At 38.5% G+C, this 113111-nt stretch overlaps 1 protein-coding gene across 2 annotated transcripts; it reads right to left on the minus strand.

Moving 5' to 3' along the window:
* Positions 1-13653: 13653 nt before the first annotated feature.
* On the minus strand, positions 13654-103583 carry NUBPL (nucleotide binding protein like). Of its 2 annotated transcripts, XM_035327739.1 has the most exons (11): positions 103426-103582; positions 102392-102539; positions 96751-96785; positions 85955-86045; positions 72266-72305; positions 72088-72178; positions 51056-51149; positions 37397-37482; positions 31357-31477; positions 26654-26736; positions 13654-15340 (listed from the first exon to the last, which is right to left on the minus strand). In XM_035327739.1, the coding sequence occupies exons 1-11, from the start codon at positions 103507-103509 to the stop codon at positions 15278-15280; spliced, it is 936 nt and encodes a 311-aa protein (XP_035183630.1). In that variant the 5' UTR covers positions 103510-103582; the 3' UTR covers positions 13654-15277. The 2 variants fall into 2 exon arrangements, with proteins under 2 accessions (XP_035183630.1, XP_035183631.1); XM_035327740.1 differs by lacking the exon at positions 26654-26736 and having other exon boundaries at positions 103426-103583.
* Positions 103584-113111: the final 9528 nt, after the last annotated feature.

Genomic DNA, 113111 nt, shown 5'->3' on the forward strand with positions numbered 1-113111 from the left:
AAAGTGAATTCGTAAGAATCAGTCACCCCTTCACCCTTCAGGTTTCTTATGCACATTTGAGATATTGCCTGAATTCGAGGACATTAGGAGCATTATCAAGATGAACGATTGTAAGAGAAGGGGAAAAGCTCAGCAGAATTTCTTAATACGTAATTAAATGAGAATCTTTTGATTTAAAGTATTTACAAGCCCAGCAGAGGCACGGCCCAAGGCTGGGGAAACAAAAGCAGAGAGCTTGGGTTTGTAAATACTTTGAGTTGTTTTTTTTTGTTTGTTTTGTTTTGTTTGTTTTTTGTTTTGTTTTTTAAAGTAATTACATAGCTAAAAAAAGAAAAGGTAGATATTGAGGTTGTGTGTAACCCATACAAAGTAACTCCTGCATCTCTGAACACCTGATGCCAGCCAGGAAGGAAGCAAAGCTGGGACTGGGAGATGCTGTAGGCATAGGAAGACTGCTGTACTGGTAACTGGAGGAACAAAGGCAGTAGGAAGGCGGGGAGGACAGGAGGCAGAAAGAAAGAAGAGAAATTTAAATTAGTATGTAAATTAGCTGGGTTTTATTTGGTCAATATTTATTTATTTACTTCCTATATTTATATGAAACGCTATTTTTACAGAAGGTTCTCAGGCAGCTTACTCCAGTCTCAGTGTTGTTGGTAGTGGTCCGGTAGGTACACAGGAGCAGGAATTACAGCAGTTCACATACTGCATGCATGCCTCAGTGGCCATTTCACCAAGGCTCTGGGAGGAAGTCAGATACCATGCACTGAAGCACCCAGCCAGCATCCTGCCGCTGCCTGCTACTGCTGCAGCACCTACACTCATTAGGGCAGATTTGGGCCTCCCCCAAAAGTAAATATGAAGTTTATGGCAAAGGATGGCATTCCAGGAGGGTAATTTTCTGTGTCTGTCTGATGTCAATGGGGATGAGCATGTATGCATCCAGCAGAGTCCCTCATTTTTTCACTTTGGTCTAGCTAACTGAGAAGATGTGAACCCCTTCGAAGAGTCGCTTTCTTTGAGATCTTATTTCACTCGATATTTATAGTTTGTTGCATTGCAGCCACAGTCTGTTTGCTGCCACAAGATTTCCTCTTTCATTGATTAGCCTTTCATTGATTACAGCCTTATTCAGCCAATGGCCACAGCAACTGCATTAAAATAGGGCTGCAGAAAACGAATCCTTTTTGTCAGTATCTAAGCAATAATTTAATAGCAATGGGTTTTCGCCCTGCATTTCCACAACATGCAATTTTGCCAACTTTACAATTTAATTAAAATACTCCTATTTTTTTTCTCATGTATACTGCAACTCTGGGAGTTTAGTATTCATTAAAACAAAATCACAAGGTTCTGGTCTCCACAGTTGCAGAGAGAATTCTGTGAATACAATCTCAATAAAAAGGTAGGCAAATAAAACCTTTTTAATTTATTTATTACCCTCCCTAAGCAGATCATGAGTTTTGTGCAGCCTGATGGTTTGCAAATTCAGGTTTGGCAGTACTGAACTTGGGATCACTGAGTCAATATTAGCTCTTGGCTGTCTGTTCTCACCTTCACTTCTGTTTGCCTGTAAGTGGAGATAACATCAAGAAATACGTAACAGGTGTTCTAAAATACTAACCTTTTTGAAAATGTACGCTGACTTTATTTTAGCCACTCCGACCTCTTTTTCCCCTGGAAATAAAGCCAGAAAAGGCCAGCAATGACACAATTCTCTCTTTATAGCATCAGGTGGTGCCAGCTGAAGTCTGTGAGAGCTATTTGAAAGCTGTCACAGGAGAGGAACCTTTTCGTTTCTTAGATCATCTGGTTTCAATTTGGATAAAAAGCCATTTTGCACTTCCCTGTCATTTCTTGCTCAGCTTTAATTGTTCCAGCTTTGCAAAGGCACCAAGCACTCACACAGTTGACTCCTTTGTCAATCACTCAGATCCCTGTTTTGATAATGCTCTCTCTACAGCATTGTTTAAAGCGGTAGGTCAGTAAGAGACTTCCGGATTTAAAATTCCCCATTAATTCACATAGTGCAGGAAAATCAATACTCAACAAATGTCCAGACACCCTGACAGGCCATATACAGGCTCAACCAGCTGTACCAGCTTGATACTTACTGTATCCAGACCATGTACCAGCTTGATAATTATTATAATTTCTCTAGGAGGTATGCTGTGCTTATAAGGAGATATATATAAAAGCATCTTGGAAACAGAGATTGTAACTAGCTCATCAAAGCTCCAAGCCCCCAGGAAGCAACCCTGAAACACAAATCCAAATGGTAAAAGAGTTACCTCCAATTAACCAGATCTAAATTAAAATCAGTAACAGCTAGAAGAAAAATCTTGATGGCTGGACTGTTGCAGACTAAGGCTACCATTCCAGTGCAAAATCATGAGGAAAAACTAAGCACAGATTTTGCTTCTTTAAATTATTCACAATCAGTGTGACCTTCCAGGGCTGGGCTCCCTGTTCTGCATTTCTGTGTCTCATTGTCGTGGAAGGATGTTCTCCTTGACCTTTGCAAACCTTCCTCTTCTACCTGGTATACTGACAGAAAATATAGATATCTACAGCTGATACAAAGAGAAAAAAACACCCAACTACTAACACCCAACTACTTGTCTAAAAAGAAAAAATAAAAATAAAAATAAAAACAATTTCCCAAACATAAATTCTTAATGCTTTTTTTTTTTACAAAAAATAATCATTTATTAAACAGCATGTGCTTATTAATAAATTACAAGGCAACCAGATGTAGAAGTCACTTTCAATGTGTTGTTGAAGGTGTTTATGCTAATGAGCAGAAGCATTTTTAAATGTTTGTTTGCATGGGGAAAATAGCCTGTGCCAAGTGACTTGGAAATAGATGTGATGGATAGTTAACTATTGTTCTTAAAGAATAGCAGGCAGTATTTGTTTTTACATGCTGAAGAGGACCTTTCCTCTTTAGAAGTGATTTCCACTCACTATTTTCCAAATCAGATGATTGTGAGCTTCCATTAAAAAAGCATTTCCATTCTTACATGAGTCATATCTAGCCAGCTTAATCCAATATAAATAATACTATTTTAATCAGAAAAGTATTTTAATTGTTCTGTAAAAGCAATAATAAATCACAAACTTTTTCCTTCTTATATTATCTCTGGTAGAGCAGAAAAAGTAACTGAGCAATCACTCAGGAAGATACCATCAGGATGGTGATGAGGAGAAAAGAATAGTGCTCTGAAGTAAAGGAACAGGAAAAATCAAATTCTTCAGAAGTGTTGAGGTAGGGCCTTCGTTTGGTTATTTTAGCACAACAGCTGAAGAAGATATCGCTTATCTTACAGCTCTTTAGGAAGTACATTTTGTTCCACAGAACAAACTCAGGGTTACTGAGAGGGAAGCGCAGCAGCAACTTCCACTGCACACGGGTGTGGGCAGTGCCAGCAGCAATGCTTCCAATGCCAGTTACCTTGGGTATTTACAGCCAGGTGAATATGTAAAGCAACTGTAAAAGCATACAGGATTTAGGGGGAGTATTATTAGGCACAATACATACACAAACGTACCAAGTGTTGTGTCCTTATATAAAAGTAGCTACACAAATGCCTTATTGGTGAATGTATGCTGAAATTATAGACACAGAGGAATCTGAAGTGTAAAAGCTTCTGAATAATTTTGATGTTATGGTTTACATCTCTTTGTAGGCATCCGGTTAGTTCAGACCTGTTTGTTCCCTGGAGCAGGCATTCTTTTCTACACCAAATTGGAGTATGTGGGTATTTTCTGCAGAAATATTATACCTTCCAGGTATGCAGGCATCAAGCATTTTAGATGCAAATGAAAATGGTATCTTTCTACTAAGTGCAGTTTAAGCTAGTTCTGTTAGAGACTGAAGTCATTCTACTCCTCCTGTATGTTTTCGTAACATTACAAAATTGGGCTAAAGTCCAAGTTTCCTCCTCCTGGCGATAGCTGCCTAATCCAAGCTGTGATCTATGCCATCTCCTTGTGTTTTATTTTAGCAATATAACATAAAGTGGATTTTTCAGATGACATCTACCAAGGCATAGCAAGAATTTTCTTTGCCACTACTGATAACAGTTGTGACAAATCTATCTGGTTTGTAGATTTCAGGGGAAGACTCCAGGGGCATCAGATCAAGCCACCTCAAACAAGATACAAAGAGCAGAGGTTGCACGGCTGATTTCTTACCTATGTGTTACTTTACCCAGCCACCTCTATTGTGCTTTAAAAAGGGAGAGGAGGATTTCTCCACCCACCCCCCACCCCCCACCCCCCCCCGGCTTTTTTTTAAATCTCAGTTATTAGCATAAACTAGATCAAAATAACATTGTTATAAATGTAAATTACAGCATATCCTGAAATATAAATAGTGTGCTTTTAGAAGAGAACATTACAAAAGCAGTCACAATCAATTACAGTTTAATTTAGAAGCAATTATATCTGGTATATATCCTATCATTAAATATTTAGCAAGAGATCTAAATCAACTGCACACCTACTTATTTTTGTCATAGCATTTCAAATTCACGCACATAATAGCAAGCACAGAAATAACTTCAACAATGACCAATGACAACATACAAAAATTGGGAATAACAATCCTTATGAAATAAATAGTTACAATTCATTCAGTTTTGAAAATCAAAGCCTAAATGTTACCAGTTCTATTTTGAAGAAATTAATGTGTTTTTCAAGAAATTAATGTCTTGAAAAAAAGCTTCTTTTAAAATATTGCATGGAGCAGCACTGAATGTGAAACAAATAAGGAACTTAAGTTCCTTGCTATTTTCTTGAAGAGATAGCCAAGGAAAAAAGGGCATTTTCTGGTAAAGAGATAAATAACTGCATCTACCTCAAATGAATGTACTGCTGGGGTTAGCACATTCTGAAGTCTTCCCCCAAACGTTGCTGCCGGCTCCAAAGCCGCTTGCTATTTAGAGCTTGTAAGACCTGGCTCAATGTTCCCCGTTGAATAATCAGGTTGTCTAAAGAAAGCAGAAAACGGTAAGAAGCAGGGAAGTTCTACTTTCTAAATGATGAAAGACAAAAGAAAAGTCAAGGGAAAGAAAGTCACTTACTTATGGAGGGGAAAATTTTTATGAAAGAAAGGGAGATAAGTGCTTATTTTTCTCATATCTGCCTCTCTGCAGATACAGTTTACATTTGTGATAAATTGCAAAGAAACAGTTCAGCAAATTTCTGACAAATATAATCTGAATTTTTAATCCTCTTAATTTGTATCAAAGATAATTAGATAATCATGAGACAAACAGCTATGTGTTCATTCTTGTACAGCCACTTAAAGAAACAAACAACTTTGTTGATGAAGCACAAGGACTGGGAAACGGTAGTCCTAACGCCACAAAAATGTTTGTGAAGAGCTGCTGAAAAGTTTAGAGCCGTGACATTACTTGGATGCTGAACTGTCAAAAAAAAAAAAATAATAATACTTAAGAACTGTCACCATCTTCCACCCCCATATCTTACACATCTGATGAACACATTTCTAACCAGTCCCAAGGAACAGGCAGGCAGTGCTGGCCACGATCTAGAAGTGATCTGCAAAGCCTGACCTTGATTTTGAATCTAGAGGGAGTTAAGGGCAGATTCCAGTTGCGAAGCAGCAGGGATGGGCCGTGCCCTCCCTGCAGGCTCCAGGAGATGGGGATCCCCTTGCTCAGCCCATCGCTGAGCCCCAGAGATGCTAGACTGCAGATGACTCCTAATAGCCAGGAATACACACTTAACTGCATGTAGCCCTCTAAAAGCTGTGCGATTTACTGCTGTCAGATCACTTGACTGTGCTTACATCAAAACAAGAGCTGAAAAAACATAATGACAAACGCTGGTAATGAGCAGCTAATACACGCTCCAGGATGAATTAGACTTGACAGTATTTCTGCTCTTGCAGAATCCCTACTGCACAAGAATATCTTCCACTGTAGCTTGTTAAAAGAGCGCCAGTGCTCAAAACTCCCTTATGAGAAGCTGAGCTTGAAGTGAGCCTGGACGAGGTCTCCTACACAAGATGGTGAATCACTGCAACCTTATAATCTATGCCTCCCCATGCATAAGCAAAAGTGTGCCCCTCATATTGGAGGTCAGTCAATTATTTTGGACCACCTGTCAAATTAGAGACTCAGATAGACGTCTTATGGGACAAAATTCCTGCAGGTCATCATTCAGGAATGGGTTTCAAAGCGATTTCAGCAGTCAAATAAAATTGTTTGTATACAGCAATGCCAATCAATAGATCTTAAATTGCAATAATCCTCTCAAAGAGGAAGACGTTAATTGCTAGAAAACTTCACTGCCACATGACTTGTCAAGCAGTAACTGGCCACCTACAGAGCGCATGATCTGGTTCTCCACAACACATCACAGGAGTGAAATGAATTCTTGTTTACAATCAGAGATTAGAAGTCATAACATTTCTAGTCTGCAGTGAGATCACCACTCTTATTGCTTGGCTTTGAAATGCAGGCAACTTCTTACCATCTCTCTGCTGTAACGCAAACAACAAATTACCCTCTTTGCATTTATGTTGACAACTTCCTCGCCTCCGTGAATGCCATTTTGTATTTCAGTGCTATTTTGTATTTGAGTGGTACTCAGCTAGAGAGCACAGGTTACAGAAAATATGCATTTCATGTGCCCCATCAAAAACTATAAAACTGTACTGCCAGCAGTTCTGAGTTTTGGTTTTCAGTTGAACATGTTAACACTATCACTTCTTTAAAACAGGAGTTCTTTTTAGAGATTATGAATAATACACTCTTTCTAAAGAACGTGGACAATAAAACAGAGCAAAATGGGAAGACATTTCTCACAAGTATTGCTTGATTAACAGACATTAGAGTTAAGAAAAGGGTTTTCTGAAAATATACAATTAGCTAATAAATAAATCACATTTACTTTTATTTTTTAACTTGTAGTAGAGCCCCAGTGAAAAGCAGAAGAGGTACTGCAACATAATTACCCCCTTTGCAAAATGGTGCAGTAAGCAGTATCGCTAAAATTATCGGTGGTCAGTGTGTTAGCAGGCAACCAGGGTATGATGACACAAGAATATCAGGGCATATTCAACCTAATTGAAAAATAACACACAGACAGAGGTATGGATGAAACGTGCACAGAAAACCCACTTATCTTTTTATAAAGACACGGTTTACCAAAGCCACGCAACTTAAAACCCATAGTTTACGCCACCTCAAAGGAGGGCTCTTCCTCATGAAAAGGCCAGGAAACAGCACTGAGGTTCCAGGCCCTCCTTTCCCATTTCACGTTTGAACACAACATGAAAGGCTACTTCCTCATACCCTGTTATTGGCCCTCACCTCTCTGGGAGCCCAGGGCCCTAAGGAGCCCTTCGAGACCACGCCGGGCAGACCCTTTCCACCCCTCTCCCCGTGCCTGAGCAGGCTCTTCCCAGAGCGCCGGAGTTGCGAGGCGAAGGAGTCAGCACTAAGGGGTCAGCACTGAGAGGTGGTTCTTGGTGCAGCCTTTGAGACACAGTTCTTGTGAACAGTTGTAACACTTCTGACACGCAGGGTCCCTCAAAATACTGCCTACAAATAATGAAGCACAGTACTTTGATGGGAAGCAAATCAAAGCCGCAGTCACAGGCCGCGACACCTGTCAGGTGCAAGGGGAGAGCAGGGCTCCCAAGTGTCACACATAACCCGGGCTCCCACAGACAGAATACCCACAAACTACTAATGAACAGTGGCCAGCGCCAGCCCTGGCACACGGATGTGGCAGAGTCTGATAAGAGGCACTGATACATCAGAAAGTAAATAGATTCCTAGTTTTCGGGGAATAGATCACAACACGAAGAATAAATACTTGAGTGAGTCATTTCCTGTGTAAGGGAAATAGGAACATAAAGTCTAAAGGTTTAATGCTGCCACGGTAGGGCGTAACTTTCTGCAGACGAAATCAAAGAACGAGCCCGGGAGCCATCTAAGGAGGTGAAACCTCAGTGGCACCACTTCTGTGCTGCTGGCTCCCACAGTATCGGTGCCCGCACACACTGCATTAGCAGCTGGGCTCTGCAGATAGGTTTTCTATCCTTGGCTGTGACAATTAACTCGTGCCTCTCACGTGCCCTTTGCATTTTCTCTGCCAGTTTGATATTGTTCCCATGCCAAGGAAGATAAGGTTAATGAAGACATTAATGAAGAAAAAAAAGGAGCTTTGTAAGGGTTGTGTGTTTGTACTGTCAAGATACGACCAACTCCTGGTTACAGGAGTTCCACCCAACTACCCAAAATGACAGTCAGCGGGGATCTTTTCTTATTGCGGGTCCCCAACACAAAACAGAAAATAGAGAACAAGCCTAATGTTCATCATTTTATTTGGAAGAATGTTACACAATGTCACCTGAAAGCATGCAATCTGCTCTAGGAGACCCTGTACACAATTAATTTATTTTTATCTTTCCAACCAACAGCAGTAAACTGCTGAAAAAGGAAACACAAAACATTTTGTATAGTGCTGACAAAAAACAGGTTAGGATAGAGGAAATTTCAGGTTAATTTATTTTGGTCTAATTTCCCAAGTAACATTTTATGGTAAACGTTGTTTTAACTGTTGCCTTGTAATAAATACACATTTCTGTAGCTTCATTACCATGAAGAAGTAGTGTCACAGATGAGGATTCCCCATGACCTGCCGTGATCCAATGATTGTGTCCTGCCACACTTCTGAAGCACCAGGATCAATAGGTCCCTGGGGTGCCAGGCATTCCAGGTCACATATTCCCTATCTGCACATTTCTGTCAGAAGTAGAACAGTTACTTTCCTTTTTTTTTTTTTTTTTTCCTGACGGTATAAACATTTTATTTCCTTTCATAAGCCAGTCACATTTACAAGCTAATAAGGCATCCCGTACTTTGCCCTGACTCATCTGCCTTCACTAAAAACCTAATTCTGCGTGTATTTTTGCTGTGCAAAACCAACTCCTATTACTTCCTGGCACGAGGTCATTCCAGGCGAACGCTGGCACTTCATCGCTTTTCCCCTTTATCATCCACTATTGCAAGCTCATGCGCGGCATCCTGTACGCAGACACTGACGTTGTGTGAGTTGTTCTTTGTGAACACGGTAGAACTGCTCAGGACTGGAAAGCAACCCATGGCATCAGCAGAGTTTATCCAAATGTCTTCATTACTACACTTGTCTGTCTTAAAAGCTGAACTTTAAAAGGTGTAAAATAGGAATACTTTAAATACTCTGATGTGTATTGTTTTCAGCATTCATGAACTACCACTTCTTAATAATTAAAAAGCACTTCATCAGCAGTTTCATTCTCTATTAGTGAGGTTGTATTTCCCATCGGGGTAACAAAACCAACAGCATACACAGACGGTGATTACAATTTCCTATATTAACACGAGGGAAGATGGCATTCAGCATCTTCCGCATTCGGTGCCATCACTTCTTTCTGTAGAGTAAGAGCTGTCTCAGTGTGTTACCAACAGCCACGGAAATCTGCTTCAGGAAAGTTTTATTTACACCGTAGAGAAATTAAGCCAGAAGCAAAGCAGCAGTATCTGTTAAATAAGAAATGCATCTGTAAAACATGCATTGATTAAAAAATAGCGCAAACAAGCCACCAGTCCACAGGTTTTCTAAAAGCTTAGGACAACAAGGCATTACAAAAGAGGTGGCAGCAGTGCTGACACTCACAAATAAGCACAGGTTTATTAGACTGAGTTTTCAAAGCCTAGATGCTTACAAGGCACATTTTCCCAGCCTTTTAATGCTCATTTTAAAAATAGCCATTGGGTCTCAGTATCCGGCAAGAGGAAGTGGTGAGTGCGAACCCAAACCCTCCCTGGCTCAATCTAGAACGTAATTAATTAGAGGACTCAAGGTAGCAGAGACAAAGGCTGTTTGTATGGAAATCCCTCCTCAGAAGGAGGCGCGCAGACACTTCCTGATCCAGCAGATAAAACACAGCTCAGCCCGGCCTGTCTGAACACCCTACAGAACAGGTCTCACACCCCCGTTAAAATGCTCATTGCACAGCAGCAAAGCTTTCAGGCTCTTCAACTTGGGTTCATTTTAACAGTTTCACTTAATGTAAAAACACTTGTAACATTTACACTCTGGAGGAACACTCCGTTCCTGCAGTATGTTGGCTCGGCTTAGCAAGTTTCTCTTGCTTTATTTCAACCAAACAGACAAACTGGGCCTTACAATTATGTTATTTCTTCAATATTAATTTGAAAAGGAAAATCCTTTAAAGGAAAAAGGGGAAAGTAGTCTAATGCCATAAAAAGATAATTATAAATATACTAACACTATCAAAAATAATCCAAAGGTTGTATTTTAACATAGACCTTTACTTAGTAGCAGGAAGCGTACGTGGGGAAGGCAAGTGTGAGAAGCCTTCTGTCTGTCTCTTGGAAAAGACGAAACAACTCCTGGACCACAGGAAATCACACAAGTTTTAGAAAATCCCAGTGGTACGAGCGAAAGCACTTCAATAAATCTGTGAGTCCTCCAAACAATATTAAAGGACAACAGATGTTCTCCCCATCAGCTTGTTTGAAGGCTCACGTAGTCCCTAGGAGAAGTCATTTATTTGCATTGATTAAAGTGGGTATTCAGATCCAGACTCATATAAACAGAGAAACAGTAATAGGTGCATGAGCAATGACAAGCCATGCCTGTCCTCTTCACGCTGAAGAGAAAGCCTTACTGCATATGCAAAGATAATGGAAAAATACAGACCTCTGTATATACTTTCTTTCAGCCTTAATATCTTTATAATGTAAAACAGAACCCACCAAAAAAAAAAAAAAAAAGTCTTAAACTTCAGCTGAAAGTTACTTTTTGAACCATCTTTTTTCTTTTGCTTTGTTTCCCTGATGTGTCTGACATACCGGCGACTTGGCTGATACGCTGCCAAAATAAAAAATAATCCTCATTATAAGAAATAACTCTTCTTGTTATAAGCCAGTTCTGAAATTAAATCAGCAGTTCTGATTCATCTTATTGTCATGCGTCCTTAAGCAGGAGCCGCTCTGCCTACCCATCTCAAGCAGGAAGCACTCCTGCTGGATATGAGCAATGGCAGCAACACGGGCCCAGACGTGGCTGTGAGAAGCTCAGCTGAGGCACAGGTACCAAAACCAAAAGCAGAACCTCACCGCCTTTCCTCCAGCCTGTGAGCAGCTGCAGTGCCGGACGTCACCCTAACGACTGGCTGGGTGTGTTGTGCACAGACTCGTTCAGTAAAATTCATCAGCAGCGCTGGGAGCAAGGATCAGAGTCCAGCCCAAGTCACTGAGGTAAGCGTCAGCTGTGATTAGGACTCAGTTCCTTATTTCCTCCACATGCAGTACGGTTTTATCGGAAGTGATGCATGCTCCTTGCTTGTCCCTAGCGAAGACTAAGCCGGATGCCTGAGGAGCTCTCCTAAGTTTAGGGGCAACGGACTCGAATCTGCTCAGCCAAAGCCAGGCACAAGACACATTTTTGCGCCCTCAGTGCAAAGCCTGTGGAAATGTAAGCATAGAGACCCCACCCACACCAAGGACACCTGGAGGGATGGGAGCAGTGCCTGGCTCCCTTGGTTAAAGGAGAACCCAAATCATCAAGTCAGGAGCTCACATGCCAATCCTAGGGCTGTGGTTTCTATTACAGAAGCCCCGCACAGCTGGAGCACCTAAATACCCTTTATCTAGTTGCACAGCATCATAGGTGCCCTTGCAAATCGATCGACAACCTTCCTCCTTCCCTTTTATCTCCCCCTTGGTTGCAGCCTGCAGTGTACAGTACGGGGCCCAGTAACAGCCAGAACGAGGCTGACCATCAGACCAAAGCCTGCTCCAACCAGCACCAACAGCAGCACCAGCAGGAAAACCCAACAGGGAGTCGGAGTAGGTCCAGATGGAGACCATACTCAGGGAAGAATATTATGGGGGAAATCACCTGCTGTACTGGATCCAAGTGAGTCTAATTTGAAGCCAGTTCAAAGTTACTTTTTGTTTTGTTACTGCACTGAAGACAAGCTGCTTCTCTTCCTCATTTCATCCCCATAATTATCAATCACAGCAACTAAAACGCATTGTAGCTTGAACTCAAATTGAATGAGAAAAAAATGATTTGTAAACTACCTTCCTCTCATAACTTCAAAGAACAATTAAAAAGTGTTGTTGCTATTGTGAGGAGAAATGTAACCCTTGAAGGAATGCACAAACCCCAGGCTTGGTGGCTAAACAGCTCACAGCAATAACGTAGCAGTAGAAATTTCATAGCAAAACACTTTGCCAAACAGTTTTATATCTTCTGCTTTGAGCTTCAACTTCAGCAAAAGTGTAATTTCTGAAAGCCAGGAAATGCACTGTGTTAAGAGACAGCCTGTAGGCTCCCCACCCAAGAAACAACAGGAATTACCTGCAAACTACAGCGTTCGCTACCCAAAGGGCTGCGCACTGAACAGGAAAGAACCAACTGCAGCCCCCTCACGCAGCTAGGGCGGTGCTGCAAGGCGGCCTGGGGAACGTTGCACATAGAGGAGGCAGCAGGGACCGACAGTCCCCTCTGTCCCCATACCTCTCCAGGAGGTCTGCAGTGTGTAATTGCAACTTACAGCACTGAAGACTTGCGTAATTCCGTGCTGGTAACTCATGATCACAGTAATTTTGCAAAATAGTCTCCGCTGCTCCTGAGCAAAGAGCACCGAACCATGCAGTTTAGGAAAGATAGGTCCTATTGTCAGGATTAGCATTTTCACACACAAAAAAATGTAGCAGTACTCTAGGAAATATCACAGAGATGAAAGTAAAATATTGGAGCCAAAAAGAGCAAACACCACTGTGTGTCAAGGCTATGACCTGTATTTATAAACGTATGGTTAAATGCCAGGGTCTCCTGCTCAGCCTCTGACTGATGTACTCTCCCATCCAATAATGGGAATCTGTGATTTTATGATCTAGCAAAAATGAGAAGTCATTAATATTTAACAGTGTGCTCCATAATTACAAAATATGTGTTTCTGTAACATTAAGTAGCAATAACATCCTGTCAATGGCCTTCAATTCCTTTGCAGGAGCAGGACTGGAAAACATCCTTTTTCACGCACGAGAATGGGGAAAGTAAAGCAAATACATTCTTGTTTAAAATTGGTTCGAGCACTATTACCCTTAAATGCAAAAATGTCCTATTAACTCTGATGGTCCTTTGTACAATTAAATATATTTTAAGTGACCGACAATTTTTAATCAATAAATCACCTTTCACCTGCTACATTGTGCAATCCTTCCACAAAAATGTTAATTATGAACTTTCAGATTGGGCTTGAAGCAAATTATGATCATACTTAATCATAACCCCTTTCACTGATAAAAATGCATTAAAATAATTCTACAGGTGAAAGATTCAACACAGCAAAGACAATACTCCATTACAGGAGGAGAAAAAGTAAAAATGAGTTAAAAGGGACGTTTAAAGCAAATTTCAACCATCAACTACCCAAGAAATAATGAGATAAAGGAAAAACAACCAACCTTGTATCTGTATAGGCATTGTTCACCCATGCTCAACATGAACTGGGTGTCAGAGACACAAACTTTTTTTGAGTGTGGTTCAGAAGATGATCTTTTTCCCATTTTTTCCTCACTAAAAAATTTGATACTACTACTCCAAAGCCACCACAGGATTACTTGCAGACATAAATATCAACTATTACAATAGCTAAAGCAGAAATAAATATGTACAGAAAAAAAAATAAAAAATAAAAAACAATGTTAAAAATAAAATAAAGAACAGATCATTGCGCCACCTTTAATTTTTGTAAAATCTATTCAACAGCCAAAAGGATCTGAATATTTGTGTCAACTCTTGAGGCCTGGGCTAACATGCTACTGAAAAAACAAAACACCAATATGTGATCTCATGGGAGAGTGCACAGGAGGGAAGACTTATGTACGTGTACAGAAACAGACTTGAAGAAAAAATAAAATAAGGCTTAGGAGAACACAACTTACGTATTTGCAAAATCAACTAAGCTTGAAATTCAACCTGTAATTTAGACCTACCTTTCCCATGTAAATTCTGGGTAATACAATTTTAATGTTCCTAATGTAAATGGATACCAACTTTTTATCTTGTATTGCTTCAGTAAGGAAAAACAACTAATTCAAAATGTATGAATAATTATTTGCACTTCAGGGAAAAATCTTAGTCCCACAGAGATCAATAGCAGAACTCCTTAGTATGGTTAAGATGTATGTTTAGGATGCTTATACTTTACTGTGTAGATGAAAAAGCCTAAATGTCAGCTCAAACATCTGACTGTGAATGGGAACTCATTCCCTGAAGGCATATTCTTTTACTTCAACACACCAACACAAAAATAAAGATCACAGAATATAAGGCAATAAAGAAAGGAAACCAGAAGGCTGTGCAGTTTGATGACCAAAGTTTTCTTGGATTCAAAACTGTATCTTTACACTTAAATTCCAAGTTGCAGCATTGTAAGAGGAATATGCAATCATGAATTTAATGTATCTTGAATGTTTGCATCCTCTGGCAAACTGAGCTCTGGCGTTTTCAGCGAAGACCTCAGTTACCCTGTCTTCTGTCTGGGTCCATTATAATGCAAAGCAGTCAAGAAATTAAGCCTAAGGGTCATGTCATCCATTACCTGGTAAACTGAATTACCTCATGATCGAACATTATCCAATAACGAATGAGTTTTTTTTCATGATCCATCATAAGAATTCTTCAGAGTATATGCAGATCTATCTTTTATTTATTTACAGATGAATGCAAACGTACTGCAATTACATAACTGCATTTTCTACTTAAAATTTTGCACAGGTTTAAGGTCAGGTTGTTGGTTAAGCAAGTAAAAAGCTCAACAAAAATTTACAGAAATTATAGCATTGCAAATGTCACTTTTTAAGTAGATCTTGACATTCTTTTCATTATTCTGCTTGGCTGGAGAGGCTGTTTTTCATTCCTGACCTTAAAACAGGGCACATCAGAAAGATATACTTTGTCCCTTCTTGCTCGATGACGTTACAATCCAGCAGTTACGTATCGTCTATCATCTTTTGCTTACTTGAATCCATTTGGACATGGCCAAATAATGATTTGCAAACCAGTAAATATCACAATCACAATTTAAACTCTGATAAATTCCCAGAAAAGCTCTTTCATAAAGACTGTGGTGTCCACAGAACTAAGTAGCAGGACTCTTGTGTAAGTCACACCAAAAGACCGCTTTGGTGGTTAGTTTGTGATAAACACTTCAAGCTGGCGGTACTGGCAGTCTTCTTACTATTTCCATAGCTATCTTTAGATATGCTTTAGCCTGTAAAAACAGAAACACATATTTAGAACCTTTCACTTTCTATATGAAGCAATACATCTTGTTAAGTATAAGTTTTTTTCACACACATTCAAAGAAAAAGAAAAATGTTATAATAAATCTGTTCTATACAGCTAGTTGTGTGTTCAGGAAAGTTATACTCTAATACGTAAAATAAGTACAGGCATTATTTAAAATACTGGGGGTACAACACTTTGGTATTATTCTTAGAGCTTGACTGAACAATCTGTCTTAAACAGTAAACAATCAATATTCTTCCAGAGGAGAGGTGCTGAGACAGAAGGAAACTCCAGTCCCACAGGTCCTATTAGTTATAAACTCCCCTCACCTCAAAGACTGAGATGAACTGTACGCAGGATTGAGACAGAGGATCAGGAAAAAATAAATAAATAAAAATAAAAAAAAAAAGAGAATTAAGTCATTAAGGATTTTTTTTTTTAAAAGGACATCATTCCAGGAGGCTAAAGGGGGCATTGGAAAGAACTAATTCTGCAATACTAGAATCCCTACAAAAGCTCACTCTCACACCAACCTGTGGCACGTGGTAGGATGCTCTAAGTTGGAGGGCAGAAGACAACACCCTAAGACTATCAGGAATGACACAATTCAAGCTCACTTCTATCATCTCTGAAAAACGATGTGGCTGGGACTGTGATTGGGCTAACACTGAATATTAATAAATGCAATGTCAAAAGACACACAAAATGACTGCCTTTAACACAGTACGAACTACAAAATGAAAACTCAGTAATTTCTTTATCAAGTTCAACAACTCACAGTCAAAACAGAATGTAAGTTTTAGAAAGGTCTTTGACCTTGATATAAAGATTTTCAAGTAAAACGGTATCTTGTGTGTTAAATGTGTATGTATATCATCTACACTGTTCAGAGATTGCTTCCATTGTTACAAATTTATACCTTATCTGTAAATTGAACTTGTCATGCCTCAATTTCTTTCCAGCTGGTGCATCATGTTTTGTGGTTGTAGAGTAAAACAGATTCTTCTACTGTTCAGCCTGCTTCTGCTCCATTACGTTGTAACCAAGGCACCACTTCACCTTCTCAAATAAGCCTGCATTTGGAGCCCATGTTGACAGCCTTCCCTAAATGGGGAAGTAAGTTCTTCCTTCTTAAATAACTAGAAGAAATCACCAGAATATTCCCTACTGCACCGCTCTCCCCTGCCTCCCTCTTGCAGAACTCGTAGATGACTTTAACCTCAAGTCAGACCTTGCAGTCCTGATGAGCCTTTCATAAAGCAAATAAACTGACAAATATGTGAGGGCAGAGCTTGAGGGGCAGGACGAGAAGGCCTGTGTCCCACTCAGGCCACCCGCAGCAGCTGTCTTGAGCATGCTGGCAGGAGCCTTTTGCAGGCACTCCAGCACACCTCCTCTCTTCTAAGCTTTGCTCCTTGACTGCCAGTTTTCTTTTCTAAGCACTCCCAGTCTGAGTGCTCAGATACTCCTAAAACTAAATGAAGTAATTTTCTGTGATTATAAGGGATGCAGAAACCATCTACATGCAGATAACAGATTAAATGCACAGGAGACTACGTGAAGGCCTTAATCCTAAAATGCTCTGGACACACAAGTTATTCATGCAAGCAGTTGCATCAAAGTGTGTAATCCGTATCTGTTACTCATAAGATTTAAGCTGTGATCGGCGTTGTATCCTCTAGCTGTACCATGACAAAGCTAAGACTTACTTTAAGTAAGAATTATAATGCATTCTGACATACGTCCAAAAAGCAGTATTTCCCGTTCTAAAGTTCAGTGTGTTTTAGATAGTTTTATTCTCCTGTAACCTCTCTTGATACTTATCGTTATGGAGCTTAAAAATGCAGTTCTATTGGTACAATGATTATGGTTAGAACGTACTCAGAAAACTACAGGAGACTAGTACCATTCATGTGTATTTCCTCCACGGGCTTACTCCATAATGCTCTATTTAGGACTCTCACAAACTACATGTAAGAGGCTTCTTTAAAACCATTAAGCCATGTGTCAGCTTGCACGCTTATAAGGCAGTGCTAAATCCAGGCCACACATCTGTAACTGGAGATTCTTTATAAGGGATTCTGAGGAATTGGATTCTGCTCAGCCTTTTGCATCACAGATAAGATGGCTCTTGTTCCAGAGTAGCTTTTACATTTCTTAGTACAGAAGTTGACAAAACATCTACAAGGGAATTATTCTGTCCTAGTTAGTCCTTTATTCATTGTTAAATAGCACCAATTAAAAAAATTAGATACCACTATTTCTTCATTTACTTTGTGAACATCACATATGCTTAAAAACCTACAACCTATACCCCCCTCATGGCTATTTAGATCACACTAATTCATTCCAGAGAATAAAAGGAAGCATAATTATTCCCAAGTGATGTGTGCTGTTCTGATCTGCAAGACCTCATAAAGATCGTGTATGTAATAGAACAGATGACCCAAGAAGCAAGGAATAGACACTGCAATACAAAGAGAACACCACAGCTACGAGTAAGGTGGGCTGTAAATATTTGCTCATTGTAATATCCCTTGCTGTTTAGTTCTGCTACATTCTGTACACTTATCTTTCCTTCAGTTTCTGTGATAAGTCATTCTGGTCCACCAGGCCACTTACAAAGGAACAGCTGTGGCACCACAGGGTCACTCACCGAAAGAAGCATAATAGAAAATCTCACTCACTCATATATATATATATATATAGAGAGAGAGAGAGGTGTTAGCTTTAAAAGGACTGCATCTAAAATCTTGCAATGTTTTTTATTCTGAACTACATTATGATGGACCAAATGCCCAGGGACCAATGACCACAATAACACATAGCTGAAAAAAAATTAAGTGAGAAATGAGAGTAAACACTAGGTTTTATTTTATGAAGAACAGAACAAAAAGATTTAATTCCACAGTACAGGAAAATCCAAACTAGTCCTATAGGTATAATTGCAGTGCAGTTGGGTAGCACAGTTGTGCCCACGTGCAACACCCAGTACACTTAGTTATTAATCCCCTGGGGAGTCTACCAACTCCCCAGCTAGCCATCTGCATAGGTAAAAGATCAATCTGGGACAACAGATCAACTTCAAAAAAGGTGACTGACTGAAATCAAACTGCCTTTGCACTTAAGTATTTACACTAATCAGTGTAGGAGTTCTCCAGGTGGGAATTTTGGACTACATTGAAGAGTCCTGCAGGCAGCTCCCCCTTTGCACAGACCAATTCATAAGTTTTAATGAGTCAATTAACAACCTGAATGGAAAACCCGGCCCCTTTCAGAGACTACCCAGGCAGTTTCTGCTCCAGAATGGACCAAATGGCACAAAGATAATTGTAAATACAGAGCAGATATTGTTTCTGCAGCTGCTTGGACAGTGGTTTAGTTAACATAGACATAGTTAAGAGGGGAGATGTTCTGTGCACAGATAATCAACAGCTATGGATCATGCATATGCTGGAGTACTCATGTAGGATCATGGACTAGCTCCACTGTTAAAATTGAGCTTAACAGAGGTTCAGGGAGTCTCACTTGACGCAGCTTAGACACTATCGACTGACACGAGCCCTTGGAAGAGAAACATCTGTAACCATCCAGACAGCAACCAGATATCCCACTTGGGAGATTTGATTCCCTAAGTGTTCCCTAACTGTCAAGATAAAAATATATGGCATTTCCATGTGCCCCCTGCCCCAACAATGTTCACGAGTGTCTGGGCAACGATTTCACATTTATGTATGCTAACTTTCATCTGCCAAGTATCTGAGCTGTCGTGTAGTAACAGGAGGCTAGTTTCAACTCATGGCTGCCAGCATGCTAGTGTTACCTAGTCCTAGTATTACCAGCACTTTCTTAACCTGCTATGCACCCTAAGCAGCTTTTTTTTAAAAAAAAAAATATATATATATATTTTTCCCTAGATAACTGCTTTGTTCTTTGAATAGAACAGTCTCTCATCTCCTTACAAAGTCTCCACCAGTACCCAGTCTTTGAGAAGATCGACTGTTTCAAGCCTTTCAACAAGTCACTCACCTATAAGTGAGGGCCAGTCTCTCAGCAGCAACATACATCAGCAGACGCAAAAGGTCTAGAGGGAATCTCAGTAACTCAATATGCCTTTCATTAAATAAACACAACTCTATATGTATTGAGCCTTTTCTCCTCCTCTCAATCTATTTAACGTGGCATCCATACACAGGTACTAGAGCCCATTCAGTTCAGTTATTTACTCCGTCATTACTAAAAGAAGAGGGATTGCAACTGAAAATGGAGAATGATTTTTATTCCTTTTCAGTTGGAAAGACAGAAGAGAATGTAAAGGATGAGTTCTTACTCATGACTGAAAACCATTTTCATTTTTATAAAATCAAAGTGAGCTTTACAGATCAGTTTTTCCCTTCATGATTTGGAAACTCTAAAGGAGTGGTTTACAAGGCTTTCTGAAAGCTTCTGAAAGCTTTTTTTTTTTTCCTCTCTCAGATGGACAGCTTATATTTACTAATAACGTACCAGTTAGCTGCAAACCAAACGTTCTCCCTGTTTTGAGAGGATAAAGTGCACAGGAAGACAGAATGCTCTAAAAACAAACCACATTTTTTGTTACAAGTGCTGCCCAGGTGAGGTCTGAGAGCAACAGCAGTGAGGGCAGACAGATGGAAGGTGATGTTCAGTGTCAACAAAGCTAGATAATGGCCATGTGAGACTGTTCACCTCTCAAAAAACTAGTACAAACACTGTCAGAAAAGACCCAGCATTCCTTAAATGACAAATCTTCTTAGGACCGAGAGGGCACCACTGATGAAGCACAGATCTTGAGGTAGGAATTGGAGAACTTGTAATAAACTTTGTCAGGAAAAGGACCAATCAGTCCCACTTAGCTGACATAATCAGAACATCTTGATTCATTGCTCTGGTACGGAATAATAGACATGAACTGGCTTTAAACTGCAAGTGATCTTTTTATTACCCCATCTAATTAAGCCCTATAGTAATCTTAGAAAAATGTGAGCCTTTCAGTTACAGTATTTAATTCTCCTTCAAACTCTTACCCATGAGGTATGTGTGCATCACTCCCAAGACAACTGCAAAATGAGCTTACAGCTTATAGCTGACTCTGCCCTGTTCCTGTGGATTGGCTTGGCCCGACCTGCTAATTTGCCTTGCGGTTCACTTTCACTGAAGTACAGATCTCAGGTCACAAACAGCTCGCTGCAGAGGCTGCCAGTGTCTAATAGGAGGGACACACAACTACAGAATACCATTTACCCACCAGGAAAACCAAAACAGATACGAGCTGGTATCACATTTGCCTTCCCCCAAACCACCGCATACCAGCAACTCAGAAAAAGCATACTTGCTTGTGGGCCAAGGACACCAAAGAGCATAAATCCATTTAGTGACATGCTTTTTAACGTCTATTAAAGAACTCCAAGACTATTAAAATGGCTATTAATCAATCTGGTTTAGCAATCCAAAGGAAAATCACAGATTATCCCAAGTTGGAAGGGACCCACAAGGATCCAACACCTGATTCCCCAAAGGACCATTCAAAACAACAACAAAAAAATAGTCATAGACTATCCCAAGTTGGAAAGGATATTCTATGCAAGTCCTGACTGTCTGGAATATTGAATGCTACTAAACCTACAAAGAAGGATATCGTATTTAAGTCTGCACAACTGAAGTCTTAGGAACTTGCACTTTATTCCTTGCTAAAGAAAACTAGCAACCATGAGCAACAAGCAACTAGACAGATAGTGGCCATCACAAGGACAAACACTAGACTTGGCTACCACCTACATGAAAGCAACATTAGGTGATAGCTTAAAAAAAAAAAAAAAAAAAAAAAACACTCTCTATTAGATCAGATTTTTAGCTTTAGTTTTCATGGAAATTGCTTGTGACTTTGACACAACTCCAACCTTCAGTGCATGTATGGAGCTGCCCACTGATGTCTGTATTTCACCATGGTATGCTTTTAGTGCCTTCTGAGCTATGACGATAAACACAGTTTTAAATGAGCTTCCAACTTCAGGTAACTTTATGTCACCCAGACAAATTCTTGATTGCTGCAAGAGTCACAGAATCTTTCCAACTCTGTATTCCTCTGGGTAGTTCTGTAACAGTCTTCTTGGTATGAATTGGCAACGTCTGCCTTGCTGCAGGGATGCCTCAGCCCAGAAAGGAAACTTAATGAAATGATAAAAGGTGATCCATAAATTACAATAATTACAATGTAGGAGATGGTTAAGTAAAGTGGATGCTTCCTGATAGTACCTAAAAGAAGCCTTAGTACTCACGGGACATGGAAATTTCCTGTAATCCTATATATAAGTAGCTGCACAAGCCAAGCCTTCCTCTGGTAGGGCCTCAGCCAGGAAACACTGCTAGCCTCAAGGTGCCATTGTATGTGTACATCACTCGGGTGCTTTTATGTACATCTAAAAAGACATCCTGCCCAGAAAACATGGTTAAGTAGAATAGTGCAATTCAAATGCAATACAGTAGCATCCTTCAAACAGGCTATCCTAACACTCAGCATTTTCTGCAGCAGAATGAAGTGTAAATGAGGGTCTGATGATGCATTGTGCTATCTACAGCCTGAACGAAGGATTCAGACCTACACATACTAAGTGTTACTGTGATCATTCAGAGGAAGCCTTGATGGTAAGGCATGTCATAAATCATATCATGCAGTCTCTACTTCAGGGTTTGCTTTTCTTTCCAAAGATACCACACCCTGGAGAGACCACTTTTTAAATGGAATTATTGATGACAGCTAAACAACAGCAAACATTATTCCCTGCCACTATTTCATTTTTTTTCCCAACTATTTCTTGCAAAGCTTTAAAAGCTTGTACATTTTTACCCTACTCACACTTCACCCTTACAAAGAATCCTACAAAAAAAAGTGTTTCTGAATATGAACTCCATCTCTCCCTTCAGACCACACTAAGACCTGTAACATTTCTAATTTAATTGAAAAGGGATTTTTAACCAGACTTACTTTCCTCTGTCAGACTGTTTATGCCTAGTGCTCCTTCTTTCCACCTGACTGGGCTTTCTGTCTCCCCTTACAGAGCTCTGTGTATTTTACAGACAGCACGTTCCTTCGCCAAGATATCACAGAACTGTAGAACGCTTTAGGTTGGAAAAGACCTCTAAGATGAGTCCAACCTTTAAATAGTCACAATAAGTGAAATTTTCAAGAGCACTGAACACATTTCATGTAGTTAAATGTGAACTAGACAATAATAGAACATCCCCCCAGTGTGTGGTTTTTTGGGGTTCTGACACCCTAAGCTATTACTGATTCTCTCCGTTTGTTCCCTTTCATCTTCCCGTATTTTTCCAATATTCTTTACTTGACTTTTACAGAACAAGAGCTTGAACTCAAAGTTTGCCCTGTTTGTGGCAAGAAAACACGAAGGTACTGGCTGACCATTACATGTTTCCTGGTTTTATTTCTTTTTTTCAAAAGCAGCTATCCTCCTTATATTTCTGCCATGAGGACTCACCATTTCTTTAATAATGGAATAAGGAAGGTGAAATCTAAACTTCATTGTCATTACTCCCCTGCTGTCTTGAATATATTATCTTCCTGAATCTTAGAGGTATATCATCTCTCCACTTTTTTTTTTTTTTTTTTTTTAAGATCACCTGATTCCCAAGCTAAGATGAGAAACGTGCCTCATACTTGTCTCAGCCTCCAACGTCTCCTCCCTGAAATGCCTATTCCAGCAAGACTCCCTAGCTTTTAGAAGGTGAATGGTTACACTGGTACAGCAAATGTACTTTGAATTTGCTTGAGCTGTTTCTTTGTCATTGGGATAGATGGGATTTTCATGTTCAATGGTGTTCTTCACAGTTAACCTGTCTCTTCTAGCAAGGTATTAGTAGCAAACCAACGGGCCATCAAGGCTGCGTTATACCCAAGAGTTTCAACCAGGAAGAGCTCACAAGACAACCACCAACTGTCCCCACACATCTCTGAGTTTTCTGTTCACAGATGGAAAACCTCTACTTACACATCTTACACCTCTACTTACATTTTCCTCAGTACTGATGGAGCATTGTAGCAATTAATGTAGTGGACAAATAACTCCATGGGAATTAATCGTGTTCTCCATCTCTCACTGTACTTCTGCCCTCTTACCTGCAAGTTTCAGAATGCATCTTTCAAACCCCTCTTTTGCTGCTGATTCCTTTTGGTGATTGGAAGTTCCCCTACATCTGAGCACTAACAATTCCCACATGTTTTCAGTGACTCTTCTTTTGTTTTCCCTGTTCTACCTTTCCCATTCTAGCAGTGTTCATCTTCTTTTACTAGCCTCTGCTGCCTAGAGACTCTCACATATGTTTGGGTGAGCAAACAACAAAGCCAGCCAACCCACCTCCACAGCTTGAGGGAGGAGGGAAATGCTCCCAAGACTCTCAATTATCTCCAGAAGGGTCTGGTAAGTCCTTGCTGTTGATTAAACTAAGAAATGATTAGCTTCTTGTAGAGGATCTTAGATCACTACCAATTGCTGCTGTCTGCCTGCTATCCTTCTGTTGGACTAGCCCCTGTTATTTAGGCTAATATGTGAGTACAGCGATACTCGATTTTCACAGCACACTTCTGCAGCAGATAAAAAAATGTTTTATCAATGAAGACTGTTAAAAAATCCATAATTTAAACAACTAAGCTGACAGAAACACTAACACAGACAATGTTATACAAAGAAAAAAATAATTTTACCAGCATTGTTTATTTCTCCTTGGGGACATTATCCCTTGGAGACTTAAGCTTTACCAAAACAGAACTTCGGCCACTAAACCCTGACACCCTTTAGCTATACAAGCAACCCTTTCCACAACAAGATGAATCTCAGGTATTTTGCGCCTTTTGATGGAAAACTTTGGAAGTGCATACATCCACACTTCTACACAATTTTATTTTTAATGGAAGGTTTATTTCGGTTGAAGCAATTTTCCTCCTAGTTTCCCTTTTCTACCAGCTGCATCTAAGCAAATTAGGCTTTAAAGTAAAGTATCTAAACATGTTTGCTTAAACATTTTAAAATCCTAGTGTAGAGCGACAGCTATGCTTTACGTATCAGCAAAAGAAGGTGAACCCTGTGGTATGCATGTAAGCAAAAAAAAAAAAAAAAAAGTATTAGATAACTTTTTAGAAAAACCCTTCATTCCACTCTTGATAAAGCTTAGAAGGTGTGACTGCATGCTGGGTTTCTGAGAAGTCAATCATCACCCTTATTCCCCGCTCTCTGAATCAGCCAGGTATTATTTCAGTTCTATGAGACTGCATTTCATTTTTAAGTGTTATAACAAAGACAGCACAGAATTTTGTATACAAAAATCTGTAAATTTAAGGGACAAGAGCAGAGATAATTTCAGCAGCTCAGTGCACATTGTTCTCTATCTGAAAAACTATGATTGTTCATGCATGAATAGCCACAATTTTATTTTATTTGAGAAACATGGTGATGGGTGTCATGTATTAAAGATTAGAATCTGACCTTACACGACCTCTCCCACCACCAGTTATGTGCTAAGAATTTCATTTTTCTTTTTAAATATAAGAGGACAACGATCACTTTCTGTATGTATAATGAGAAACAAACCAGGAATCACGGGAAATTCTTTTTCATTCTGTAGAGATTAGTGAAGTTTAAAAAAAAAAAACTCATTCTCTAAGGAGAATGATTATCTCACAGACACAATGGCAGAGAATAATATTAAAAGTTTTCCCCAGAGTCACACATATTTGTCAATCTTTATTCCTCTTCATATTTAACTTAATTGCCACAAATGGTGCTTATAACCCCTCCTTTCATTACCAAGAACATAGTCCAAGAAGGAACAGATGGCAACCCTACAGACTCTCTTGTCTTTCTTAATTTTCAGAATGCTGTCCTACACGTTTGAGCGTACGTAGGCTCAGACTCCTGCAGGCTTTTGGTTAATATAGATTTCAGATACTGTGAGCTGTGAGCCTTCCATCTTGGTTTGCTCAGCTGTTTTGCTTCAACTTTGACCTAAGCTATATATCTATTCAAACCTTAGCAGTTTCAATCAAAAATCCCAGATAGAAGCTACAGTATTGATTGGAATGATTCCTTTCACAAGGATCTAGACTCAAGATCACTACGTTATTCCACAGAGGATCAGCACAGGTCTTGTTGAAGACTACAAGAATATCAATTAGAAACGAACAGCTGCTGCTTCTCTAACAAAAAAAAAAAAAAAAAGAAAATAAAGGAAAAAATAGGGTGCTACAATGTAAGTCACTGTTTCTCCAGAATCCTGATCAGTATGTTAATGATACTGGATTATACGCCCTTGGCAAACACCCACTTTTTTTATTTTTTTTGGAAGGAAAAGTTATTTCAGCATGCATCTAGCAATCATGGTATTAGAAAGGTTATATGCACTTTTTAGCTCATCTCTAACAGATTCTACTACCTATTATCATTATTAATCTTTTTTTTTTTTTAATTGCTAACATCTAAGCAGCAGTCAATAGTGATGCTGCATTACGGTATGTACTGTGCTAACACAATGTGGCAGACAACACCCTGCCCTACAGAGCAAGGTGAACAAAATCGAGCGAAGAAGCAAGAAAAAATACTAATGAGAAAAATCTTACTGTATAAGCATTAATGAAATTTCATACGTGCAACTGCTTTTCCTCAGAGACTTGCGTATTTGACTCCCACCACCTCAACAACCCCCGTTTTCCTTTGGCAATAAAACGTTATGGTAAATTAACAGAAAAATCCATTTCATCTTGTGTGCAAATTCCTTCACTTTCAGCTGAAAACAATCCAGGTACTGACAATACACAGGTTTTGTTCCAAACATCTTTTGATAGGATCATTTGACAGTTTCCAGGCTACCAAAGGCTCAACTGACAGTTTCAGAGGACCTACATTAGCTGCAAGGTCTCGTGTGGCTTGACACTGACCTTCTTCCTTGTAGCAGGCCAGAATCTGGATCAAATCTTTGCTATATTGAATTATTTGGACTAATTAAGCAAAAACACATACACATAAGCAGAACCCATGACCAGCATTCCAAAACAAAGAGCCAAAGTTGCTTGATGACAAAAATCTCTTATAGCATTTTGTTTTTCTAAGTTACATTCAGACATGTTTGTTTTCAAGTAGCAATAATGAGAAGTGCTCCCTGTCCACTTTTTTTTTTTGGGGGGGGGGGGGGGGGGGTGGGGTTTGGGGGGAAATAGGGAGGGTGGGAAGGAGGTTGCTTTGTTATTTTAAGTGCAGTGTACCAAACTTACAGCATCACTCTGAGGCTGTGAGATCACAACAGGCTGCCCGGAATCACAAGTCTCCCGTATATTAACATGCAGTGGAATGTCTCCTGTATTAAAGACAGCAAGATACATTTAAGGGAAGACCTAATACATCTCAAACGTTTCATTAAAATAGCCCTAAAGTGACTTGAAATAAAATTCCAATTCAGGATATTCTTTGAATTACTTAATACCAAGAAATTAGCATTTAAAATGAAAAGTGGCTGCAAAGACGTTTCTATATATCCATGATTAAGACCAAACCTATTTTGGATTTTTCATTCTCTGAATAGGAAGGACTAGGCTTTGAAATAAATGATGAAAGGCAGTTGTTTTTTTGGCTTCCTGAATACACAGAAAAAGACAAACGGAGATACACAAACTATTTTGAGTACATACAAAAGTTTGCTTGTGCCTAGGCAAATAGTCATGCAACTTACTGTTGAGCTTATCTTCTTACTGTATATTCTTTTCAATGCATTTTAAAGATTTCAATCACTGTTCAAAGACTTATTTGAATACTTAATTGAATGTTCCAAATAACAACATTTGTTATTGCCCTTATTAGGCCCTGGATCCAATTAAAAGGTAGGCAGCTATTCAGTTCCTTCTTCTTTCCAACAGAAATCATCTTTATATTCTTTCTAATGAGCAGGGAGCTGCCAGAGGGGAAAGGAATGTTCTAAAGGAGAATCAATTAATAACCCTGGTCCGTTCTGGAACATATTTTCTGAAATACAGTTTTTAGCACTAAAGAAAACATGAAATTCCCATGTTTAGTTCATTATCATAATAGATAATTATGAGGTGAATTGAAGACCAACTTTCTTTTAAAAGTAAGATATGGCTGTATTTTACATCACAGATGGATGTACACAGAACAGCCTATGCTTAGTTCAATCTTGAGTGCATCTCAGAAGATGCATCAATTTAATTCATACATTTAGCAAACTTTATTTAATCTACACCAAGCCAGTATAGATTACTTAAGTTCAATAAAGTCAGAATAAACAACATAGTCAGAAAAACAGAAAAAAAACGGACTTTGAAGTAACAACTCTAGTTAAGAAAAAAAAAGAATTTAAAGCAAGCACCAAATAAATGAAAACCAAATAACAGCAGACAACAACCATGGCTGCGTGATTACTGAGCTGAATGCTTGAAGAAATTCAGTTTCTTATGATTGTTATCGTCCATTTCCTTCAATTTTAATTGTTTCTTTTTTTTCCCAGTCCTGAATGAATTTCTTTACGCCTAAAGTCTGTTCACTCATTAAAATAAAAAAATAAAATAAAACAAAACAAAAACTAGGGAGTCCTTTAAAGTTTCCTTTAACCCTAAATGTTTTTGTTAACAGAATAAGAGCAACTTTGTAAATCTCCGAGAACTTACGCCTTACCATTATTTTGTGTAGGGACTGACCTTCACTTTTTTCCCCAAGGATGTTTTATTAGTGGAAAAAGTACTTCTTCGCTGCCTGTTTAATAACAATCTCAGACAATTACCAAAAAACTTATCCTATTACAAAACAGCAACTTATCTTCCCAAAGCTTGCAAAGATGTGCTTGCACAACATGAGCATAATAGGACTTGTATGGGCAAAAGTGCAATTCAGAAGACAAAGCAAAAGGCAAACCCAATTAAAAAAAAAATGAAACATTATACATGAAGCACAAGCAAAAAGACAGAAAAAATGTCCCACACAATATCCTTGTCTCTAAATCAGAGTGACATGAATTTGATTGCTCGATCACTAAGTGGATAAAGAATTGAGAGCTGAATCAAAGACTCACAGTCAAAAGCTCAATGTCCAAGCGCTGGACACAAACGAGCTGAGTTTCTCATGGGTCAGTACTGGTTCTGGCACAGTTTAACATCTTTGTTGGTGATATGGACAGTGGGATCGAGCACACCCTCAGCAAGTTTGCCAATGACACCAAGATGTGTAGAGCGGTTGACATGCTGGAGGGAAGGGATGCCATCCAGAGGGACGTGGTCAGGCTTGAGAGGTGGGCCTGTGTGGACCTCATGAGGTTCAGCAAGGCCAAGTTCATGATCCCGCATCTGGGCCAGGATGATCTAATCCCAAGCACAAAAACAGGTTGAGCAGAGAACGGATTGAGAGCAGCCCTGAGGAGAATGACCAGGGGGTGTTGCTGGATGAGCTCAATGTGAGCTGGCACTGGGTGCTTGCAGCCCAGAAAGCCAACTGTATCCTGGGCCACATCAAAAGAAGCATGGCCAGCAGGGTGAGGGAGGTGATCTTCCCCCTCTACTCTGCTCTCATGAGAACCCACCTGGAGTACCCCATTCAGCTCTGAGACCTGCAGCACAAGAAGGACATGGATGTATTAAAATGAGTCCAGAGGAGGGCCTCAAAGATGATCAAAGGGCTGAGGCACCTCTTCTATGACGATAGGCTGAGGGAGCTGGTGGTGTTCAGCCTGGAGAAGAGAAGGCTCTGGGGAAATCTTAGTCACTAGAAAGCTGCTAAAGGGGGCCTACAGGAAAGCTGAGGAGGGAGTCTTTGTCAAGGGGTGTAGTGATAGGACAAGGGGGATTGGCTTTAAACTAGAAGATAGTAGATTTAGATCAGATACAAGAAAGAAATTTTTTACTCAGAGGGTGGTGAGGCACTGGAACAGGCTGCCCAGAGAAGCTGTGGATGTCCTAGCCCTAGAAGTGTTCAAGGCCAGGCTGGATGGGGCTTTGAGCAACATGGTCTGGGGGGTGGTGTCCTGCCCATGGCAGGGGGCTTGGAACTGGATGGTCTTTGAGGTCCCTTCTAATCTAAACCAGTCTGTGATTCAACAGTGTGTATAGTAGTCAGTGTCTTAGCAGTATGTAAATTTGCTTAACTTTCTGGGCATAGTTCTGGTAACTCAACTTGAAAAAAAAAAAAAAAAAGAAAATGGGATTTTCAGAGACAGGGAGAGAAATTAGCAATGCAAAGTCTTTCTCTAAGTCTCACTCTTTACTATAGGGAAGAATAAAAAAGAAAAGGCAAAAATAATTGAAATACTGAACTACACTCAGAAGGTAACTGGTGACTCCCAATTGTCTTCTGTCATAAACAAAAATAAAATAAGTTTTCAGTCAAAGGCAGCAGAGTCTCAGCAAATAGAAAAATACTTTTCTATCCTGCACTCTGTTAGCTTGCAGACTTCGTTGGGTATTAATGAAACTAAAAACTTAGATGTTCTAAGATGACTAAGATGACTAGGTCCTGAACTGAACAAAGAGAATAGCAAAACATAAGCAAAATAAATTTATAGATAGATAGATAAAATCTCTCAAAGCTTTTACATGCAATTCAATAGCAGTAGGATAAAATTACCGTTTGGGATAGATTAACATATAATCTGTAAACATAAATTTTTATAATACCATATGGTATTGCTGTGCAATGGTCACCCTTGGAAGTATGTGCATACTAATCAGATCAAGTACTGTGATTCTAAATTTAACCCTTGGGGCATTTTTCTTAATCTTCAAACTGTCACTGAAAGGCTAGACAAAGGTAATTTTCACTCTATTTTTATTCATACATATTGTCCATCCCCTGATAAACCTGCAAATCTCTCACACCTCTTCTTATTAAACACTATTACAATAGGTTCTGCTCTGTTAGGGAATGAAAGAAAAAACATTTACGAGACCAACAACACAGCACATCATCTGTGCCTGTGTATCTAAATGCATGTTTGACTCAACTTCTTGCAGAACATTTGCATCCATCCACATAACCCAAGGCTGTAGAAGTCCCCTTGGGCTCTGATTGCAACTCATTATATATTCATAAGACTAAAAGATAGCCCAAATGCATGTCTTTTAATTATGTGTTGCTTTGTTATCTTAAGTTTTTGTCACACCTTGATGTTTTTGTGTTGATCTAAGTGAGCTTCCTGGTTCTTTTAATGAATTAGTTATGGAAAATCATTGAGATAATTACAGTAATACATGGAAACACATCATTAACACATGCAATTATCCCATTTACCAACTTAATTACGCTGTGTTTTTTTTTTATTATTTTTTTTAACTGAAAGCACATGCAGCAACGTACATTTTGATCGATGTATATTTTAGCTTATATGCATACCAGCTGATTTAATCATGGTCCATTTCTGTTTAAAAGATAAATTTTCTTTTGAAACAACATTTTGCAATTCAGCACATTCTTTTAATCTCAACACTTAAATATAATCATTAGTCTGTTTGCTTCCATGCAAGGTATCTTCATATGAACATAGAAAGAACTGTTCCAATAAACTGAATTTCAATTAATTTATTTATTTCACACATACAATTCATTTAAATTAAATAAAGAAGGAAACTTCTATTGGCATTATCGGACAGAGTTCTAAGGTCTAAATTTTACAGGATGACGTAGTATATTACAACATAATGAATTTCAGGTAATATAGCACATCATTGCCAAAATAGTCCATGTTCTGTATTGTTTGTAATTCAGAAGATATTTAAGATACAATCCAAGAATTTGCATACCTAGTCCACATCCCATTAACAAGAATGATCCCAATAAGAATCAGAGCATGAAACAACAGGGACATTCATCTACTTAAACTTTAAATTCTATTCCACACCATCCAAATATAAAGTCATTTAGAATTGCGCGGTTCTGTACTTCAGTTCATGCCATTAAAAAGCCGTTTCTACATCCTTACCTAGAACATCCAATCCAAGGGTTTTTGCTAGATCTCTTACACCATCAGCTCCAAAAATGTGTGTCTCATGTTTACATTTGGGACACTGGAAAACACTCATATTTTGTACTAGTCCTAAAACCTGTTGAATTAAAAACAAGTAATGTTGAAACCTGGGATTCAAGCATCAGTTGTTACTCATCATTGACAACAGATAAGAGATGATCAACACAGAATCAACAAATCATTATCAGCTCTTACTGTCTCAGTTTCGCTATCATTTGTACATTATTTAAATTTTTCTGTAATTATACCTCTCAAATATTAACTAGCTTCTTTGTCAAAAGAAGTACCCCTTGAACAGATCTAACAGATCCCCCTCCCAAACAAGGAGATGTAGTATATTTCCTGAACTCTGAATAATGGAAGAGTTTTCATGTACTATTTTATAGCTTTGTAATTTGCAATTTCAAGAACCAAAATAAAAACATACCATTACAAGAAATGACAATCAGACATGCTTTTAAGATTCTTTTTGTAAATTATCCTTTAGGGAAGTGTTTACAAAAATAACCAGTTTTGCTATTTTTCTGTAGAGGAGGAAACATTTTAAAGGTCAAACAACAGAAAAAAAATATGTGAAAGAAAGTTGCGAAACTACAGGATAAAAATCTAATACACACATATTAAATCTAATACACACAGATTAGGTATCTTTCTGCTGGTGCTAGATGTTCAACAGTTCCCTTGTAAAATATGTCCTGAAAATTTGCCAAATCAGACCCCAAAATATCTTCTTTCACAACGTACAATAATACTAATGATAAAATTTATCTTATTTTATTCACCCAGTAAACAAGACTATTCACTGAGGTAGAGCAGAATTTCTCGGAAGTGATGACAACAGCACAAAAACACTTGAAAAACTTCTACCCGTTTGCTAATCAACAGAAGATTTGCTTTAAGAGGTTCCACATTACAAAATTTCATCTCTTTCATCTTTATGCTACTTAAGTATGTCACTTACATTATAGCTGAATTGTAGAAATATGACTATACATTTTAAAGTAGAGAAAAGCTGCTGTATACCTCTGTGCTTTTTAAAGTTGCCCTGAGCATTCTAGTACTGTGCCTGAAGAAGCTGGCAAAGTTAGGTGATAATGAAGCTTATCTGAAAGGATGTTGGTTCAATGTAAGCAACAAGTCTTATGTTAATCAATTATTAACAGTGACCTTACAACTTTTGCCACCAGAAGTAAAAATAAAGACTTAACTAAAAGAATATGGAGGTAGCACTGCAAGTAAAGGCATGTTATTTACAATACCTTAAAAGTTTCCATATATCAATGTTAAAACTGATCAAAAGGCAATAGCTTTTTTTTTTTTTTTAATCTCTATAGCACTGTTACGTGTTTCATACCACTTTCTATGTTTTCCTTTATTTATGTAAAGCTTTCAAAGGGTTTAAAGCAAGAAACATTTTAAGGAACAGTGTGTATATATATATATATACACACACATACATACACACTTAAAAAAAGGAGAGATTATCTACTTTTAATTTAATTTAACAATACAGTTTCCTCATTTCCCACTGTCTCCCAGAGACTGATAGAGAAGCAAGAGGAACAAATTTCTATTTGCTGGTACATCGCCACAGATATATATTTTTTTTTTCATCCAGTTCTTAAACTAATAGACTTAGGGAGTACTAAGTGTGAGTACATGGCACAGAAGTGTAACAAGGGCGTACAGCCACGATCTTCTTACTGATGACCTCTAAGCAGGCATTCATCCTGCTCTCCTTAAATTAAGGTCACGGAATTTTCACTGTGTTGACAAACTGGAGAACACTGGAGGGAAAATTACTTGATGAAAGAGAAACAGTATTTTAACTATGATACAGGGAAGCCATTATCTGCAGAACAACAGAAAAAACGATCTTAACATTTATGCTCTAAATGAATTCATCCACATCCAGATGTCTTGGGTTTTGAACATTTTGTTCTCCTCAATGTAGTTGTACAACATTTACGATACAGCGAATTCATAATCAAAGCTATGTAGTCTACTATTGTTTTGCAAATAGCTTAGAAATATTACAGCTGTTTTGTTAGTTCTTTGAGATAACCTAATAACTAAAGAAGTCTTTCTTCCACAGTTAATGCAAATACTGAGATACAGCTGTATTCCCAATACTAAATCAGTTTTAGAGGTCTTATTCCGTGTCCTTTTTTGTTTCCATTTCAACAAATCTCTCTAAAAGCAAATGACATTTCAGCATTACATAGTCACTTTTACTTTCTCAGCTTTATTCCTATCTGTCATCCAACCAGTGAGCAGTGCATGTACAGTGATTACTGATGTATAAATTGTTCTTCTGGCATAGGAAGAGATTTTTGGAATATTAGTTGCCAATTATAAATACCCAGTTGGGTATACAATCTGTCCAAACACACACACCTTCAGTGCTGAAGTCTATTTTTAACCAGTATATTTCTGCAGGCCTTTAGAGAAAGAAGAGATTTCACTATTGTTTTCAGAGCTTTTAAATCTACAGACAAAGTAATTGGTCTTACTAATAAGGTGAATAATAACTCATTTCCCTGCTCAAATAATAGATCTGGAAAAGCTTCAAAGCAGCTCTGACTGTTTGCACAAACTATCCCATAGGTACGTACGAGTCTGATTCTACTCCACAGAGAGCTCCTCTTCCTGAAAATTTCCCTGTAAACTTGGCTCAGTAACAACATGAAAACTATGACTAGATGCTCCGCAGTACAGGAGCTAGCCTATGGTGCCAGAGTACAAGACAGTTATAATAACACTGAGCTGAACTTAGTTTGGTCAAATTGTTTTTTTGAATGGTGAAAAGCCATCCATCAAGAAATAAGAGGCAACTTACTTTTCATTATCAATTACCTGCACACGCACTGTTTCTGAATGCTTACGTATTCCTTATGCTCAACTAACCTTTTGGTTACACTACGAATCGTGCCCAAATCCGCATACGCTGCCCTCTCTACACAAGGAAAGAATTCCTGAGAAACCCATCTAAGCCATTCCCTGTACTTTTAAGAACGGCTGGCGGTGAGGTCTGACTCCAGTCTGACTTGAGCTAAAAGTGGAGAGGATTTCAATTTCAGTTTTCCATAGACTTCCTATGTAACTATGTCACTTGATATTTTACTGCTTCCAGTAAACATGCACATTCATATTTCTGTCTTCCTAGCTTTTCTCTTCTGATAAGCAATTTTTGGTTCTAACTGCAGCTCCCTGTATGAAGTTATAATCTTGGCTAGGTCCCTGAAGCTACAAAAATACCAACAAGTACATATCTAATTAAACAATTTTAATACATCTTAGAAGGAAATACATAGCTGTGTTTATACAGTTTCTCTGAAACCTGGGAAACCCACAATGTATCCTTCCAACTCAAGGAAGCTACCAGAAAGTTGCAGATTTAATTAAAGCCTTCTCATTTGCTTTCAGGGATATACTTTTATCATAAACCCTATCCAAATTAATGCAATTTCAGTATGTGAAAACAGGAGATTTTTTCCTAAATGCTCCAAGTTATTCATGTGGGTTTTTCTTTTTTTCTGTCAACAGCCCAGAGAAAGCCTCTAGGATCCATGAAAATGACAGCCAAACTCAAATAATGGAAGAGAGTCTTGAGAGCTCATGGTGACAGAAGCCAGTATCACTTTGCTATGTCCTGTCTTGCTTGGTGCACCGTGCAAGAGATGGGATTCTTCTTCTAATGACTATGTCCTAAGACTTAAAGTAAGACCTGCATTGTAATCCTGGCTCCCACACTGACTCTCAATGACAGATTTAAATTAAAACCTTCTGTCATTTAATTTTAATTCAGTAAGGGACAAACAACACTAACAATTGTGACTTTATTGTGGTAATACAATCTGGATGTCATGTGAGGCTCTGGTAACTAATGACTGTGGCAGTGACGGGAAGGTGGTGTACAGATGCCTATGTGCACAAGGGAGACTCCCGTTTATGGAATATAAGCAAGCACACTCAATGACTCAGAGCTTAGCAGCCTATAGACTCTCAGCTTCTTTGGAAAGTAGACTCTCTGCAATTGTTTTTTTTTTAAAAAAAAAAAAACATTTTAAAGATCAGATTTTTTCAATTACATAATTAGGATACACAATTTTAATATGGTCCCACATATTTCACCTCTTTGATGTAAACCCTGGGTTTGAAATTATTATTTTAGACTTAAAACTAAATGGAATACATAAGCAGGATCTGCTTTAATACCGAAGTAGATGAGACATCTATACTGATGCACATACAAGGTGAGAAAAAAAGTGAAGCACCACATAACAACAGATGATTGGCTCCAGAGCATTCAAATTCAGCATCTGGCACAACTGCTTTGCTGTGGCTTATCATTTGAGTAAGACAGATCTGAAAACTCCATCGAATCTAAACAGATACTTAAAATCCCATCTACCACCAGTCAAATTAACAGCAGCCAAGTCCATCATAGAACGCATGATTTTGTGGAAGCCATTCTCTTCAAAGAACACTGAAGAAAACTGACTTAGAAAGAAATCTGGATAATTTCTTACAAAAAGGAAAATTCACTGAAGTACTAAATTGAATACAATTTTATACAAATAAAATAATTTTGCATGATTTTAGGAAATCCAAACAAAATCAAAACAAAGCATTCATATGCTTTTCTTCTGTCATATATATGCATATATGTATGTATGTATTTCTTTTAGTAGCAAACAATAAATGCTGCTTGGTGCAAAGAAACTTAATGAATAGTTAATAATAAGGAATTTATCAATTTATTTCTCTTGATAATATATCCTGTAAATTAAAACAAAAATGGGAAAGCAGTCTCTTCAGGATTTCTGTTGCATTTTTAAAAAATTAAAAATGTGATAGCCACTCAAGAAATTTCCCTTTCTTAAGAGAGAGTAGGAGTGTCCTTCACACAGATAAGCAAAAAAATATACATTTTTTTTAAATTAAGTACACTAAATGGCTTTTTTTCTTTGCTATTTAAAATAAGGAAGCATTTCAGTTTGTATTTTCTCATTAAATGCACATTTCAAATGAAAAATAAGTCTCTTCATGAAGATACTCTAGAGTATAACATTCAGTTACTTAGCAACTTGCAACACTGTCAAGACCTTACAGCAATTTAATCAAATTTTTACCTAAAAAATCCATTTAATTAGTAGCCTATTTTTTAAAATCAATGTAAGAATAATAAACAAAAATATATGCTTCTTACATTATTTTACATCATCTTATGCAGTTCTTTAATTTAAATCTAAAATATTAATTCTGACCAGTTCAGTGAAAAAACACTACTGTCAATAAAAACTTCCAGAATATTAAAACAACCAAAAATGAAGTCAAACTTGTTACCTTTTCAATATTTCCTCATTTTCCCTCCATTTCAATCCACATGAATACTGGGGATAGTTTTAAACATTGCATTTCCCAAACAAGCAAGCTACCACATGAACTCTAAGCCTAATGAGAAACAAAGCAACAAAGATGGACTTGCTGGTGTAACAGTCACAGAGCCTTTCAAAAGGCAAAGTGACAATTAGGTATGCATCTATCTCCCCAAAATCTTAAATTTTCTTCTTAAAATTAATGTGTGTTTTTTTCACATCTCATGAAATTTCAAATTTGAGCTCTAACACAGAGCAGAAGAGAACATATATTGAGGATATAGTACGACAATATATTTGGAAAACACAGATTGCTTTATACATCATCTCTTTATCTGGTTAGCTGTCTGATCTATTCCAGGCAATTAAAAAAAACTATTTTAAAAGAAATTAAATGCTATTACCACCTCATTCTGAGAAAATTATTCTTTCCATTCTGTTAAAGCAAACTTCTGATACAGATATAAGGTAGATTCTAATTTATTTAGTTTTTTTTCCCCAAACAAGAATTTATGAGATTCAAATGATTTGTAAATAGATTGTTCACCTATTACAGTATATGGAATTTTTCCACATTTTGGAAAAAAATCTGTATTTTTCATTTAGATGCTTACAGGTACGCGGACTTTTCTAAACATTTCAGCTCCCTTGCGTGCATCCAATAAAGCCACATCTTGTGGAGTGGAGATGATCACAGCTCCTGAGAAAAGAAAACATGAAATATCATTAAAGTTTGTATTATGATTCATAACCACTAAATATTTTGGCTAATACTTTCTAAGAAAGAAAATTACACAGTTTCTTTATTATGCAGTAAAGTGACAAAAACAACTGAAATATAATGCAATGATAAAAAGTAACTTAGAAAAACATAAAATGAAAATATCTACGTAGAAAACATTTATATTTTCTAAATGAAAAAATGGCTCTAGTTGCCATATGACCACAAAGAGACAATAACATGGTCCACATGCTCACAGTTTGCAATGGTGATGTTCTGGAAATACATACACAGTAACTGTTCCATGCCACCTGAAAGCTTTTGATTTAACCTTAAGCCTTGCACTAAAAACAAGAGGCAGCTATCTGCCGTCAGATTGTTTCTTTCTGAGCCTCCTAAGATTTTGGATACCACGACTAGCAGGCACAAACTTGAAACCTGTTATACTAGGCACAGCACCAGTGAGTCTAACAGGACCGTGGCTGTATGAATGATTCTACAATAGACCCACACATGCACACTTGCCCTATGTTTGGGGAAAAATAGCGCACTAATGCTCACCAATCAGGCATGACCTCAAGTTTCCTGATCATCAGGGCTCCTAAGAGTTATTAACCACTCAGAACAGCTATAGCCCTTTGTTAGAGGTAAAAGCCTGAGGAAGCCTACACATTACTGTCCCATCGTTTCATGAGTAACACAGCCTGCAAAACCAATACAGTCATTAAAATATTCCCTATCACTTCACAAAGAGCTGTGTCTGCATCTTTTTGCATATGCTCAGGGGTTTCAAATACTGTTTTCTTAACACTTGCATCAAGAATCTGCTCATGCCCATCCCTATTTTTAAAAAATGGGATATAAAACATCGCATTAGTGAGCAATTGATTAGTTCTGGTTTTAGAGCGATCAGCCAGTCTCCTAAGTATGTTATAAAAATACCTCTGCAAAGTCATATCATGCTAACCTCACAGGAGAAATTTGTGCCCTGCTTCACACTGAAAGCAATTACAACATAATTTCAGATGCATGGGCCTGCAGTTGCCAGCCTTTGGTGCACCCGTCAAAGGAAGACATGTAGATTCTCCTAGTCACCACCTGGGACTGCATACTGGGAGCCTTGGTGTCCCTATGAGGTCTTCCAGTTCGGAGCACTTGGACAGGCAGCCCTGCCCCTCACCACAGCCCCGTGCGAGCCATGTGCTGCATGGTGGCATCTCATCTGTGTGACAGTCAGCCGTTTCCAAACATTGCCTGACAGCACATGTGAATGTTTTCCACCAGTGTGCTTAACCTCTAATTTGCAAAAGAAAAATACAATCTGGCACCTCACTCCTGAAAAGCTGCCAATCTCTGCCTTACATAATATTAGACACAAGCCCAAAAACTGAACAGCATATGTAATGTACTAGAGCAAATGCTATTTCCCTATTGTTCTCCAAAACTCTGGCATCCAAATAATTTGCCAATTTTCCCAAGTTGACCTGCTTCCAATGACACAGCAAAGAATAACATGGAACCCTTTCAGTTACATCCACAACACCTTAGCCAGTCATTTCAACAAAGCGTGGGGTTATGCTTCACAGACAACGCTGAAATATAGGGTTAATTCTGCAAAATGCATGCACCCTACCCTAACAGCAGTCTACAAATTTAGGCTCAATAAACATCTTTCAATACTTAGAAAAAGTGCTTATTATAGCTGTCTCTTCAAACAAAACTAGCAAACTAGAATTTGTGTCTTATGTGTACACACATACACAGCAGTTGTTTCACGTGACAGGTTTTTATGTTTTGTTTTGGTTTTTTTTTTCAAAAAAAAGAGATTGGCTCAGTTAACATTTTGTAAATCTTCATGCAGAAGTTAACGTGCAGTCAGCAAAACTTATCTGACCATTTTCTGGTCCATCATAAGCTTTTTTAAATGAATCAAACTAGGCACAATGAGAACATCCAATATAACCACAAACAGCTTATTTGGGAAAGGTTTTTTGTTGGTTGTTTTTTTTTTACACTAATAACCTGTTGCTAGAGAACCTTACCCAAAGGGAAAATCTCAAAAGATGAAAAAGATTCAATGGTATTTTGCACAGTTTAGGCTGCCTTGAATGCAAACTCCCTGTACAAAAATTCCAACTTCTGTCATACATGAGTTAAAACTAAGCTTGTGGATAACTTGGATGGCTTTTCCCACAGAATGAAAGGCAACATAACCAAGAACCTGGTGCTGAGGGTGTAATAGGTCTCTCTCTATTTTAATTTTTGCTCTGAACTGGATTATAGAACAACAAAACAACTACGTTATTTCCCTCTAGTAAATTTTTTGAGGTTACTTTTGTTGCTCCTGTTTGTGAGAATACTGGAATTTGAAATCATCTCCTTCTACTGACACTGAGGACAGTGCTGCTTTGAAAAAGAAGCGAGCTCACAGGTGCTGCCTCTGATAACCACAGAGGTAACTGTAACAGCAGCAATAAAAAAACTTCGACTGTATGCACAGTGGCTAAGAAAGCAGAGCACAGTATGTACTAATCAGACTAGTCATGTTAGTTAAGCATCTGACACTTTCATAAGCAGTTTAAAGAAGGCTATTTAAAATTACCGTAATTTCATTAGGATTTGTTTTCTGGTTCTAAAGCACTTCCCTGAGGCCCAAACTGCTTAACAATATCTTCACTAAGTGATTTACTTCACATCAACATAGCAGATACAGGACATCTCCTCATTTACATTTCTTGAAGTAAAATGTAAATTAAAGGTGGTCTCAAGGAAGTATTACCCACCAACTTACATCAGAATGAAGCTAAGTTTCATATTCAATTATTGATTTAATTTACTTTTTAATTAGAAGTAAATCTGATTCAATTCTCAACATGCTAATTTGGAAAAGAAAAGCAGTACACTTCAGTTCTTCAGGAGCTCCCACCTTAAATTCCATTCATATATAGTTCAGTGAAAATTAAATCCTTGAAATAAGCTAGAAACATTAAAATAAGTTCAAAAAGTAAATATTACAAACAGCTACCAGGGATTTACTGACTTGCAGAATCTGATGAGCCTTTTGACCTATTTATGAAATACCTGTTTGGTGAGTGATTATTTCCTTGCAAACAAACTGAAACTCTGGCACAAAACCACAGTACTGGAAGGGACTTCAAAGGTCATTGGCTCCGGTCCACTCCTAATGCCGATATCTACCTTCCATAGGAAACCTGTCCAAAGCTCATGAAGAGTAATTGCAGATTGCAAAGTTTATTATGGAGAAGATCCAGAATCTTTACAGTCAGAAACCTATTTTTGATTTTCAGACTGAATTTATTCAGTCAGCTTGTACTGACTTATAACAACATCCTTTAAATTAAGTGCATTTTCTGTCTCTTTGGTACAACTGCTAGCCCAGCAAACCCAACCTGAAGTTCAAGAATTCAAATTGTTAGCAGCATTATTTCCTCCACTAGCAACAGAATATGGCAAATGAGACTTGCCTCGGTGTTCCCCTTCGCTGAATAAGTTTGCATACTTAATTCAGAAAGTGATTCAAATGATGAGCAAGAAAGAACACAGCACACACCTTCTTTGCTGTTCTGGCTTTACTTGGTTAATAGGAATATCAAACAGTAAAGAGTTATTTTGATCAATAAAGTAATGAAATACGACTGCACGCAGCATGCCTCTTGAAGCAATACGTGCAATGTTTATATAAGCCTGTCTAAATGATGCAAACTAAGGCTGACAAATTGAACAGAGAAGTTGCAGAAACTAAAATGTTATCATATCGCACATTAAAATGTAGTACAAATTCTATCTTTGCAGTTGTGTGCAGAAGAATAATTTCTATGCCTTGAACATATGCATCTAACAAGCACATTTAGGTTTAACTGGCATATTTTCTTTTTCATGCATTTCATTTATTTTTGTAACTTCGCTGTATTTCAGTCAAAGAGCTGAGGCACTTTGCATTAATAGAAACTATGCTAACTATATTTTTAATACTTAACATGCAAAATAGAGACAGAACTAACAGTGGCCTGATGTTTGCCCTTCTTCTTAAAACTGCAAGTGCTTAATCCCCAGTGAAAGAAAGGTGTGCTTGCATGGCGCACTGTTACTCACCCTACTGGTGGACTGGTGCTTAGGAAATGAGAAATGCTGCAAAAGCCTTTAATTTCTGCGTACAGAAAACATCACCTGTATTCACTGTATCGCTGAGGTCTGCATTAGACACGTAGGGTTACAAGGCACAAGGTGCAATCTCCCCAAGCCTTAGATACAGTTAATTTGTACCTAAGCAAATCACTTAGGCTCTCTTTCAAGCCAGTGAAGAAAAACAGGCAAATCTAAAAAACAGCTGATAAACTAAGTTTACAAGATCTACCTTAGGATGAAAAGATTCACTCTTTAATATAATCCTTTTTTCCCCTCTGATATCTACAAAGGCAGACTTCATAACCGAGCTACGTGCATCTCATCCAGAGAGATGACTAAGAATGCAACCTGCCCCTGCCAATATTAGATTAATGACTGGATTATATGACCCTGATTCTTACTAACCTAGTAAATAATGCCACCCAAAAACCTGTGGAGTGAAAAGTAACAGACCAGAAAGACTGACAAATAGAGTTCAGGAGGAAAAAGACATAAAGACATACTGCATTTTTCTAGTAATTGTGCTTGCTGATAGACAGGCATTGAACACTTGCAGGGAACCACATTTAGACCTCAACACAGTCACCAATGCCCTGATCTGACGACATCACCACTTTTTTTTGTAGTTTTTGCTACCTCTTCCACTGCATCAATTTCAAACTTCCGGGCAAGACTTTCAAGTTATAAATAGCCTAATGAACCGGAATCATCTCTGCTGTGGATCTTCAGAGACCCGCTCAGGTTCTGTGAAATTTCTTGTTATTTCATAGATAAAATACACTTGCAATTACAGGATAGTTTGCACTTGAAGATGCAGAATGAGCTATTGTTCATCTTTGCTAGAATTACAGAATTTCAGTTGGTGATGCTTAAAGTTGAATTAACATTAAAAACTTGCCATTAACGTTAAAAACTTGCCAAACTAGCTCAGAATTGTCCTAACGTCTGGATCCTGTCTGTGTCCCACCTCCAGCCTGCTTCTTACCTTCCTGGAGGAGTCTGTACAGCTGCTCAGATGGTCTGTGTTCCCAACAGCCACACATCCTCTTCTGCCCATAAACTAGCCAGTAATTGGACACTGAGGTACTACCACCCTGCCCACGCAAAAGAGGACATGAATTTTACATCAAGCATGAGGAGAATCCCATGCTCTTATTGACAGAAACTTCATCAGTGAAAACTGAGCAAAGGAACATCGGTAGCTGGACAAAGCTGTCATCCTGCAGTTCAACTGCCCTCACCTAACTGTCCAGTAAGTATTGTTACATCCTTTTTGCACTAGATCACATGGAGAAAGCCATCAAGAAGATGCTTCTCACTGTTAAAATGCTTGATTTTGGTCGTGGTAAGCAACACATAGGTCATTCAATACGTAACATTTACTTAGTAAAGTGTTAGATCACTGAAAATATTTGTAGCAGCATCTGCAAACTAGCATTACTTACAAAGTACATCCTTAAAACACGAAATTACTCCCTCACAGACACATTGCCACATTGCGCTTTTCTTTGGCTGTCTGAATTAGCATTTTTCTGCTTTACTCCATTGCACCTCCTGCCTTCAAGGCCCTTTGCCAATTATATCCAAATTACAGTGTGCATTATAGTAGGCAAGAGCAATGTCCAAATATTCTCTTCTGACAAATTAATATGATTTTTAAAAAAAGTTTCTCAATTTCTGAGAAGTTCCAATCAAAAGAAATCTAGGGTGAAGAGTGCTCCTATTCCAAAAAACAAAACAACAAAACCACACAACACAAAATACTTCAATCATGTCCACAAACTTGTTTTTAACTTTTTTCCCCAGAGGTGAGGATGAATGCGGTACCATCATTCACACGGACTTTTCTTATCCTTTGTAATCGTCAGCTGAACTCTACACTTGTTTATTCTTCCTATTCAGAATGGTCTGGAAATAAAGAAGCAATTGCAGCAAATGTGCTGCTTAACATACACTCAGCCATTATTGCCAGACCTCTGAGAACCTCAGTTTTCAAAGCCTGTGTACATCACAGCTTTTTTCTTCAATACCTAGAAACTATTTTTATAAGAATTATAAAATTTAAAGACCTTGCACTGAACATGCTCTCACTTCAGCTTGGACAGGAAATCTGTGTTAAATCCCCATGAGCCCAGAGTTAAATTTAAATTAATATTGAAACAGTTTGAGCCATTAACATGTAACTTGTACTGAATTTTGGTCTCCAGTCTACTGGGTTAGGCACTTCATAATTAACTACTAAGACCATCCAAAGCTAAGATAACCCTGATGATGATTTGCATTTGTCAACTACAGCTTATCTAACAAAGGAAAAAACACTATTTAAACATACAAATTATAGCTGGACAAATGCAAATGACAATTTAAAAAATTCCTACTGTTATGACTAAGTGTTTGTTGTTGTTAATCTGCCCTAAACCTATTTGCTTTTCCTTTCATGCAGTTATTTAAAATACCAGAATATAGCATGAAAGAAAGAATAAATCTCCACGGGTATCTGAAAAAAGCATAAAAATCTGATGTTAAAAATATTTGCATTTCAAAAATAGATCAAGTAAAATTTATCTTTAAAAAAAAAAAAAAAAAAACTCAGATGACTTCCATAAAATATTTTCAAAAATTTACTGTAGATACTAGCAATGAACAACCTCCATAAAAAAAAAGCTAGCTCAGAAACAGAGAAAAATATTGTAAATCATTGTTAAACTAAAAGGAAATATCAGATGCCTCGCAACTGTGATTTGCATCCAAGTAAGAGATATTCAACCAGGGGCAAACAGACACTTAGACAAAGCGCAATGACAGAATACAGATATATTTACAATCAAAGCATATGCTACATGCAACTCATATGGTTGCATTGGTTACGTTTTTTTTTTTTTTTTTTTTTTTTTTAATCATTACTCTTCAGAAAAGACAAAAGAAGGGTGCCATACCTACTCACTTTGCGATTTCAGTTAACTTAAGAAAACACCTTTATTTCATAAATCACAGTCCTTTTCCGTACCAACACCATGAAAAATTTAAAAAAGAAAACAAAAAATTGTTTTCTTTTTAAAATTATGTTAAATTCTTTTTCTTTTCATTTTCATTGCTTGTTAACTGAACTTGCTGGTTTTGTACATTACTAAATGTAAAGCAGGATGCCGTTCAGCTAAGCAGTTCCACGGTGGAGCAGATCTCCACGCTGCAGCCCATGGAGGAGCCCCCGGTGGAGCAGGTGGATGTGGCCTGGAGGCGGCTGCGGCCCATGGAGAGCCCCCGCAGGAGCAGGCCCCGGGCCGGAGCTGCAGCCCGTGGAGAGGAGCCCACGCAGGAGCAGGGGTCTGGGGGGAGCTGCCGCCCGTGGGGGACCCGTGCTGGAGCAGTTTGCTCCTGGGGGATGGACCCCGTGGTACGGAGCCGTGTGGGAGCAGTTCTTTAGGAGCTGTTTGTTGCCTGCGGGAAGCCCACAGAGGAACAGTCCGTGAAGGATAGCCTCGTGTGGGAGGGACCCCACAATGGAGCATGGGAAGACAGTGACTGAAGGAGCGGTGGAGACAAAGCATCATGGACTGACCGCAGCCCCCATTCCCCTTTCCCTGGCACCACTCGGGAGGAAGACACAGAAGAGGGTTGCTGGTGGGTGCTTTGTTTCCTTTTAGTTTCTCACTGCCCTAGCTACTACTGTTAGGCAACAAATTAAATTTATCTCCCTATGCTGAGCCTGTTTTGCCCATGATGGCAACTGATTAGTGATCTCCTTGTCCTTATCTCAACCCTTGAGCCCCTTTTCATTGTATTTTCTCCTCCTTCCTTTGAGGAGGGTAAGTAAGAGCGTGGTGTGATGGAGTTTACTTGGACATCAGTGTTAAGCTACCACAGCGGCACACACACTGCTATCGTATACAGTTGTCTACAACGTGAAATCTCTCATCTGTGTGGCACTGACATGTAATTGAATAAATAACGTCTGGCTTACCAGTTCAGTATGCAGCGTTCAATAAAATGTTTCAGAATTTAAAAATGCCAACTTGCCTCAAGTTGGTAGTATCCTTCTACTCTTTCCTCCTCCATTTTACACATCTGAATAGAGAAAATACTGCTATGACTTTTAAAGCTTAATCAGTAAAGACAGAAATAAGCTTTTTGTTTTCATTTAAACCTATCTATCAAAACAGTGCTGTCAAAAAAAATTATTAATTACAATTATTTGAAAATCTGTATTTGAAGTAACAGAAACTCCTTTGGTAAATATTTCAGCCGTTATCTGCAAAAGACATTCAGGAGACAATTAAGATCCACATATTGCTGAAAGATACGGCCATTAGGAAAAATTAGTTAATTTGTGGAATAAGGCAACAAAAAGAAAGTAGGATCTGTGCACTGTGTTGGCTTTAAATCTAAAAGGTGATGAATGTAATTCCCGGTATGGCTAGCAAAGACAACGCTTCTGCTTTTATGGAACTTGACAAAACACATAAAATAGCATATATATTGTTTTCACTTCGCTCATCTCGACTAATGGTCTTTCCTGATTTTCAGTAACAGCCTTTTTAAAGCTTACTATTATAAGCTTATTATAACAACATGCTTTGTGTGTGGGGAAAAAGCGGGGGGGGAAGGCAAAAAACAAAACTTACTTCACAAAGATGGGAAATGTAAGTGCACTGAAATAAAAAAGAAAACCTTTTACATTTACATCTATTTATGCAGTTCAGTCCAAATCTCATTATTGTAATTATTAAGAGACTATTCAGTAAGACGTGTAATTATTTGTCTCAGTCCACTTCCCACTGGACAGGTGTGTACTTCTAATGGTTTTCACCATCATGGCATCTTGATGTCCAGAGAAAAGAGTGATATGACAAAGTTTAGAAAATGAAATGACAATTTCATTATTAACCTGAAGCCAGTTCTGTCAACTGGGACAGAGTGTCAGCCTCTAGAGTTGTCAAGCTGTCGCATTTTACTAATGCTAACTTCACTTTAATGTTAATAAAGAAAGGGTGACAGGCAGCCTAACATAGTTAACACTCTCCACAATTTAGCTTCTCTAAGACGAAGTGCTTGTGCTAACAGGGTGCCAGGACACTCTCTCCAAGAGGCAGGCGCTTTCTCCCACCCATGCAGATTCTGCTATCCAGACAGCTTTTGGACCTCGATGTCAGAATCAACTTTCTAATGAGAAAGAATGAAGAGCCCCTCTCCTAACGTCTAGGGAGGCTCATTCTCCAGCTCCTATCCACTGGATTCATTATTTATTCACTGGATTTATGGCTCCTTTATCTGAACAAAAGAATGTACACGCTTAGATTTCTCAATTTAGCAAATAGGTATTGCAAAGGAATCACAGACCTGTTTATTCATGATATCATTAGCTTATATAAAATATAAGACATTTTGATACTAAACATCACAATGTCATCTGAACACCCCTACGTTTTAAATGCTGAAAAATGGGTAAGGAAGATTCAAACTTTTTCATGCATGCTGAAGACATGATAAAGCCTGCTTCTGGCTATCTTGGATGCAAAAGATGACAAAATAGAAGTAAAAAAGTAGAACTAGTAGAACTAAAGAACAAGTAAGTAGCAACAGACCGTAAACAAAGCCTTTTTCTCCTGACTGACCCAGGATTTGTACTTGGAAAGTAGACTGGTATCTAAAGAAAGGAGCAGTGGTGGAAGAAAAATATATATCCTGTTTCCAAGCTGTCATATAATTTCTCATCTGCTAGTTTGTTGAGGAATGACTGCAAACATGAGAAAAGTTACAGGTGATTAATGAATAATATGTTAAGTAAGACATCTCGTAGTAAGTGTAGCTATGCATTCATAATAATAGTAAAATAATAGTAAAAAAACAGTCATGGTAGTAACCTTGGTCATCATCTGTTAAAGAACGAGAAGTACATACACAAAACTGCCACTTTAGATCAAGTTGTGTGAGGCTGATATTCTGCTTAACGATCAGAATTAAATGACAGATTTTGTTGTGTTGCTCTTATCCATTGCATATTGCTCTTATCTTTCCATGACTCAAGGAAATTACGGTAGCTGTGATGCAGGAGAAGAAATTACTCTAAAAAACAATACCCTTTCACACATCCTAACAGTCCCTCTCATTGTCAGATGTTGCAATGCTACAGTTTTTCATGTCACATTTGAGCAACCCTCCCCAAACAAAACACATTTGCCAGTGCTCTTTCCCAGACTCACAGAAAATTTTTTTGGGTGATTGGCAAAAATATGAATGCAGATTCTGTAAATTTATTTACAGACAAAATAAAACTTTTCTACACTATCTATCCCTAGGAAGCCACAGATAAATAATGAAGACATAATGCAAATACCGTATATCACATACGCATGCATGCAAATCAAAGTACAACTTTCATGCAAACTAGATAATGCACTTCCAAATGCACTTAACTGGGATATATACATGCTGTCTCTGAGGAAAGAAAGATACTATGCTACTAATACCATGACCATCCAAGGCATCCTCCAAGGCATCCTCAAAGGAAAAACTAAAGAACAAGAAAAATGGAGCAGAAGCAGAATGGCAGAACATCAACTACTTTCTGTACTAAATGAATAAATAAAGACACCACACAGCTTAGAAACATGAATTGCAAATGACAATGGAGCCCATTAAAAAAAAAAAAAAGCAGAATTGTATAGGTTGTTCCAAGGACACCATCATTGATATTTGTGACACTGGTTTCTGTACCCTTGAAAGCAACAAGGCTGAAGAAAATAAAGGTACACTAAACAAGGCTAAGGACGGTTGAATAGACAGCAACCAATTAACAAGAGTGAAAGAAGAAAGCACAGTTGAAGTTGTAATACACAGAAACAAGCCCTTCCAATGAGAACGAAAAATACAATAGACAGCAGAGGAAATTCCCTATAAGTTGCTGAAATTTGTTGAGTCAGGAAGAACACAGCGAATTATAAATCTTAAACACTCTTTGTCTGTTACATTTATCTTCTTCAAAAGCACAAAACATTTGTTTTTACAGTGAGTTTTGACCTTAACTAACATCCTCTACTACACCAACTCATATGGAAGGTAAATGTAAAGCGATGGTATCATTCGTAATTTTATGAAGTTAGGATTGATGAAGTAATAAACTGAACTGTGCAACTGTAGTATTGAAGAAGTAATTTCAGAATTCAATTCGAAATACTGTCTTCAGCTAGGAAGCTGTAAAAGCCCATGCTTATACAAAAAAAAAAAGCCATAGTCAAGAGTCTAAGAAGAGACATGGGAAAGGAATTTATCCCCTATTAGGGCATATGAAGAGAATCTGTATTGAATGTTGGTGGTTTTATTTCCTTTAAATCAATGTCTTGTCTACTTTGACTTGCCTCAAATATGAAAGCCACGTATTTCTGACAGTCATATATAACGGAAATTTAGGTGTATTGTAGTGAACAGCAACTATCAACACCCACCGTACTTTAAAGGAACACGTAATACATACATACCTCTTCAATTCCATGATTTTTCTACCTTTATGTGTAAGATTTAATGTGAAATTCTACTGTACCAAAAAATTCCATACCACTGTCTCTCTATTCCTCATTGCTTTGAAACCTGGTAATGAAAGATCCTCCTGCTCTCCTACTCACGCACACTACCTACACTTAATACCAGTGCCAGGAGTTGGACTCTATGATCCTTGTGGGTCCCTTACAAATTGGGATATTCCATGATTCTTTAAGAAAATGGGTATGAATCATGGTTTTCTTTTTATTATATGTTTGAGGTCACAGGTAAACAAAGGCATTAAAAGACTCGTACTTCTTACGGGAAAAAAATCATTAAATCTGTGCCCCCCCCCCCCCCCCTTTTTTTTTTTAAACCTTCCACTACTCAGCACAATCACAGCCAGCAGAATGAACCCTCTGTAGTTATTAACAATTCTGAGTCAACAGCATTGCTAATGAATTAGCATGTGCCCTAACATTTGGGCTTTATATGTCAGAAGATTTATGTTTTTCTACACATGACATCATAGAAGTTTATGAGATGCTACTGCACAGCTTGAACCCTAAATTTAACTTTTTCAGACATTTTGTCTTGTAGATATATGGGTACTTGCCTTTATCATGTAAGATTGCCCCTTACAAGGTAAAGATACTAGGTGCTGCCTGATTTTAAAATGACTCACTTCATTCCTGTAGCGTTCACTATGCTGTAAAAGCAGTGATGATTTGGTGGGAAACCAGGGCCTACGTCCCAAAATCTGTTAGCTCTAGTGCATTTACTCATGGGCACTCCTGCACTGCCCACCAATCTTTCTACCTGTGTGTGTAGCTAACACTAACAGACAACAGAGTACCGGAGAGAGCCATGTGAGCTGCCTGCACATGTGAGCCAGTCTGCACTCCGGAAAAAAATGAGAGCAGTGAAAGGTGCTCAAAAGGTGTTCTTTTTGTATTAACACAGTTATCTGATATCACAAAGCAGTGGAGCAAACAGCCTCATTGATTATTTAATAAATCTGTTTGGAAAAGGTTTCTGGTCTACTGGCAGCGCTAGGGAGGGCTAGACACGGCTTCCTCTAGTGGAATCCAGGGACTTTCCAAGGATGGAGATCCCACAAACTCTTTGGATAAGAAGTTCCAGTGCTGCAGTACCCTCCTGATAAAGATCTGCAGCAATTCTTGAGTTAGTGCTGAAACCATAAGGATTGCTTTGTCTCTTTACCACTAAGTTCCTAATGTTCATTACACTGTTGACAATTGCTTCTGTTGAAGTATGTAAGACAGGTAAAACCATTACAATCTATTAGATCTCACGAGATCCTGAGCATCCTTTCAGAAGCAGTATTTCTAACTCCTGCTTAAACCAATGGGATTAGAGGGCAACCTACATACCTCAAGACTGATTTGTCAACGTTTAAATCCCTTTAAAAAGTCAAATTCACAACACAAGAGAAAAAAGAACACGTTAGTGCAGTACAGCACTGCATTATTTAACCGGATAAATGCTGTGCATTAACAGCATTGTCAGCTTATCATTAGAAAGCAACCATGAAGACCAACTATTTTATTGTATTAGCATTAATATGTAGTAGGTAGAGCAAAAGAAAGTATTTTCTACTATTAGCCTTAAGAGTTTTTGGCATAGCTGCCTTTCTTTCCAGAATACTGATACACTTGACTTCTTGGTATTTTTGAAACTTCTCTTAAAAGAAAGCAATGCAATCTTAATGCAGACAAGTAAAAAATTACTGATAGCATTTTTCACCACTACACTACTGACAGAGTAGTTACTCAGTGTGCAGACAAAAGAAAAGAATTGTCTTGAAAGACAATTACAAGAATTTTTGTCTGGCGTTGTTAAAAAAAAGGCTTTTCTAATGCCACCAAACTAACTTCAAATCTCAGAAACAGTCAGAGAATACACATACCTGCAACTGGAATATTCTGTGAGACTGACAGCTGTACATCTCCAGTCCCAGGTGGCATATCTATTACTAAATAGTCCAGCCGACCCCAGTCAACCTAGAAGAAAACAATAAAAACATATTTTGGACATCTGAAGTGTTTTTACTTAAGGCACTTCACAGGAAACAAGGACTGAAATAACAACACAGTACGTAGAACAGGTAAACCAAGGACATCTTGAAAGAATGATACTCAGAGACCCTTTTAGCCAGTCTAACAGTAGAGGATCAAAACATTTCTTAGAAAACATTCAATCCTTCCTGATCACTCAAAACTATGTACATGCCTTTCTGAACATAATCCTTACAGAACTCTTCACCTCCCTTCTCATTCCCCCCCAAAAAAGGAAATTATCAACAACTTAAGCCTTTTACTTCACAGTTGCTTAATCACAGTTTAGAAGCAGGTGTTACATAAAACTCAAGTAAAATGCTGCTTGTGGTGTAACAAATACTGCTTAGGAACTGTTTCCATCAATTTTAGACCAATTTTGCTTGATCCTTATCGATTCTTTGAAACCTATATATAACCTCTTTAGTAATCCTTTTCTGGTTTGTTGTTGCCAAGTTATTCATGCATGGAGAACTACTTGTACTGACTTTTTATCAGGAAAAATAGCTGTTGGAAAAAAACAGGTTTGTTAAATGAAAATCACTGGGCATAATTATGCAGACCTACAGTGTATATAAGACATCATGGAATAAAACAAGTTTACCAGTTGCTAGGCATCAAATGAGAGCGACCATTAAAGATACTAGGCTCAAATCTGGAAATTCTGTAATTATTTGTTCTTGGCCAGGCACAGACTTCCAGGTGAGATAAAGTACTCTTCCTGGAGCACCGTGTACTGTAACTCAGGCTCTCCATGAGCTTCTCTGCTGGAGGCTGTCGAGTGGTGCAGCTTTCGTATCACAGGGAAAGAAAATAGGACTACTCCATGTAACGGACAGTCAAGCTATGATTTGCCTAAACATTTCCCACTAATTTTTGGGAGACCCTTGATTTGACTCTGACATGGTGCAGGTGTACACCAGTGTACTTTTTCTAGGCAGCAATAATAACATGAGGTCTTCTGCCTCTGCAGGACAGGAGCTTTAGAAATCACAACCATTAAAAATAGTGACAATGCAAAAATATCTCCCCACACAGACAATGCGATTCTATGTTTCTGATTCAGACTACGGATGTAGTCTTTGAGCCGCTCTCAAAAGGAAAATGCCAAGCAAGAATGAGATTTCACCTTCTCTTTTATCTTACTCCTTCCCTCAGTGTCACTGGAACAGCAAAAACAATCAACTTTTTTTTCGCTTGTCCCCAGTTACTGTTCTGGAGCATTAGACTTTGTCAAGGGAACGTTCATTCATTTTCATTCAGTCCTTGTACAGATGACGATGTGCTGGGGAAGCATGAGCGATGTTAAATCCAGACCACTAACCAATGTAGCACTCCAGGGAGAAAAGCAATGGTTCAGGGCAGACTGATGAAAATGGAAGATTTCAGAGCAGTTACAGGAAAGAGAGGATGGGGAAGGTTATTTACAAATTTTAACTTAAGACATCTAAATTCTGAACTGATCTCAGGCACACCTCCCTTTCCGCCTTTCCTGTACAAGAGCTGCAGGAGCACTGAATGGTACCTAAGGCAGTCTAGCTAGACAGAAAACGCTACTTATGTTAACCATAGCAAAAAATACACTTTTTTTACATTATCAATCTCTATTTTATAATATCAATATTTTGTCAATGAAACACCATATGCCAAACACATTTCTTAAATAATTAGCATTCATAATCATATTGAGACTATATAACCCCAGAGGAAAATCTCACTTATTTGCAAAAATGTACATACTGAAACTTAAGCATGGAATAGAGAAGCCAGTTTATCCTTAAAAATTACTACATTTTTCATAACTAATCTTGCCTAATTACAAAACAAGAGAAGTGCCAATGCTTGCAGATGCCTCCTTTTCTGGTGCAAGTTAACTCTGCTCACTTAAAGGTGTGAAATTTAAATTTCTGTATTAAATTTCTTAATTAAAAATTAACCATTATAAAGGTGACAATTTGAAAGATAAATGATAAAGATGCTAAAAAGTAGCAATAGTTTACAACAGGAGTAAAGACAAATTCCTTAAAGATTTGTAACTAAAGACACCTACATACGTGGAAGTCTAAATATGCAGGAACAAATTTTTCATAACAATCACAACCATTTTGGAACACTAAGGTACAGTGGATTTTACTTTATAAAAAGGATAACAAAATGCATTTCTTTTCCCCAGTGTCTTTATAAAGTATGATCCTGACACCTTTTGTTGAATCCAAATTTACAAGTCCAGTAACCACGTTCTCCTTCCTTAAATGCTTCTACACAAAGTAGAAATCAACTCGTTTTTTTCCCTCTGCCTTGCAGCAAGGCGCAATCCTAAGATTTATCGATGAGCAGTATGCCACTTCTATCATTCTGACTGAGTTTCCAGCTACTTAGTCTGCACAAACCAGTCATGGTTGTTGAAAACTTGGGATACTGAGTAGTTTCCAGGCCTTTACTGCATGAGCTTAACTTGAAGAACCATCACCACCTCACAGAGGTACTGCAAAATAATCTAAAACCCATTCTTACTGGGGTGACTGGAACCAAAAATATACATACTCTTTTTCCCATAGCTAAAAGCTTTCTAGTTTCAGCTTTCTAGTTTTGTATGTAGTTGCTGGTCCTGACCATATATGAGCTCTTCTTGTGGAACGAGGTATCCTTCTGGGACCATGCTGTGGCATTTCTTTTTCACTTTTCCAGATTTCAGGTTCTTCAATCACTAGCCTCCTTCCACAAGCTCCACGTGAAGCTTCTACCTGGCACACATCACAGTTCCCCAACCAAAACACCCAGGCCCATGCCACTACTGCTCAGACACTCACGGAGAATAACTCCAAGGTCAGTGGTCAAACTCCTGTTCAAGGCACGTAGAGCTGCAGGGCAGCATGCAGCAGTTACTGCCCTTGGTAAGAGATGCTGCCTTGGTAAAAATGTCTCCATGTGGAGCCTTTCAAGTAAAAGAACACTTTCATGAAAAGCTTACCAGTAGAAAAATGCATAAAACAACTGCTGCTTGGTAAGTTACTTCCAAAATTTACCAAGTATGAAAGAGGAGTACAGAAATCTGAAGGTACCAGAGCTTTCTGCCTCAAGCTTCCTTAAGTAAGTGACCCCCTAACAAACAAGAATATTCTGGATTGTCCTATGAGTAATGATTTGTGTTAAAGTTACAAAACTCTGAAAACAGAAGTTAATCAGGGAATCTTAAGCACATGGTGAACCCCATGGAACATCTCATTGCTAGGCAACAGAAAAAATACTCTGTTAACACGTAGCGCAATTAAATTATAACACTTAAATTATGGCACTGAAACCACCTTATTTTATGTATTTTCTTCAAATTCATGGATTGAAAATCTTAGACTTCATCAAATAAATAAAGTCCCATTGTAAAACGTAGAAGGTACACCAACACAGCCGTAGCGGAAAGGATGTTTTTCTGCCGTGCATAGTAGCAGAAAGACAGGCTCTTCTCACATCGGTTCAAAAATGCAGCAAGGAAGACATCTAGGTGTGTAAGTGTTAAATATGTATGAGAATTATTTTCCACACACCTCTGAGTTGTGCCAGCACAATTGTTGGAAGTCAGATGGCAAACTGGATGGGACAACTGCTCCTCACTAAAAATAACTTTTTTAATCCTCATAATTTTGTTCTTTTTTTTCCCTCTCTATTTCCAATCTAGGGTAAGAACAGATCTAAGACCCCTGAGACTCAAAGACACAAGGACATCGCTACAGCTGTTACAAAGAACTGAGCTAGTGCTTTTGCCCAGGAGTGAACAGTGCCCCGTAACCACATGGACCTGCTCAGACTCAGGTTGGAGAGCTCTGCATCTCACCACATTTCACTCTGTAGACTCTTACTTGCTGCAAAATAGAACAGAATTAGAGGATGATGAACACTGTGGAGGTCAGTTGCTCCTTCATTATCCTCTCACAGCAGTACACAACCAGTACAACAGGCTTTTATTTAGCACATCATTGAATATAATTTGGAAGGTATAACTATTTGTTATAGAACTGTACACATTATTTAATGAGGGAAAAAAAATCAGGTGTTGCTAAATATCAGCAGAGGAGGAAAAAAGGGGAAGAGACATTTTTAATTAACTTAAAATTGGAACATATAATCAGAGAAGTAGCTTTCTGAAATCTACTATTGCCATTCTTTCAACATTATTAAAATGCAATGTATAATCAGGCTGTGATATAAAACACTCATTTGAATGCAAATCCTGTTTATACACAACAATTTACCAGATCAGGACCACTAGTCCTCATGTTCTCCATCAGTTCTAAGAAGTGTGCCTGTATGCAAATGCCACTGCATACAAGTAAATGAGCTCAGATTAACAGCACATTAGAGGAGTTCCCTTTGTAAGCACTGAACTGACGGCAGTTACAAAAACCTGCCTTGCAGCATCTGTAATCTGTCAGCACCTCTGCATGTACAGAAGTGTTAATATCTTTGCCTCTCTAATATATACAGTGCGTAAAACATTTCAAACCACAGAAATATAATTGCGCTTCGCTTAAGTATAGCATTCATCTTTTTTTAAAAAGATTTAACTTGACATTTATTGTTAAGCAATGTAATTAAGTGCCATGTGCTTCTGTGTATTTTCCCTTGCTCAGAAATACCATGAATGCTTCTATGTAAATTACTTTAATCAATCACTCTGTTTATGTGACAATTCATAATCAAAATACCAGATATGCATTTTAAGTAAGGGCTCCAAATAGCAAATTAAACCTGAAGTAGAGCATGGAGAAAAAAAGATGGCATTTCTGTTGAGGAATGAAGCCTGAGAATCCTCTGTGCACGAGGTAGAAGTGACAGAACATTAGCACAGAAGAGAGATTGCTGCTTGTGGTTCTGAAGTAATCCTGGTGTTTGGTAAATAACAGAAGATATTATTTATTTTTTCTCACTAAGAGCAATACATGCAGAGTTTCAATCAAGCAGCACTGCAGGTGCAGACTTGGCAGCAGCCAGCCAAGCTCTGAACACCAGTATCAGAAATATAAGAGCTATGTCACAGACAGCTTAAGGGCTACTCCTGCCTGACCCCCCTCCTAACTACTGTGTTGGCTGTGTGTGTGATTTAGGACAGGCAAACAGCTGAACATAATAAAGGAAAGACATTGTGTTGCAAACTTAGCATGCATTTGCATAAAACTGTTCACATGCATAAAAATCTGTTAGTACAAGATGAAGCAAACATTAAAAATTAATTCCTTGAAAATTTACTTCAAGATGCTGATTAAACGTATATAGATGGTGGAAATTACAAGAACTGGCTTCATGATAAAAGAAAGTAGATTTTTAAGGAATAGTATAATGAAACTTATGATATTTTAATTAATATTTATTCTCAAAAATATTTGATAAACTAAAGAAAGGAGACATTTCCCAGGCATAGAACAGAAGACGCTTATCCCCTACAGAAACTCTCTCCCCAGTAGTGAAATAACTGCTTACTCCATAGCAGGATATTCCATAGTGCTTAATACAACTTGACACTTTCTGAACAAAGAACATTGCCCCTTTGACTTGTCCTGTGATGCTTAACCAATCTTGTAGACTCACAGCCTAGCACTGCAAACACCAGATGCACTGCAATAGTTCAAATACCCTCTAAGGTACTTCTGAGCAGCCTGTTTTGCCAGAGTATACAGAAAAACTGAGGTGAAGCATCTGAACAGTTTACTCCTAAGATTTCCATAAAGTGAAGGAGATTGTCCTATTCTTTCCCAATACAGATTAAGAGTAACTTTAAGTACCTAGGAAGGAAATCAGAGTCCTGTTCAATTAAATGCTGAAACAGAAACTGGCCTCCTCCTCTCGATGGCTTTTAATAATATAGAAATCTGAAGGCAAATGAAAATTATGATGCAGTAGCCTGAAGTTTCTGTCCTATATAACCTACAAAACTAAGCAACTCCCAAAAGACAAGTATGAAGTGGCAATTCTGCAGAGGGCACGCCAGGAGACTGAGGATAGGCACTTGACACCAGGCTCCTCCTCGACTTGAGGAAACCCTGCCAGTGCCATGTCAACCTGAGTGGCATGAGAGAGGGCACAGAGATGTGGACTAGCTTGACACATCTTCACGAGTCTGGGGCTGATCACTGCGGACAAATGAAAAGGAGTGGCTCTGTGCATCCCCAGAACAATTAATGGAGACAGAATCAACACTATCACACCTGAAAAAATCTCCCACTGGATTTAAGTTGTTGCTGCCAAAGAGCCTTTGAGAGCAGAGACTACTATTTTCCAGGGAAACACTTGTTCCCTAAAAGGAGATACTTTGAGAAACTAACTGTATTATGAGCTCAGTCTTGAGATTGATAATTCATCTGCTGCTCTCTGTCCTTGACCCACAGTCTGCACTACATGATTTGCAGAAAAATTTCTTCAGAAATATACCATCTTTTCTTCCTGTTCTATGACACAGAATTGCCTGTAGTTCAGCTTCTCAACAGCAATGTCTGGAAAAGAAACATGGAACAAGACAAGTTTCAATTTGTATGCCTTTTAGCAATGAGGTTGAACAAAAAAATAAAGTAATATAAACCAACACAAACCAGAATAAGCTGGGCTAGCATTACATCATCTAATTCAATTAACAACCAGGCTGATGCAAATGCTTTAAGGCTATCCCCTAAGCTACAAAGTCTCTTTGAGCTCTCCTTATTAGTACACAGGGACATCAGCATCATTTAGCTATCAGTCCCAAAGCCAACAAAACATTTTTAAGGCAGTGTTATCAGGATTCCAGTTAAGCTCATACAATGTATAATGCTGTCTGGTTCAGATATTCCCTACAATAACAACAGTTGGAAATACTACTAGCATTGGTACCAACTACTGAAAGGGAGAAACTTATTAAACTCATCATCTATATATACTCTTGCCAATATTACTCTAATGATATTAAAAGCTGATGTATAGTCTAAGGCCAAGTGCTTAAGCTATACAACGGAAAGTAATGTTCCTAATTCTCTGTACAAGTCATTTAACTTCCTTAAACTTCAATTCATATCCTGGTACAATAAGAAAATTCATTAATTCCTTACTGGGGTACTAACAGACTAATACAGGCACCATTTTGTGCCCATCATTGAGGCACTGATTTTAAATCAGAACTTAACCACTAAATTTAACAAGTCAGAAAATTCTGTTTCATAAGTACATTAATGCATTTAATTTAATTAAAACCACAACAGTACAGAAGCCTTCTTCAGAGGCAAGTCTAAGACCTTCAGGAAAAGGATAACAGAAGAAAATAACATGACAAATATTGTTCAAATCATTTAAAATGCTGCTGAAGAGAACTCTCCAATACTACCATAAGCAGTGCAATATAAAAAATGGAATAGAACCAATTAGATGTAGACCACTGAACTGAGTCCACAGACAGTAAGTCTCAATACATGACTGGTTTTCCTGTCTGGTGAGATGTTATCCAATCTCAGAGTAAGTAGCCTTAAAGTGAAACATTAATTTTCCAATAATAAAACGTTATATACATGTATTTTAAAATAACCTGTTTTCCACCAACATGGATAAAACCCCATTGTCCAAACTTGATGTACTTAAAATTCAGATGCATGTCCTCCACAGTCACTGAATTCAAAATAGTCTACCCTTGCTAATGAAACCAGCAATGGAGAGTCCGCTTGAATTACCTGGAGCACAATAATCAATATATCCAACAAGAAACAAGATGTCACAACAAGGCCACATAATATATCGTATCCTTCACTTCCACAGCAAGACTCCAGAGGATGAGAGAGAGTGAAAGAGGAGTGCAAGTGAGAGCACATGCAAGAGGAAGCAGAACAGATCACTGACTCACTGGAACTCTTGACCAGGGACTGATCTGTAGTCTCTGAAGCTGATACAAATTTTCTGTTAAAAGAACTGGCTTCAGGTTGGCTACAAAGGAACAAGAACAACTATATATGGATTGTTCTTACAGAGAGCGAAACAGAGAAAGCACAATAAAAATACAGACAGGATGTAAAAACAAAAATCAATTTAGGAATTACACACTTTTGCAATTGCACACACAACATTCCCACAATTAAAGATGTGCTGAATGTCTTACTGTTAGAGTAGCAAAAGCATTTACTATGGATTAGACAACAAATATATGAACGCATTGTATAAAGATTGCCTAAATAATTGCTGAGTTTGCAGAACCAAGCTTTTACATTCACCAGTGCCCTCAGCTGTAAATCTGCAACAATTAAAAGTGTTCCTTGTATTCTAAAGCTAATTAAACTACTTTGCTGAAGGTGCTGAAACCATGAATTTTAGGGACGTTCAGTGATTATCGCCAAGAACAGGACAGGTTTCATATTTTCATTTTTATCCTGGCATTTGGCTACAATTCTTACTTCATCATTGATACACAGGGAAAACTGTTTATACCTAGCAAAAAAACATAGTTAAAATGGGCACCTACTAACTACCCAGTGAAAGATGTGTAAATGAAAGGCATCATTCTGTTAGTAACAAATTTTTCTTTTAAAAGATGCTGTTGATAGACTAAAGCAGTGTAAAAGCAGAACCATCTATTGCAGCTTCATAAATAGTACAGAGAAGCACTGGGGTTTTTTGGTCGGAAAAAAAAAAAAAAAAAAAAAGCATTAATCTCTGGTGCCTTTAGCACAATTATTTCATATTTGTGTCAATCATTTAGCATGTGAGAAATAGTTTCTCCAAAGAACACAGGTAAAAAACTGCTGCCATTCTTGGGTATCCACAGGTATTTCCTGGGAGCAAAAGAGATATGGGAGAATGTTGTGAGTGAAGGAATTAGTCCCTCAGTTTTCAACACTCAGAATTCAAGTCAGTTCATTTAAAAAATGAACGTGTAATTAAAAATATTAATTCGATATCAGTATAGTTTCTGTGTATATAGTTACACTGATATTTCATTTGCTAAGTGAAATTGAGTGAGTAATGCTGAACAATGTGATAATGTTGCCATGATGGGGAGGACAGTCCACTTTTGTTTAGAACAGAAATAAGAAAAATGCCTAAAAACGAAAAAAAAAAATGCCTAAGAAGCAGCTTTGGCAAGCTCTATACACACATTCAGAAGTAACCCTAAAATCTCTCCTAAAGATTTAGGCTGTTCAAGAAGCGAATGCAGCTCCAGCTGAAGGAAGCACAGCAGCGGACAGACTGACTCCTTCCTCTTTTACACCCACATGCATCTCCTCAATTTGTGTGCATGTGTGTGGTGTGTTATTTACTGCCAGGAGTCAGGAGGCTGTTGACTTGACTTGGCACAACGAAGTCCAAACTGACAAAGCAGCTTGCTAATAATCAAAATATAATTTGGCAATCACCACTAAAAATTTATTGCTGTCCTCAGGCAAAGCATCGCTTGCTAGTAGAAAATATCAATATCCTCCAAGTATTTTAGCTGTAATTTGAACTGCAGCCCTAGGAAATAAAGTTTGTAAAAGGAGCGTGGAATTTTGATTGTGTCATTTTTGATAATTACGATAATAGTCCCTGTACTTTAGAATTTCTTTACCTTTCCTATCATAGCTAATATTTGCCAGGAGCATTGAGGAGAGCCAGCAATTTCAACTTTTGCAGCACAGTTTTAGTGGTGCAAGGACAACATATTGGACCCAAGCATTAAGGCAGCAGCACCCAAAACCACCTCAAAAGCAACTCATCTGATTCATAGCAACTCATAAGCTATGAATTAGGTGAAAGTTAGGTGCCTGTAACCCACAGTAACTTGGATGCTTGAGACAAAGCTCCACATTTTCAACACAAAATACACAGATAGTGAAAATTATTTTGCTGCAAATATCAAAATCCCTGCTGTGTACCAAGTGATAAGACAAGAGGAAGATGCCTTAAGTTGCACCAGGGAAGATTCTGGTTGGATACTAGGAAAAACGTATTCACCACAAGGGTTGCTAAGTATTGGACCAGGCTGCCCAGGGAAGCAGTTGAGTCACCACCCCTGGAGGTCTTCAAAAAACATGTAGATGTAGAGCTTAGTAACATGGATTAATGGTGGAGTTGGCAGTGCTAGGTTAAAGGTTGAACTAGATGATCTTAGAGGTCTTTTCCAACATAAATAATTCTATGATTCTACAATTTTAAGTGTCAACCAGAAGTCCATTTGGGGTCCATTAATTATACATACTTCTGTGAGTGAGAAGCAAGTCTTACAGGAGCAATCTAGCAGGCATGCTCAAAATGCACCTGTCAGTGATAACACTGAATTCAACACAAAGCTGAGTACTCACAGCCATTTTAAAATGAACACACATGCCAGAAGCCTGTGGTTCTGCTGCTGTAATTGTGGCTTTTGATATCGTAATTAGCTACATGAGAGAACCCATACAAGAAGTGGAAGATATGAGTTTCATTTTCTCAAGCAGGTGTCATTTATTTCAGCTAGTGTACAAGGAACGCAGGAGTCACAGAGGCAAACATAACCCTCTATATAAACTTGATAGCTGAAGAATTCACCTGGAAGGCTGAAACATCGGACTAACTGAATTTCCTGCATAGCACTGGCCATGCTGCTAGTTTTAGTCCCAGGAACCGTGCATCCCTGTTTGTAGAGCAACTGGTAAAGCAGAAGATTTTGACTGTTCTATGCGGCTTCATGGCACCCTCTTGGGAAATGAGAAATACGGGTTTAAATGTAAAACTGAGAAAGAAACTGAACTCACAGCTCTCTTGTCCTGGCTGAATGGTTTCCTTCCCAGGCTATTATTCTGAACACAGAATAAGCCTGTCAAGTTAAACCAAGAGAAAGGTCTTGGCACCTAAGAGAAGATACTCAGTTTTGGCTCTAAATCTCAGCTCCACAGAGCTGTCTAATCCAGGCTACAATTACGTGCTGAAATCCAGGACAGACACAAAGTGAGACACATCCCATAGGCTTTTCCTAATAGCATTCTTGCTCAGCCATTTCAGGATTGTTCATCTCCAGACCGTGACCCTACAAATTTGACTTGCACCACTAAATTTCACTTACTCTACATCAAGCTCTAAACTTCAGCATTTTAAATATACTGTACCTACTTTATTGAGGCAGTGGCAAGAAGTCTGAAGTAACCTCTCAGTAACACTGGGAGGGACAAATGATGTAGTTCCAAAATCCCAGGAATGGAGCGGACCCAGCTTTCTTCCAGGCTTTGACTTTCCAACTCCATTCTGGCAGGCAGGACATCTACCTTTTAGGTACTGCAACGTTCAGCACAGCAATACCCATGTCCCCCTTTTCATTTGAACTACAAGCAGAACGAAAGAACAGACTCCCTTATCACTGGAAAAGAAAGTGATAGAGTGGCAATAGCTACCTACAACACTCAGTATTTTGAAAAGTCTCACATAAATTCTGGAAATTTTGAGAAAGGATTTGTTTTCTTTTATTTTTCCTAGCTCCTCTACCACCAGTACTCCTGTTCAGGAAACACTTGAGAACATCCTTAAATCGCCACATCTTTTCTCACAGAACAAAGCTGGATGCCATCTTAGGCACAACGGTCTGAACTTTGCTGCAGACAGATCATGCCAACTCTTAAACCTCACAACAGCTTCTTTTAGAGCTGAAGGAATTACATACATATACACACACACGCACCAGCTTTAGCCCTCAGGCAGCCATTTTGAAAAACCATGAGCTCTCTGCCATTTCTTCCCATCTAGTCAAACCCAGAAACACAGTTGCGTGTTTTGCATTTGTTTTATTTTATGCAAAGGAGGGCAGACACATGCATACCTGTGTAATCTGTGCTGGAGATGAGACTACTGGAAGTAGAGCAAAGAAAACACTCTCACAGCCTGTTCCCACAGCAGCAGTAGCTGCACAGTCATAACCATGACAGCTGAGGAACCAGGCCAAGAAATGTTTGCTGTAAATACATTCTCACTCAGTTGTTAGGCTTTTTTTTTTTTAATCCTCAAAGACAGTTAAAATACATTTACTGCAAATGCTTCCAGTTCAGCACTATGTTGCTGGCTAATGTTTTTGTTTTCTTCTGGCTTTTCTAACACTTCTTTTTATGACTGTCAATTTCTTTCACAGACTATAATCCCTTTTTATATCAACGGCTAACGCAAGCCAATAAAGCAACAGGGATCTGTACAGATCCTCCTTCCTTCATTAAGAGAAGAAAAGCAACGAAACAGGTTTTGTAGCTTCAGCTGGAACAAAAGAATCAAGCCTCTGTTCGTTCTATCACACCTTTCCCAAAACACACAGGAGCACTGGAGGCAAAGGGATATGGCACAGGGTGGCAGCAGGAATGCTCCGGCTGTGAGGATCTCGGAGGGCAGGGGTGGCAGGAGGGGCTTTCTGCTGTCTTCCACGGTGTGGGCTGCAGGACACCCCTCAATCTGTGTTTAGCTTCTCTTCTCCAGGAAGTGTAACTACTGCCCCTGCAATATGTACACACTGCTTGGGACTGGTTTAGGCAGTTCTCTCTGAATAGACAAGGCCCTTCAAGACCATTATTAATATTTTAGCAAATTAGTGATGATTACACACAGAATTCCTGTTAACGGGCTTTTCTAAAGATCAACACCACTAACTAAAGCTCATAGAAATCAGTTTCACTGGTTTCAGTGGGCTTTGGATGAGAAGTTAGGTTATTTGTCCTTTAGTCACAGCAAAAAGGATGCAACAAAAATCAGGATATGCTTCCCCGCCTCCCCAGGCTCCTTTGTAACATATGAGAGGGCATTATATTGTACCCTCAAAACAGGTTCCTTAAATTTGGTGATAAGGCATGTGCCTCTTGACCTTCCCTGCTTTTAAATGAAAGCTCATGAAAGATTTTAGGAAAAATCTCACACGCCTTCAGTTACTGTCTGTTCCCTGCCAGTTGCAGATACATGCCAATTACGTGCAGCCTTAGAAGCGTATCAAAGCAGACCTTACTGCAAAGTTTGGCCACCGCTATTACTGAATTTTGCTCCCCTTTTCAAAATATCTCAATGGCAGATCTTGACCTTTCTAAATAAAACAAATACATTGTATCAATGCTCCTCTATATAACAATGAAGTGTCTGGATCTTTTTGTTACTGTACTTTGGATCACAAAAATAAAAACAGAAAAGCATCCCAACTGCCTCAAGATGCAACAACTCTTCAACTCTTCATGCTCTGAAGAACAGTGGTATTTCAATATTTCCCTCCATGCTCTCCCCCCCCCCTCAAAATCACAAAATAACAGCCTCTGGCCTGTCCTAACAATCTCTATGTTCACCTCAGGCTAAGATAACTCAAAATATAAAATTGAAACAGAAGACATACTTTTAAAAAAAATGCTGAAATGCTGGCAACATTTTTTTTTTTTTTACATGTAGTGACACCTGGTGAGACTACCATATTTTAAAATTATGCACTGCAGAATATAAACACATCTTAGTAGCTCATAATATAAACACAGCTTTGTTTAGCTCTCTGAAACATAAACTGTAAATATCCTGCTACAGACTACATGCTTCAGTTTCTCAATTACTTGCAGACCAGATAAATGAATATTTCAAAACAATTCAGTGTAGAAATTAGTAAAAATTTTCAACTGCAAAATGTTGCAGAAACAAAATATAGAGAAACATATTAATTACCTGCCTTTAGCATACACAGGTCATGTACATCTATTCTGTCGATAAGGACAAGTGTACAGCCTGTTAAATGTATATTAGAAGGCAAAAATATGATTAATACTGATCACTATTCAACCTCCTGATCACCTCTGCTACAATTCCCCACCGCGGCACCTCAACCTTTTCCTGTCTCTACAATCTACCACCATAATGCAACTTAAATGTCTTTAAGGGAAATCTCTTGATGGAGTGCCCTTCCAAAACCAAGGAGTGTTAAAAACCACAATCCAAAAATATCTTTTTGCTTCTTGCTTTACTGCAGTGCTTTTTTTTTTTTTTCCCCTCCAGTTGCTCTTTACATTTACAATAAGAATAATTTTCATCATTGACTCACTACTACTATTCAGGGGATCCTTTCAATTCATTTGAAACATAGTTGCAAAAAATCAGAGCCATCAACTTGTTATTGTTGCCTTTCTCCTGACCCAAGATGTCATTCTCTGCTGAATCCCTCTCACTGTTCCCTCTCATCCACCCATACACTCTCACTAATTTTATCCCAAAAAGACATTTTTCTCCACCACACTACTAATAATTTCAACCTACAGCAAGCCCCCAATGATATACATTTCATCACATAAGTGATGAAACTTTTTTTTTTCTCCTAGTTCATAATTAGAATGCTCATTCAAGACAAAGATTATTTGGGTTTGAATATTTTGTCTCAGCCCACGGGGATCTGATGTAGCACCTGTCAAGTGGTCAAATGGCTTCAAGTGCTACTGTGGAAAATATGCTCTCATTCATTATATTGAAACTTGCTCATTTGACTGAAAGACTTAATTATATATTCATTTGAGCAAGACGCAAGATGTCTTGCAAGCATGTCTGTCTAGCTTTGTGATTAGGACACACACAAGAGAGACACCTGCATTTCATTTTAGGTTTTGATCAGTGGCTAGAGCATTCAGTCTTCTCTTTGAAAGGCATAACCTTCTTCTCCTCTCTGAGCTGCAGATAAATTATATATTCTGCTAGTCAAATAAGCAGCAGGATGCCTATTTTAGAATTAGTCACAAATTCACAGAAAAATTTAGGTTGGAACGGACCTCAAGATGTTTTCTGGTTCATCCTTCTACACAAAGCAGGACCAACTGTGAGCAGGTTGCTCAGAACCTTGTCCAACTGAGTTATGAGTACCTTCCAAAAGAGAGATCTGTCATCTCTCTGGGAAAACTTCACTGTGCACATACAGGAAGCATCTACCTCCATCTTCTCTGTACATATCAATTAGGTAGCTACAGACAATAGTTCAGATGTCCCTTTAACCTTTTCAAAATCAAATAAATCCAGTATTCACGGTATCTCTTACTACATTCTTCAGACCCCTTACCCCTTTGATGGCTCTTTGCAGAAGATGCAAGTAAGGTAGCATGTACCATCAGGTGTTAAGCAATTGTGCATGCATCTGTAAAAGATACTAAGCATTATAGTATTAAGCTACAAATGAAGTTCCAGATGCATATATGTATACACACTCACACAATACTATAAAAATACTACCACAGTGCTGCTCTTAAAATAGCTCTGCTCTTAGCAGAGAACTTCAGAAGGGAAGTGGCACACAAAACCTCTACCTCCAGCCAGAACGTACAACTATACATATAATAACCACATAAACTGAGTTGAAGTTTTTTTTTTTAAAGGACAAGACTGAATCTTAAAACTACAGCTCTAATCTGCTTTAGGTTAAAAAAAATCATTCTGGTAATTTCCTTTGCTGAATTTATGTTCTTTCAACACATATTTGTAGGGGATAAAGTCTGTCCATGCTTCAAAGTGCAAGACCCCATTTCCTTTTGTTCATGTGCATGTGCTCTGCATTAGAAGGCTTGTATCATTTGCTTTCTGCTAGCTTCTCTGTACTATTTCCATTCCAATTATATCCCTTCCAGTTAAAGTTCATTTAATTTTCTTTCAGAACGTACCTTTTATAAAGCCAAGGCACTAAACTGTTGCTAAAAGGAACAAGGAAGAAATGGAGATTAGATAAATTCCAGAGAAGTTTGTTGTCTTTCTAGGAAAAATGTGTTCATCCTTCTCAGGTATAACTAAGGAACCTTTACAGCTCACAACACCTTCAGCAGTTCTGACGGTTAGTTTTTAACCATACTATTCCAAGAAGGCTGCCAGTGTACAAGATGTTCTTGCTGCTCTAGGGGAGCAGGGTAAGGAAGAAAGAAATACAGGAGTCTTGCCAGGTAAGATCTGGCTAGTCTGCAAAAACATCGGTTAAAATGTCACGTCAGGGTAAGAAATACTGTTAAGGATGTTAATCAACCAAAGATCCCTGCCTTGTAAAGAGAGCAGCTTCTTTGGGCTAGTTCCAAGTGGACTGATAGCACTTAATAGAATTGCTCACATCTATAATCCCTATTGTGTGGGCAATGCTTGCTTCTCATAGTGACATAATTTTATTGTTAAATATAGAACACTACATGCTGAAATATGCACTTTATACCTGTAGTCCACTCTGTACTTTTATTTCAACCTAATGAACTCTGTTATTCCACATCTCGTAAGATGTGAGCAACCAACATGTGCTATCCTTTACATTAAAAGTTATATACTCTGAACAAAAAATCGCCTTCACTTTTATTACTGCTGACTACAGTAACTATTAGATTGGTGGTCAACTGCAATGCCACTTCCCTTCTGCCAGCCTTTTGGCAAAACAATTGCCACAATATATTCTAGGTTGTACAGCAACCAACCTTGCTGAGCCTAGATTAGTACAGGATCATGTCTACACTCTTCTATTTACTCCTTTGCTGCTGAACTGTCAAGATGTTCTCAGACTGTGTTATGGTTTTAGCTGGGTTAGAGTTAACTATTCATAGAGACTTATATGATGCTGAGTTTGGGATTTTTGATGAAAAAATGGGGGCACACCAGAGGCTCGGAGGGGACACAGCCAGGACAGCTGACAAGAGCAACCAAAGGGATGTCCCATACCATGGGGCATCATAATCACCAATAACAGCTGGGGGAAAGGAGGAGGGAAGGTGAACATTCAGAGTGATGACATTAATCTTCCCAAGCAATCATTCTGCTTTCCTGGAAGTGACTGAACACCTGTATGCCAAAAGGAGGCAATGAATGCATTCCTTGTTTTGCCTTGCCTGCACGCATGGCTTTTGTCTTACCTAGTGAGCTGTCATTATCTCAGCCCATGAGTTCTCACACCTTTATGCTTCCAGTTCTCTCTGTCTCACCTGGGGAGTGTGAGCAAGTGGCAGTGTGGTACTTGGCTGCCTGCTGTGTTAAACCACAATAGACAGAATTGGAAATGGTGCTAGAAAACTTACAGTACAGGATCTATAATACAGTGCTGTTATAGATTATATGGACTACATAAAGTCCTTGTTGCAATAGCAGTTTAAACCCGACTACAAGTTTTGCTTGCCTTCCCCCACCCTCCCACCCCTTTTTCTTATAGGTGCTCTTCCAAGGTTCTCAGCTGTCTACCTGACACTTACTTCAGAGCTTCTCAGCAACATAAATATTCAGGCACAGCCCTTAGGTAACTTTCATTAAAAAAAAAAAAAAAAAAAAAGATAAAAATCAGAATCTTTACTATATTTAGCCTTAGGTTAACCAGGACTCTTTTCCACAGCAAATATACCAAGACAACGCATTTTGAGGAACCATAGCACTGGATCAGGAGACACACAGAGTAAAGGAGTGAGCACTGAATGAGACTATATATAAGAGGAGGCAGCTTCTGAAGTGTATGTTAAGTAGAAAGCAAATAGGAAAAGCCCAGTGCCACACATGACCATGGAGAATTATCAAAACTTCTCTGCACAGGCTTTAATGGTATCTTCATAGAAAAGATTTCAGAACTATCCTTTCAAAATTTCAAGTAAACCAAAAAATACTCAGTTCTACCTCACCTAGAGGCTACCAAAATTCAAAGGAAGTGTTAACTTCCTTCGTGGATGAGTTTTTATATGAAAACAACTGTTGCAGGGAAATGAGTAGAGTTAAAGTCTGAATAAGAGGAATGATCATCCTGCAACATAAACAGGCCTACAGTACATCTCATTATGTTAACAAAAGTCATTTCTCAGCCACAACTAAACCTCGGATCATATGGCCCGTGACAACTGGCCACTGTAACTTCAAGGCGTGTAAACTAGAGATGTTTAACTGAAAGAGTTATAAGTATGTTCGTATGTTCTATGAATATCAAATATTCCACTACTGCTTGCAGGTCACAAGAACTAACAGTTTCTCTACGTAGACACATGTCAAAAGGGGAGCTTGGATCCAAAACTGGTGGATATATTATTTTTTTTTTGGGGGGGGGGGGGGGGAGGGGAAGGAGCAGCACTGAAAAGCCATTCAACCAAGGATGAGAGGAAGAAAACTACACGTGTATTATGAAAAGCGATGTTTGCAAAGCTCTTTCAATACTTGAGTAGGATATCCTACCTGCATGAAGTGCACAAGGAACCACAGAGTGTATGTATTTAACAAAATGCATTTTCCAGACAAAGAATTCCAGAGATTTGATAAACTGCAAGAGTAAAATAAGCATTTAAATACTAATTAAGGGCACAGACCAATTAATTACGAGTTAACAAGTTAATGAGTCAACAAGTCTCCGTTAATACGTTTGGATACTAGACCTTCCAGTGCTTTACTGGAGTATCTGAAGCATGATCAACTCTGAAAAACTGGTTCTTTTGTATGGAAAGGAAAAAACTTATTTATAGAGCAAATACAAAACCTCTTAAAACAACAGACACAAAAAAGCCCCTGTGACCTAACAGTAAACACCATTATGAAATACTACCAGTGTTTTTCATGTGAAAGCCTGGGAACTTCTGACACAATCGGTTCCATCAGGTGTTTTCTACCTGGCTGACTTAATTATTTTAAGAACTTAGTATTTTATCAGCTTCCCTGAGTGCACAATAGCTCCTTATATTAGACTATAAATCTAGATTAGGGAGCTAATTTAGGTTGTTTATATGTAGCTATAGAGGTAAAGCAGCTATTTTTTAAGAACACTGCCTTAGAAAGTTAAATACAAGGAGAAGCATTTTATTCTTGGAAGCAATTTTATCCTGTCAAACAATTGGTAATAGCCAACCAACCAGAACAGATAAAGAGAAAAGAGGAAACAGTTTCAAAAGACCCAAGAGATCACAAAACCATTTTCAACACAAACAGAATGATATTTATCACATGTTGTAGTCCTCTCTCATTCAGTTGTCCTAGGCTCTAACACCAGTTACTGGTCAATCTCAAGCATGGGTTAGCCACGTCAGAAGGGAGATATTACAGTTTTTATAACCAAAGCAGCATGTGTAAGTCTGGATAATTTGTCAGTCATTTTCTAAAGACTACCTGTGTATCTGAAAGAACCTGCTGGTTCTTTCTGTGGGCTAGGAGTTTCTTTCTTCATGGGAGAAGACACAAACAACTCCTTCCAGCGCAGATTTAAGCAAACCCTGATTATCAAACAGAGGCAAAAATGCTTCAGGTGAGAAGAAATTTAGCTATTAGGCCTTCCTCTTTCAGAAGGTAGGTTCCATTGTCAGTGAAATCCCTGATGCCCTGTGTATTAATGGACTCTGTCTTGTTCCTGTTGCAGTCGGGCAGCACGTAACCACTTCACTGGCTGCTAGGGAGCAGTGAGCTCATTACACAGCACCATCAACACCCTCCACAAGGAAGCTGGCACACACATCTGGGGATACCACCGACTGAAGTAGTAGCACTGCAGTGCCTGCCAAAAGGTTTCAGTCTCCCAGGGCTGAGTATGTGAATGCAGCAGGTGCTAGCTTCAGCTCTGTCTTTGAAGTTTTAGGCTCTAGTCTTTGTCAGCCTGGCCAACGCAATGCAACACATGAAGAGGGCAGAACAGCCTTCCACAGCTATTGGCATGAATACCTCTTATTTTTAAATGTCAAGTCTAGACAAAGAGGTTCTCCCTTAGATTTTGGCACACACGAGTCCTTTCTGACTAGGGCAACATCTGCCGCTATTCTAAACTCTGTTAGAGAAGAATTCAGTTAAACTGGTAACAGGCTAGAAGAAGAAGAAGGAAAAAAAAAAAAAAAAAAACACCTCCTTCTCAGTCATTAAGGGAGCATAAGGTTTGCAAGTATTTACAGAACACATACAAAAACAAAACCTAGTGATCTCCAAGCTGTACACATCAGGGTGTACAACAGATGTCAGCCATGAACAATATGGGTCACTTCCAAGTTTAAACAGAGAACCTTAATGCACTTAACGCATTTTTTCAGCTGTTTGTCTCATTAGCACTTCACAGATCTTACTCGCACTAAGAAGGAAAAAACGACCTGTCAAGAAATAAAGAAGCCACCCTGCTTCCATATGCCAGGAGCTTTATTAACCAACGATTTATCTGCACTACACAGAGATACTATCTAATGATTTTCATGTACCTGTCAAATGCCATCCAAGAATTCTTAGTGCTGTTGAATAAACAAGCACATACGGGAATTCAGCTGTAGATAAGCACAGACACCTATACATACAAATTCTTAGACATTTGCAAAATATTACTTAAAAAAACACAAAAATGCATTAAAATGGGGTGATCCACTCATCAAATGCATGGAACAATGACTATGTGAAGAGAATAGGTAAATACAGTAAATATCAACTTTTTCTCTTACCTGGAGAGAAAATAAAATTCTCGTATTCTCAGAATGGTCATAAGGTGACTGAACGTAAGTGGAAGTCATGATCATATGTTGTAATAAATACTTGAAATGCACAGGAAGTACAATTAAAAAAATAACCCAGAAGCTTTTTTCTAATTTTCCTTACAAACATCACTTCCAAAAGGGCAGAAAATTGCAAATCAAAAGACCAGAGACAACACCGTATGAGTTCTGTACCACCAATCTTATTGGTTCATTTGAGATAACCTCCAGGGATTATTGTTTCAAATGCATATTGCTTGCAGTTTGTCTGCTATGGAACTTTAAGTTAGCAAGGCTGCAAGTGGCAGTTAGGTCCATGACTCTTGTCAAGGAAGACGTGTGCCACTTGGTTCTCCGGTGAAAACCTTTCTATTAACTTACTGACACTGGGAAAATAAATCTTTAGTGCACAAAACATGTTTCAGAAGTCTGACAGCAATACAAGTCCATATGAAACACCAAGACACAAAAATGCTCACCGCTAATTTGAAACGATGTTATGGATACTCACGTATCAGTCAGATGTAAATCCTTACCTGTCTCAACAATTTCTCAACAGCTGACATGACCATGAGTCCTCTCCACACAACTGGGGCAGTCTCGTCTATCAAGAAGCCCATGGACATGCTGAAACAATGCAGCACAAACTTAGCTTTTCAGCACAATACCAAGTACATCTGTAAAGAAACTTGATTTGAATTGAAACATGCTCACCATGCGATTCCATAGTTCTTAAGGGGCCTCATTAGATTTTCTAAAACAAAAGCAAACAAGTTTTTTGGGGGTGTTTTTGTTTGTTTTGTGTTTTGAAGAAGAAATAAGTTTAGACAAATGTTTCTAAGAGCGTATTTCCCTCTCTCCCAGCAGTATTTGTCTATTTCCCCCCTCTCATTCCTTCAGTATACATACGTGTATACCTTTGTCTATTCTGCCTGAGACTCTAGCTCCAGTTTTTCTTAGTTTGCAATATTTAACTGGTACCATTGAGGTCTTGCCAAAATATCAGTGCATTTGCCCATATTACCATTCTGTGCTGCTGAAACCTAGACTTCACCAGCTTATACAAAATCCCCCTGCTACAAGACATAGATCACCTATTTAGCAGCCTTCTACTTCTGCAATACTTGGGTAACTGCTCAGTCATTTGTTATCAAAACCAAAACAAACTCCTAAAATGCTCTGAGATTTTATTTATTTATTAACTGTGCTACCAGTTAATTTTACAAATCAGAGGACCATTCCCTTTAAAACACCACGTTTCAGGGAATTCCTCTTATTCCTCTTTCTATTGTCTGCTTTGAACCCCAGGTGAGAGGTACAAAATAAAGCCACCACTATATGCTGGGAACAGCTCTAAGAAAGAAGTCCTAGAGGAAGTCTGCAGGACATAGAAACGTTTCTGTAGGAACAATATATGTTTATTTGGACATTACAAAGGCAATATCCTTGTCATGCTCCATACTCCTATGCTTCCCTGTGTCAAGAAGAAAAGTGGAGAAATATTGCAGTTGTTCTGCTGGCAAGGCGGTGAGGCAGCAGAAAGTAAACAAACAAAAAGATAACATGAGTGCATACAGAGCATAACTCCCCGAAAGCCAAAACCTCCTCTTTCTTTATACTCTGCCATCTCAATTCCCACCTTAACTCAAAATAGCACATGTGCTCAAACACACACAGAAGAACAAAAATAATTTTATTTGAGCCTATGCAGTTTATTTTAAGAGCATGTACAGGCAGGAACTAGCAGAAAACAGCAAGAACAGTATACCATAAAATATATATATATTACAATACATATTTTGACAGAAACCTTTGATGCATCTAAAGTAAATATATATATATCAAAATAAAAACAGCGTGAATAAAATGTTGTGCATTCAAAGCTAAACTCCAAACTCAGACAAAGTAACACCCAGAAGCACTCAAACTAAACAGCTAAAACATACTGATGAAAGCCTTCAAGCAATGAAAAGTTAACAGGCATTCAAGCCATGTAATTCTGTAGAAGTATGGTCAAAAATAAATTAGGTATGGTTTTTGCATTCACAGTATTTTGGTTTACAAATCAAAAAGCCAAACAGAAACTAAACAAATAGCATGACTACTGCACTGTTACTCACGAAGAGAAGGGCTTGGACTGAATCACTGAGCTAGCTCAATACATTTGTGTAGTTCTGTTCAGTTTCCAGTCAGGGCTAAGTTTTGGTGGCATTATACTGTCTAACCATATTCCTAGTACTCAGGCTTACTTCTTCCCCCTGCAGCAAGATTGCTTAGCTAGGAAGATGTTGACATTTGAACTTGAGCCTAGAGCCTCCTCTAGGCACTGCTTTGGTGTCCTTGTAAACATAAATACTGCCCCAAGTTCTAATCCTGTTAACAGTCTCGAGAAAAAAGATAGCTTTCATATTTACCTATAAAAAGGTTTAATAAAGCATCAGCAACAGCATATATCATTGCAGCATCAAGGTCTGCTTCATCTTTACCATGAAATAGGAACAATTACAAAAAAAGGGGGGGGGGAGCCAATTGTTGGCTGCTCAGTACATGAGCAGTAAGAAAGGAAAAGATGCAGAACGTCTGAAAATGTAAGTTCACCAAAATATCATGCAACTTCATTCCAGGTGCTCTAAAATATGTCACTCAATATCTGAGACCAAATCTCAGATCCACTACCTGCACATACAGTTTCTGCTGTACAGAGCCCAGCTAAGACATGCTAGTCTCACGCAACAGACACACCTTCATGCATGTCCCTGTCCTTCTCCTCAGAGGGTAACAGGAGAGTTGCTGTGGGTACACAAACACTAAAAAGGAATCTCTATTGCCAAAACGCATGCATTGTTTACTTCTCAACAGTAGAGTTTCATTTTTATGAAAACTGGATCTTATTTCCTTGGTTAACACCAAGGACTACAAACTGCTCAGAGGAGCAAAACTTAATCAAGTTTACACGCTGCACAAGAACAATTCCCAACCTGCTGTATATTCTGGTTATAACATTCTGCATATTCTCAAAGTAATACAAAATACTGCAAAGCACCCCACTGCCTGCCTACTGCTAGAAAGCATTCTTAAGACTATCTGAAACCTAAAGCGCTTCAGTGGGCTCTGGTAATCACCCTTGTCTCATCAAAAGCAACAGGCATTCTTCTTCCTCACCCTGGGTCTCATGAAGATTTTCTAAAGCATAACATGTAAAGAAGATTAAACTAAATGAGTTCTCAGTAACATTTATTTCTTTCACAGTACAGTTAACACTTGCTTCTCTGTTATCAGGCACAATGTCTACTATACAGCTTCAGAAAACCAAGAGAAAACACAATAAATCTCATTTCTTAAAATTAAAAAAAGGCACAGCCATACTATGCCATCTATGCTAAGAGATCAGTTAGTTTCCTTGTTTGCAAACTCTAAGTAAGCTCAATGGCCCTAAATTAAAGGGTTCTGTGTTTTCAGTGAATGTACAAAACCAGATCAATAAGATCAATAGAGCACCAACCAACTACCAATAAAATGCCTTTTCTGGTAGGGCACTGGAAAAGGCAAACGCGTGCTAACTCATTAGAGCAGTTCAGCAGATGGCTGATTAAAAGTGTTCTAGAACTGGTCTGAGGACTAGGTTCTTTCTCCCTTGGGGAAGAATGAGGCTGAATGATGTTGAAGGCATTAGGATCGATCTTCTGCATTTCATAATAGGTATGCTTTTGGGTTTGAATTATTTTTTCCAAAATGCCAAGTCATGCAGATCATCCTAAGGAACTGAGTTTTCTCTGGAAGGCCTGACATAGCTGTTTGACGGTAGCCATAGGTAAAGTACATAGCTATGAGGCCTGTAGGCAGAGACATTTCAACTCCTGGCTTAGTTTCAAGTCTGCTGACTGAAGCATTAGAGTAAGCAAAAGCTTCCTTTCAGTCTCATCTCATCAGGTAAGTAAAAACCATTATTCTAGAAGGTTGTGATGTTACATGATGCCTCATTAAGAGGCATCACACTGCTTAAAGAAAATAAAGGCAGCTTATTACATGGATTTACTTCCGTAACATCCATGTAGGGAGGTATTATCTCATTTTACAGATGAAAGAATCAAGACACAGGTTGTGTAACTGTCTCTGCTACAGATTACTCAAGAATCCTGCAGATTTGGAGACCTGTGCTGCATCCTTCCCAAAGGCAGCAGAGTCATAGTTCCACTCATCTCCAACGTTAGAAACTATGTAATGACAACAGATAAACATTCAGTTTTATTGCTGAAGTTGCATACTTTCCCTGAAAGAATTAAAATAAAAACAGCTAACCTAGGCATAATCACTATACAAAAGAAAAAAGTCGGGAAAAAAAAGTCACACTACATCTTGTCTGTAATATTTGAGTCTCTGAATGGCATTTTAACACCTCACATTTAAGCATTAGAACAGTAGCTTTAGAATTATATTTTAAAATATATTTCTATTTCTAAATAGCTCGTAACTTTAAGTATTCCTTCATCTTCCATTGTATTTTATTAAAACAAAAAAACATGCAGCAATTCCTCAGCATACAATTATTGAGCCTTCAGCAAGCTGGTACTTCTTCACAGTGCACACCAAAGCTAAAGGTTCTGCTGCTGTTTGTACAGCTCATCATTAGCTGAGATTTTCATGACAAATTACCATTTTTACTCCTCCTCACATCTCAGCCATGTCTCACTGCCTCAAACACAGAAGATGTATGGCACGACAAAGCACTTTGCCACCACGCTAGTCAGAGAATGAATAAGACAGTGCAGAATATGCTGTGGATTCCAGTACATTAAACAAAATCATCTGAGACAAACTCAATTAATGTGCCATACATATAGACAAGTTAAAACAGATTTTCAGCATGGTCACTTGTAAAATCTCAACAACTTTTTGCATCGTCTGGTTTTCAATTGTGTACAATTTCATGCTGCAGTGACTACGGAATATTCTATCAATCTAAGTTAGGGCTCCAACTTACACACAACTTTCTGTTAATCAGAGCAAACAGTAATTTTCGTATGGCTGTTGCTACGCAGAAGTATAAGGAAGTTATTTGCAGTCTAGTTTGACAGACAGCTCTCAAGATCAACAGCCTCTAATGGGAGGATCCAGGTTCCAGTCAAGGACTGGAAGGCTCCAAACAAGGCAGGGTTGAACAGAGATTTCCAACAACCAAGGGGAAAAAAAAAAAAAAAAAAAGGAAATTAAAAAGTAGATAACTTTATTAGGCTCATAGAAAATAATCACCTTTAAATTGTGGAAAAAGTGGACATAGGACAGGAAAGGAAACAGACTAACAAAACAGCGGGCTTCGCTGGTGCCAATACAGTTGTCTCGCACTACTCCAAATGCCTTTGGGAGCTGAGATGTGTGCAGTGACTTTCACTGAGGACACGGGTGAGCCATACTTCCTGACGGGGTGGCTTGACACCCCAGCATGTTTAGAACAGTGCAAGTTCCCTGTGCAAAGGCAACTTAATTCCACCCACACCATGGTGATGTGAGAGGAAAGCGAGGCGGAGGGGAAGAGGGCAAGCAGCACAGAGGCCTAAAGCCGGGCCCAAGCATCACACAAGAGAGCAGCCACCAGGCCGCCTCAGGAAGGGTGGGCAGCCGTCACCACAAGGTTGGTCAGTCACAAGTTGTAAAATCCCGAGCGCCGTTTTAACTGCTTATGCCAGAAGCCCAGAATATTCTATGGCAAGTGACGGACTAATTGAGACTTCAAGTTTGATTTAACACTGTTACAAATTTATTTGAAGGACTGCCTCAAAGGTACTGCAATTTGTATTTTAAGCTTGAAGGAGGAAGGCTGTGATTTCCCATTACGCCCTGTGCTAACAGTGTCATCTAGCCATGGAGGCATCACAAATACTTAAACCAAAGTAAACCACCACAGAGACTCAAAGAACATTATTCAATACTGGCAACACAATTCAAGTTTAAGAAATAAATGCATGAAGAAGCGTGGCTTTTTCCAAAAGACTTCCTTCTCACATTTAGTCGGCCTAGCAATCCCATTAGGTTTTCACTACTTTTTCCCTGCCAGCAGACTGCAGAAGCAACAAGGCTGTGAGAGGCTTTTCATTACTGGAGCAGGTTTGCAGCTGTGACATCAGTCCTACCCAAAATCTAAAGGTCTTACTGATTGCTGGAAGATTATACATCAAAACTAAGCCTGGCAAAAGCAAACAGCACAGGGACTTAGTTACATTTTTACATTTACAATTACATTTTTACATCCTTGTTACATTTTTAAGCATTATTGGTTTGGAATAAAAGCACAGGACTAGTTTTAAGTATTTATCAGGCAAGTTATGTGAAGCACAGCCTTGCTTTGGATGCTCCTGTGAAAGGAGGATTGCCCAAGTCAGTCATGTAGCACAGGACAATAGACATGACACAGAGTACCATGAACCCAAGAGGCAGACATTCCCCACGCACTCGCTTCAGTTCAAGATCTAACTTCAACAAAACCCTGCAGTTAACCAGCGGTTTCCACTGCTTTCCAAGAAAAAAACATGGAACTCAATATATCTGAGTCAGTTCAGCTTTTTTAGTTTATACACTGTAATCAAGACAAAAAAAGAAAGCGTCAATGAAAACAAAAGGAAGTGAACTGTTCAACTGATTATATGTAATTTTAATAAGCGTTGAAGCTGCTGGATGCTAATGACAGATGAAAACTACAGTAAACTTGTTAACTCTCCATTTAAGATGAACAAACAAACAAGTGTTCTTTGTATACTAAATATTCCCCTTTACATTTCTCATGAATCACCTCCATACATCCTTATGTGATTTTATTCCTATTTCACCATTTGTAAAATGAAGCTCAGGATTCTTTACAATACTATGACTATCAACTAAAGCAAGGGAAAGAGATGTTAGCTTTTAAACTTTTATTGTCACTTTCAGCCTCTTGTCACTATACAGAAAGGATTAAAATACATTTTTTCTATTATTGATGTATTCAGTTTTATTCTTTCTCCTGAATAGCCTCTCAGTTATACTGTGGAGAAAGGGGAGGAAAGATGGAAAATACAGCAAGAAAACCACAGAGATAAAGCATGAAAGTGAAATCACTACATGAAAATACTCAGAATGTTCAAAATCAGTTACAGTTCTTTAATTACACCTCTGGCAGATAAGAGGGATGGAAACATTTATTCCTCTGAAATAAGCCAACAGGTAAATGTGTTCAGTGTAAAAAAGTAAAAATGAATCATTTTTTTGTTTACATACATACAATTAAATACATGTTTATCGTGTTACTATAATAAAACCATTTTGCAATTTGGTTCCAATTTGTATAAAAGTTGAACCTGATGAACCATTTACATCTTGAATAGTAAACCTTGTAATACTGTGCTAGTCATAATCCATATCAAAACATTTATAATTACCACACGACAAGATTTACAATATGAAAAGTAATATACTCCGCTTTCAAGTACCTGACACATTGACATTTATTTGCTTTTAGTTGTGTTTCAGTAATTTGTCACAATGGCATTTACTAAAATTTGATTTGCCCCTTATCCAAAAGGGCTCCTCTCAGTAAAAATTTTAATTACTACATACTATGTTTCCCAACTTACCATCTTACTTTTTTTTTTTTTGTAATTTTAAGTTCGAATTGTTCAATAATGAAAACTAAAATCTTAATAAGTTAACTACATTAATTGTTTTTTCTTATTTTTTAAACAGCAGCTAACAAACAATCCCTTGCAGGGTTGGTGTCATCTCAAACTACACAGGCAATCTTGAGTCTTTCAAGACTATAAATCTAACACAATATGGAATGATTGCTATCTAGATATGTGATTTCAAAATACCTAGTGAAACCAGATAGAATTTTAAGAGAAAGCCAGGTTATTTTACCAAACATAAAATCCACTTAAAAGATGGAAAAGGAATTTAAAAATAGATTCAACAGCAATAGATGTCTCCATTGTAGTTACAACAGTCCTTTTTCCATACTCATCCCCAACATACTTTTAATTCCTTTTCACTCCTTGATCAGATTGCCATTATACTCCTTCTCCACTTCCTTTCCCCCAAGTAAAGGTCACCTTTTTTTTTTTCCCACAAGTGACATCAAAAATTTCCAAATTAATCAAATTCAAGGTTAATTGTTACAGGTTTGAGGACAATAATGAAGGTCCAGAATAAATTATTTAACACTTAGATATTCTTCTCATTTTCAACTACCTCATGACATATGAAAGAGCCTCCAAAAGAGAAATACAACTAATTACAACATTCTGAATTACTATTTTGTCTTCAAGACTCTTTGAAACAGATTTTCAAGGTCTGTGTACCTATAACGCCAGTGGTTTCAGCTAGAGCTTTTGGAACTTACCAGTCCTTAACAGAAAACAAGAACAACAACAACAGAAAGTGTCCTAGAGGCCAAAAACATAACCATGTACTTGGGCAGTGAGCCTGCAGAACTACTTGGGATGATCCTAAGAAAGCCCATTTCCCGTGAACACATCTTTCTTTTGTTTTCACTTAAAATTATTTTACTTATTGTAGGCTGAAATACCTGTACAGCATTGCTATGTTTTCTCACTTTTTGTTTTCACTGTAACAGCTACTTGAATTTGCCTCTCAAACAGGAAGAGCTTTTTATACTAGGCCAGAGTTTGCCATTTTTGCATAACATAGACAGTCTATTCTCAATACATGCTTGGCTGAGAGTATCAGATGGCTTTTTGGGATAATATGAAAAGATGTTGACCTCAAACCAGTCTTCTCACCAGTGCATGGATTTTCAATCAGCAATGCTACTGACTGCAGCTGACCCTCTTATATAATGAAATCAACACAAACAGTTTTTGCAGCCCAGACATGTCCGCTTAGTCTTCAACTAAATATCATGAATCATGATGGTGCAAATAGCAAATGCTTCAGGGAGCTAAAGGAGAGCAAGTTAAAAGGGCAGACCAGGCTTGCCAGCCTAAGGACTACAAACTGGTACAAGAATCAGGATGTGAAGTTTGTCTGCTGAAGTGAAAAAGAAGATTAAAAAAAAAAAAAAAAAGATGTTGAACATACTTTGAAAAAAGAGTCCCATTCTAACAAAGTCCCCTGATAAACCCAAAGAGGGTCTAGCCCTGACTTAAGATCTGCAAAAACACAATTGCGTGGCTTTGTGGCCCAATAAATCTGAGGTGTGACTACTCTCCTTCAGCCACCAACCTGAACTGTGGCAAGACAGCACCAGAAGTAGAACACCAGCTTTCAATTCAGACTACTTTCAACATAGAATCAATGCAAAACATTAAACTACATACTATTTTAAAATCACTTGTTCACAAATCAAGAGGCAGTGGCAATAACAAAATGTCTTTTTCAGACAATCAAATTTAGTTTTTATTTGAATTAATCATGACAAGGTTCCACTGGTAAAGCATAAAGACAACTTCAGTGGTGAACACACGTTCTATCTTTAAAATTAATCTCTCACCAATAACCGGGAAACTTCATGGTTACCTGAACAACTACCCTATCATTGTAACATTATCTAACTCAGGAAAAGAACCCAAAAATGGATCCCCAACATCCCTTTAATAAGACTATTTCACATAGACATCTTTAAACAGCAATTACAGAGTGTATTTTAAATCATCACTTTCTGTTAGAGATTCTGCTATTAAACCAAAGAGCAGTAGATATGTAAATGTAAATTTACATTTACATGTAAATATGAAAAAAAAAAAAAAGCAAATACCTACTCCTGATTTTAGAATTTTATCAGTAATTGCATTTCTGTAGCTCCTGTAGTATTATTAGCTTCAGTAGGGCTGCAACACACCCACTACTTTCTCAGGAATTACTTCTCAATTCCAAAGTTTGAAAACAGTCATCTACTAGTGATCTTTTCAATATACTACTTAACTAAGAAATAAAAAGGACAGTGAAAGCATCACAGAATGGCAAAGCTTCAAAATATTAAAAGAGCACTCAACTGCCTTAAATAAAAAGCCCACCAAAATCTTCATAATCATTTATGCGAAGAAGTGTTATATTTATCCAGCAAAAGGGGAACATCCATTCAGCTGTATGACAGCTTTTACTTTCTGCCAAGTAGTTTAAATGGTAGAGTAAAAGAAAGAAAAAACTTTCTCAGTCCACTAAGCCAGAAAACAGCTTCTAAGTACACTATTTGGGGAAAAAGTAGAAGTAATGCTTTTATTACTTGTGTTAGAAGTGTTGATCTGCATAATCATTGTAGCCGATGTTAGTATTTATTGCTTAGTTAAATAATCCTCTGTTGGCTAATTAAATTCAGTCATGAACTTATTAACCAGGATTTCCCTGACCGTTTAGTAAAAGTAATTTGGATGACACCCTATTAAAAGCTAGCAGACTTTCTCCAACGTACTGAAGTCTGCAAGATTAAGGTAGAGTACCTTCCATTTATACAGACTCTCTCCTCACTGGGAACTCCTAATTCATTTTGAACTGAATTCATCACCCTCTCTGTCAATGATCACCTGGAGCACACGAAGCTCCGCCTGGGGATGGATGAGGAGCCAACCGAGAGCTTATGGGTCAGGATTCAAGAGACGGCAGGGACATTACAGGGGGAGCCTGCTACAGGACACTTGACCAGGAAGCTCAAGTGGATGAGACCCTCCATGGACAGGAGAGCCACATGTTAACAAGCCCTGTTCCTCATGGAGGAGTTCAACCACCCTGATATCCATTGAAGGAACAGTGCAACATGGCATAGGCAAGCTAGCAGGTTCCTGGAATGCACTCATAACATCTTGGTCTGTGACACAGGCAGGGGGATCGAGCACACCCTCAGCAAGTTTGCCGATGACACCAAGACGTGTAGAGCGGTCAATACGCTGGAGGGAAGGGATGCCATCCAGAGGGACGTGGTCAGGCTTGAGAAGTGAGCATGTGCGAACCTCATGAGGTTCAACAAAGTCAAGTTCATGGTCCTGCATCTGTGCCAGGATAATCACAAGCACAAATACAGGCTACGCAGAGAATGGATTGAGAGCAGCCCTGAGGAGAAGGACCAGGGGGTGTTGCTGGATGAGAAGCTCAACATGGGCTATCAATGGGTGCTTGCAGCCCAGAAAGCCAACCATATCTTGGGCTGCATCAAAAGACACATGGGCAGCAGGGTGATGGAGGGAATTCCCCCTCCCTGCTCTTGTGAGACCCTACCTGGAGTACCAAATTCAAGGGGCCCCCAGCATAACAAGGACATGAACCTGTTGTAATGAACCCAGAGGAGGGCCACGAAGAAGATCAAGGGGCTAGAGCACCTCTCCTGTGACGACAGGATGAGGGAGTTGGGATTTTTCAGCCTGGAGAAGGCTCCAGGGAGACTTTACAGCCTGCAGGAGGCCTGCAGGAAAGCTGGGGAGGGATTTTTTGTTAGGGAGTATAATGGTAGAACAAGGGGTAATGGCTTTAAACTAGAAGAGGGTAGATTTAGATTATATATAGGAAGGAATTCTTTAGGGTGGTGAGGTACTGGAACAGGTTGCTCAGAGAAGCTGTGGATGCGCCATCCCTGGAAGTGTTCAAGGCCAGGCTGGATGGGGCTTTGAGAAACATGGTCTGGTGGGTGGTGTCCTGCCCAGGGCAGGAGGGTTGGAACTGGATGATCCTTAAGAGTATCTTCCAATGAAAACCATTCTAAGAAAATGTAAATTATAATGTGACTATAATATTCTCTATTCAAATGCAATAATTCCTGCAGATTTATTCTGTATGGTGCCAAGCATCCCTAATCCCTCTTTGACTGCTATGTGTTAGGGGAAAAATAAATAGAAATCTAAGTGCAAGAGTGATCAGAACCTCCTAGAACTACTGTAGAGATTCAGTAACAAAGAATATGCTGCTACTCATGTTCACACCCAGGCTTCGTGTTGTGGACAGAAAGTGTCTTTAAACACAATTGTTGACTGCCATGCTACCGAAATGTTTTTAATTGACTTACTGATAAAGTTAACATTGTTAATACAAATCTTTAATGTGTAGAACTGTTTTTCCTCATAGCCTACACAACAAGAATTGTTTAGGGTTTTATTCTTGAAAATGAAGATAATTTAATTATCCAATAAGAAATTTGAAAATAAGGCTAAACTTCATCAAGAGTCATATAAATATATACATAGATGTAGATAGATAGAAAAATATGTACATGCACACACGACCCTACAACTGATCCTTTTTTGCAAGCATATCCTATCATTGCTACTCACTAGAATAAAGAAAACTTTGAAGTCTACAAAAACCCTACGTCTTCCAGTATCCTATTTTCACAACCGAATCATCTTAATGTCAGCACCGTCATCATTGCTACTTCACAGCTTCATCAACTCCAGAGTTAAATTGCACTGAAAAGTAAACAGAATTCCTGAAATGGAAATTCTACCCCTTTACCATTCATACTGAATTGTTGCATCATTTTCTCAGTAGACTTGTGTTATATGTCATGCTTTTAAAATACGCTAATCCATTTTCTGTCGCTTAAAAATGAGGCATGTTCTTAAATCCTGGTACTATTTCCTTGAACATTCCACATAGAGGCAGAAAGAATATATGTTTGCAATCAAAATGTGTTTACAGGCCAACCAAAGCAATTTCAATTCAGGGAAATCCTCCAATTTCTGTTACACTGAATGCTGTGTTTTTCATAGCACACAAAACATGCCAAGACAAAAGCTTACAGTTAATTTTCAGCTGTATCCTCAAAGTATCTGCAGACACCAAAGTTTATATATCACAACATTGATCCATCCTAATACCTAAATGAATGTACTTTAAGTCCTTTCATTCTTAGCAAATTTAATGTTACGACCACATGAAATAGACTGGGCAACTTGCTCTTTATCTGGGGCTCATGATACAGATTTAAATTTGCTGTGGGTTATAAAAAACATGGCAAGATTTGTTAAGAATTTCTAAGCTATCTGACCATTTTCTAGCAGTGAGGAAAAAAGATGGAGAAGCAACCTTTTACATGATCATCTTTGGAAAGGAAAAAGTCATAAACATCTGTTAACAATATATAATGAATAACATCTGATAACAATATATAATCTACATCATATAAGAGAGGAAAACGAGAGATACGGAGGACATTGCAACGTAATCCCTTGTGCTCATATCATATAATGCATTTCAAATGCAGAATTCATGGCAAATACATATATATACACGTATATATGTATTTTACAGGAGAACAGAGCCTATATGACACATTCTCAGCAGGTCCCAAATTACGCGAGAATGCAGTAATACATCAATTTCTATCAGGAAGTCAAACTGTACTGATGATACATGAAAGGGTTCGGTTATTTATTATACAATGGAGTTAGCTTTTACCTTCAAAAACTAACTCAGAAGCCCAACAAATAAAACCAAGTAATCTCTTTCCCTCTGTGAAAGTATCTAAATTATTTCTATATTTGTAAGCCAGGTACTTAGAAGTACTCAAATTGACAATCACTTGTACAAGCATACATCTTCTTGTCCACCTGCAGTGTATCTGTATATAGAAAAACATTACTACTTCTTTCTCCGGACTAAAGGGCGGAAACATAAGGAGACAGACAGCAATCCCAACTTTACTGCATCTAAATTTTTCAGAAGAGCAAAACAAAGCACGAAAATCCTATCATCTCAGAGGTTAGTAGGATAAAGCTGTTCTTCAATTCTACTCTCAGTTGGCCAAAGTGGAAGTTATGTTTCTGAAAGGTGAACAGACTTGATGTAACCTTTCTACTTCACATCTTCCTTACTTCTCTCTAGACTCTCCTGCCTGAATTCGCTTTTCCTCAGATCAGAATCCTTCCCAACAGAAGGAAAATCAGTAGTTCCATCTACTGTCTTGACTTTCTGGTAGTCACCATGGCTGTTTTTCTGAACTCACAACTTAAGATAAAAAAAGAATCAAGTGGTCCAGAATATTTGACTGGAGAGAGAGAGAGAGACAGATCAAAGGCGACCATTTCAGTGACATTTTGAAAAGTCATTCCCCCCCCCCTCCCCCCCCCCCCCCCCCCCGACTACTGTTCCAACACAACAAAACAAAACCAAAATGTGTTCTACAATGGAATCAGAATCCCATTGTCTGCAAGTCTAAACCTACTGACAATATCCTTTCTTTCCTGGTTACCTTTTCCAGTCTTTTCAGTAATAAGACATGAAAATCTCAAAGCCTGTGGACCAACATGAACACAGACCACAAGTATGCTCTTAGCTGCACAAACTGCTTTGAAAGGAATCTCACTAACAAAAATTTTAAAAATGAATACACTACATTTTCATCTTCAGTTTGCACCCTTCTGTGCCACACCAAGGGAGCACATCTATGCTCATTCCTGAACAAGAAAGCAAAAAGAAAAAATTCACGCTTACTTGGTGTTAATTCTGGGTTTCCCTTAAGGTTCATCATCTTTGGAATTGAAGGCCCGTATATGTCTGCATCAAGCAAACCAACTTCTTTTGTCTGTATAAGGAACAAAGAAAAAGTGTTTGTCAATATGTCTTTCTTCCTTCATAAGCAAAACCTTAAAACTGCCCACAGAAATAAAAATACTATCCTGACTTCAGACGTAAGTTATCACCATCTCCTTTCTGTCTCATTCGCAATTGATGCATGAAAGATAGTGTCTCTACATATTTTACCAGAGGTCACAAAATCTAGATTCTCAAATCCTCACTTGCACACATTTTCTGACTTACCATGAAGACCACAGACCATGTATTAAGGAACACTATAAGCAACATTCTCTCTATTCAATATACCTTTACAGAGAAATAACAGGTTTTTAAGGGTATCAAATAACATTAAAAAAAAGATCAATGTTCGTAAATATATACTGAGATTGGAATAAAATTAATGACTGTAACAGGAATGTGAAAACACTAAAATGTATTTTTATCTTTCTTTTAAGAGGCCATAGTAACCTTTGGCAGGTATCAAAATATCAAAATGCAAGTCTATGAAGGCAATAAGCAGGTATAACACTTTAATCAAATGCATTTACACAAAGGAATGCTAAAAATATGGGTTTATTTAACTACATATGGTACACTATGCAATAAGCTTCAAACAGAAGTTATTTCAGCTATGCAGTCTAGACTTTCAAGATTCATATCTATGTTTTTTTTAAAAAAGTACATGCACACATATTTGGTGAAAATTAAAATATTTTTCCTACAGATGGCAAGACAAGCTACCAATTACCAAGTTCTGTAAACTAAGTAATAAAGAACAAGCTCTTAAGAGCTGAACATCAAGCTTCTCAAATATAAAAAGTTAACTGTATTCAACATTTTGCATAATTGCAAGCAAGTATGTTTAAGGGCTTGTTTGAAAGGTTAATAAGGCAATGGGAGCTTTTCCAACAATGCTGAGTCACACTTTAACTATTAATGTTTCAAAGCGTGTGCTCCATTTTTTGGAATAAAGATTTCATAATTCAGTATCACATTAAGCCCTTTTGTTATCGTGACTTGGATGGGAAAGACGGAGAGAAAGATAAAGGCTCAGTAATAACTAATGAGCATGTGGTTAGAAGAGCTTTAAGAGGTTTTTAATGCAGGTCCACAGCATGCTTACCCTTGAAGAGGATGTCTAAACAAGTATGTTCCTCTGCATCAGTTTGTTCTTTAAAGCAAAAATTCACCTGGATTAAAAAACTAGTTCTGGCCCCTACTACTAAATAGATCTAAATTTCAATTAACTATCTCATACAAGCAGACACCTGAGAAGCAAATCTGACCCTATTTACTACAAAAGAAATAATGTGATTTAGCAGGGGTTTGCTACTTATCTTTTATTTAAACAGTTGATGGTAAACCCTTAAGACACCCTTAACAGCTGACCAATTCAATGTCTCAGATTTACCTAATATAAGTCAAATGCAACTTCAGTTTTACAGCTGAGAAGTAAAAAATACTTTACTGTAGTCTATAATGTATTTTTTAAAAAATAAGATTTCACCAGAAAAAAAATAAATAATAATTTGGGTTTAGTTATTCAATATACATTTTTTATTAAACAGATCAAAGCATACATAATTAAATTGATTATTTCATATAGATTTTTAATGCTTCTTACTTGATAACATTCTGTGAAAGCTATTACAACAAAGTGCAGGAATTACTTTGACAAATTATTCTACCTCCTGCCTACTGTATGAAAGCTGCAATTTTAAAAAGACTGAAAAGACCCATTTTAGGTTAGATTTCAAAGACATCAAAAAGAATATTAGTGCTTCTTTGTTCTTGTACAAAATGCATATTTTAAAAGATTACAAAGATTCATGACTCAGTCCCTTTATCTTTGTCAGCAGCTAATCGAACCCATCAAAACATCATCTAAGGGCTGTGCCACCTAATTACATCTCAAATTAAAGTAAATATTTGCAGAAAAACCTACATAGTGTTTTAAACCTGACTGACATTCTTTCCTTCAACTTTTTGAGGGTTCCCCTCCAACCCTAACAAAGATCATGAATACCCACTGACTACCTGCAACAGCCTTACTTCTCACTACAATTCTGTCTTCAGCCTGAAGGGAATGAAGATTTAGGAAAAACCAAACTGAGTAGATTGACTTTGTGACCTCCTGTGCATAGGCAGACCTTCACCACCAGCAGCTATTTATTCTTGGGAGTCTGCAGGACAGATATCACGTCTGTCTACTAATGTACCAAATTTCCTGAAATTCAAAATAAACACACCCACACTGGGAAAAAAAAAAATCCCTCAATTACCTAGGAGAATTTTGCAAATACTGCTACTATGCCAAATTACAAAGCTGACCTTGTTTCAACTTAACAAAGCAAACCTGACAGTTCTAAAGAAAACAAAAAAAGTCTACGCACTTCCTCAAAAGCAGGCGAGATGCCTGTCTCTGAGATATACTACTTTTGTTCTTGGATATAGTTCAACAAAACTGTCATCTTCAAAGAAGAGGAATTCACGGATTCTCCAGTTTCTACAACTCATGTTAATGCAGGCATGAGTGTTCCTGCGAGCAGGGTGCTTTCCACAGGCTGACAGAAGAAAGTTCTTCTGGAAACTCTTCTTTAAATCACTTGCAGACCATCACTAAAGATAGCCTATGGTAGGTTTTTCCTCACTGAGCAATCCCACATGTTACATAAAAAAAGTTCACATCATCTAGAAGTAACAGCTTAGAACAAAGCATTGGCCTAATAAGCTAAGGTTTTGAGTTTTGCTTCCCTCAAACATCACTTCATCTGCACCACATAAGTATCGCTAGAATACTAATATCACCCCTTTTTTCCAGGTTTAATTATCTCAGAAAAGCATTGGCAGCTAGTGAGGACTCTTCTAAGACAGGTCCACATCATCTCTTCCAGCATTTACACAATGTTTTTAGTTTCCCAAGGGACTTTGGTATACAGCTGGATGCTACCACATGAAACTGCCAATTGAACTACCAATACAAACTACTTCCCATGCTGACTGAAGTTTAAATGCATGACTTGAAAAGGAGGCAGGTATTACGTCTTCACCATTTTCTTCTTACAGCTCTATTTTCTGCTTATACAAGTATTTCTGTCCTGCTCTGTTAACAAGTAACATTCCCCCTCTCCAGCTGGCATAGCCATAACCACGTTGAGAACTGCTGTTCTCAAGTTCACCACTGCCCATTTCCTCCCACCTGCCCAGCTGTGGAGAAAGGCTGACTCAATCTTTAAGTTTACCACATTTCAGAAAACACCTCCTAGAGAGCTCCATTTTTTGTTACCTACCTGCACATTTAAAACAGTTTAAGCTCTGAAGATAAAACCGACAATGTAACCATTCCCATATGTTTTAATCATGCACTTTAAGTCTCTGACATATGGCAAGCTACTTAGAAAAAAATATACTGAACTAACACAGGCAGAATTATAGAAACTCTTCATACTGAGTAACATACATACAAATATTACATCAGCCAGTGAGAACACAACATTTAAAAATCTGTATTTTTTCTTGCCACATGCAAACACAAAACTAATCTCTTGGTATATTGAGCAAAAAGTATATTTAAACACTGACAGATGTTCAGATACAGTTCAGTACTTCTTATCAGTACTTCTAAGGGTTTTTTTTTTCTTTTCTAGTTCAGTGTCTCTAGCATAGGCTAAATACTGCTAGAATTTGTTCTTTCATGAAAGCTGGCACCAATATTTCAGGTCTCATCAGATCATGGGTCAGCTCAAGACAGCAAAAAATGAAATACAGTAAAGGACTGTGGTAAAGAACTACAACTCACCTTCATCTTCTAGTTTTACATAATTGACTACGTCAGCATATTTACTTCACTGACATTAATCTTCCCAACAAGATACTCATTTTCCCAATTAGACCTCCCTGAAGATTTCTGACAAATATTCAGCAGAAGATATATACAATGACTGCATTTCTTACCCCAGTTCAAGTTTTCTGAAGTTTTTGTTCTAATTTAGAAACTTGTTTTATCTACGCTAAGAAATGAAAACAAGGTGTTCAGTCTGTAGGCATAGATTCTGTATTTAAAAGAAAGCTAACTGCTCCATCAATAGATAAAGATATTCTTGCATATATCACTGAGAGATTAAAGTCTTACAGCTTCATACTGTGCAGAACATAATTTATAGGCGTATTTTACCTGTATTAAAAAGAGTCTTTCAGTTTGCTTCTTGTCCCCAGCAAGATTGCCAACATAATTGAAATTCAACTTAGCCTTTGGACTTGGACACTGCCTTGTGAGTGACAGAGATTTGCAGTACTGTTGTATCCTAAGTAAACTGGTTTAAAGCTCTGGACATTGTTGGGTTAAATCATGTAGGGCCAGAAAAAAAGACAGTTGCTGAAGGCCGCATTAGAACATAGCCCCTCTATATAATGCTATAAGAAGCTCTTTGCAAAGTAAATTTTGCCTCCTTTGCTTTTCTGTAGGCAGATACAAAATTACTCAATTGCTGTTATGTTTGTTCTCTTCGGCAGGTGACTTCCACTATACATGGTCTTTGCACAGATGTAGGTACATGCTGATGACAAACTGATTTGTATCCCTCCTCCTATAAACTATTTTAGCTTACACTGAAGAGTTACTTACTCTCATATTCTTCATTTATGTAGGAGGTTTTGTTTGTTTTTAAGTATTTCAGGTAATATGAACTATGAAATCAATTACATTTTCCAGGAACAGATTTTTTTTTTTTAAACCAAATGCAATCAGTTCCATTCATGCATCACAGATGAGGCCTCCACACATAATTCTGTGTTCAGAGGAGAATCTAGTGATATGCATTGATTTCTTCAAAGTCACCAACTGCTTTATTGAGGAACAAGCCTGATAAAAGACTTTATGCCAATGAAGGGGAAAAAGATCAGCTCACAAAGATCTGCTATAAATAGCTGTTAATCAACATAGCCTACATTACTGCTAAACATCCAGAGACTCTTAAACAGCATTAATTTCACTTTTGCTCATCTGTTCCGAGATTTTTTTCCATACTTGGTAAAGCACATGCATCCCCACTGGATTTGAGTGGATGATAATACTTTACTTTGAAGTAAACCCTGCAGACCACCAGAACTCCCTGGTGTTCATCCTGGAAGGGATGGAGACACAGGTTAATGAGCTGCGGCCGTACTGCGTGGGAACGATTCCGTGCACCCACAGCAGTCCCAACATTCAGCAGCGGCAGCCCATTTCAAACAACTCCAGCTTTGCTAAGCGATGGTGCCAGCTATTTTTAAAGCTGGTGTTCTTAATCCTCAACCAGTGACTCTCAATTTACCCTTCTAATGTGGTTATAGAATTAAAGCTAATCCCAAACTGCAAGCAGCAGCATATAGGACAAAAGGGAACTTAAAACCAGGATAGGCCCTGGATTCACCATTTGACATACTGACACATTGAATAGCCATCTTTTAATCCCTAATTCTCCAGCTCTTTCAGCTGAACACTACTTATGCGCCTAGCTGTAAATTGGATTAAAGCCAATAAAGTCCAACTACAATTTTGTCACTATCTGTCCCAGAAATGCAAACTTGCTTTAAATACCCATTCTTCTGCTGGTTTAAAAGCCCTTTTTCCTTCATATGAAGATCTTCTAACTTCCTGTCAGCTACAGAACTTCTCTGGCATTTTTTTTTTCTACAACAGCTTGCAGTAGCTCCTAGTCAGATTTCTCAATCATCAGGTACCAGTAATTCAACTTTGTTTGGCCTTACGCATCATATATCTGACTGGGAGAGAAAAAAAAAAAAAAAAAAAAAAAAGAAAGAAGAAAAAAAAACACACCTTCACAAAGCACCATTTTTAAAATAAGGGATAAAAATGCACAACAGTGTCCCAAACTCTACCACATCCCCGAGAAGTGCCTCCCTGCATTCACAGCATGCCAAGTGGCTATGGTAAACACACTCCACCTTGTGATATGTATTCTTCAAAAGATTTTTTCGCCCCTCAAATTAAACACAGTAATTTGATTAAAATGAAATATTTTAAGAGGCGCATGTCTAAGACAACTTCTACTCATTTTTTAATTTGAAAACGGTCAGATGTTTCAAGTTTTATTCTCCCATTTTCTCAGCTGATCCAGCAGCTGAGCTGTCATTACCAGATAACCCCAATCAATGCTCACTGGCATCTCCACCTTTATTGGCACTTTTCAGCATTAAGACATTACCCTCAAGACCTATCCATAGCAATTAAAGCCTTCCGATTCTCTAAGCACCAAAGGCTGCCTAGAAACCAAACACTAACAATTTGGAAGGGTGCATAGGAGGAAGACAAAACAGCTCAAAAACTTTCCTTCCAGCTGCAATTACTCAGTGATGGAGCCCATTATTCTCTAAATTCTAGACTTGCTCCCCCTCCCTGTTTTTGAGCCACTTCGAAATCAATGTGCGTTGTTTGATTAGTGTTTTGACATCACCTTATTATCCCGGTAGCAACTCCCACAAAGACCCTCCTTCACAGCCACACGTTAGTTTGAAGCCCCCGCCTCACCGCCCTCAGCCCAGGCCGCCACCCAACCGCGCTCACGCGCCAGCCACCCCGCCATGTTCCTCAGCAGTCGGCGGGATCCAGGGCCATCGCAGGCCTCTCCCTCAGAGCCACAAGTAATGAATGGCCTAATGGCCGCATGTGAAAGAAGCCCAGGGGCACTCCACATTTTGTTCCTAAACCGGTCCCCGTGACCTGGGGCTGGGCTACAAGGCATAACAGCGATGCTCGCCGCTCATCACCTGCCCTGACTGCTCTGGGCAGAAGCCATTTGCTTACGCTTACCTGCTGATCTGTTCCATGTGGTTTTACTGCTTGCTGCTCTGTCCTTCACAACACAAAAATCATTTCATCCTATAGTGAAAAACATACATCTTCTTGGAAAGAAAAAGAGAGTCAGAAGAAATCTGACAAGGGAGCTTGCCTCGCAGTGACAGCACAAGCATGCAGCCTCCCAACTGGATTTGTGCCATCCTTAGTCATGCACAGCTGGTGTTTGCTCACTAAAATACTCTGTTCATAAACAAGCAATCTCTATCCTATTATTGCTGGCATCTATTAATTCAACTTGTTTCTACTATAATAAATCGTCTCTGGCCAGGCAGCCTTCATAAATACTCATTCTAGTCTGAATGTGATTTGTCCTGGCACAAAACCGAAAAATTCTTCTCAAGTGCTCCTACGGGAGCGCAAATGGCTGCTGGTACATCAAAAGAATGAAAAAATCTGCCACCAAACTAAGCAAGCAATTAAAATTAAAAATAGGACACAAGAGCAAAACTTAAGTTATTTCTTAACATAAAAAGAAAACTGTATGATTTATAGATCTTGGTACAGGCACAAGAGTTTACACAAATCTTAACCAATCCATCCACAACAGGTAACCCAGGGCACCAAAGTCTAACAATCCAGAATGGGATATGAGGCTACCCTGCTCGTCTTCCTGGCCTTGCATCAGAAAGGAAAAAAAAAAAAAAATCCCCAACACACACTACTTGGACATGGTATCTAGGTATCTAAATGAAATTCTGTCTCAGAGTTATTTACTCTGAAACCATGCAGGTAAAAATGTGCCAAGAAGCCTGAGCACCAGCATGCAGGACTCCAACTCCTGAATTCTAATCCTGGCTCTGCCAACAAACACTGAGCCAATGACAACGTCCAAGGCTCCGTCAACTCCTTAATACTTTGGACTACCATTGTAATAGCTGAAAAAGCTTCCACGTTAAAAAAAAAAAATCAGCTACTTATTTATAGAAACAGTGGTTCCTTCTTTTTTTTTTTATAGCTGTATAAAGCAGACTTTCAAGAGACAATGGAAGGAAGCTTTCTTTTATCAAGAAGACAAGGAATTCCTTCATGCTTTGATTGTTAATCTGTTTCCAGCTTATGACACTATCAAACAACAATGCGGTGTCAAAGCTGTTACTAAAAGCAGTAAGAATCTACTCTAATCCAATCTCCTCTGAAAGCATCTTCCACAGATCTCCCTCCCCAGAAACAGTTGTTCTCAGTAGTCTGTGACCTGTATAATCTTAGAAGAATAACACTTGAAAGATCAGATGGCGTATTTTTGAAGTCATTTAGGTCCAATATCCTACTTCCTTTGAAAATCTAGTTATAAACATTGAATTTGTAACAGAAAAAGGCTGTATTTAATTAAAGTATCAAAGCACAAACCTTTATTGTCATGGTGACCTTTCTGCTCGAGTCCTTTCTTCTCTTGCTTTAAACGATATATCACGCTCAAGTATCAGTTTCTATAAATCTGTATTTTGCTTATAAGAGACATAAGCACTGTAATGAAGTTGCAGGAGGCTGCTGCTGAAGCCCTGATCTACTACCACACTCATTACCATCTCCTAAGAAACAGGTGAACTTAGGACAGTAATAAAGGGAAAGAAAACCACAGGAAGGCAATGCACAATCATTAGTTATTAACAGTAAAATGAAGAGGCCACTGCTGCATATCTGAGGTCAAAGAAATTCACTATAAACTTCAGCAGGAGGCACCAGTGAACTCTGCAAAACAACCTCCTTACTTATTCTACTATAACAAAACTGAACATTACTGGGATCCCTACAGCTGAGAGCAATGAACAATCCCAGTTTGGATCAGGGTCCCAGAGATACTGATCTCACAATTTAAACTCACAAAACTAGTGAATTGAAATCAATGGGTGCACACAAATGAAAACACCAGCAAATTCAAGCCCAAAGGTTGAACACAGATGTGATGTATGCCATCATTTTATATAAAAAAGATATCAATGCATGAACAAACAAGAACTGAGTTTCTTCACTTCAACTTATTTTCATGTTTTGCATTTCTTAACTACATCGATGAAGAACAAATGAGGAGCAGCACCTTGTTAGATTGCAGCCATCAGTTCATGCAAGCCACAGCACTTTCAGCTGCTTTTCATTGATTAACATCCACCAGACTCTGGCCTCCAATTTCACACCACCATGTAATCTTAACATCACAAGTGACTAGCGCATTTTGTATTTACTTAACTTTCTTGGCTCAATTTCATTTATAATTGTTTCTCAGTCCCCGATTTGCCAAATAACTCCAGTAACAACCTCTTCAATTATTTGGCTATGGTCTCTTATTTACATGCTTTACAAGTATCTTAGCCGGTACCGACAGTTATGTGCAATTAGTTGACCTTGTTTCCATGGAGCTACTCAATGATCATGCCACAGCACAGAACTGCTCGCAGGATCACATTTATTTTGGAAAAGTATTACAGCAAATGCCATGTTTTAAGTTAATTAGAAGGAACCATTCAAGCAGTTTTGCTTTTCAAGATGACAGATTTTTCTCCAAAATCAAATTACTCCAGCAGCCTATTTAAAACACAGAATTAAAAACTGTGAAATATCAAGACCAGTTGCCATTACAAACAGCACACATTTCATATAACAGCTTTAACACTTCTTATCAAGTATGATTGATTTTATGGAAATTTAAAAAAAATTCTTTTACGAATTCCTACAAGAAGTGTTCAGAATGCATGCAAACTTCACTCCTACCTGTTTTATTTTACTCATCTTTTAAAACACAAGAAGAAAAGGATGCTACATTTACCAGGTCAAAGTACTTGAGAATACCTTGTTTTATACCACTTCACAAATGTTTTCTATGTTACACAACATCAACTATGAAGTATCTTCCAAGTGTCATTTGAGAATTCCACCAAATAACTCCCCATTAAAGTTGACTGTGAGGGGATTCCAAAGCCTTGCTTATTATGTATTCCTTGATAGTAATATCTCATCTGAACAAGATGTTTCCTCACTTATCTTTCTTGGGCCCTGCGTAAGATTATCAATAAATCTGAACTTTCATCATCCATTAAAAGCTTCACTGAAAACCTTTGTGGAGTACTCTTCTAAAGGTTACACTTCTATTTTGTATTTACTAGCTGTTTGGGGACTCACACTTCACGAGTACTGAAGTCGTTTCATACACCCTTCCACGGGAAATCAAGAACAAACTTGCTTCTGAGTTTACTTATATGGCAATGTGTACAATGGAAGCACCCGGTGAACGTAACGAAAACCCCTTGTTTGTTTAAATTAAAAAGGTCCCACTGTTTATTTAGAGTACAATTAACATTTTGAGTTTTGCAATACCAAATTGGGAAATGTATTTTGTTACAGAAAAAATGGATTTCTAAGCCTCAGGGAAGATATACAGCTCCTTCTCCTCCCCCTTAGCCCTTCAAATATAAAGTATTTTTATACATTAATTTCTCCTGGAAAAGTAAATCTGCACAGCTACAAATAATGCTTTGGATACCACCCAACAGTTACTCATATTTTTTCCAAGTCAGTGCTCTGAAGTGATAGAATTTAATTATTTATTATGCATCTCCAACCTGCACAAACATCCTCTAGTACGTCTACGCATCCTTGCAGAATTGCGGTCGAAATCAGAGAGACACAGTGGAAAGTGCACAGCCAAACCCAATGCAAAGCATCATGAGAGCAGAGTCATTCATCGTGTTGACACAATATAAACAAATTTACATAAACTCAAAAGTCCATAAAAACAAATAAAGAATGAACTGCCAGAAATAAATACTTTAACATATGTGACTGCCCCCAGCAGTAACCATTCTATTTATGACTTACACATTTGTTTAGCATTAAGACAGATAATTAGATGTTCACCTACCGAATCATTTGCTGCTAGGGCAAGGGCTATATTTACTGCAAGAAAAAAAAAAAGAGAAAAAAAGATTAAGTGCAAGAGAATTTACTTTCTAAATATTGAGAATGTTATGGTTTCTAACAAGAGAAAACAAAGATAAATCACACTTGCTTAATAATCACATTCATCATCTTGATTTTTAGTTTTTGCACCTCTGCAGTATTACTAGTTTAAGTGGCAGCAGCACTCACATCAATCCAGGCTTGCTAGCAACCTCACGCTAACCTGCAAAAACCTACAAACTCAAAATTTCTACAGGACACTGGGATTAAATTATAATCTAAGCATTTTGCCAAATGATAACATTAAGAAAAATCACTGTTAACTCTTGCAACTAGACACTACCATAAAAATAAAATGATTCTAACATAACTAGAGACCACGGTGAGGTTAGCTAACTTTTTTAAAAATACAGAGGAGATAAGCATTAACCTAAACTATTAAACTACTGTGACCAGAAATATGCACATACCCTTCTTTCAATTTCTCATGATATATTAAAATGGAAATTTTCTCGAAGAAGGTGCAATGTATGCTTTTGCTCAATTTGTATGTCAGAAAACCAAGTCTCATCTACCCTGAAAGCACCTGTAACACTAAAGAAAAAGAGTAAAAGGATGAAGCAATTAACAAATCCAACAGTTTGTCTACAGCTCCATTTAAAGCATTTCTATCAATATTTCCCTCCCATAACTAGAAAGCACATGGAAGAAATAGCACCTTTTAATGGTTCACCAGCTTCAACTACCTTGGAAAATCTTCTATGAACTTCAATGTAACCAAATAGTAGGCATTATACTCCAAACAGTAACATGTTTTTTTTTTAAAAAAAAAAAAAAAAAAAAAACTTTCTCAGATAAAATTTTTTGCCTTCTTTACACATTGCTGTATCTCAGATGACAGAGCATTTTAAGAAAGATAAGCTGCAGCCAGCCTCTTCTACTAGAAGAGTATGAGGGTACTGCGGAGACATTCCCAGCTTAAAGAATGTAGTATGGAACGTGGTAAATTCCTTTAAGCAAAAAAGTGAGGAGTTTAACAAGGAAGATTATACAGCTCTCCGCAAGGCACACACATACTCTGTTCACTCCTAAACTGATAAAGCAATATGGATTTTATTCTTCAGTTTGCTATCTACGCAGATGCTTGGTTAACTATCCCCTGAACCAAGCAGAGAGAATTAATCTTCTGAAACTTGGAGACCGATCTACAAATCACAGCTAAGACGACAAAGACGCAAGCCAATGACTAAATAAATAACTGAACTGCAACTCATGTTTGAAGAGGCACAAAGGAAGCAGTGAGTTACTCCACATAGTGTCTTTATATGTCTATGGCTTTTGTTATTGTTTAACCCAGCAGGCAGCTAAGCATCGAACTGAGTGGGATGGGGGACAGAAACGGGGGAAAAGGTAAAACTCTAGGGATGAGATAAAGACAGTTTAATAGGACAAAATATGAAGGGAAAATAAATAATAGTAATAATATATATATATATAAAACAAGTGATGCACAGTGCAACTGCTCACCACCTGCCAAAAGATGTCCAGCCAAACCCCAAGAAGCTGCAGTTCCCTCAGCCAACTCCCCCACTTTTATTGCTCATCACGAGGCCGTAAGGCATGGGACATCCCTGCAGCTAGTCTGGGTCAGCTGTCCTGGCTCTGTCCCCTACCAGCGCCTGGTGCACTCCCAGCCCCCCCACTGCCTTGGCGGTACTGTTGAGAGGCTGGCAAGTCCTTGGCTCTGTGTGAGTGCTGCTCTGCAACAACTAAACCATCATGTGTCGTTAGAATTATTTTTCTCCTAAATCCACAACACAGCACCATACCAGCCAGTATGAAAAAAATTATCTCAGCCAAAACCTCAGCTTTATATGTCCACCTTCTTCCCATACAATTACCATGTGCAAAAATTAAAGTGTGATCCACAATGCTTCTTCACTAAAGGATATTTGACTACTAAAGGAAAAGAAGGAAGACAGTGAAAATAATATAGTGGGAAAGTCTGAGTTTATTAGATGGATATCTGGCTGGACACAAGATACTCTTTTGAATCCTAGCAGATTATTGCGTTCGGTTGTCTTTGTATTACCATCAGTTCCAAGAGGGTTTAGAGATGCAGCATAGGACCCTAACCCAACCCTAAACATTCACATGGGCCCTCACAATTAAGTCCCAATGTAATCAGGACTGCAAGACAGTAGAGCATTCAAGAAGTCCAGTACTTCCTCCCACCACCCCAAAACTTCATAGCACAATGCAAACAGTCTTTGTCCATGTTAAATAAGCCAACCAGTATCAAGAATGACACATAAGGAGATTCTGAGTTAGCCTTCTTGATGTCAGTGCAAGCCTAGGATGGTTTATTAGTTTGGACTTCTTAAACTTCCAAGCCCCAACTGGCCATAGGAACAGCACCGTTGAATTCACTCAATACTAAGCTAACAACACCCATAAAAGAGCCAACTGAGTGCATCTGCATTTGTGGCACAGTTAAGCTACATCATCAGTAACAGATAACAGAGATGAACTCTTTCTCAAAGTTAACTTGGAAATAGTTAGGTCTCCCCAGTTTCCAGAATATCTTAACTTGGAAAGAAGGTCCATTACCAGAAAATATGATGTTGGTCCTGCAAGAGACAACAAATATTATCAACTCCCCTTGTGAAAGCACAGATTTGCATCAACATTGCTCAGATAAACAGATGGGGATTTTGACCTGTACCTTTAACAGGTGAGTTTCAACAACAGTATATCCTGCCTGCAGAATAAAAACATACAAGAGGAAAAAAGAAATTACTAGGACACATTTGGCCATGTGTTGGCTTTATTAGTTCTCCTGAACAATAATGAAAAATCTCATCCCACCAGCCTTTGCTGGGTATGTCTCGAAGTTCAAAATAAAGTATCAATAGTTGTTAACCCTGCTGTTTAAAGAAATAAAAACTGTAAAAATCAATTTTCCACAGTTTTTATTTTATCATCTGTTTAATCTTATTTTTATTATTATTTTATTTATTCCAGCCATTTTTTCCCCCACTTCCACAGTTGAAAACAACACGAGTTTCAGTAAATAAGAAGCTTCTATTCTTTCAAGCCCACACTTTGAACTCTTCTCATGCCAAGATGAATTTTCTACAATTCTCCCAACTTAGAGTAATGCAAAAAGAGGGGGTAGAAAAGAAGAGGAAAAAGAAATTGGAAGCTTCAGCTGGATTGAGGAAATCTAGCAAAACACCGATAAAAGAGGGGAGCTTGACAGGAAGTATAAATAGAGGAAAGAGACAGGAATCAAGCAAACAGAAAACCTCTTACTGGACAAAGATTACCAAAACAACCAAAAGCATCTAAACACAGACTGAAAAATACTTCTTCCTATAAAACATTTTTTTCTTTTAATCGGACACTCCACTGATTTCAAAAGCGCAAGAAGCAACAAAGGACTTAATATAAATGCTCTATGTGACAGGCAAAAAGAATTACTCAAGAGAAACGCAATGATGGGTTGAAAAATGGCCCTGACAAACTTGACCCTAGTACATATCTGCTCAGCTTGACACGGAGATCTTCAACAACTGAAATACAAACCCATCGGGGGAAAGGAGTATTAACAGCCTTGACAGTGTTTCAGGGGGATGCAGATAAGACTGATGATACTTTATGTGGTGCTTTAGGAATTAAGAGGTGTATACCACCTCTAATTACCACCCTCCTTCCTTTTTCAACTCTTGGTCTCAAACTGTGTCAGCAGAGTTGTCACCAAGCACATTCCCCACAAGCCTCTATTACTTTTTTCCCATACATGTTACTTGATCTTCAACCGCTCATCTGAACCATTAAATGTTTTCTTATTTTAATAAAGACAACTCTAGATTCCTCTTTCTTCTCAGTATTATAAATAAATGCATTCATTAACAATAGGTTGTTCCATACGCTAACGTTTGAATAATCATTTACATTTCAGCTCTCTTATTTAATGCCTGTTGAATCCTACTTTATTTTTAAACAAATGAATAAGAACTCTCAGCTCTTTAAAGGTTCTTATGTGTGTTGTACTTTATGTACAAATTAAATAGAGATTATAAACGTAGGTACAAGCTACATGCAGAAACCAGTTAACGGGACTTAAATCAGCACATTTGTTTGTAGAAGCGAGGGGGATGATCTATTGTTCAGATTATGTTCCGTTTGTAAATCTGGTGATATACAAATAGCTCTTCAGTATTTTCATTAACCTGAAACAACCCGTCAACAGATAATAACCACCAACCTTACATCATTAAGTAAGGGAAGCACTGACTGCTTTGAATGTCTTCATACAGGAATGTGTACATTATATACACGCAGACACATGTATCCTAGGTATAGGACACTATACGCGTGTGTCCTATGTAGAGGAAAAGATATATTCAATACTTTTGTTTCCCTCAAGTACAGTTGCTTTTGCTTTTTGTTAGCAAACATGTTTTGCTAACATGTTTGTATGTTCTAGAATTTTTTAGCCAGACAGCCCTGTTCAAGCAGGGCTGAAATACAAACTACAAAATTAGAAATTAAGAATTACATCAATGTGTTATTCACAGCAAATGGAGATGAACAGAAGACTGTGCAAGTAGACAGCACGCAACTGAAGGATGACTCTTCTGTCCCAACCTGATCTCATAAAACTTTAGAGATCTTTTATGTTTGCCTTCACTGTCATCTTTGATGAATTTCAGGCAAACTTATACAGTACTAGTAACCCATGTACCATCTTGTTCTATGACTTAGGAACCTGCAATTAGAAAAACTTGAATTCAAAGCCTAAGAGCATGGGTGAGAGAAGTCAGGAGATCAAGATGACCCAACACGCTCTTATCACTTTGTGTGGTTTATCAGTACCGTTTCACCTCTCGTTATGCAAAGTCTTTATACAGAGTTGAGAAGATTGGACAGTGACCTCATGTCGAAACCTTCTAAATACTAGCATATTGGTATCCCCTGAGGTCTATGGCAACACAGTGGAGCACTGGGCAGATACACCTCATCTGCTAGCGAAGGAGGAACAGTACCACTACACCTGTGTGTAATCCCCTCCGCCTCAGCTTACTCTTATCTCAAAAAAGCAGGCTGTCCCAGACAGTACTGCACTGTTCCAAATACATTATTTCAAAGCTGCCTGCTCAGTTGGCACCCACTTGGCATGAACAGTTCCTAAATTGAAGACCTCTGTACCTGTACGGATTTTCAGTGGTTGCAACGAGACTTCACAGAGGTTGAGAGCTGTCAGTGGTACTTAATTAGAAGATTACACAACTGCCCAAATACTCCTTGCAAAGTGTTATAAAGCATACAAGTATAAAAAAAAAGTCAGGAAAAAAAAATATATGTTCTTTGCAACAAAAAGCTTAAATGTTACTTACATAATACCAGGTGGGGGTAGGGGGGGAGAGGGAGAGTATCAAAGCACATTTCTTTGAGGCCTTGAAATAAAACTTTGTAATCTGTCAGGTTTTATTGCTGCCAGCTGAATGCAATTAAAAAAAATAGCATATAAATATTTATACATCTATTACAAAACAATAAAAACACAACAGACTGCACAAAAAGAAGAAAAACCTTACCTGCTGCTGTTGATTTCCCAACTCCCCCTTTTCCAGAAGCCACAACCAGCACCTGCTTAACTCCTTCTATGGGCTTTTGCTTTGGCAGCCCTCGTGACAGGATCCGGGCGCGTTTGTCTTGTAGCACCTCATCCTTGGAGCTTGAGGACTAATAAAAAAGAAAACAAGGACACACATATGCACCAAAGTGCTGCTATTGTGGTACCAAACCTGCAGTTTTCACAGAGAAAGTTAACAAGCATGAACCAACTTGTGCTCCCAGATAATTTCATTACTGGTGCAAAAAACTTTTTGCACACAGACTCTCCCTGAAGGAGCCTGGTTCACAGCCAGGCTGGCCTGACAGTACCTGGCCTGTTCTAAGATGACCCCAGAGAGCATTTTGTTCACAGTTGAATGCGTCTGATTTTAAACCTTAAGAAAATAATAATCAGGGCTTGCAGTAAACTAAACCACAACCCTAATCAATAATTTGAAGGCTTTTGAAAATGAGCTTCAGATTATTTGATTTTCAAGGTCCTCAATGCAATCAGACTTTCCCTGAACATCCCTGCAGCCAAAACCGTGACCCACACACCTGCTTGTACGAGCTGCTACTCCACCACAACCAGCACACCCGGTGGCCAGAGGCCACCTGCATTTTCATCACCGGGTCACAACAAGAGCCACCGTGCCGGGACCCAGCATTACGGAGGCAGCCGGCCCCAGCAGCCTTTCACCTGGCAGCACCGCAGGCACAGCGAGCAGAGCTGGCAGCACAAAAGGAGAACAGCCGGGAGCACAGAAAACCGCCAGCATCCACTGCTTCCCGCAGCTGGGGCTGTGCCGGCGGCTCCACAACACCCCGCCTGCCTCCCGGTGCTCCGATAGAGGGACACCGCCTCGTATTCCCCCCTCGCTCCGGGAGCCCCCACACGCCGCGGCAGCCCCCAGCTTGCGCCGGCCGGGGCTTCACGGTAGCGCCCGGCGGGTCTCCCCCAGCGGGCCCGCTCCCCAAGCTGAGCCGCTGGGCGGGGAGGTCCCGCTTCACTTACCGCGGAGCCGCAGGACGAAGCTGCGCTGGCCCCGCGGCAGGGGACGCGGGCAGCGCGCAGCGCCCGGCACCAGGCGGCGGCCATGGGGCTGCTGCCGCCTCCCCGCCGGGCGCGCTGAGATGGCGCCGTCGCGCCGCGCCTCGGCCCGCCCCCAGCGCCCGGCACGGCCCGGCATGGCCGCTTCCCCCCGAGGGCTCCTCACAGAGCCCCCGGGAGAGGATGAGCCCCCTCGGGGGGTCCCGGCCGGTCCCCGCTGACAGGCCGCCGTGGTTACAGACGGCAGGGAAAGGAAGGGAACATCGCCTCGGCCTGGCTGGGCCGAGCCGGGGTGCCCCGGCTGGCTGCTGCGGCCCGCCACGCAGGGGTTGGGGTTTGGGGGGATTTGATTCGTTTTTTTTTCTTTTTGCACCTACGGCGTTTCTTCAGTTTGTCAGTCGTTTTTCCAAGTCCTATCTTCATCTCCAAAGCGGTTGGCCAAGATCTTGGTCCGTCATGGTTTCCGTCATCATCAAATACAATACCTATGTTGCAGCTAAGCATATGTGTCATTAGTTAAAAGAACAAATAGACATTTAGCCAGCACCAGTACCACTTACTTGCCTTTGTAATAGTAATTCAGAAGCACCACTAATTGTTCTCCGTAGTGTTTTGGTTTTCCAGCCAGCATACACCAATCCTACAGCTTTCACCAAAGCCACATTTCTGTTCATTACATCATGGGAGTTTTGTTTAAAGCTTTAAGATGAGCAGCATCAGCTGCTTCTCTCCTGTCTACAAGGCTCGGAACCATGCCGTACAAGGAAGTGTGATGGGTTTGATGCAATTTGTTCTCAACGATTCCATGAATTGTCCTTATTCATCTAGGTGGTAGTATTGAAGTAATTCAGACCTTGGCAGTTTCAGGCCATTAGTTCTCAAAGGTAAAATACATGGTAGATAGTGTCCTTTGTTGGTATGTGTTGTAATATGTAATGGATCAGGGGATCTTACATCAGGTTAAAATGTTATAATAAACACCGCCTCCCTTTCACACTGGGCAGAATTTTCATCACTCATACAATATTATTTTTGGCTTGTATTATTAAAAGCACTAATCAGGCATTTTACTAAAAGCCACCATTTTCAAAGGCTTCTTCCAGTGCTCAGCAGGCAGAGAAAAATTACAATGATAAAATACATTTTTTGCTATCCTTTAAGTGATTTTCACTCAACCTTTCATTTGTGCTGTAACCATTTGAGCATATTTTGCATAGCTAGCACACATACTTGAAGAGGTCAAATTGTTTCCCAATAATTCACCCTAGTACCAAACCAAAAAGAATACTGAAAACCAATGAGCCGCTTAATTCTAAAAGTATATTAAAGATCTACCTCAAGGGCCTTTTCTTCACTGCCCTGGGAAACCATGTTACCTTTTCCTTGCAAGAAATATGCATAATTATTTTTCCTACCTTGAGTGGTTAGAGGCAGTGTTAAAGTGCAAAATACTATGCATATCGCAGAAATGAAATCATCAATGCAGGATCACTGGTGGGCATACAGTTTACCTATCCATCCCTATAAAGTCTATACTAAGGAAAAAAAAAAGAGCAAAAAACCCATAGTATACCCTTTGGTTCTGAGAATAGCTCTAACACCAACTGCAACAATCCTCACAATTTTTTTTTATTTTGAAAGCTCTGATCGAGCACAAAATAAAATTGATTTTGTGAAAAGAAAGCTGAAAGAGTTTTCCAAACTGCCATCTAAGAAAGAACAGTTTTCAGTATCTTTAATAATTTCTTTTATTTTAGCACTGCTTTGGCAATAGTACAGGAGCTAATAAGGCAATAGGTTATCTTGAATGTGAAATGAAGCAATGGCCATGAGAAAGAGATTAACTTTGCTCTGAAATAAAGAAGGCATCTCCAAAATACCATAATTGCTTTGGGCTTTCTATTTAAATTTTAACACTCGAAAGCAATGGTGTACCTTGTTTGTGTGACATCATCCATTACAGTTCACATACAGGGCTAAATTATGAGTCCAGGAAAATGCAACCAAAAATTAACAAAGATCTTACTGCCAGACATGAGTCTTTATGGAAACTACAGACAATCTCTGTATTTTTCCAAAATTCCATATTGGATTTTTCAATAGTTCAACAAAATGAAAAACACAGTATTTTTTTTTATGCAAATTGATAACCCATTCCTTAAGTAAGCTCCAAGAATGCTTTTTACATTGTTTTGAAGCACATGTAAAAATACGAGGCACTTCACAACTGTGAAGGCAGAGCAGCTAATTCTTGGAATGTTTGTTTCTCTCGTTAATCCACATCTGTGAAGGAAAGCAATTCTTCTCCATGGTTTTGCACTCAGCCAGAGACAGGTCCATGAATGTAATCTAAAGTTCCTGATCTCTAATCTTCTGGGTTCACGTGTTACTATTACTTATCCAAAATTAAAAAAAAAAAAAAAAAAAAAAGTTCCTCAGATTTTTTAATGACACTAAGCCAAACAGCGGGTTTATTTAGGCAGAACAGAGCTGACATTCCTTGCATAGACAGTTAAGATAGGCATGTTTATAACTTGCCTATTTTCTCCTTTATAGCAAGCTTAGACCAAGGAAAATACAGCCTAAACCAAAGCACTTTTGAAGTTTAACGTATGCAAGAAGCAAGCTCCTCTCAGTTCTCAAAATATATTTTTTATTTCTTTTCCATCCCAGCTCCTAGGGCATACGGAGGAGGAGGGACTCGGTCCAGTTTCCTACAACAAAGTTAAGTAGGTCTCTCGTTGTAATGGACTCAGACATAGACAATTTTCTAGTAAATCAATCATGAAAGCTCCTGGCCTATGGATCTCGAAAGTAAGGTCTAAAAATCAACTCTCACAGAAATAAATTTAATTTATATTCTTCTAATTACTGCCACTAAAGGACTGCACTGTAGCCTTTAAAATACCAATTTAATCAGGCTTTGGAATGAGGAAATATAACAGTATTACAGGAAATAGAGGAACTATTGATAGAAAATACAAAATTGTTTTGACACTAAATGATTATTGAATTCAGTGCTTGGCATATTAGCTCACACTTAGGACTTACGAAAGCCATTAGAGAAAGGAGGTTTCATTGGCTTCAGCTGTTCTGTCTGATCTCTGTCTTGTTCTGTCACCTACTGAGTCACGGTCATATCCGTAGCCATGGATAACTGGCATTTAAAGGATAGCAAGGTCAGTTGTATAATTGTATTTTCCTTACTTAGGCATTTTAATTAGGTACATATTCACATTTATTCTGCATGATAGTTTTCTAGTGCTAATTATCAGAAGTTTTACTAGATATTAAACTAAACATTTTACTTTTTTAATGTCCCGTAATACCTAAATATGGATCCAATGCTAGAGCAAGCAGACCACTAAAATGTCTGTTATTACAGATGTTATCACCATCCCTTTCACACATTTAACATTATGTCCATTACAGTACTTAGACTTCATTTATCTGAGTTGCTTTCAAAATGTATCAAGCAATATCCTCTACTACTATCTTTTGAATTACATTATGCAATCTGACCTTTGAAACAGAACATCTTTCCTCTTTGCTCTTGTATTGAAGAACATTGAAGAAATACTGTTTCTCCTACAGAGAGGATGCTGTTGATTCAGTTGAACTGGACATGGTGAAATCCCATCTGAAATCCTGTATACCTACTTCTGATCTCCCATACTCAAGATGAATTTAGACCAGGAGTAGAACAGCGAAGACAATGGCTGCTGTGATAATCAGGGGAATTAAAATCCTATTATAAAAAGCCTATCATATAAGCATTAAAAACATTTTTTTTTCTTTAGTACAGCCAACTTTGAAAGGTTCTGTAATGGCTAATAATACACATAGACACATGTATAGTATAAAAATGTTTATATAAGAGGGCTCAGCACTATATTCTAGAGAGAATGAGAGAAAAAGAAATGGATATTAACCCATCTATTCTTGAAATTGAATGTTATTTTTAGCCACTCAGAGCAATGATGTCTAGACCATCCTCTTAGTAGTGGTGAGGGAAGCAGCCGAACTAGTTTCAAGGGATACCCCAATGAAAACATGCCTATACCAGTAGGGATCAGGCAGTTTTGCACTTGCTACCACCCTCCAAGCCCAATTCGGAGCAAAATGGCTTGAGATATTTTCATCATCAGGACAGCGCCAACTGTCCATATTCAATTGCTACAGTGCTTGAACTTCTGGCCCATTCAGTAACTTTTCAGTTTCGCACAAAACTTGCTGGATTTCTCAGACCTTCAGGGCTGCTACTCGAGGCTTTTTGCTCTGCTCCCCCTAAGGGAAGAGATCAGCCTCGTCCCCACACACGCAGCAACAGACAAAATGCATCAGGGAGATGAAGCAAAGCCACGTCCTGCAGTGCTGCTGCTGAGAAAGCCCAAACTCCAAGTGGAAGTAGTAAGTTCTGTCAGCCTAAACCTTATCTATGGTCTCGGCTGGATTTTGTTTTATTTTACTTTTCAACTCCTGTAATGTTGCCATGTACTGACTAGCAATTGTATTTCACTCTTCAGATGCTTGTACTTGAATGGGAGCAATATAGTTTTTGACAGCCTGCTCTATGTAACTCAAACTTTGCTATTATTGCCAAAAAGCACAGAATGTTTTTTATGACAAAAGTTAAATAAGGCCTTACAAGGTAAACAGAATGTAATATGGATTTCTATTACGTTTTTATAATAAGTCACTTTCTCTCTCCTTGGTATTTTTCCTGTTACTTCACGCTGGTGCTGTGACAGTATCCAAAGCCCAGACAGAATCAAGTCAAAATCAGGTACCTGTGCATTTCCAATGGCTTGGGAGACACAATCCCTTCTCCAAAGGGCTTTCCTCATTCATGCTCCATGCTTATTTTGGACAGACAGGACTGATAAAGCATAATAGGCAAAACACATCAGAAGTACAGAACAATAATCAAAGCAGCTCTGATTTCATGTAAAAAAGTAGTCTCAAATATCCCTCACACTCCATTCTGACCCTCAGATACTACTACCTTTCAACACGTCAAATATCAGCGCCTCAAAATTGCCTCCCTGGTACCAGCAGCGCTGTATAGAACAGGCAAATTGCACGGGGAGGTATTGCCCAGTGATCCAGAGCGACACAACAGTTTAAAAGCTGATACAGTCCCGGCTCAGCAACTTGTACCCTTTACTTCTGCACCCTTTCACATCCCCACATAGGGGATTGGGGTAAAAATGCTTTCAGCTCTGAGCTCCCAGACACAATCTGTATTGCTAGTCTCACCAAACTACTGAAATCAGCAATGGAGAGATTCAGTTTAAGACTTGTAAAGACAGGTATGAAGACATTTGAAATAGTTGTCTAAGCATAGGCATCTGCTTATGTAGTTGACAGTATTTAGAGAACTCTTCAGCTGACTGACGACCGTAGCTACATCTACAGTGCTAAATCGAATGTTCCTGGGATTGTTCTCTGCCACTGATGCCAGTCAGCACAGAAACCCCATGTTCATCTTATAAAAATTATCCCACTGTCCAAAGCAGCATGGCATCATGCAACAGACCTCTTGAAGATGGGCTCTGGCCAACCTTAATTGCTAAATTGGGACAAGAAATTTTTTTAGCAGTGAGTTAACCATGGCCAAAAGTGTGACAGGAACCATTAAAAGCAAAGATGTATTACAGTGTCCGAGGATATTTCCTGCTATTGATGAACTTCTAGATGTAGCCTAGAGATTTACCTGAAGGTGAGCTGAGTCCTTCTCTAAGCCTCAGAGTGTATTAGATGCCTTTTCTGTGACAGGAGCTAAAACACCTCATATTTGCACTACAATTTATTTGTGGGCACCAAAATGAAGTTGCTTTAATCTGGACATGAATCTCACTCAGATTGTCAGTATGAAGAAACGATTATTTTTTGCCCTATGGGCAACAGAGTATCCAGGGAAAGATTAAATATCTTTAATTGATATTAAAATATCCCAAGTTACAGAGTAATTGTTTTACCCTGTTATTCATATACATATAAGCCTCCAGCGGTTCCAAAAATTATCTGTGAAATTAAAAGTTCTTTTAGAAAAAAATTATACCAAATACCATTTTTTCCATCCTATTAAAACATCAAATATTAAAGATAAAGTGTTTTCCTTCTACTCTGTAGCAGCTATTTAGCATCTACTGTAAAAGAAAGAAAGTGTGACCCTTTGGCAGCTTAAAAAAATCAAAGATTATATGAAAAATGTCCTTTTCATCATTGCAGTGCTTCTGAGGTATCAAATAGTAAAGAAATCATCTCACCCCCAATGAGTTCAGAAACATGCATTGAAAAATCTATGCTTTAAGGAAGTGTGAAAATTAAATATTAAAAAACAATTCTTGACACCGGAAGGTCTTTGAAATATGTTAAGCCACACTGGAATTCATAGCAGGAAGCCACATTATTTCTTGACACATGGTCTATTATCTTATTTGACTCAAGGAATATTCATTAGAATTTACAGTCTTCTATTATTTATCTGCTTTTTTTTTTTCCACAAGACCTGAGGGGAAACAAGATCACCTGCTACTTATGTTGGTTAAAATCATGAAAGGATTATATACAGTATTGCATTAACTGGGACAAACCATTAAAAATGAAAGGCTGATTGTAGATGAAAGTTGTACAGTTACTACCTCTGCCTTTTGTTCTCTTTCAATGGAATGAGTTTCCAAAATACAATTTTAAGACAAGCCTGTAGACCAACGTTACTGTATCTTCATGTGATGCCATGTTATGGCAAAAAGAGATACCTATTTGTTTTGTAATGCAATGATTTTCCACTGAAGAGAATTAAATGCCAAAATTTGTCAGCCTTGCTTGGCTTACTGAGCTTTGGCAATCTTGTTGAATGATGCTGCTGAAAAAGAGGCTGTTGTGTTCTGGAAACAACAGCTTCAGCAACTGATAAATGACAGACCAAGCATGTAATTAGTGCCTCCTCAGACTTTCCCAGTTTTTATCATGATGCATGGCAAATAGCACTGGGGATGACTTCAGAGGTTCGTTATTCAGAGAATTTCCTAATGACCTATCACTGGTGTGCATGCTTTCCTGACTAGCTAAGGATCAGTATGCCTGAGGAGAAAAAATGATAGGGGCTGTGGCTCAAGGAGAAAAAGCTTTTGGCCTGAAGCTGTGGTTAAGAGTTTCATTTGAAAGTCATACATATAAATGCAAAAAAAAAAAAAAAAAAGACACACAGCCTGATTATGCCAGCACACTCAACAGTAACTGGAGGCAAGGAGTCCTTCAGGTACATAAAGAATAATAAATGACCTTTCACAGTGTTTGTCAAAGGAGTAAAAAGAGTCATGTCTCAATTCACCTATTTTTTTTTAAATAATAACATAAGGTTTTATGCCAATACTCTGGTAATTCTTTATATGGCATCCATTGAAAACATGCAAAATTCAAGTTCCAGCTCCTGAAAGATGTTCATATATTTTTGCCCATAGGAATGTCCTCAAACTACCACCAAACTCTCACTGAAAATGAAAGAAATGGCATTATTTGGGGTATTATGGTATTAAAATGCACCTCCCTCGTAGTAATTGCTATTGCAAAAGCATTTATAAGGTGAAGAGAGGTAACGTAGCAACACCTTGCAAGGGAACAGATTTTAATTCCTTCATATGGCACAGCTAGAGGGTGGTATCCAGCATAATGTAGACCAATAATAAAGGGGCCGTGGAGCACAACACAAACACTTGGAGTCACCTGGGGTCTGAACTGAACCAGCCCTGAATGCAGGACATAAAAATTGCAGGACCTACGTGGCCAGGATTTCCATATGGGGCACAAAAATCTGAAGCCGAGTTATTCTGATCACAGATGGCCTGTGTGGAAATACTGAGCTTGCTCAGCGATAACTAATGGCCTGCACAGTTGCAGACTGTTTTTCAGTACTTCTACTCCTCCCAGTTGGTCTGGGCCCTGTGATTGTAGAGCTAGCCTTTCATGGCTGGGTGGGTGCTTATTTCTTCAGCACTGCTGGAGGTGTTTCTGCCACTGTGGAAGGGCTCATTGGTTCGATAACTGTCCTACATCCAAGTTGTTTCCATGCACTCATGCTAAGCAGAACCCAGATACCAAGTTCAGGGACTGGGAGAGCAAGTGCAAATACACATGAATATGCTCGCAGGGATCAGTCTCTACCATTCCTAAACCAGAGCAGAAAACTGCTCACCTTTCAGCAACTCCTTTCAGAGCTAGTTGGGTAGCTCTATACAATATTCTGCTGAATTCCAGAATTGAGAGGGCTGTGTTAAAACCCAGGGTTGGCTCTGTACAACACAGGTTCAGGACAGGTAGCTTATTAGATCACCTCAGTTCTGTGAAAAAAAAAAAAAAATACTGTACTTCTTCTAACCAGTAGAAAGTGTTAAAATTAGACCGCATGGTACCGTAAGTAGGCTACTCCCACTGCTCTGTGTCCTGCTTCAATGGAACCAACAGAAGTCCTTTTAAAATTAATGTCTGTCAGTCATGCAGAAACAAATGTTTGGTGCAGCAGACACCCAAACAGGTAAAAGTACAATAGCTAAATATCACAGGAAAATGAATATGCATGGCACATGTAGAGAAAGAAACCACGATTAATAGCATTCCTACTTCCTTTAGGTAATCATGGTAAGCAAGCAAATATACTTTAAACATTAATCTCATGTTACAAATTATTTTGTATTATATTCTGTATCTCATGTGATGAAGATTTGCCATGTCACTGATTTGCAAATTTCACTTTCCTGGTCATCTGTGATGATGAAAGAGTCTTCTAACGCCAACCGTTACTAGCTGTCACAGCAGAATCCATCAGTTCTGTCTCAACATTCACAGCAGTAGAAGCATCCACCTGTGATTCCTTACTAAATGTTTCTGAGTGATTTAAGTAAGTACTCTTTCTTTCCCTATGCATGCCCTGCTACTTCTCTTTTTTTTTTTTCCTCCTCTCTGTACATGTGCGAAGAGAGAGTTCCACGCTGGACAATGGATAAAATTGAACATTTAAATATAATTCTTCTCTTGGCACCCTGTGCCCTTTCAACTATGTCTTTCCCACAAGAGGCAATTCTACCAAGATATAACCTATTTTGTATCTTTGCTATCTAAGCACCAGGCTGCAGCTTTATATAGTTTCTCTTCAAGACAGATGACACTACCTAGGGGCACTCTGTTGATGTGATAGCTGCTTGAAAAACCTTTGATTAGGGTTTCAAACACCATAGAGAGAGGAACAACTTCTAAGACGCATCTTGTCTCTTCAAAGCTCCAGTCAGCTACTGCCCCTGCCAAGTGGCACGTAACACCAAAGTTATTACTGACAAAAAAAACATCCCTAGGGAAGAATACAAGACAATTTGAGATCATTTCGGTCCTGAAAGACCTCTAGCATTTCATCCTCTGATAAACAGGAGAAACCTGAGTACCAGCAGAGGCAGAGCTCGCAGCACCGCCCCCTCTCTTCACAAAATAAAACATTCCATTAAATGCACATGAAATATGTATGACCATTAAAACTAAGGATAAGGAAAAATGCATGTCCACTAGAATTTTGTGATAATTGGTTCGTACTGCCATCTGCCCCTCTTGAACAGAACTGATGTGAAAATAACAATAAATGTCTTCTGGATACAGCC

This window comes from Oxyura jamaicensis, chromosome 5, assembly GCF_011077185.1.
Source record: "Oxyura jamaicensis isolate SHBP4307 breed ruddy duck chromosome 5, BPBGC_Ojam_1.0, whole genome shotgun sequence".
In the NCBI taxonomy this organism is placed as follows: domain Eukaryota; kingdom Metazoa; phylum Chordata; class Aves; order Anseriformes; family Anatidae; genus Oxyura; species Oxyura jamaicensis.

Coding starts and splice junctions, on each gene's coding strand:
- NUBPL (XM_035327739.1), bottom strand. CDS start 103,509: ATGGCCGCCGCCTGGTGCCGGGCGCTGCGCGCTGCCCGCGTCCCCTGC. Junction 72,179..72,265: donor AAGAACTATGGAATCGCATG/GTGAGCATGTTT, acceptor GCATTGTTTCAG/CATGTCCATGGGCTTCTTGA. Junction 15,341..26,653: donor CACAGCCTCAGAGTGATGCT/GTAAGTTTGGTA, acceptor CTGTTTTTACAG/GCTAAAGCATATCTAAAGAT.